This window comes from Sorex araneus, chromosome 5, assembly GCF_027595985.1.
Source record: "Sorex araneus isolate mSorAra2 chromosome 5, mSorAra2.pri, whole genome shotgun sequence".
Lineage (NCBI taxonomy): Eukaryota > Metazoa > Chordata > Mammalia > Eulipotyphla > Soricidae > Sorex > Sorex araneus.
In genome coordinates, this window is record NC_073306.1 from 109,528,251 (window position 1) to 109,669,993 (window position 141,743).

Consider the following 141,743-nt stretch of genomic DNA (forward strand, 5'->3'; position numbering starts at 1 on the left):
GTTTTTTTTTTTTTTTGCCTTTTTGGGTCACACCTGGCAATGCACAGGGGTCACTCCTGGCTCTGCACTCAGGAATTACCCCTGGTGGTGCTCAGGGGACCATATGGGATGCTGGAAATAACTCAGGTCAGCCACGTGCAAGGCAAAAGCCCTACCCGCTGTGCTATTGCTCCAGCCCAAATGGTATCACTTTTAATGTTGTCCCTTGGTTCCTTTCTATTCTAAAACAAGGTTTTCTTCACCACAAGTAACTTGCCACTAATTAATTTTATTATTATTATTATTATTACTATTTTGATTTTGGGGCTATATCCAGTGATGCTCAAGGACTACTCTTGGCTCTGTGCTTGAAAGTGGCTTGTGGTGGTACTCCTGGGGCCACATGGTGTTGGGGATCAAATCTCAGCCTCCCACAAGCAAAGCCTGAGCTCAGATCATTGAGCTGTCTCTTTGGTTCTAATCTCTTTAATTCCTACTTCTCACATTTCTTGAAAGTCTTCAAGTGCCAGCAAACTTGAGAATGACTTGAATCAGTGCTATTTTTCTCAAAAGGGCCGTGAGTGACAGTCACTGGCTTTGGGTCCCTTGCTCCATCTGGGCTGGCATCTCTTCAGTCCTCTGGCTCTGTCCCATGTGGTCATGGGATAGTTGATTCTACTCCAGGTGGCATGTCTGTGATCAGTAAGATGGGCAGAAAGAAAGATCAAGAGCCCTGACTTTTCTGTATGTGTTCTTTATTAGAAAAAAAGCAACACGATTCTGGGACGCTTCTGTCTCCTGGCCTGGAAGTGCATCAGAGAGCAGGGGCGCTGGTAACAATTATGTACCTCCCCCACATCCTCCATAGGAGTCAGAGAAGGAATTTACAATAGCCAAGATCTGAAAACAACCCAAGTGCCTGAAGACAGATGAGTGGGTCAAGAAGTTGTGACATATACACATAATGGGACCCTCCTCAGTCACAAGTTAGAGCCTTGCCTTATGCTACCACAGAGATGGAACCAGAAATACGCCAGAAGGGAGAAAAAGAACAAATACCGAATGTCTTCATTCATGTATTGATTATAGGAAAGTAAAGTCAGGGGCAAGTGACTGCCAATGGAAAACAAACTTTTGGACTCTGACCTCAGAACTGAGGATAGTGGAGGGCAAGTGGGAGGGGCATTAAAGAATGTCCAAAGGTTTAATGACTGTGGTGGAACAATATTGGTACTTCGGTAATAGGTGTCACTTAGTGACATATTTTGAAGAGGTATAAAATTGTACAGGTATAAAATTGTACCCCTGGACCACAGACTCTTATAAACTAACTTTGCCTCTGTGAAACAACCAGTAAATACCCAACCCAAGGAAGAGGTGTGATTTGCCCATGGTTCCCCATTTGGGTCCCAGAGGTGCATGCAACGGGGCAGACCAGAAGTGGTGGGAGATACAGTTCTGCTCTCCTTGGCCATTGGCAAGGCTGGGCCAACCTCTAGGTAGCATGTCCAAGGGCTTGCTGGGCAGCTGGGCTCCATCAGCCCACCAGGGCAAGTCCCCTGTGGTTCATGTGGGCAGTGAATAGTGTTCCACCTGCGCGCTGCAGACAGAAGCATGGTCTCCCTGAGCAGGTGGGATCACCTCTTGGAGCTGCGAAGATCCCGCCTTCCTGGTGCCGTGGGAGAACGGGCCATCTTCCTGTCATGTCCACCTGTCAGGTTTAGCTCAGGAGAATGAAGCCCCCAGCCCAGCTCATTTTTGCCCTTGGAAATATAGCCCCTTCCACTCCCCCCCACTGCCCCTCCCCCAAATGACCTCAGGTGCAGCCTCCAGGGCTCCTGACCCAGGCTACACAGACACTGAGTGAAGCTGGGTGAGCAAGGGTGGGGTGCACAGTCCATGCTCAGTCAGGAACTTCCAGGATTCACTGGAGCCAACTGGGGAATTAGCTTTGGTTCATTCCTGGATGCTTTCTGTAGCAACTAATGCTGTGGATTCAGGCTTGACTTCACTAGAACAAGCCTGGTTGATCATTCTGTCAATAGTCTGACTTCGATGCACGGTTTCCAAGAGTGGAGTAGGACTAACATCGAAACAACAGGGAGAGGGGCTTGGGCAGGAGAGATAGTACAGGGGCTCATTAAGGCTCTGGCCTTGCACATGGCTGACCCTGGTTCAATCCCTAGCACTTACACAGAGCCAGGAGTGAGCCCTGTGCACAGCTGGGTGTGGCCTTTCCCCCCAAAAGGGGGTGCTAAGAGCCCAGGGGTGGAGGTCTGGGGCAGAGCCCCTGCCTTGCAAGTATGAATCTTCAAGTTCCACCTCTTACCTTCTAGCTGCCCGGTCACTGTGTGGTCCCTGAAGCCACAGCAGTGTCTCATCTCTGGCGTGTCCCTAACCAAGGGTGCTTCCCACACATCCCCGCCAAACCCCCATCCTCAAAATATCCAGGGGGAGAAAGACAGAGGGGGAGGTAGAAAGTGTCAGGATGCATCATCAGGTCAGGGGTGTTGGTCATGGGTACTTGTGCCAGGCTGTGTGTGCCATCTGGGCTGCTGAGCTAGGCTGGACAGCACCCCCAGGCACTGGAAACTGCACACCACGCCAAATACGAGGACGTCTGGGGGCAGCTGATGTGACTTTACAGGCAAAAAGGAGAGGAGGATTAGATCTTTCACCCCCAGAATTCCAGGACTCCTCCGCCCCCAGATGGCTGCAATTACCAAATGGCCGGATGGCATTTATGAAAGGGCAGAAGGCTCAGCTAAATAGCAGCCTCAGTGCCCAGCGCCTTGTCCCTACTCTCTGCACTTGACTTCCAGAAGGCAAAGGCAGGGCAGCTCTGCAGTTAGGTGCTCGGGACCGGGACCCTTGGCTGGGGCAGAGCAAACATCACTCTGCTGGGCTGCAGGGAAGGTGCAGGTGGAGTCCTCGAGTACTCAGAGACAGAATCGCCTGTTTCCTACATAAAGCCCTTCTGAGCACCCTGGAGAGAGGAAAAAATGAAGAGCCAACAAATAAACAAAAAACCCGACAGTTCCCTTGAGACATGTTGGTAATGGAAAAGGCAATTTTGCTCACGAAAGGCCTTTCCCCCCAACAGGCCAGGGGATGTGGATCTGCCAGACAGAAGGTCTGTGCCCCCCGCTGAGCTGAGCCCTCAGCACGCAGGAAAGGGGAAGCGGAGAGGCCGGACCGGATGGACACTGCAGGAAGAGAAAGGAGCCGGAGAGTCGCAGAGGAGGGCGGCCACTGCGCCCAGGCTGTCTGCTCCTCGGGGCGGCCCTCAGCGGTTGGACCCTTGGCAGGGACTTCCCCGGGCACTAAGCAAGCACACGCCCAGCTGTTCCTGGGGGGCGGTGCTGGCCATACAGTGGGGAAGGGAGGTGATAGCCGAGCAAACTGGCGCGGGGTAAGAGCTCCAATATGTGGGTGAAACTGTGATCTGTCAAATCCACCCTCAGGAGTTGCTGGGGTCCCCACCCCCCACCACAGCCACCAGCAGGGGTCCCTGCTGGTTACACAGCCCGGGGCAGAATGCTGTGGCTTCTCCATGCTCCTGGCAGAGACCGGGGAGCCGTGCTGGAGTGTAGACGCCTCCTGAGACCAGGGGAGCCGTGCAGATGCCTCCTGAGACCAGGGGAGCGTGCTGGAGTGTAGACGCCTCCTGAGACTAGGGGAGCCGTGCTGGAGTGTAGACGCCTTCTTTCCCCTCCTGGGTAGCTGTGGGACCTAGACCCCTCTTCTGTGTCCCCCAGACACTTGTCCTTGGCACTCTAAGAACAGTCCTGGAGCACCCCCATTATCTGGGGCTCCCCTCGCCTGCAGCCCCAGACGCAGGACAGCGCTGCCCTCCTCCGAAGAGCGACAGGTGGACTCCCACCACTCCCAGTGAGTCACATGGGCCCAGCCCGGCACCCCACCTCCCGTCAGCCAATGTTCCAGGCTGTTTTCCCAGAATGCCTGGCTGAGCCCCAACCAGGCCAAGCCCTGCTCTCTCTGGCCCTGCTGCTGCTGAAGCTCTCTGAGGCTGGCTGGAGGGGTCTCAGCTCGAGGGTCACCCCATGGGCACCTTCATCGGGAAAGACATCTCAGATTGCCAGCCCTGGCAGTGCCCACTGAAAGGAATCAGAAGCTCCGTTGTGAGTGGGCAAAGGCTGAACACGGGGCATTTACGATGAGTGGCTGATCCTCATGTTAAAACCCACTCTACTAACCATTAGGAAAATGCGGGGTCATTGGCATGCCAGGGATCTAACCCTGTTCTGCCGCGTGCAAGGTAAGCACCCTCCCCACTGTACTACTGTTGCGATCCAACAGCCTTTCTTTTGGAAGACGTAATGTAGAAACTGGCACAAATATTAGCAGACAGCCACGAGCAAGGTACCAGGCCTCTTGATTCTCTGTTCACTCATGAGGGGTGGGACACAACAGCCCCTGTGTGCCTCTAGTCATCTAGTCCTAGTCCTGCTTTGCCACCAATCGTCTTTCCTCATGGCCTGGAGCAACAGCTCTGCTCACTCACACATGCCTCCCCACCTGACAGGCGCTGCACGGTGCCAGAGGCCCGGGACTTAGGGCCGCCATCTCCCACCTTCCCCACCCTGAGGCCAACACGCATCCCGCATCCTGGCCCGTGGGCTGGTGTAGAACCAGGAGAAGCGAGCAGTGGGCTCCATCTGTGGTGCGAGGGGGTGAGCGTCTCTGCAGTTGTCATGGAGTCGAGTGGGAGGCAAGGGCCTGGGGTGTTCTCTCTGCAGACAAGCGGGCCTCTGGCAGCGCTGGGCAGAAGGTGCTGAATGCCAGCCTCACACCACTTCAGGAGCACAAGCTGATACAGGTCAGGGGCTGGGAAAGTGCCATGGGACACACAGGCTGGGACGCCTATGTGGGAAGGGATCCCGACCTCCAGATACACGAAGCACATATGGGCAAACATCATGTTGGGCTTCCCTCTGGGGACCCTTGGCAGCACAACAGCATCACACCGTGAAACTGGCCTCTGGGCCCCACAATCCTGCAACCCAATGCTGAAGGCGGCGAGGCAGCCCCTGGCTCAGGCAGCCCCCTGGCTGGCATAGACACTTCGGGCAGATCTGGTGGAGGGCAGCAGACTGACCCCTGTGCTTCTCATTCACGCCGAGAGGGACCATTCTGTGGGAAGGTGCCCACCCAGCAGGGCTGGGTCCCTCCAGCTGGTCCCTCTGGGCTCTGCGCAGCCCCTGATACCCCTTCTCAAGACTGACAAGAGCGCCTCTCTAGTGGGCTCTGGCCTCCCACGACGCCTGTCTGTCCCCTGGGGACAGAGGCCCTGGCACCCTGAAGTCTCAGCGTGAGGAGCCCAACCCAGCCGTGCGCTAGCCCCAGGTGGAGACGCGGGGAACATGAAGTGCTGTTCTCTCACACTTGTGCCTTCTGCCCAGCAGCCATGACTCTCCAGGGCATGGCTGTGCTGGTGCCCTGGGACAGGCCCCAGCAATGGCCACAGGTGAGTCACAGATGTCCCTGATCCTATCCCCATAGCTGCTCTTAAGGATGTCTGGCCTGGAAGGGCATGTAGAGGGGGCATGGACCCTGGCAGGGAGACCTGTGCCCACCTCTATGGGGAAACACTGATCTGGTTGGTCCAAGAAAGGCCTGGGCTGAGCGCACCAGGAGGGTCTCTGGGGCAGGTGACCTGGTCCCGTCTGAAGGCCCCAGAAGACTGCTTCTGGAGGGAGAGACCACCAGGAGGTGAGAAGGGACTTGGGGGGACACCCACGTGGGTGGGGTGAGGAGAGGGAGCACACGGCACACGGGAGGGAGACTCTCAGGGAAGCTCCTGGGGGCTTTACAGACACGGCCCTGCAGGAGGGAGTTCAGTTCTGAGCAATGGGCTTCTCCTGTGTCCTCACTGCCCAGAGGACACCCTTAGGTGTCCCTCACCAAGGGCAGAGCTCACAGAAGACTGTTGGCTGGCAAGCCTACAGGCAAGTTACATGATTTTACAAACTCAAACAAAATAGAAATCATCTGGGTATTTATATTTTTATGTTGTTCTTGAATTTTCCTCTCAGTAACTAGAGAGCACATAACTTTTAGGAGGTGACTTCCAACTCCCAAAGAACCAGAAGCTAGTCCCATGGGGCAACCCTTTCCCAAATTCTGAGGGACGCTTGTTGCTTCGACACCAATCAGTAGCTGGTGTCTGGGAAAAACAAGGTTGTCCCGTCAGAGACAGTGGACAGAGTCTGTGTGGGCTTATCCCTCCCAGAGCCACACCAGGACTGTTCTCACATACAGGGAGCAGTCCCAAAGCCTTTCCCAGACCCCTTTGACAGATAGATGCTTCACAAAACACTCAAAATCTCATGCAAGAAAGCAATCTCCCGAAGCCACTAGTAAGTCGCTTTAAAGTCTCATCTCTCACCAGTACCAAACTCTGAGTTGTGGAGGTCATTCACAGTATGTAAGACACAGCAGATTTTCACTCTAGTGTGGCTGGGGACACAACTGCCTTGGACGAGAAAGTATCCTGGCTTGCTGGGAACTCCAGGAAAAGTCCCCTGACTTCTGCACTTCCGTTTCCTCATTTGTAAAGTGGGATTTGGCACACCATATTCTGTAGATCATGAGATTTTGAGGTGGTCACGTGAAAGCCCACACAGTCAGAGTCTGGAGTTAATGACTGGCAGAGAATAAGCAGGGATCGCTGTGTCCTGCAGCAGAATCAGAGGGAGGAAGAGTGACCTCACTGAGCCAAGGGTTGGCACAGAGTGGACAAGGGCAGCTTGTAGGTCTACTGCAGTTCTCAGGACTCAAGAGGGCTATTCCCTGGGGGCGGGGGGTATTGGAGGACATCGATAAAAGAAGGAATGAGTATTCAAATTCACATTTCATACATTTTTAGCTCTAAAGATATGCCAGTTGGGTGCATATGCTGCCTGATCCCATGTGCTGCGTGTGCCCCCGTGGCCGAGCATGTGTCACCCACATCTCCCCTCTTGAGACGTGGACTTTCATGCTTTTGTGTCTAATGCTAAGATATGTGTGTGGGCTCTCTCTGCCCTTGCAGAAGCCTGGGTTTTCTCGGCACGTTCCTTTCCACTCTCTCACACTTTTTCTTCCTCTTTCAAAAAACCTCCAAATAAAATCTGTTTTACTTAAAAAAAAAAAAAAAAGATATGCCAGTTAGCTTTTTGCTGTGTAACAAATGGCCCAGAAACTGCGTTTTAGGCAATGATCACTAGTTTGGTTATTCCCCAGCTTGATTCCCTTGGGCCGGGCTCAGCTAATCTTGCCTGGACACAGGCACCTCGATCCGGCTGTGGGGTGATGGCTGATGGTTTGCGTGGTCTCACAGGACATGCCTTGCGTGTCTGGTGGTAGTCTGCTGGTGGTAGTCTGCTGGTAGTTGCCTTGGTGGTCTCTTGAGCAGACTGGCTGAGACTTAGGGCAGGAGCACCCCAAGATGAGACAAGACAAGCGCTGCCAGACCCCTGGATTCCAGCTCTTGATGGAAAAGCCAGAAGTAAGTCATGGCTGGCCACTGAAATTTTCCCACGTTGAGGCTAACTCTGGCATCTTTGCTGGGGCAGGTGGTTTGGTGGTTGGGAAGAATTCCACCTATGTGCTCTCATGAGGATGGTTCTGTACACCTACCTGTGTGGGTGTCCTCCTTCACACTTCCCCTTCTTTTCTCTCTTCAATATACCCCGATTCAGCTTTTGTTCCTAATGTTCCATAAAAGAACTCTTGTCAAAGTTCCTTTCAACCTCCACCAAGAGATAGCCCAAGGTTAAGTCTCTGTCAGAAGAAGCTGAAGCATCTGATGTGCACTCCATGCCATATCCCTGCCAACTTCTTAAAGCCCTTTCTTCTCCGTGTCTCATTCCCGGCATCTTGCCTGTTTTCTTTCCTTTTTTTTGGGGGGAGGGCTACACCCAACAATGCTCAGGTAGCATACTCCTGGCTCTGCACTCAAGAATTACTCCTAGTGGGGCTGGAGCGATAGCACAGCGGGTAGGGCGTTTGCCTTGCACGCGGCCAACCCAGGTTCGATTCCCAGCATCCCATATGGTCCCCTGAGCACCGCCAGGAGTAATTCTTGAGTGCAGAGCCAGGAGTAACCTCTGTGCATCGCCAGGTGTGACCCAAAAAGCAAAAAAAAAAAAAAAAAAAAAAAGAATTACTCCTAGTGGTGCTCAGGGGACCATATGGGAGGCTGGGAATCGAACCCGGGTAGGCCGCGTGCAAGGCAAATGCCCTACCCGCTGTGCTATCACTCTGGCCCCATCTTGCCTGTTTTTCTTCACAGCCTTCATTTCAGTGCTGAACAGCTCTGGCATCTGGCTATGCCTCTCTTCTCTTCTCCTCCCCATTTTCTCCCAGTGTGATTCACAAATGGCCAAGGATTCCATTGATATGGTGACCCACATTTCTATCACCCAATCCAATCCCACCACCGAGTTTCCTGGGCAATTTCACCTGGATTGTGGAAACCATGTCTCAAAGTCTGAAATGGCCAATGCTATTTATTTGGGACCCCTATCCCCCTCCTCTCCTCATGGCCCTTCCTTTGGTAAAAGGACAGCAACACACTCATACCTACTAGAGGCAAGCATAGGTGGGGTCCCTGATTCCTACCCCCTTACATTCCCCACCTACAATCTCTGCATGAGTGACTGTCACAGAAACCCCAGTGCCACCCTGCTTTCTGCATGGCCCCTTCTCCAGCCACGCCTTCTTGTTCTAGGACCACAGTGATTGTCTTCCGACAAGTTCCCCTGCTCCCAGCTCTCTCCTATCCCTCCTGCACAAACCAGATTCTACATCAATAACTGCTTAAAACTGCCCCAGAAATTCTCACTGAAAAGGGAAAACCAAACTTCCCAAGCTCCAAGGCTCTGCCAGGCCCTCCTCCCTCATGCCCTCCACCCCGGCCCTGCAGTCTCACACAAGCCCCTCGAACCTCTCCAAGTAGTTCCCGTCTCATGGCCTTCCTACTTGCTGTTCCTTCTACTTGCAGGAGCTTCTGTGGGACCTTTAGGCCTATACACTTCCTGACATGAGCCCTTTTTGCTATTCATTTTCATAGGCTTTTGTCTGCCTCTGCCACCCCCCACTCACCAAGAGAAAAGAACGGGAAACTCTCTCCAGCCTTGTTTACAGCCATATCCTCCAGACCCTCGGGCAGGCCCTGGCTTGCAGGAGAAGCTCCACAGACACGGCTGATGGAGCTGACCCTGGGGACTACCCACCAAGATAGCTTGAGCTAGAAAAGAAACAGTCCAACTTAGTGGCTGGGAATCAGAGTCCCAGAGAGAGGCACGGGCCCAGCAGCACAGATGCAAAGCTGCGCCCACCAGCCAAGTTTGCTGGCCCAGTGTCCCAGTGCCCAGAGCCTTTCTGTTTGTTTGTTTATTTGTTGTTTGGTGCTCAGGGCTTCCTCCTGTATCCACACTCAGGGTTCAGGGGTGCTGGGGGGTCAAACCCCAGGGAGGCTGCATGCAAGGCAAGCTCCCTGCCCGCCGTGCTATCGCTCTGACACCCACTTCTGAGAATCTTCTCTCATGAGCTGAAGGCGAGGGTTAGTTATTTCTTTTTCCAGGAGCACCCCTGCCAGATTATCATGATAGCAGACCGGGAATAAATTTTGCCACAGATGCAAATATCTAGAAAACAAACACTTGGTTGCAAGTAGCCACAAAACTGCCTCACACAGTCCTGAGAAGTTCAGGTGTCAGCCCTGTCTGTCCTGAAGAGGCAGGAAGTCTCTCTGAAGGTCCCAGGCCATCTTGGGCTGCAGGGAGGGGTTCGAGCATCCAAGACATCTTGTTCTCCTTTTGGTTCAATGCTCCACCACCTGGCACGGACGGAAGAGACTAGAGGCTAGAAGCAGGATTCGGTTAGACAGAGAGTCACAGGAGGCCAAGGGGGCCACACCCCTCAGGACAGACGACCCCACCAAGGACTCAGTGCAAGGCAGCCTCCCTAAATCATATCCTTGCTCTCTGAGCAAGCTGGGGTCTCCACATCATTTTGCCATGCCACACTGTTAACTGCCCCTGAGGCAGCCTCATTCCTGACTGACTGAGCTGATGCCTTCCCTGAGGGCCCTGGGGCATCCTTCTGTGGAGGCTGAGCTCATGGGGGAGATGATGAGTCTCTGCTTCACTCCAGACTCACTGACTTCACGCGGTAACTTGATCTCAGAGCTGGCAGAAGGGTTCACACTGTGGAAATGCACCACAGGGTCGTCCTGCCACTCTCTGCACTAGAGCCAGCTGGTAAACATCTACCAGCAGCAACCCCCCCGCCCCCCCCCCCCGCTGGCGAGTGACCTCCTGGGGATAGCTTTTAGGCTAAAATGCGGGCTGCCCTCTTCCCCCTCCCGGCTGCCTCTAGCTCAGCACAGTCTGATCGCTTTAGAAGTTTCTGGGCCCTTTACATTCATACTGATTCCCAGGTGTTTCATTTCAGAGATGCAGAGATGCAGAGACAGCTCACCAGGGGGGTTCTGACCTGCATGTCATAGCACCTGTGAAACAGATTGTGGAAGTCCAACAGGAAAATCAATGACAACACCATGATAAACTAGTTTACTGGCCCCTAAGCCCAGACTACCTGGTCAAAGAAGGGAAAAGTTGGAAAACAAATGCCGTTTCTTCTACTGACTTGGAGTCTTGGTTGGGGCCAGGTTTTGGAGGGGGTGGTGGAGAGGGGCCACAGAGGGACTCAGTAAGGAACTCAAGAAGGGCTGTGCCAGCGCCCCCCAGAATCCAGGTTCCCTCTGAGGGGACGTTTCTCTGTCATTCCTCTGGGCATCTTATAGGGGTTCAGCCAGCTGTGAGGGGCCCGGGAAGACTGGAATGAGGAGAGAAAGGGCAGCGAGGGAAGGGCTGGAATGCAGAGCAGGGCAAATGGAACAAGGTGAAAAAGCGAGGCAGGGAAGCTGTTGCTAGCGGTCACCCCTCCCAGGCCAGGTGCTATGCTAACCCGGGGGTGGGGTGGGTGGGGACCCATATTCCAAGGCTCAGTGGACAGCGGAGGAGAGGGGGCGGTAGCAGAGAAGTCAAGAGCTACTTCCTCCACCTTGGGAACAGAAAGTACAGCTCAGCCCCCCTGGGAGGGCGCCTTAGCCCTGAGCGCTGCATTTGGAGGGAACCAGGTGGCTGGCTCCATCTCCGGGCACTACCCCTTTTGTACCCGGAAACTTCTTTTTCACCCCTCCCTGAAGGCACTGTCACCCTCCCCAACCCCTACCTTTTTTTTTTCTTTTTGGGTCACACCTGGCGATGCACAAGAGTTACTCCTGACTCTGCACTCAGGAATTACTCCTGGTGGTGCTCAGGGGACCATATGGGATGCTGGGAATCGAACCCGGGTCGGCTGCGTGCAAGGCAAACACCCTAACCATTGTGCTTACTTTCTTCCTCCCTCCCTGGGCACCTTTAGGAGTCGGGTGGGGGTGCTGTCTGGACAGGACATGGGTGCCGTTCCCGCCCTTGCCACCAGGAGCCACGACCTTTAGGTCAGTTCAATTAGTATGGACACCATCTGTCTGGCTCTCCTTAGGATGAGCGTGGCCAGGGAGGCCAGCAGGGGTGAGTGTGAGAGGGACCCCCAGCCCCTTACTGACCCCCTGCTGGCTGAGGAACGGCCTGTGGGAAGAGGCTGGGTGGGGTCTGATCTGCAGGACCTATCGCTCCAGCTCCTGGAGGTCAGACCGGCTCCGCCCACTCGGGCTGGGTGTGTGCCAAGGCCGGGCTGAAGGTGGGTTTTTCAGAGGAGGAGGTGGGGCGCATGGGATACCTCGCACCTGGGTACAGAGCGGGGGATTCCCAGAGTCTGGAGGGAGTCTCCATCAGGGTATAACTGGGGGCAGCTCCCCGGAGGGCCCCACCCTGCCACACCCCCCCTGGAAACCGCACTCCTGCCTCCTCAGGCGGAACAACTCCGCTTCCTTATTGCACTCACCTCTTTTGCACACTTTTAACAGCGGGGAGGTTCATTCCTGCCCCCTCCCCAGGGTCTGCTCTCAGGACGAGACTGCAAAAGCCGCCGTGTCTGCGTACTCGGAGTGGGCACGCTGGCGCCGTCCCCAGTTCCGCGTTCTCCCACGACCCTCGGCGCTGGAGCACCCACGTTTGCAGCGTGGCAGGAGACCTCGCCCCCTCTGCACCCTTTCCCCGCCCTGGCTCCTCGAGGTCCGCGGCCGAAGCCCTGCCCCCGGCCCTCCCCCTTCCAGACCCTGCTCGCGCCCATTGGTCACCGCGGCCGGCTGGTGCGCGGCGGGGGCGGTGATTGCGGCGCGCGGGTGTCAGTCGTCCTGGGAGGGCGGGTGACTGGGCTGGCGGGCGGGCAGCCGCAGGTGGGGGACCGAGCCCCGGAGTCCCGGAGCCCCGCGGCCCGCAGTGCCCAGGATGCCCCGCGGGGACTCCGAGCAGGTGCGCTACTGCGCGCGCTTCTCCTACCTCTGGCTCAAGTTCTCGCTCGTCATCTACTCCACGGTGTTCTGGGTGAGTGCTCCCGGGAGGACGGCGGTGGGGAGGGCTGGTCCTCCGCGGGGAGCGGGAGCCCGGACTCAGGACCCCCGGGAGGGCAGGGACGCCCCGACGCTGACTCCGTGTCCCCGCTCGCTGTGGGGTCCGGGACGTCCCGGCGGCCCGAGCCCAGCCCCAGCCCCAGCTCCAGCCGCGCCTCCCGGAGCCCGGAGCGGGCGATGCTGTCCCCGTCCCCGTGCGCGCACCCGTGGCTTTGGGCCCTGGGTACCGCCGGCCGCGCCCACCCCGCCTGCCCGAGAAGCGGCCAGCCTTTGTGGCCTGGGACAGGGGACCTGGGCTCCCGCCCGGCTCTCATTATTTACTGGCCAGTGCCCCTGAGCCAGCTGCTTCTCTGCAGAGCCTGAGTTTCCTCTGGGCCCCGGGAAATGTGCGCACCTAGTCCAAGGCTGTCTGGGAAAATCCCCCGGACCCCCAAGCCGGCCCACTCTGATGGGCTCAATAGCAACCTTCACCCCCCCCACACACACACACACCCCACCCCACCCCGCTGCCCTTTACTTCTCGTGTCTGTTGGGGGCTAGTGGTCAGACATGAAATTGACGTGGACTCCTGGCTACCACTTTCTGAGCGTTCCTGGGGGACGTTGCTGCAATTCTCTGCGCTACTGTACGTGGTCACAGCAGTTGGCTCCAAAGGTGGGGCTGAGTGGAACAGGGGCAAGTTCAGTGCTTAGTTAGCATGAGCACCCTGAGGCCTCAAGTAGGGAGTTACTCTTTTTATTGTGAGCGGGGAAGCTGGTCTGTGTGCTGTGCCCACCAAGGGATCCGGTCTTCAGATGGGGATTGCTGATTGGTCTGGGTGCCATCTAGGATCCAGGACATCTTTTCTACAGGTCTGCTCCTGCCACTCTAGAGTAGTCCCCTGCCCCTCTGGGGGCATGGACACCTATCTCCCCTGCTCCCCAAACACGCTGGCCACCTCAACCCTCATGTGACCTTGTCTAGTGTTGGAGTATATCCAGTCTTGGGGCCAGAGGGATAGCACAGCGGGGAGGGCATTTGCCTTGCATGCAGCCAACCTGGGTTCGATCACCAGCATCCCATATGGTGTCCCAAGCACTGCCAGGAATAATTCCTGAGTGCAGGACCAGGAGTAACCCCTGAGCATAGCCAGGTGTGATCCAAAGAGAAAAAAAAATTTTGTCTTGTCACTGACTTACAGGGAAGTCTTAGGCAAGTCACTTTCCTGTTTGGGACCTGTGAGCTGATGAATTCCTCATCTGAAATATCCCTAGAGATTCAAGGTTGAATTTTGATGTAAGATTGTTTTTAGAGATGACTAATCCTATAGTGATATTCCATGACAGGTGGGAGGAGGGTGCTGGGGGTGTAGCTAAGGGATGGAGCGCAGTTCTACATGTGTGAAGCCCTGGGTTCAATCCCAGCATCCCTCTGATTAATGCCCAAACAATGAGGTAGAGTTGGATATTCTCATACAATTGTGTTCAAGTTAAATTAAATTTAAAAGGAATTTTAATCTGTTTTTTAAAATTGAATCACAGGGAAATACACAGTTACAAAGTTGTTCATGATTGTGTTTCAGTCATATAATGGTCCAACACCTGTCCCTTCACCAGTGTACATTTCTTACTACCAATTTCATCAGTTTCCCTTAGCAACGCCCCCACCCCCGACACTTTGCTTCTCTCTTCCCCACCTCCCCTTAAAATGTAAGATTTTTGTTTGTTTGTTTTTGATTTTGGGTCACACTTGATGGTGTTCAGGGGTTACTCCTGGCTATGCACTCAGGAATTATTCCTGGTGGGCCTGGGAATCATATGGGATGCCGGGGATTGAATTGGATTGGCTGAGTGCAAGGCCACTTATAAAGGTGAGGAATATAAGTGCCTTACTGACTTTACTATCTCTATAGCCCCCTAACATGTAGGATTTTTTTTTCTTTTTTGAGTCACACCCAGCGATGCACAGGGGTTACTCTTACTTCTGGCTCTGCACTCAGGAATTACCCCTGGCAGTGCTCGGGGGGACCATATGGGATGCTGGGAATCGAACCCGAGTTGGCCACATGCAAGGCAAATGCCCTACCTGCTGTGCAATCGCTCCAGCTCCATATAACATTTTTAGCCAGGATATAGCAACATTTATGTTTTCCAATCTTGGGGCCACATGTAGCTATGTTCAGGGCTTATTCCTGGCTCTGAGACCAGGGATTACCCCTGGTGGGGCTCCAGGAGCCAAGTAGGGTATTAGGGATGAAAACTGGGCAAGCAGGCAATATAGCAGCATTTATGTATCATGATACAATCATGTTTATGTATATGGACACACACAGTTGAGGTTTTTAAATACTTTTTATTTAGTCACCTTGAGTTACAAAGTTATTCATAATTGAGTTTCAGGCATACAATGTTCCAACAATGATCCCTTCACCTATATATCCAATTCTCTCCACCAATGTCCCCTGTTTCCCTCCCACCCACCAACCTGCCTCTATGACAGGCACTTTTTAAATACATTTTTGGCACTGTGGTATAGTTGAGTTGTGAACAACTCAGAGGTTAGCGGCACCAGTCTTCTGCCATGGAAATCTATGTGTAACTTTTGACACATCAGAAACTTAATTGCTAATAGCCTGTTGCTAACCAGAAACTTTGCTGATAGCAGACACAGTCAATTAATGCCTTTGTATGTTTGTTATATGTGTTATGTACTTACCGTGAAGTAATAGGGGAAAAGATAGCCTAGCTCCCAGTCCAGGTCTCCAACTAGGTGGGGTAGAAGAGAGATGAAGTGTATTTAGCTAGAGGATGGCACTTGGATTATAGGTGGATGCTCTAAGGCAGTGGAAGGTGGTATGTACTGGGACGGGAGCAAGTTGAGTTGTCATTCAAAGGTTCTCTCTCTCTCTCTCTCTCTCTTTCTTTCTCTCTCTCTCTCCTTTTGGGCCACACCCAGAAGTGTTCAGGGGTTACTCCTGCATTCAGGAATTACTGAATGGCCCTGCATTCAGGAATTACTCCTGGCAGTGCTTAGGGGACCATATAGGTGTTCCGGGGGCTGCTGGGATGCTGGGTCAGCCATTTGCAAGGCAGGTGCTCTAGCTAGCTGTAACTAGCCCAACTAGGTTTCTCTTCTTATTTTGCATCAAAATCAACTAAAATGTTTAAAGACCCCTATAAAAAATGTAATTAAATTGTATAGGTAGAACTGTGCCAGGCTAGGTGATCTCACAAAGCCCTTGATCCCAACTCCGGGGTTCTCTGTCTGCCCCTCACTTTCAGCTTCTGACGATTAGAGTTGAAAGAGAGCAGGAGAAGAGGAGTAGGAATAAGGATAGACCAGGAGCCTAAAGGTGAGGAGTATTTCCAGCTTCATCCCTTTTCTCTGTATGTGATCACTTGTCTTATTTTTCCTCTGCTTTCCTGTCTATGAAATGGGTAACTTGGGTCCTGCCCTGCACATCATTGGGATGTTGCAGGTACTACACAAAAGCAAATCTCCCAGTAAAAGGAAGCTTGAGTTTTCCAAGCTTCTGTCTAGTACTAGCCCTGCGCCCTGACTGACCCTGACCCCATGGTTTCCTTGGGGCAGGGTTAAGACTCCACCTTGGAATCCTGTTGCTTCAGCCAGCTGAGATTGTCTTACCAATCCTTGACTTCCCGTCCCTGGAAGTATTTCTGCTTAAAAATCTCCCTGCTCATGCCAAGAACTCAGCCACTTGCCAGCTCTGCCAGGCAGCTCCCAGTGCCAGAGTTTGGCCGTAGGGCAGAGGCCTGGTGAGTAAGTCATTCGTCCTAGGCAGGGATCTGTTAATTGGAAACCATTAAGAGAAAGCCCATTCTCTCCCTGAGGGCAGGGGAAAGGTGGGAAGAGGCAGAGCCAGGGGTATGTGCAATCTACGTCTCTAGGAAGTATTCCTTTCATCTCATCCTTTCTTTTGAGAGCACTTTTTGGGCCGCACCCAGGAGTTAAAAGGGCCTGCTCCTGGCTCTGTGCTCAGGACTCATTTCTAGTAGGGCTCAGGGGATCCTCGGTGGTGCTGGGGACCAAAACCAGGGTGACCATGTGCTGAGTAAGCACCTTGACCTCTATACTACTGCTATAGTCCTCATCTCGCTCTCAAAGGAGCCCTGAGTTTCTAGGCACCTCCTGCAAGCCTTTTGGCTTTAAAAATTACTGCCAAGTAGGAAATTCAAAGACGCCATTTAAAAGTACAAAAATGTAGTTATCGGCCACAAGTCTCTCTCTTATTCCTCTCTGCTGGTCTACCTCGTCCAGGGGGAACTGTGCTGTTTCCTGTGCCTCTCCTCTGATACTTGGCATTAGAATGTCCTGCTCACGACAGGTGCTCTTTGATGTATTCTTTTCTCTTTCCCACACAGAAGGTCTCCTCCGATGCACAGTTCTGCCCTTATCCCTTACTTAAATTCAGATCCAGCGAAGATGCCCAGCTCTGCTAGCAGCAAAATCTCCCCCTTCTGTTGGAAATAATCTCTCCAGGAACTAGAAGCTGCCTCCCATTTTGCGGGATGAGCTCAGTATAGGCGGGCGGGGCCGGGGTTTTGGGGATCCATCCCCCGATGGGGAACTCAGGTTTTCTCCTATCTCTAGTTATTGCTCAACATGCTACAGCGAGCATCTGAGTGGTGCTTTGCATGGGTATGTATGTCTGCGGGGTAATGTTTAGAAGTGGGATTTCTGGCTTAGAGGCCATATAAAGGTACAATAGAATACAGAAATGCACTGATCTTAAGTGTGTATGAACTGAGGAATTTTTGCAAAGTGAGGAAGGTGAGGAATATATATATATATATATATATATATATACATATATATATATCATATAAAATTAGCCTCTAGGCCAAGTCAATAGGACAGACAGCAGAAGACACAAACCTCTGCTTTCACTCACAAACCCCTTTCACTCACTCCCCCCTTTCTCTACCCACGGTAACCTCCATCCGAATTACTGATCACATACAACTACTCTGCCTACTTTGTATGTACATTAAAAAAGAGTTGAGAGGGGCCAATAGTACAGTGGTTAGGGTGTTTGCCTTGCATGTGGTTGACCCAGGTTCAATCCCATATGACCCCAGCATCCCATATGGTCCCCTGAGCCCACCAGGAGTAATTCCTGAGTGCAGAGCCAAGAGTAACCCCTGAGCATCTCTGAGTGTGGCCCCCAAACCAAACCAAACCAAACCAAAACAAAAATAGCAAAACCCTCAAGAGATGCCCAACCTAGAGGTTATATTATATTAGTTACTGCAATTCTTCCAAGACACTCACTTCTCACGTTTCAGTTAATCTTTACAAGGCAGCTTTCTATCACTCCTGCCAATATGAAGTCGTTATTGCATTATCAAAAACTAGCAGGAAGCAGTGATGGTAAATAGAGTGTGGGCAGAGTAAACCATGGTTATTAAGTCCTAGTTAGATATTGTGGTTGATGGACTGTGAACCCCCGACTGGCCCTCTTTGTTCCAAAGGCAGGTGGTCAATCACTCGAGAGGCTTAAAGACACACTGGCACCAACGCTGAGATTGGCTCCTCCTTGCCATCGGAGGATCAGAGGGAATGTGAACAATGATGACCTCCCTCCCCTGTGAGTCCATGGGAACGTGACTTTGAACCACCTGTGATGGTCCCACACGTGGAGTCTGGAGAGGGTGTTTCAGGGACCCTGAGCTGAGCTGGGCGTGGGCCTCAAGTCTCTGCCCCCCAGCCCAGGCTTCTTTAGGGAGGGCCCCTAAGAAATGAATTCCCCCAGAGGCAGCCTGTTCTGCCACATGCCACGAGGGCGAATCATGCTAACACACATGTCAGGGCCCACTGGGGACACGGCTCTAATTTTAGCACAGGAGATCCTGGGGATTTGGTTTCAGGACAGTTTTCCCGGTGGCACTGAGAGTGCCGGAGGTCACGGCAGTAGCTCATTCATAAAGGCCGCACTGGGGGCCACGCTAGTTGTATTGTGGGGGCCCAGCCTCACCTGGGCTTTATAAACAGGGGCTCCAGATGGGGCTTCTGGACCAGAACAAGCTAGAGGAAACAGCCTCGAGATCCTGATCGGCTAGAAAGGAGCAAGCGTGTTGCCTTGCCAAGGAGGGAGGGCTGCCAGGTAGGTGAGGGTGGCCGGCCTGGTCATTACTCACCCGGGTTTGCTCAGGGTATTATGAGCCATGCTGGCCTTTCCATGGAACAGCTCTCTTTAGCAGGGTTTGGCCTGAGAGTCTCTGCCTATAAACATAAGGGTGTGAACCCTCTGCCAGGTGGCCTGGGTTCGAATCCTAACTCTTACACTTCTAGATTGAGTGACTTGGTCATGAGCATCCCTGTGCCTCAGTTGTCCTAACTGTTGAAAATGGGTGATCTACCCATTAGAACTGGTCATATGAGAGCTGACCCGAGGGTTGCTGAGCCGGCAGCAAAACACTTGTTATTTTATAGAAAGAGCCAAAAGCCGAGAGCAATGCCTGGCATGCGGTCAACACTCCCTCAGCTGCTCCTGGCTTCGCCAGGGGTTTGCTATGTTCTGTCCCTCTCTTTCTCCTAGGAGCTCAGGAGCCAGCGGGAGGGGCCCTGAGAGGTCCCTGTCCTGCTGCTGGTTCATTGTACTGAGGCGAAGGCAGAGGTCTGGAGAGAGAAGCAGCCGTCATTAGATCCTGAGTAGGATCCAGGCTGACCCTCGCCCCCTCCAGCCCACCCTGCTGCCTGCCTGCGACCAGGTCTCAGGGTGGGAGGAGACATTTTTTGCGAGGAGTTAGATAAAGTTACAAAGAAAAGAGAGTAGATTTGGTTTCCGGCAGAATTTCTCTCTTTTGAAAAGAGCCCTATTGTTCTTGCGGGAATAGTATGGGCACAGAGTTAAAAGGGGCTGGGCACAGCAGCTCACGTAAGTACAGCAAACACGATTAAAACCTCCTTGCATTCCTCTGGCTTGGGAAACACCTGTCTGCACAACTCCTGCTATAGATGTACATGTTCCCCCTCATTTTTGTTTTGTTGTTGTTGTTGCTGTTGATCTGGGGCCAGCCTGTTTTCCTCCTGTTCTAGGCCAGCCTTTCAAAGAGTAAACAGTGAAATTTGAGCAGTGATGGAGCTGGAGAACAGACCTAATGGACTGTCCAAGAGATTCTGGGAGCCAAGATCTGGGTCCTCTCGCCCTGGGCTCTGGGCTCTCCCACCCTGTGCCTGGCCACGGTCCCTTACAACCCAGGGATGCAGGACAGCAGCCTGTTGGCATTTGGAGAACCTTCTAGAACACTGTTTTACAGATGAGTGAACAGAGACAGTGGGGGAGTTTCTGTGCTCCTTTTTGGTTTGGGGGCCGTGCCTGGCGGTACTCAAGGCTTATCCCTGGCTCTGTGCTCAGGGGTCACTCCTGATAGGCCAAGGGAACCACATGTGTGGTCACATGCATGGCAAATGCCTTAACCCCTGTCCTCTTTCAGGTTTCTTTGCTTTGACCTAGCCCTTCTGCACAATCTATTCCTTCCGGTAAGACGTTTACTGAAGCCGTAGGCCTGGACTGAAACCCGCTGCTGTTGGTGGCCTGCTCTCCCGGGCTGGGCCGCTGCTCTCTGGGTGATTCATGTCACCTGGGGTGGGGCTCCAGCCACCGAGATAAGAGTCTGATAAGGAAATGCTGGTGCCAGCTGTCTCCAGGCGTGGGGGAGAGGTGTCTCTGGGTAAGCCCGGGACCGAGGGACCGAGAAGATAAAGTCCTTTCCCAGAGGACTCTGGGGTGTGAGAGGCTTGAACCATAACGTACGGGGAGGAGAGTTCAGTCTGGGTTCTCTCCAGGTTTCTTTGATCCGGCCAGGAGGTACTTATTTGGTCCTGGCAGTGTTTGTGGGGCACTGTGCTAATTGCCAAGGGTGCAGGAGGTCTGCTTTCCGTGGATCCTCATCAGGATGAACTTAAAGGAGGAGTTTAGTGGAGGCTCAGGCATGAGAAGTGGCCAGGAAGAAGAAAATCATTCAAAAAGGCCACGGGCCGTGTCCAGGCAGAGGGCGCCTTGGGGAGTGTTCGGATAAGAGGCACCCTGAAGGAGTGTTTAGGCGGAGGGCACCCACACCCATCACGGTCAGCTCTTGGCGCCTCACTTTCCAGCCTTCGAGGGGTGGGGGTCGCTGGTGCACCCTCTGAGGTACCAGGGGCACAGAGGTGACCCCGTCGTTGGCTTGCCTCCTCCTCACACTTCTCTTTACCTTTCTGGGTGCGCTGAAGCACCCTGCAGCTGAGTGGACAGGGACCCTGGTCTCATTCCCTGGCTGAGAAGTCTAAGGCCCCGAGAGGGAGGTGACAGGCATGACTGTCTCCGACCTCTGTCCCCGAGACCAGAAACAAGGTCTGCTGTGTTTTATAGCTTTCCAAACAAGACTGTCCCTCCCAGACAGGCGTCTGCATCCAGGGAAGCTCCTCTTTTCCTGGGGATGGAAGGAAAATGGCCTTGGGCAGCCCAAGAAAGGCCAAACCGCACTCCTGCCCGGGGCAGCCGGAAACCCCCACCAGGATATGGGCTTGGACAAGGCCAAGGTCACCCGAACAGGAACCAGGCTGTGTCAGGGCCAGTGCGTGGGACTGCAGAGGTGCTGGTAGCCAGGTGGTCAGTTCCCATGCCCACATGGTATGCCAGACACCAGGCCCAGAGATCGATACCACGTGACCGGTCTGGTGGTGGGTGGAGGCTCAGCCTGGCTGACCCATCCCTGCCTGGACCGAGTGGGCTGCTGGCCCCCCACATGGCACTGAATTCTGAGGCACCCCCTTTCTTGAGGTCACGAGTCAGGGGCTGAGACAGGGTACTTGCTCTGCATGCCGCTGACCCGGGTTTGATCCCTGGCACCACATACGGTCCCCAGCCCACCAGGAATGATCCCTGAGGGCTTAGCCAGGAGTAACACCTGAGCACTGCGGGATATAGCCCCCAAACAACCTCCAAAACAAAAGTCTTCCCCCTCCAAAAATAAGTCAGGACTTCTGGGGCATCTGCCATGGTTCTTGATCTTGACTAGGGTGGGTGACCCACCCTAGTCAAGATCAAGGGATTTTACAAATATCTAGTCCAGGCCGGTTCCCAGAGCTTTGGATCCTTGAAGGTTGTGGAGTATTTTTTCCCCTTTTGACAGTTTTCACAATGTTATTTTATCTATATTAAATGGAGTTTCAGTCCTTAACTTCGTTTTTGTTTTGGGGCCACACCCAGCAGGAGCGGGGCTCAGGGGTTACTCCTGACTTCCTGTTCAGGGATCACTCCTGCTGGGACTTGGGGGACCCAGTGTGGTGCCGGGGATGGAACTTGGTTAGTTTTGTGCCAGGCAAGAGTCTTACCTGCGAACCTGTCTCTCCAGTCCTTGTAGCAGTTAACTTTGAGTTGGAGTTTTCTGTAGAACTGGACCCTGGTGTGGAGACAGGGTGTCTTCTCCAGTTGGTGTGAGCAGCTGGCTGTGATCTCGGGGGCAGCGGGTCCAGCCCCTGAGCCCCAAGACCGATGAGGCAGGGCCGGAGGGTGGGGGAGGGGTGGAGGGCAGGGGCCAGAGATCCAGATGGGCAAGTGGAACTAGCGTGGGGTCCCGGTAATGAGCTCTTGGCCCTGTGTGGAAGGGTGGGAGCCAGCTTCCGACTCGGAACATTGAGCTGTGTCGTGGGGTGAGCGGCATTTTCCCCCAAAGTGTTCCCATCCCAGAACCTGTGCAGATGACTTTCTTTGGACAAGGGGTCTCTGCAGATTATGCTCAGTGTCTTGAGATGGGATCGTCCTGCACTCCCCGGGCTGACTGAGCAGTGAATGACCGTGTCCTTGCACGATGGAGGCACGGGGTCTTTGGGACAGAAGAGAAGCCAGCCAGGCAGAGGTGCAGGCCAGAGGTAACAGGCAGGAGCCCCCCACCCCCAACGGGAAAACACAGAGGCAGGTTTATGCCTAGACATCTGGGGGGTGTGGCCTCGGACCTTTGTTTCTTGGCCCACAGTGCCAAGATGGTGGTGTTGGGGAGCAGGACCGGGGGCACACACTGTACCCCCCTGGTTATTTCAGGCTGGCTGGTTTGCACCAACCTGTTCATCCAGTCCCGGAAGAGATGGCAGGTGCTTCGTGCCACAAGCAAACATGTTTCCTTCTGTTGGCTGGGACTGCAAGAGGGAGACAGGGATGACGAGGTCCTTCCTTTGGGGGGTCCCCCCTCCAGCACCCTGTGTGGCCTCTGTCTGGTTTCTGCGTTGCAGGGAAGCCTGGGAGCAGGCGACAGAGAGGGCTTGGAGTGGGCTTAGTGGTAGGCAGGCCCCTGCGCAGGGCGGCATCAGGAGGAGCACCCCCATCAGGCATCAGGTGGGGGCGGGCAGGATGTGACTTGGATTTTGGAGGACACTGGAGAAAGTGGGGTGCCTCCCTTCCTTTCAGGGGGCTTGAAACAGAGCAGCCCCCCACCCCTTAGCATGTGCCTCCCTCCATGGTGGGGAAGGACAGTGGGCATCATTCACTCGTTCCCTCTCCCCGGTGTGGGGGGGGGGTCCCTGTGCATGGGATGGTGCAGCCCCTGGGGGGTGCACCCCATACTGACCCTGTAGGCAGGAGGAACTCAGGCAGCTGACACCCCCCATCATCCTCTGGATGGATGCAGTTTGCCTGGTGCTGCAAGCTGGGGCTGCCGCCTGGCCAGCCCACCTCATCCTTGAAAGCTTGAGGAGCTTATGATGGGGTGCAGGTCAGTGGCCCCAAAGACTCATGGGAAGCCATGATCAGCAGGGGAGAGTTGGGCCAGGGTATTGTGGGCGACAGTGGCCACTCCATCCTGACGGGAAGAGGGGTGTTCCTGCAGAGATGGGGGTGAGGGCTGGAGTTCCCAGGGACTCCAGAGATTGGAGCCAGGCCAGTTTGCTTTGCATTTGTCTTCCTTCTCCATGGGGGTCGACCCCGCTGCTGCCTCTCTTGGGGTCAGACCTGCCCCCTGACATCAGTAATCTCCAACCCCACCTCAAAAAGTCTCTCTTTTGCCAGGCCACATGCCAGCTGAGAGGGTTCGTCCCTCTGTCTCCCCACCTGGCCCTTCGGGTCCTGCGGTCCTGGCTGTCACACCCACAAACTGCCTCCGGGCCATATTTAAGTGTGCCACCTTGATCCAGAGAGTCACAGATGGATCTCAAAATGTATTAGCTCCCCACAGAGATGTCTCTGTACCCCAGTCATTTACATATTTAGAATTCCAGGGGCGTTCGACCTTTCTTGATATTCTAATAAGCACTGTAGCACTGTAGCACTGTCTTCATGTTGTTCATCGATTTGCTCGAGTGAGCACCAGTAATGTCTCCATTGTGAGACTTGTTGTTACTGTTTTTGGCATATCGAATATGCCATGGGGAGCTTGCCAGGCTCTGCTGTGTGGGTGGCATACTCTCGGTAGCTTGCTGGGCTCTCCGAGAGGCATGGAAGAATCAAACCTGGGTCAGTCACGTGCAAGGCAAACGCCCTAACTCGCTGTGCTATTGCATAATAAGCAATAGAAAATAAATTATCTAGAATCTGCCTCTGGCAGGAAGGCAGGCTTGAATGGTGGTGGGAAATTTGGAAATAATGGTGGTGGGAAGGTGTAATGGGGGTAGGATTGGTGTTGAAATACTTAATATAATCAATTAATGTGAACAACCTTATGAAAGTAAAATTTAAAAAAAATAGTCTCTCTTGTGTTGAGGGGACTGTCTTTTGCTTCTTCCTCCTCGTGATTTCTGTTTCACTCCTGAGGCAGGAGGGCTAGCGGGCAGAAGACGACTGTCCAGGGTCCCCCAGCTCTGCAGTGGAAGTGCCCCCAGTAGCCGGTGCTCTGTACCCCACACTAGCCGCTGTTCAGCGTGTGTCCTGGCCTTTACCTCCTGCCTCTGCTGGCACCATCAGCAGAGAAGGGGTTCGCAGGGACATGGCTTGGCTCGTGTGCACATTCTCTGGCCTAGTCTTCACAGAGGAGGAGGGGACAGAGGGCGAGCAGGGCCCCATCTTTCCTTCCTCCAGACCCCTGCCCCACGCGCAGCCCTCCGTGGCCTGGTTTCTGCCTGGCTCACTTGGGTGGATAATAGCTAGGTTTCCCTTCCAGCCTATATTTAGCCCCACTGAGCGGTTCGGGTAACATCTGCTTACAGCATTAACTCCAGCGTGGAGGAGGCAGCTCCCACTGGCCTCTCCTGGGCAGGCTCCTGGCTGTGGCCACTGAGATTTCCCAGGCCAAAGGGAGCCTCGGGCCTGTAAACAGGCCTACTCCGAGGAAAAGAATGTGAAACTTAGACATGGCTTGATTTCTCAAACTTTTTATTGCAATAGAAGTTATATACATTGAAAAGTCTTCGAAGAATGATGCAGAGAACGTCCAGCTTCTCTCCAGGCAGAAGCTATGATGTGCCTGTGGGTTAGATCAGAGTAGCAGGCCCTGTGGCAATTTGCACCGCCCCCCACCCAGGATTCCCCCCAAGACTCCAGAACATAGCTCTCAGGTATCACAGCACCGTTTTCCCGCCTAGGAAACTGCTGTGTTCTCATTGGGGGAGGAGGGAAGAGGTGAGTCACACAGGGCAATGCTCGGGGCTTACTCCTGGCTCTGTGCTCAGGGATCACTCCTGGCGGTGCTCGGAGGAGCAAACCTACATGATGCTGGGGATCTAACTGGGCTCAGCTACATGCAAGGCTAAGTGCCTCAACCCTGGCACTGTCTCTCTGGCCCCAAAGTGCCAAGTCTTTATTCCACTTTATTTCTGTTATGGGCCCTAGTAGTTTCTTAGAGAACACTGGAAAAAGTGCGACCCAGTGTTGCAACTTGTGCATTATTATATCAGTTTTCTCCTTTTTATTTTATTTTTTTGCTTTTTTTTGGGTCACACCTGGCAATGCACAGGGGTTCCTCCTGGCTCATGTACTCAGTAATTACTCCTGGTGGTGCTCAGGGGACCATATAGGATTCTGGGAATCGAACCCGGGTTGGCCGCATGCAAGGCAAACGCCCTACCCGCTGTGCTATTACTCCAGCCCCTTAGTTTCCTCTTTGTTTAAAAAAAGTTCTTGGGGTAGTTGAATTCGAGCGGTGAACTCTGAGTTCCGGATGTTTCAGCCCCTGTTAGAGAATCTGGGGATGACGCTCTTGTATTACTTGCCTGCATCAGCCTGATCCCCCACCCTTCTGTTTGGGGTCTGGCTGGCTGCGAGAAGCCCCATCTCTCAGACCTGGTGGGGAGTGCCAGTTGCCAGAGAAGCCCCAATTGCTGTTCCTAAATCAAGCTGCAACGGGAGAAATGAACTCAAAACACAACAAAACTCACAGAAACGCAGAAAGCGGGCTTCCCGGAACATCCGTGGGCCCCGGCCTTGCCAACAGTCCCATGTCCTCTGTTATCTCTCCCTTCTCTCCGTCCTCACCTCCCCGTGACCCATTAAAAAAAAAACAAACAAAATCAAAACCCACCTAGCTGAAGGAACTGCAGCCTTTGGAAGCCTTTGTGCCCAGCCTCCCTCTTTCCAAAAGGACCTCCTCCCCCACCGTGCTGATAATCAGTGATAAAAGTCTCCACGAAGTCAAATTGAAACTACAGTCCAGACGCAAACATCCCTGGCCGCCCCACAGTGTCCTCCGTGAGATTGTTGGACCCGTCCAGGGGGTACATGACCTGTCGCTTTCCTCTCTCCTGCCTCTCCTTCACTCTCTTCTCTGGATTCCTTTGAAGTCCGAACGCGGGCTGATCACCAGACTCTGGGCTTGCCTTCCTAGTCACTGGGCTCAGACCCCATTTCCTGCAGGAGTGCTGTGTGGGGCTGAGGTGGGAGGCATTGAAACCGCCCAGGAAGGTGATGGCAGACCGTCCCACATCTGCCATTCAGACCGGCCCCCCCCCCGCCCCTTGGATGCCTGCCTTGCCGGGGACAGAGAGGCCAGCCTGCCGCCAACGGACACCAGGGACTGTGTAAGGACTGTTTGGTAGAGAACTTCAGAAAGCAAAGGAACCTGTATCCCTTCCTTACATGGTTTCCCTGATTTTCTATTGGCAGCCCTGGCATCTGTTCAGTTTGCCTGCTTCTCACCCCGAACTCTCACAAGCCAGTCTGGGCCACAGTCCCCTGGATCTGGGTTACTGGAGTGGATTCTGGACTGTTCTGTCCCTGTCTGTTCTCAGCACTGCGTTGGAGCCACTCACGTCAAAACCCACATACGTGTGTGGTGGAGGGGAGAGCGGGGGCTGGGAGACAGTACAGAGGTTAGCTCACATGCCTGGCACGTGCCTCACCTGGGTTCCATTGCCGGCACATGGTCCCCTCAAACACCACTGGGGTGTCCGGTGTATCTTGGTGCTAAACTGCTGGCCAGGTCTGCCAGGAGTCCCAGTGGGTCCCCCAGACCTCTTAAGCACCATTTCTAACTGCCTCCCCGAGAACAGGAAATACCCGATCCGACCATTCTTCTACACAGTGGCGACCCGCCCGTGCCATCAGCGGCTTCTACACCCGGCCTGCAGCTCCTGCCTGGCTGCTCCCCTCTGTGAGGCTGTTCCAGCTCTTCCTTGACCTCAGGGGCCCCTGCATGGGTGGGGGAGCCCTGCCCTGCCAGCGTGATTCATACTCACAGCGTTGGCCTGGCCTCTAGTCTCCTCTGTTTCCCCGTAGCACTTGTGACCATCTGTTCTTTCTTATTTATCTTATGTCCTCAGCGAGAACACCAGCGCCCCCAAAGCTGGGTCTTTTGTGCTCTGTTCAGTGTTATGACCGTGCCCTACATTCCTGACTCAGCTGCTCTCAAAGTCTGAGCAGGGGTCAGAGGGCATAGGTGGTCGCATGGCACCAGGCGCTGGGGAGCAGCGGAGAAGCCCCAGACAGACATTCACATGTGCAGAACAGGCACATCTGGGCCACACTTTTTGGGTTTGGGGCTAAACTTTTATATGAAAACAAGGTTATTTATGCTAACATGGACATCTATTTTTAGGTTTTTTTTCCCCCTAATAAATAACTGGCATATTCGATATGCCAAAAACAGTAACGATAGGTCTCATTCTCCTGACCCTGAAAGAGCCTCCAATCGTTGGGAAAGACGAGTAAGGAGAGGCTGCTAAAATCTCAGGGCTGGGAGAAATAAAGATGTTACTGGTGCCCACTCAAGTAAATCGATGAACAATGGGATGACAGTGATAGTGATACAGTGAATAAATAACTGAGTTATAAGTAATAGAAACAAAAGTCTTAGGATCCTCAAAAATTTTAAAGAGTGGAAGATAAGTCCCAAGACCAAAGCCTTTGAGAATCACTGCCCCAAACAACCATGCAGGAAATAGTTGTTGAATGAATGAATGCAACATTTTGACTTAGCCTGGGAGACCTAGCCTTCGTGGTTCTTCTGTGAGGTTCCCTGGCATCTTACCCTCTTTTGTTCTTTCCCTGTTCTTGGCTCCGACCTGATGACCCACATGTACAAATGACACCATGTACATTAAGAAAATTATTTCTTGGGGCTGGAGTGATAGCACAGCAGGTAGGGCGTTTGCCTTGCACGCAGCCAACCCGGGTTCTAATCCCAGCATCCCATATGGTCCCCTGAGCACCGCCAGGGATAATTCCTGAGTGAAGAGCCAGGAGTGACCCCGGTGCATCGCCGGGTATGACCCAAAAAGCAAAAAAAAAAAAAAATTCTTTCTTGTCCATAGTATGCATGTATGCATTCAGTGTGGATTCAGGACGAATACCAACTCCTCCAGAAAGCCTTCCTTGGTTTCTCCCGCCTTGACCATGACTCAGCTTCTCTGCCTGTCAGCCCCCTGTATATTCTCAGTCTTCTGACTGTAACATTTATCCACTCTGTTGTGTTTATTGGTTTAAAGGTTTATTTCCCCAGACTGAGCCCCAGGAGCCGACTCTAGTCTAAGGTTGTGACTCGCAGTGCCGGGTCTGTTGTAGGCTCGTAATGTTTGTGGCATCAGAGTGTTGCCTTGGAATTCAGACTAGGGACCCCCTTCCCATGCGTCAGTCTTGGACCACAATGGCTCTGAAGGGAAGCAGGTTTCTGGCACGTGATTTGGACCCTGGAGCGGCAGCACTATGCAGCAGTGCTCCGGAGAGAGAAGCCGTGTTTATGGAGCACTTCTGAGTGCTCTCCCATGGCCGCCCACTTTGAGGCCCCCTGGGCTGCCCCGAACTGAGTCTGGCCTCTTCCTCACTGCATCTGCAGGGGAGTGTGGGGGCAGCTGGACCTCCAGGGAGCCTTGGGGAGTCCCGCACAGAGGAATCTGTGCAGACCGTCCAGTTGTTGAGGTCAAGGGTGGGTCGCACTTGGCTGGGCCTTGCCGCCGAGTCTCTGCAGATGAGCCAACTCAGAATTAGCCGCCCTGAGTGTTAGTGCATAAGTGTTAGTAGCAGTGTTGGACGCAGGGTAGGGGGAGGGCTGAACAGACTGAGCATGTGCTCTGAGGCAGGCCCCGGTTCCTTCCTGGCCCACGAAGCTCAGTCCCAATGAGGGCGTATGTGTGCGTTCGTGCGCGTGCGTGCGTGCGTGTGTGTGTCGTCATTGATTTTTCTCTTAGCTGTGTCTCACACATGTTAAAAACCAGGCGCAGGAAACCCCATCATTGACTAGTCATGTATAGACACCCCTTTGGGGACTGGAGTGATAGTGCAGCCATTAGGGCACTACTTGCCTTGCACGCCACTGACACAGGTTCAATCCCCAGCATCTGTATGGTTCCCTGAACACCCGCCATCCCCGACCCCCCTCACCCGGAAGTGACCCTTGAGCACAGTGAGGAATAAGCCCTGAGCACTGCCCGGTGTGGCCCCTAGCCCCAAACCAACAAAACCAAACAAATCAAGCAAAACAAAAGCACCCAAGAAACCAAGACACCCCCCTCCCACCCCACCAGCATATCCAGGCCCAACTCAGCCCGGTATCCCCGGAAGTTGGGGCTCCCTTTATTTTTTTTAATTATTATTATTATTTTTTTCTTTTTGGGTCACACCCAGCGATGTACAGGGGTCACTCCTGGCTCTGCACTCAGGAATTACTCCTGGAGGTGTCTAAAGGACCATATGGGATGCTGGGAATCGAACTTGGGTCGGCCACGTGCAAGGCAAACCCGCTATGCTATCGCTCCAGCCCCAGGGGCTCCCTTTAGGCCTGTGTGGGCTTCCTGTGTCTCCTTTACTTATGCCTTTATTGGGGGAGGGGGAGGCACACAGAAAGGTGGTGCCAAGGGTCACTCCCCACTTTGCACAATGGCCAAACCCAGCGGGGGACCATCTGTGGTTCCAGGGACCAACCCTGGGTTGGCGTATGCCAGGCACATGCCTCCTCGCTGAACCAGACCTCCAGCCCCACTGGGTCTCCTTTTAAGAGGACTGAGAAGGGGGTCCCCAGGCCACCCCTCACTGCCCCTGCTGGTGGCGTGCAGCTCTGGGGGGCGCAGGCCTTGGCCAACTGCACACTGCCTCAGGGAAGTTCCTGGGCCACAGGAGCAGGTGGAAGGGTCACCGGGATGGTTTGGCACAGGGTAGGTACCTAGTTACCCCAAGTCCGCACCCCTAGCGTGCCCACGTCCCCACTCTCTAGTACCCACTCCTTGCCCTCAGGGCTAGAGCCAGGTACTGCCCCTGGTTGGGGGGCGGTGGGAGAGCTGCCTCCACCTTTTGCTGGGGTGAGCCGCCCCTGGGGCATTCCTGGCAGCACTGGCTTCCCGTCTGATTGGCCGCTGGCTGCTGAGTCAGGCTAGCCCTGGGGTCACTCAGGCCTTGGGTCTGGGCGGGTAAATCCCCCCAAGGCCAGCGTGCCCAGGGCTGGTGGGACGAGCAGGCCCCAGGAGTTGGGTGCTGGAGACATGCCGTCTCGGGGGCGGGGGAGGGGTTTGCTCTTGGCTCTCCTTCTTCCCTGGGCCGCTCCCCTAGTTTTCAAACTCACCGTGAGCCCCTCTGGTCCTTAGGCCCACGAGGCGAGCTTCCAGAACAGGATCCCCGGGGCTTCTGCTTTGGGTGTGTGGCGTGAGCAGCCCTCTGCCCCCTCCCTCTGGCAGAGACCCCCAGGGAGGCTCGGCTGGGCCCATTGTCCAGAGCATCTTTCATAGCTCGCTGCAAAGGGCCCCTTCTGATTTCCCGGAGGGCAGTTGCTCTGCCGTGTTTCAGAATATCTCGTTACTGGTTTCCCCACATCCAGCCTGCGACCCCCAGTTCTCCCTGCTCCACCTGCATTCACTCCTAGCTCTGGGCTTGTGGCTGTTCTCAATGAGGAGTTTCGCTCTGGTGGGGCTGAGCCAGGGGAGTTCGCTGACCTGGCAGGTGCAGTGGGCAGGGCGGACCCCTGTCCGTGCATTTTCGGGATCCACAGTGGCTGCCAAACAGACCGCTGTGCTCAGTTGATTCTTTCAGAGGTTCATTTCCCTAGGGCTGCAGTTTCTACCCCAGGTTAGTTAGGTGAGGTGGGGCAGGCCCTCCCCAGGCCCACCTGGAAATGCTTCTGGAAGTTTCTTCTCATCTGTGCCCAGATGGTCATAGAAAGGCCTGAGGCGGGTGGCAGACACTGAACCAGTTTTGTTTTGTTTTTTACTTTTTTGGGTCACACCCAGCAATGCTCAGGGGTTCCTCCTGGCTCAAACACTCAGGAATTACTCCTGGCGGTGCTCAGGGACCATATGGGATGCTGGGAATCGAACCCCGGTCAGCCCCGTGCAAGGCAAACGCCCTACCCGCTGTGCTATTGCTCCAGCCCCCCAGAGGGAATGGTGTGAGCTTCCTCAGTCTTCGGTTCCCATACCCCTGGCCCCGTCCACTGGACCCTGGACTCCAGCGTGGCTTCATCCCCAACCCCACCCTGTATCTAGACTCAGGGTAACTCTAGACAACCGGGAGGGAGAAAGGGGGAGTAGGGAGTGTAGAGAGAGCACGGCGGTTAAGGCGTTTCCCCTGCAAGCGGCTGACTCTGGCTCAATCCCTGATACCTCAGAGGGTCCCCTGAGCCTCCCTGGAGTGATCCATGAGCCCTGAGCAGCACTGTGTGTGGCCCCCAAACAAACAAGACAGCCAGGCTCTAGGCCTGTCGATCTCTCCTGTATTCAGGGCTGTGGCTAAACCCCACGGGGCCCAGCACAGGACCTAGTGAGTGTCTGGGGGGTACTTGACAGGCGAGTACAGGCCTTGCAGAGATCCCCAGCCCAGGGGCTGTCTATGCGGCCGGCGGCGGAGGCTTACCTGACCCGGTTCACTCTGGTCTACCAGCTTCTAAGAACAGAAGAGGCTACTGACGGCCTGTTGATGGGGGCGCCATGCCCGGAGGTTTGGGCCTAGCTCAGGGCAGACGGGCCCTTTCTTTCTCCCTTTGCCCCCAAATGGGCAGAGCCACCAGAGCTGCCACCCGGGTCCTGTTTAGCTGGAGTTGTCCTGCTTGACAGATAGTCCCACACTTCCTGTCCTGGCGCGGCAGCGGCCGGCAGCCTGGCAAAGGGCTATAATTAGGACGGGGTTGCACGCCAACACCGACAGTTCATTTTATACCCAAATGGAAACGTAAACGGATGTCATAGCAGACGTAAATATCAGTCGGAAGGCTTGAATTCCCCGACACAGATTATACAGACGGCCCCTCTTGTCCACCGCCCTCAGCCATGGATGAAGGACGCAGAGCCCGGGCCAGTGTGACCTGGGGTCAGCCAGGGAGCCGGGGCTGGCAGCTCCTTTGGTTGAACCAGAGGGAAAAAACAAAACCCAAGCCAGTGGCCCGAGATGGCTCCAGGGACAGCTGGGGCAGAGGTGGGGGATGTGGCCCCTGGCAGGAGGCTTTGCATTTGCCCATTTGCCGGGGGACGTTCCCAAGCTTTGGCAGCCTGGAAATCGGACTAGCTCGGAAGCAAGGAAGCGATGCTTCACAGCAGGAGAGAGGTGGCCCAAAGGAAGCCCCGTTTCCTGCCAGCAAGGCCATTCCCGCATGGGCCCCAGGGCTCTGGGGAGCTTGTAAAAATAGAAGGAACTACTGACAGCCTTTACGGAGAGGACACTGCCGCAGTCAGCTTTGCTGGGAACCGGGGCCCCTTGTCGCGTGGGGGATGGTTCCCGAAGCAGGAACCTTCCAGCAGCAACAGCAACGGGGACCAAGGAATGGTGGTGGGTGAGGTCAGAACTCTTGCAGCTTAGGGAACCAGTTCCGGAAGCAGGGAGATGCTCTCCCGCCAGGAGGCCAGTCACACTTTTCTCTGAAGCTTGAAGATGAAACTTCCCCTTCCCCCACCTCAAGCACAGGGCGTCCTTGCATATTAACTCACTTCCTGTCCACACAGAGGATTTCACTCTGGGTGGGGGTGGGGGTGGGGGTTCTCAACCATGATTCTCAGGGCCCAGGGATCTCTGGATCCTCAGTGTCAGGGGTGAGCAATTTGGAAGAAGGGGGTTGGGCTTTTCTGAACTCTGCCTCGGTTCTCAGAGGATCCTGAGGGCTTAGGATGACCTGGAACAGCCATTTCTATGTGTTCCGGGTTTGGATGCCTGAACTGAACTGGTAGCCACTAGCTAATCTTTATTTATCAAAGGGACAGTTAATTTCCGGTAGAAGGGTGTGTGTGTGTGTGTGTGTGTGTGTGTGTGTGTGTGTGTGTGTGTGTGTGTGTGTGTTGCCTCATACATTTTAATATTTACCCAAGTCGGTCATTTTTTGATGGCGCTAATCCACTCTTGTGTTTTTGCTCTCTGCCTCATAAGTGGTGGACAGCTGAGTTACATCCAAAACCTCCAGGACTTCCGAGCCCATGTGTGTTGGAAGGTTTAAAATTTTTTTTAAAGAGCCTGAATTTTGGATGTGGGCGGAGCTTGGGTGGCAGTAACCCTGAACGACCGCCAGGCACAGGGGAGGGGCAGTGTCTTCCCCGAGGAAGACGGCAGCTGCTAAGTCTCAGTTCTCCTGTTGCCCCAGAGGCTGGTGTGTCTGTTTGACCTCGGCTTCCTTGTCAGAGCTCAGGGGGGAACAGACTTCCTTTCCTCAAGACGGTCTTGGGGCCCTTTCAAATGAAGCCCCAGGCAGCTGCTCTGAGGGTCCGTTGAAGACCAGGCTAGACCACTGTATGGTAGCCCCGTGGGTTCCCCTCGTGGGCATTAGGGACAGGCTACACAGTCCTGCCGACATCCTGCGGGCACGGTCCCTCCCTCCTGCCAGCTTCCCAACCAGCTGTGGCTCTGAGGAGCTGTCTAGGAGCTGCCTAGTGACGCGAGGGGTTGTCCCTGCCCTCAGGAACATGGGGTCCAGAAAGTCGGCATCCCGGGATGGCAGAGAAGGCGGGATGGCTCAGTGGCTGAGTCTTGGCGCGATCCTGTCCACTTTGCTGGCTGTGACCCCCGCGCTGCAAGCTACGTGTCAGCCCCACAACTAGAGGGGTGCAGGCCCTAGTGAGCCCTGCAGCTAGGAGATGGGTGAGCGCCGTGACCTGGTGAGCCTAGAGGGAGCACCCTGGTGGCCGGAGGAGGCACTGCCAGATCCAGCGCGAGCATTGCAGCTGAGCGGAGTGTAACCCCAGCAGGTACGGCCGCCGAGGGCACGAGCACCCAGTGCGGTGTGCAACCCTCACCTGTCCCACCACTGGGCGTGTGTGGGACGCCGTGGTCAGAGGGAGGAAGTGTGCTGGGACATGCAGGGCTTGGGAGGTCGGTGTTGGACCAAGCCCAATAGGGGGTGAGCTGGAGAAGCTCCCGAACTCTCCGCAGTGACTGTGGACCCTGGTGGGTCAGACTCCCGAGGCAGGATGGTTCCGGCCACAGTGAGGACTGGGAACATCGGACGGTCCCTCCTGGCACAGAGCCTACGTAGTGGTGGGGGAGGAAAAGTGGGATGTTAAATACTGGAAAAGGAGAGACAGAAACAGGGGAAGGAGTCAGGGAAAGAGAGGGGCCTGAGCTACAGGCCAGGGCAAAGTGCCTTCCAGGCATGTGGTTTGACCCCTGACATGCCCTGGCCCCTTAAGAAGAGAGACCCCTGCGTCTCCTGAGCACTGCTGGGTGGCACCCTCCAAAAAGGAGTTTGGGGGGATGGGCTTTCCACTTTTAAATAAGATGGTCCCAAAAGATCTCATTGAGCAGATCACAGTTGAGCAAAGATAGGAAGGAAGGGAGAGCATGAGCCTTATGGATGTCAGGAGCAAGCATACTCCATGCAGTGGAAACATCCTATGCAAATGTCCTGGGGTGGGTGCACTTGGTGTGTTCATCAAGTAGGGAGGAACTGGTGCAGCTGAAGTGGATTGAGAGGGATAAAGAACCAAAGGTGACGTCAGATGGATGGTGTAAGCTTGCAGGCTGTTAGGGGGAGGGAGGGCGCGGTTCTTACTGTGTCCACACAGAGAAGCATCCCGAAGAGGTGTCACCTGGCCCATCCAGTGTGGAGGGCAGGCCAGGGGGCAGGGCGTGCTGAATTCAGGGCTGGGGCAGTGCAGACTCCCCGAGGCTGGAAGGGAGGCTTGGGAATCAGACTTTAGAGTGTCCTGGGGACTCATAGGGGTGTTATCAGGCAAAGAAAACAGGGGTCCTTCCCCCCACACTGTGTGGTATTGCCCATGGCACGATGACACTGGTCACCCTTCCACCGTTAGCAAAGCCAGTCCCCTAGACATTCCTCCCTCGCCTCGGCCTTCCTGAAGGTCAAGCTAAAGGTCACTTCCATGTGCCCCAGCCCTGTGGGGGTTCAGCGTTTTGCCACTCTCATGCCCTCACTAGCGCCCTGCAAAAAGAAAAAAAAAACAACTCAGTTTCTTCAGATCCATCTTTCAGGGGACAGGCTGGTACACTCACAGGCCTGCCCAAGGCCCTAGGCCGGTGAGCGTATCAGACCTGCGGGCGTTTCCCCGGCTCCCCAGTGCTCCCATCTCAGGCAGCACTCCCAGGCAGAGTCCGTTGGTTGCTACGGCCACTGAACAAGTCCCCTGGCCACAACCCACATTGGTTCACTGTTCAAGAGCAAGGTGACGGCAGTCACCTGTCTTCCGAGCCCTCTCCTTGTGGAGGGCCGCCCTTCTCCCTTCCCCTTCCCACCCTTCCCCATGTCCCCACATAGGTGGCCCTAGGTTAGGTGTGGGGTCTGTCTGTGTCCTAACCGCTCCTCGTGTGGCCTGCCTGGACGACCTCCTTCAAACCCGAGTATCTATTACTATTCATTGTTATCTGGGTCATACTGGCAGGACTCAGGGCTTACTCCTGGCTCTTTGCTCAGGATCACTCCTGCTGGGCTTGGAGACCATATGGGGTGCTGGGGATCGAACCCGTGTTGGCTGCGTGCAAGGCAAGTGCCCTCCCCACTGTATATTGCTTGAGGCCTTGATCACCTTTTTTTTTTGTATTGAATCACTGTGAGATACAGTTACAAAGTTTTCATGTTTTGAGTTTCAGTCATGCAATAATGGAAACTCATCCCTCCACCAGTGCAATGACGGAAACTCATCCCTCAACCAGCATACATTTTCCACCACCCATGTCCCCAGTATCCCTCCTGCTACCTCCAGCCCGTCCCACCCCCTGCCTCTATGGCAGACAATTTCCCTCTTACTCTCTCCCTACTTCTGGGCATTATGATTTGCAGTACAGATACTGAGAGGCCATCACATTTGGTCCTTTGTCTACTTTCAGCACACATCTCCCTCCCGAGCGATCCCTCTTATCATCATTGACTTAGTGATCCCTTCTCTATCCCAGCTGCCTTCTCCCCCAGCTCATGAGGCAGGATTCCAACCATGGAGAAATCCTCCTGGCCCTTGTGTCTACTGTCCTTGGGTGTTAGTCTCATTTTTTTTCTTTTTTGCTTTTGGGTCACACCCGGCAATGCTCAGGGATGACTCCTGGCTCTGCACTCAAAAATTACTCCTGGTAGTAGGTTGACTCCATGGCTAGGAGGCTGGCCTCACATTCTGGGGAAAGGGCAACTCAGAGAAGGGATCACCAACTATAATGTAGTTGAAGGCCATGTGGGAGAAGGGAGTTGCGGGCTGAATGAGGGCTAGAGACTGAGCACAGTGGCCACTCAACACCTTTATTGCAAACCACAATAGCTAATTAGAGGGAGAGAACAGAAGGGAATGCCCTGCCACAGTGACAGGGTGGGGTGGGGGGAGATGGGATTGGGGAGGATGGGAGGGATGCTGGGTTTACTGGTGGTGGAGTATGGGCACTGGTGAAGGGATGGGTTCCCGAACTTTGTATGGGGGAAGCATAAGCACAGATGTGTATAAATCCGTAACTGTACCCTCATGGTGATTCATTAATTAAAAATAAATAAATTTATTTAAAAAAAAACTAAAATAAATAAATAAATAAATAAATAAATAAAATGGGCTCTGGTGAAGAGATGGTTACTCAAGCATTGTATAATTGAAACACAAGCACGGAAATTTGTAAATCTGTAACTGTACCCTCATGGTGATTCATTAATAAAAAAATAAATTAATAAAAATAAATAAAAATTTGAAAAAAAAATTACTCCTGGTAATTTTTTATGCTGGGGCACCATATGGGATGCTGGGAATCGAACCCGGGTCGGCCGCGTGCAAGAAAAATGCCCTACCCACTGTGCTATCGCTCCAGCCCCTTTTTCTTTCTTTTTTTCTTTTTGCTTTATATTTTGATATTTTTGATCACCTTGTTACCGGCTCTGGATACCGTCCCATTGGAGGTTTGGGGGCTGAGTATGCAGCTGTGAATTTAGGGGGGCATAACTCAGCCCATGACAAGTTCTCCCGTGTGTGGTCATTTGGGGTCAACCCCCTTGTGGCATAGGCATGGCCTTCCGGCAAGCTTTGTGGGGCCAGCAAGTGACGGTTGTCCCTGTTTCTCGCTCTCCCACGCAGCTGTTCGGGGCCCTGGTGCTGTCCGTGGGCATCTATGCGGAGGTGGAGCGGCAGAAGTACAAGACCCTGGAGAGCGCCTTTCTGGCCCCTGCCATCATCCTCATCCTCCTGGGCGTGGTTATGTTTATCGTGTCCTTTGTGGGCGTGCTGGCGTCCCTCCGAGACAACCTCTGCCTTCTCCAGTCGGTGAGTCAGCCCCCCTGGGGCCTCCCGGCTTCCCTGGCAGGGATTGGGGGGCAGGTCATGGGGACCCTGAGACTGCTCCTAGAGAGCACCGTTCCTGGATCCTCCTAGTCAGCTCTTCTAGAGGGCTCTCTGGACCAGTGCTCTGTCCACAGCATGTCAAGACTGCTTCTGGGTGCCAAAGATGCAGTGATACTCGTTTGCTTCAAGTCTACACTGGCTTCGGTCTCACAGGGAGGAGGAGGCCCCCCCAGCAAGGGGGGAGCAAAGGACAGGAACAGAGACTGTAGATGGGGGTCCTTTGGTCCTGTGACCAGCTCCCCGCCCCTGGCCTCGGGGCCCACTCTCGCCGGGTCCTAGCTGCGGTGTTCAGCTTTGCCCGCGGGTTCCTTCTCTTCGCCTTGGGCCCCAGCAGCCTCGACCCCACGGCTCTGCATCAGGCATCCTTCCCCTTGGCCTGAGCTTCAGGGCTCTGTGGTCCTGTGTGCTGAGGGCCTGCGATGGGGTCCAGGATGGAACCCATCCCATCTGTCCCCCTGGCCGTGGGCTGAGGGCGGCTCCCCCTCCCTCAGTGGGGTCTGTTTATTTCCTCTGCTGCCACAGGCCCACTTGACCTCACTGTCTGCCCTCACTAGGGAAGCCCCTGAAAGCCCTGTAAGTTGTCTGGCAGGGACGAGCCTGTTTTCTGACTCAGGGCAGGGTGGGCTGCCTCTCCTCTGAGCCTCGGGCATCCCCTCTGCCCCTGGGGGGTCTGGGTGACTGGGTAAAGTGGTAACTGATCCTGGGGAGTGTCCTTAGCGGGGCCCAGCTGGAGCGAGGACCACTCCCCTCATGGGGCTAGGGGCTGAGGGGTTCCCACCCAGACCCTACCGAGTTCTCCTTCATCCAGAACACTCTGGCCTGATGGCTGAGTCGCTCTTCTTGACCCCTCGCTCCGGAGAGGGACTTTCCTGGGGTCCATCTCTTCAGGCCTTGTGTGACCCCTGGGAGGAAGGGGCGAGAGGCTCTGGCAGGGGCAGGAAGGGACCACTGGCCTGCGCTGCTTCCCTGACCTTCTAGATGAATCTCAGAACTTTGTCTTTCAGTTTATGTATGTCCTGGGGATTTGCCTCATCATCGAGCTCATTGGCGGCGTGGTGGCCTTGACCTTCCGGAACCAGGTACCCAGTCCTCAGGGTGCTGGTGTGGGCGGGGAAGTCGGCTGTGCCCGCACGTGTGCCTGACCAAGAGTAGCTCTGCCCCCAGTCTGAGGGGGAGCTGGGCACGGAGCGAGGAAACCAGAGTACGAGCAATGGGACAATGACTGGAGCTGGTGGGCGGGGGGGGGGGGGGGGGGTTGGCGCAGGTGGGGGGTGGTGCCAGGAGGTGCAAAGGGAAAAGAGGCCCCGGGGGAGAGACCCACCGAGGCAGGAAGGATGGGGCAGGTGACCACGAGGTGGGGATTGCCAGGCCACGCCCAGCTCCTTGCTGGCCGTGGAATTCATCACAGGTCTCTGGCGGGTTTGATGTGGGGGAGCGGCGTGAGGTGATTTGGGGTCTGTGTTTGCTCTGGCTGCCAAGTAGAGAAGGGGCAGGGAGGTCTTTGGGGAGAGCAGCAGGGAGGGGAGGGTGGCGGCCCCGGGAGGGCGTGAGGCTCTGGCTGAGGAGGCGGCAGGGCCTGGGGACATGGGAAGGGCCTGCTTCCGGTCTCTGGCTCCTTCCTTGCCAGGCCCTGGGCCACACTGAGGCTTTGGGCCAGTCAGGTCCTCAGCGCGTGCCCAGGGTTGGTCCCTGGAGGGTGGGTGAGGGCCACACGGATGGTCCTGCCCGTTTCCAGCTCCTGGCAGGCCTTCCTGAGCTAATGCCGGGCCTGGCAAAGAGAGGAGAGTTTGGCCGTCTCCTGGCCCAAGCTGGAGGGGAGGCTGTTTGCCGCTCAGGCCTCGCAGCCTCCGCCTCGCCTCCTGGGCAGGTGCCTGGGGCTAAGGCCCAACGCAGCTCTTCCCAACAGAGCTGAGTCCCACCAGACTCCTCCTGGGCCCAGGAGACCCTCAGTTTCACATGTGCTCCACCCCTGGGACGCGGGGCTCTCTCCCTGTGCTGTGAGCCTCAGAGGCGGAAGGGGAGACCCCCTCACAGCTGGGGGCATCGAGGCACAGAGTTGAGAACCCTTCTGAGAGTACAGAGCAAGGCAGAGGAGCTCACCTTTAAAATATTAAAAGGCGCTTTCCAGTCCCACCTTTTAATATTTATCCCCTCCACCCAGTTTACGGAATAAAATGATAATATATTTAAACCATACATGTGATAGTTTGACATATGTGCATTATTAGATGAGTACTGTAATAAAGTTAACTAACACATCCATGACCTTACAGTTTATGTTTGGGGGGTGTAGGGGAGCATTTGGGCCACACCTGGCAGTGCTCAGGGCTTACTGCTGACGCTGTTCTCAGGGATCACTCCTGGTGGGCACAGGGGACATGTGTCATGCTGGGGTCTGCATGCAAGGCAAGTTCACCTGGCGGATTCTATCTCTCTGGCCCCAGTAAATTTGTGTGTGTGTGTGTGTGTGTGTGTGTTTGTGTGTGTGTGTGTGTGTGAAAATATTTAAGATCTATTCTCTGCCAATTTTGAGTCTTAAATACAGAATTATTACTTGTCACTATCCTGTCCCTTAGGCCCTCATGCTTTATTCATCCGGGACTGAAAGTCTGTTCTCCTTAGCCAGCACAGTACCCACCCGTGTTCCCTTCCCCGGCAATCATTTCTCTACTCTGGTTCCAGGAGCTTGACTTTTTTTAAGGCTCAATTTGTAAGTGATTTTATATAGTATTTGCCTTTGTCTTATTTCATGTAGCATGAGATCCTCGAGGTTTACCCATATGGTTATATATGGCAGAATTTCCTTCTTCTGTATAGAGGAAGAGTCCAAATGTATATTTAAACATATCTCCATGTATGCAAACACATTCAAATACATTTAAATAAATCTGATATATTTAAATGCATTTATTCAAACACATTTAAATATATCAGAATGTATCAGAATATATTTAAATGTATTTAACTATATTGTAAGACATAGTTAAACACATCAGATTTAAATATATTTAAATATATCAGATTCCAAATATATTGTTTATTTATATACAAATTTATTTATGTATTTATACATTTTATATTCTATTATATATTTAATTATATATTTAAATAGATTCAAGAATGTATTTTATATGTAAATATAAAATATAAAACATTATTATTACAATCAACATTAATATTAGTAACATGGTTATTGATTAATATCAAAATATTACATATACTTAACTATATTTAATATAGTTTAATATATGTATATAGATGCATGTATAGTACTATTTAAGTACACAACTCTTCTTCATAGGTAGCTAAGTATGGAAGACTTAGTTAAATGTTACTAATCTATGTCTGTCTATCCCATTTCCTTTACCCATGTGTCTGAAGATGGCCACCAGGTTGTTTTCATCTTAGCTATTGTGGAAAATGCTGTAGTGGATGTGGGAATATTCTCCCTGGCATAGGCCTTGGAGATAGTGATTTCCTCTCCTTTGGTTAAACGCCCAGGAGTGGGATTTCTGGGTCATATGGCTCTGTTTTTAATTTTTTGAGAACTCTTCACGCTGTTTTCCCTAATGACTGTTCCAGTTTACGTTCCTAGCAGTAGTGTACAAAGGTCCCCTTTTCTCCTCATTAGTGTTGGTTGATCCTTGATTTTTTTTGCTTTTTTTTGTGGGGGGTCGCACCCAGCGATGCACAGGGGTTACTCCTGGCTCTGCACTCAGGAATTACCCATGGCGGTGCTCAGGGAACCATATGGGATGTTGGGATTTGAACCTCGGTTGGCCGCGTGCAAGGCAAATGCCCTACCCGCTGTGCTATCACTCCAGCCCCGATCCTTGATTTTTTGATAAAAGATATTCGAACAGGTGGAGGTGATACCTCACTGTGGTTCTGATTTTCATTTCCCTGAGGATTAATGTTGTTGAGCATTTTTTCAGTTGCTTCTTGGACATTTGTATTTCTTCTTTAGAAAAACATCTACTCAGGCCCTCTGCCCACTTACCAATCAGGATACCCTCCTTTCCGGGGCCCTGCATCCCATTTGGGATATGAAATGTCTATATGGGATTCTCTCTTCACAGTCTCCTCTCCCATATTTCCTAATGGAAGCATTTTACATTAAAAAACTAAAATAAAAACAGATTATTTTTTACTTTTGCTGTTAAGTTATAAGGGTCCCTTATATGCTTTATATATGAAACCCATGTCAGACATTTACAAATATTTTCTCATTCTTTTCAGTTTTGATGGTTTCCTTTGCTCCTGTGGAAGCTTCTGTTTGATGTAGTCCCACTTGGTTAATTTTGCTTTTGTTACCTGTTTGGTGTCAAATCTAAAAATTCATTGCCAAGCCCAATGTTTTCTTCTCTGTTTTGTTCTAGAAATTAATGATTTAACATGTACGTATTTTATTCACATTGTAAGCTAAAGATCCAATTTCATTATTCTGATTGGGGTTATCCAGTTTTACAAATAACATCTGTTGAAGAGTCAATACTTTAAGTGAGTCTTCTTGGTGCTCTTATCAAAATTTAACTTACCATGTATCACACTGTATCACTGTCATCCCGTTGTTCATTGATTTGCTCGAGCGGGCGCCAGTAACGTCTCCATTCGTCCCAGCCCTGAGATTTTAGCAGCCTCTCTTTACTCGTCCTTCCCAATGGTGCCACATTGGAGGCTCTTTCAGGGTCAGGGGAATGAGACCCATCATTGTTACTATTTTTGGCATATCGAATACGCCATGGGGAGCTTGACAGGCTCTGCAGTGTGGGCAGGATACTCTGGGTAGCTTGCTGGTTCTCTGAGAGGGAGAACTAGACAATAAGAGGTCATGTGGCCGTGAATGTGGCCACGTGTTTCCGGGAGCTTTGTTTTATAGTCTCTGGATCTTGGCCATTGATGGGATTACACGGTGCCAGGGGCAGTTTGTGGGTGTGGCTGCCAAGCTACTGGAAAAAGGGGCATCTGGGTGGAGGAGGCCCAGTCCCAATCCGAGCAAGCTTGGAGATCTCAGCCCCGGGTCCTGGACACCTGGGTTCCTCTGCCGGTTTTTTCATGTGTGAGGCTCATCCAAGTGTGTGGAGAGTGGCCTTGAGCATGGCTGTGGCTGGGTTCCAGAGGTCTTCGGCTGCCAGGGCTCTGCTCAGGGCGGGGAGGGAAACTCAACCTGTCCCCCTCTGTGGGGCCCCAGTGAAGACAGCCAGACTCAGGGACAGGAGACTCTGAGTCGCTCTATGTATATATGGGGTTTATTTCCAGACTGTTTGTTTTGCTACACTATTTGTTTTTATGCCAATCCCATACTGTTTGGGTAGCTGTAGTTTTGGAATATATTCTGAAATTAGGAAGTATCAGATGTTCCAGATTTGTTCTTCTTAGGAATTCCTTGGTTCTTTGGATCTTTTGTAACTTCATATTAACTTTGTGATTCTTTTCCTATTTCAAAAAAAATTTATTAGAATTTTAATAGGGATTGCATTGACTCTAGTAGATCATGTTAAGTAGTATAACATTTTAATAATATTAATTATTGAATCTATGAATGAGCAATATCTTTCCTGTTATGTCAGTTTTAGTTCCTTTCATAAATGTTTAATTGATTTTAATATAGTTTTTTTTACTCTTTGGATAAGTTCATCCAAAAGTAAACTTTCTTTCTGATTACCATTGTTAATGAGATTTTTCTCAATTTTTTCTTTGATTAGTTCATTGTTAGTGTATATAAATGCAACTGATTATTATATGTTGATCTTCGTACCCTATAATTTTATTGAATTTGTTTTTTTCCTGGAGATTTTAGAATTTTCTCTTTATTTATTGACATACCATATGCAAATAGATAATTTCACTTTTTGGGGGGGTTCTGATTGAGATAATTTTAATTCTTTTTCTTTCCTAATTGCTTAGGCAAAGTACTGGAAGTCTTATGTTGAACCCAAGTGGTAAGAGTGAGTACCTTGGCTCTTTCTGGGCTTAGAGGAAAAACTTTCAGCTTTTCACATTGAGTTTGATGTTATCTGTAGACTTGTCATGTATGACCTTTATTATGTTGAAGTGTGTTCCTTTTTATACACATTAGTGAGGAATTTTTAAAAACTGTAAATGGATGTTGGATCTTATTGCTTTCTTTCTCTAATGAAATTATTTTTATCCTCATTTTGTTAATATGGTGTATCACATCTATTGATTTGCTAATACTAAACCATCCCTAGAACTTGTGAATAAGCCTCTTTTGCTCATGGAATATGAGCCTTTTACTCTGCTGTTCAATCTTTAAATTTTTTTTTTATTAAATCACTGTGAGAAAAACAATTAAAACGTTGCCCATGATTGAATTTCAGTCAAATAGTGTTCTAACACCCATCCTTTCACCAGTGTACATTTTCTACCACCAATGTCCCCAGTTTCCCTCCTACCACCTCTCACCCCAAGTCTGCCTCTACAGGAGGCTCTCTCTCTCTCTCTCTCTCTCTCTCTCTCTGTCTCTCTCTCTTTCTCTCTCTTCCTCTCTCTCATTCTCATTATAGTTTGTGGTACAGGCACTGTAGGGTTATCATGTGTATCCTTTTACCTACTTTCAGCACTCAGTTCTTGTCCAGAGTGATCATTTCCAACTGTCATTGTCATAGTGGTTCCTTCTCTGCCTTAACTGCCCTCTCCCCCTTCCCCCCACTGTGACCATCTGCTGTTAAATCCCAGCTGCTATGATCTTGTTGAGAGCTTTTATGTTTAGGCTCACTAGAAATATTGTCTATAATTTTCTTTTCTTGTAATGTTCTTGTTTGGCTTTAGCACCAGACTTATGATGCTCATAAATGCCCTCATAAATGAGTTTGGAAAATGCCCTCCTTCTCAATGACATGGAATAATTTGATAAGGATCATTATTAATTTTTCTTTGGATATTTGATTCACCATGGAAGTCACTTAACCCTAGAGTCTGTCGGAAGTCTTTTTCACTGCCTCATCTTCTTATTTGTTTTTTGCCTTCTCAGGTTCTGTTTCTTTATGATTTTGTCTAGGTAGGGTGTGTGTTTCTAGAAATTTATCCATTTATTCTAAGTTATCAGTTTTCAGTGTATAGTTACTTATCAGTCTGTTATGACCCTTGATATTTTATATCAGTAATGTCTCCCCTTTCATTTCCAACTTTGAGTCTTTTTATTTTAAAAAAGACTAAAGTCTTTCTAAAGACCCATCAGCTTTATGTTCTTCCAAAGAAACCTGCTTTTATTTGGGGGAGGGTCACACCCTGCAGTGCTCAGGGGCTGTTCTGGGCTTCTGTGCTCAGAAGTGAGCAGTGCTCGGGGGACCACATGTGATGAACTGAACCAAGGTGGGCCACATCTTTCAAAAATTTTTTTCACCTTTTTTTCTTTCCCCCTTTCCCTCCCTTTTGCTGTTGTGGCAGCAAGGGTCGCACCCTCGCCTGGCTGCGGTGCATTTAGCTGTAGTGCCCGCCGAGGGTCACACACCAGGTTGTGCTTGATGCTTGGCTTTGGTGCCAGCCGGGTTCTCACCCCTTTAAGTTACGCTGCTCTCCGGGCATTGCGGTACTTACCCTGTCCACAGTGCCCACGGGGCATCCCTGGGGTTCTTGCGCAGTCGCCTGCTAGAGTGGTCAGACTTTGGGGCCACAGCGTCCGCACATCATTTTAAGTGTGACTTCCTGCCACAGCACCCTGGTTTTGCAGTGGTAGGAAGTCACGTAGGCGCCAGTAGCAGGCAGCAGAGCTGTCAGGCCTGAGTGCGAGGCCTTCACTCGGGGCAGGTGCCCTAAGTCTCTGAGGGTCTCCCAAGGCCCCAACTCTTACATTAGAGGGTCTTTTCTTCTTCTTTTTTGGTTACTAACTTTCTAGTCTCCGATTACTTTATTTACACACATATTTTTTATTTTTAAAAAATTTCCTCCCTTCTAACTGTGGGCTCAGTTTGTTCTTTTTAGTACCTTAAGTATAAAGTTAGACAGTTTAGGGGCCAGGAGATGGCACGCCAGGTAGGGTGCTTGCACACAGCTGACTCAGTTTCAATCCCCGGCATCCCACATGGTCCCCCAAGCACTGCCAGGAGTCACTGCTGAGCATCGCTGGGCATGCACCCTCCCCCTCCCCCCATCACTGTATCACTGTCATCCCGTTGTTCATTGATTTGCTCGAGCGGCTACCAGTTACATCTCCATTCGTCCCTGTTGCGTGCTAGTATTGGGGGCTCTTTCGGGGTCAGGGGATTGAGGACCATCGTTACTGTTTTTGGCATGTCGAGTACGCCACGGGTAGCTTGCCAGGCTCTTTGTGAGGGTGGGATACTCTCGGTAGCTTGCCGGGCTCTCTGAGAGGGATGAAGGCTTTTGGGGCGGCCTCTAATCGCCTTTACAGGTGTTCCCAGTCTACCGAATGTAAACTTTTGGTGGAATGACATGTTGTAACGATCTGCACACTGACAAATACACACCTGCCTGTGTCTCTGGGCAGCACCTGGCAGCAGCCCCCCTACACACACCAAATAAACAAAAAAGGTGAGTGGTTTATTTGAGCTCTTGCAGCCTTGCACTGTAGACTTCCTTCTTAGAACTGTGATTGCTGTTTCCCCAAAGCGCTGGCATCTTGTGCTTCCCCTGGGTCTGTCTCTTTTTTATTGCCTTTCAATCTTCCCTTTGCCTCTGGTTTTCCCAGTCTTGCCCCCTGCCCCCGCCCCCCCATCTCTGGACCATCTGCACTGAGCCGACTGGCCCAGAGTCCGGGTCCATTTTTCAGCAGGCTGGAGGGGACAGAGATGGTTTTTCCATGTGTCCATAAGGGAGTTTTTCTGTGCGGCCAGTCGGGCTCCCTGCCAGCCTGGGGCTTTCCAGAGGTTTGGGGTTGGCGCATCCTGGGGTGGGGGGGAGCACAGGCCCCGGTCTGGGTGCGCAGCATGGAGGGTTCTAATAAGCGCTTGGCCAGTGAACACCTTTGTTTGTTGGTGTGTTTGCACTAAGTCTGATTCTCATGGGCCAGTGCCCTTGGGGCAGTGGGGTGGGGGGTGGGGGCTCATGGCAAATGGAAAAAAAAATACCCTAGGTTAGTGTGCTGGGACTCCAAGGTCCAGGGTGAGGGTCTCCGGATGTTAAGGATGTGGAAGCTCCATGGGGGAAGGGGCCATGATCCTTTCTCTAGGGTCCTCATGGGACCCTGTCAGAGGAGGGTTTGGGGCTACAGCCGGGGACCACCCGGTAGCTCTCCCTGGAGCCTCGGGGGCTCTGACATGTGCTCTGACACACAATTTCAGATCATCTTTTTCCTCCCCTCTTCATTTGCAGGTTGCTCTTGACATAGTGCTCAAGGGACCATGCAAAACCAGGAATCAGCCCAGGCGTCCTGGAACCAAATCATGCCTGTCAGCCCTTTGCATCGTCTCCCCAGGCTCGAAATAATTAAAATTGGGCTATTAAACGTGGGCCGAAGCAAGAGTGATAGTACAGCACGGAGGGTGCTGGCCTTGCGAGTGGCCAATCTTGGCTCAGTCTTCAGCGTCTCATGTGGTCCTCTGAGCACCACCAGGCATGATCCCTGAGTGCAGAGCCACGAGTAAGCTCCGGGGAAAGCCAGGTGTGGCTCAAAGTCACAAAAAGCTACACGTGTGCTAAGATCTCACAGGCCTGGAAATAGGCATATTAGCATATTAACTTTTATTCCTCTGAGGGGTGGAACTAGGTAACATTGAGGGGGGCGGTCTGCTCAGGGAGGCATACCTGCAGAATGCTCGGGGGCTATCTGTGGTTCTGTGCTCGGAGTGACCCCTGGTGGTGCTCAGGATCATTGCAGAGCCCAGGACCCCTCTCAGGTCAGCCGCGTGCAAAGCCAGTGCCCTAACCCCTGTACTCTCTCCATCGCTGAACATGTATATTCAGGAGGGAAAATGCCACATCAATTCCAGTGCCATGTGCTTTTGTTCAACAGGAGACAGGCATTTGTGAGGCTGGGGAAGGAGCCCAGCTTGGATTGTCCTAAGCGAGGAAAATGGGTAGTGGGAGATAAAGAAGAAGGTGAGGTGTAATCCTGGCCCGCTTCCAGGAGGCGGTGAGGTTTTAGTTCTGTTTTCCTCACGAAGAGGCTAAGCTGGGTTCTCTGAGCCACCCTGGACCAAGTGTAGTCTGTGGCTCCAGACTCTGCCTGTCAGATCTGAGAGTGCACTTGTGGCAGATGAGGGCAAACCACAGGCTAATCATTTTGCTCTAGGAAGGCACAGACATGGCGGCAGGGAGTGAGGTCAGATAAACAGACCCCCCCACGCAAGGAAGCAACTCTCTGCCCGCCCCTGAGGCGGGGTGAGCTGTCTGCTGGCCAGCTGGGCCGTGCTCAGGGCACCCGGGCAGGGGGAGGAAAAGCTGGCAGCATTCCAGCAGGATACCTGCTGCCCGCCGGGCGTGTCCTGGCCCCTCTGGCAGTGTCCGGGGTGCGGGTGGATGGCTCTGACCCACAGGGGAGCCACATCTGAACCCCCACCCAAGGTCTATTTCCCTTGACCGTCGGAGCCTTTGGGAAACAGCAACTTCTCGCCTGACCGGCATAGGAGGGTGCCTCGGCCAGCGCCAAGCCACAGCGGGTGGACAGCGCCCAGATGCTTCTTCCACCCGCAGAGGCCCTGGGCAGCCCTGGGCCTGGCCCTGAGGCGGGCAGGGAGCGGGGGCCACAGGCGGAGAATGTGCAGCTCACAGGAAGACTGCTCGGGCCAGCCACACCCCCACCCGGCTGGGGCCTGCTGCAGGCGGCAGATGGACAGACAGACAAGCTGAAAGGTGTTTGGGGGTGGGAACGGGAGCACTCATTCTCCTCGACCCCTAGCCTGGGGCCCCCACCCATGACTTCCGGCTGGGGCAGAGGAAGAGCCGAAACAGGGTGACAGCTGGGCTGAGGTCCTTGCTGCGTCCTGTCCTGGCCCCGTCCCGCCCCCCGGCGCTCTCCAGAGAGGCTGTCCCCCTTGCAGAGGGCAGCAGAGGCCAGGCCAGGGGCAGCATGAAGGAAGAAGCACCACCCCCCGCTGACCCCCTTCCCAACTCCCTGGCTCCCCGGTATGTGAACTGGGCCAGCTTTTGTTCTCACGAGGCCCCGGGTCCGGTCGCAAGCGAATGCGGGAGTTGCTGGGAGCTGGCCAGCAGCCCGAGGCGGCCCGGCCACCTCCACTCCCGCTGCCCCTTCCTCCTCTCCCTGCTCCTCCAGAGTCTGGCCAGTCCCCTCCCCCCCACTCCTCACCCCTACAGCACCACCTTCATTTGAACACACTCTGTGGGCCTTGCTGAAAGGGGAGAGGAGCAGCCTGCTAGTCTTTAGACTAAATAGCAAGGGCTGAGGGCCGGATAGCACAGCAGGGGGGGGCGTTGGTCTTGCCTGCAGCCAACCCGGGTTCCCCCTGGCATCCCATATGGCTTCCCCCAGACCCACCAGGTGTGATCCCTAAGGAATACGCTCTGAGCATCACTGGCTGTGGCCCCCAAACTAAAACCAAACCAAAACTAAAACAAAAGTCAATGTCAAAGACTGACCCCCTGCCAGTCCCCCCACCCAGGCACCCCCGGGGGCAGTCACTGAGCACTGCTGGATGCGGCCCCCGAACCAGACCAAACCAGCCAAGCAGGTGTCGAGAGAGAACTGGAAAGAACAGTTCTTTGGCTTGGTTCTGCTTGTGTTTTGAGACTAGGCCCAGCAGTGCTCAGGGGTCACTTCTGGCAGTTCTCGGGGGACCCAGAGAGATGGGGGTGGAGCCCAGGCCCCTGCAGGCACCCTACATGCTCCAGCCCTTGCTGCCATCTCCCCGGCCTTGTGGGACAGTTCTCTGGAACAGTGTGCCAGGCCAGCCCCGAAGACTTCAGATTCCTGCCTCCGTCTGCTCGGGGCCTCCAGGGCCTGAGCCAGTGGCGGAGGGTGGTTTTCTGTCCTTCTTGGAGCCGTCCCTGCGGGCATGACCTGGTTTTCCAGGGCAGGGGTGGCACTGTCCTTGGCTCCTGGTATAGCCAAGGAAGCCAAGATTCCCTCTTCTCTGCCAAGCCGCAGAGTGAAGCCCCTTTGGACGGAGGCAGAGACAGTCTCTACCCCACACCCCAGCCTGGGAACCACCCATGGGGAGGGGGAGGCCATCCTGGTTGGCTCCAGGGCCCTTGGGTCTGCCCGTCGGCGAGGCCTCTAGTGCGGGGGCTGGTTTGCACATGGGGCCTTTTTCAGGAGCCAGGCCCGGGGCCAGGATGAACTTTCCCTGTAGGTCACTCACTGAGGGTCCCCTTCCCTCCTTCCTGCTCCGGTGAGTCTGATAGGCACGTGAGCCCGGCTAGGCAGTGACTGAGGACACGGTCAGCCAGCACCGCCTGCAGCCTGGTAGTGGACACAGACCCTTAGGCGAGTCTTGAACTCTGTCCCCCACCCCGCTGCCCCTCTGTTCAGCCGCGCGCCCTTGCCCTTCAAAGCTGCTTCCGGGGCTGGAGCGATAGCACAGTGGGTAGGGTGCTTGCCTTGCATGTGGCCGACCCGGGTTCAATTCTCAGCATCCCATATGGTCCCCTGAGCACTGCCAGGAGTAATTCCTGAGTGCAGAGCTAGGAGTAACCCCTGTGCATTGGCTTCCTGTTCCCTGGCTCCCCACTGGGGAGCAACCTGCCCGCTCCTGTTCCTCAGATGCACGCAGCCCTGCCCCCGCTGGCCGGCCTGCCACCTCACCAACCCCAGGAGCACTCACAAAGTGCTTCCACAGGTTAGATGCAAGACCTGTGAGAACATCTCTCAGCTAACAAGGAAGGTTTCTGACAGAAAGGCCCGCGCGTACAGACTTGGCACAATCACTAGTTAATGCAGGGAGTTTCTCGGTGCCAGTCAGACAGACAGACAGACAGTAGCTGATTCTGTGACGCCACCCCATCCCATTCCTGCTCAGGCCACCTGATCACCCTGGCTCTACCCTGCCCTGGTTGGGACTTTGTGATTTACTACCCATTCATCTATGTGCAGCTCCAGGACGGGCCACTCAGCGGTCCTGCCTCGGGCTTCCCTCTTCGGCCCCTGAAGTTTCCCACTTCAGTCACTTCTCATTGGGGACGCAGCAATAGCACAGCCAGCCAGGCATTTGTCTTGCATGCGGCTGACCTGGGTTTGAGCCTCAGCATCCTATATGGTCCCTGAGCACGGCAAGGAGTAATGCCTGAGTGCAGAGCCAGGAGTAACCTCTGAGCATTGCTGGGTGTGGCCCCCCAAACAGAAACTAAAAACAATACCACAGCCTGCACACCATCGAGACTCCAGTATCCTTCCACCACATTCCATTGGACCCATTCCCATCCCTCCATCTCTCCACCCCCTTAGCCCCCTTGATCACCTCAGTTCTGTGGTCTAACTCCAAGGATTTGTTCTTACTGGACACGACCTGTTCTCTTGCAGCGTTTCTTTACATGCCCGATGAGACGGCCTGGTATTTCTTTCTCCTTCTGACTTATTTTGCCTAGCATGACCCCTCCGGGTTCCACCATGTTGCAGCAGAAGGCAGGCTTTCACCTTTTCCTGTTCCCTTGCGTGTTTGCCCCACCTTTGTCCACTCCTCTGTCTGTGCACCGGGGTGGTTTCCAAATCTTGGCTCTTACAGTGTCGCAACGCATGTAGCGGATATGTATCTTTTCAATTAGTCTTTTTGTGTGCTTTGGACAGTACCTCTGAGTGGAGTGTTTGGATCGCAGGGTAGATCTGTCTAATATTTTTAGGGGATGGTGGGAGTTTGGACCACATTTTGCTGTGCTCAGGGCTCACATCTGGCTCTGCACTTAAGGATCCACTTTGGTGGTACTTGGGGACTGTATGGGGTGCCAGGGATCAAACGCCGCATGCAAGGCAAGTGTCTCACCCACACTACCATCTCCCTGGCCCCATAGCTTTAAGTTTTGAGAAGTACTTATGCTGTTTTCCATAGGCACTGGACCACTTTACTTTCCCATCGACTGTGAACGAGGGTTTCTTTCTCTCTGAACCCTCGCCCCCATTTGCGCATGTAGACCGTTCTCTCAGGTGTGAAATAATATCTCATTATTGTTTTGATTTGCTGTCCCCAGTAATAAGTGATTAATGCTCATTTTGCCACGTGGCCCTGGCCATCTGTATGTTTTCTTCAGTGAAGTGTCTCTTTAGTTATTCTTCCCATTTTTACTTAAGTAATTGATTTTTAAAGTTGTATTTATGGATTTATTTATGGATTGTATTTATTTATGGATTTCACAGCTCTTTGTCATGTATGAGCTTAGGTATAGTATATATATGTATATCTTTGTGATGTGTGAATATTTTTCTTACTCAGTCGGATGCATTTTTGCTTTAATGATTTTTTAAGCTGTGTGCAGAAATATTTTAGTTTGATGTCATCCCATTTTTTATCTTTTCTTTTGTTCTCCTTGCTGATTGAACCGAATCCCCAAAGTCCCTAAGTCTTCTTGATGCATTTGTGGTTTGAGGGCTGACATCCAAATCTTCAGTCCATTTGATGTAGCTTTTGTGTGTGGTGTGATTTCCTTCCTTCCTTCCTTCCTTCCTTCCTTCCTTCCTTCCTTCCTTCCTTCCTTCCTTCCTTCCTTCCTTCCTTCCTTTTCCTTCCTTCCTTTTCCTTCCTTCCTTTTCCTTCCTTCCTTCCTTTTCTTTCCTTCCCTCCCTCTCTCCCTCCCTTCCCTCCCTCTCTCCATCTCTCTCCCTCCCTCCCTCCCTCCCTTCCTTCCTTCCTTCCTTCCTTCCTTCCTTCCTTCCTTCCTTCCTTCCTTCCTTCCTTCCTTCCTTCCTTCCTTCCTTCCTTCCTGCCTTCCTCCCTCCCTCCCTCCCTCGCTCCCTTCCTTCCTAACTCACTCCCTTCTTTCCTTCCTCCCTTCCTCCTTCCTCCACCCTTCCCTCCTTCCCACTGCCAGTGGTAATTCCTGAGTGCAGCCTTGAGTAACCCCTGTGCATCACCAGGTGTGACGCAAAAAGAAAAAAAAATAGTTTTACTTCTCTTTACAATTCGAACACATTTTATTTATTTTTCTTGCTGTGACCAGGACTTCTAACACTCTGTCAAGTAACAGTGGTGAGTGGACAGTTTTTTCTTGCGCTTGATCTTAGAGGGAAAGTGTCCAAGTTTTCACCATTGATCTGGTGTTGGTTGAAGTTATGTCCTTCTATCCCTATCTTGTTGAGATTTTTTAAAGTCATAAATGAATTTGGAATCTTATTGATAGTTTTCTATGCATCTGTTGATATGATCACATGGTTTGTATCTTTCCCTTTAGTGATGTGGTTTATTACACGAATTGATTTGCATCTGCTGACACATCCTTGCATTCCTAGAATAAATCCTGCTAGTCTCGATGATGACCCATTTAACATATTGTTGAATTTGGTTTGCTAATTTCATGGAGGATTTTTGAATCTCTGTTCATTAGAAATATAGGTCTTTACTTTCTTTTATTTCCTAGTAGCTACACTCATCTGTGCTTTGGATGGGCTGGTCGGGGGGGGGGGGGGGTTGGGGGGAGGCCTGGGGCCATCTCAGCAATGCTTGGCCCAGCAGTACGGGCCTGGAAGTTTGAAGCGTGGATCCAGCAGTGTTGGGGGCTACCAGGACCACCCTGGGAGTGCTTGCATATCATGAAAGCCATAGCTGGTGGTCCTTAGGAGACAGTGTGGTGCTGGTAATTGAACTTGGGCACTCACCTGAGTTTGGCATGTGCTGTATCAGTTGGACTATCTTGCTGGTCCACATATTTTTTTTGTGTGTGTGATGTGTTTGTGTGCTTTAAGTATCAGTGTAGTATTGACTCTGAAGAGTGGCAAAGAGATGGGAGAGATAGTACAGCAGGCAGGGGGCTTGCCTTGCACACGGCAGACCTGTGTTTGATCCCTGGCATCTCCAGGAGAGATTCCGGAGTGCAGAGTGGGAAGCTACCCCTGAGCAGTGCTAGGCGTGGCCCCCAAACCAAAATAATAAATAAGCAGTGGAAGAATTCCCCTTTGCAGTTTTTCAAAGAGCTTGCAAAAAATAAGTAATAAATCACCTGTTTGGTAGAACTTAGTTTGTTAGAACTCATCTGGACCTGAATTTTTGTTTGGGACGAGACTTTTGATTGCTCTTTCAATTTTCTTGCTTGTAATTTTTCTGTTTAGGTTTTCTATCTCCTTCTGATTCAGCCTTAGGAAATAGTATGATTCTAAGAATTTCTTCACTTCAAAGCTCTACAACTTAGCGTTAAGTTGTTCATAGTATTATCTTATAATCTTCTGTATTCGTATATCTATACATATCTATATCTATATCTATACCGTTTGGAGAGCCTGGCAAGCTACCAAGAGTGTCCCGCCTGCACGGAAGAGCCTGGAAAGCTCCCCGTGGCATAGTTGATATGCCCAAAACAGTAACATTAACAGGTCTCATTCCCCTGACCCTGAAAAGAGCCTCCAATCGTTGGGAAAAACGAGTAAGGAGAGGCTGCTAAAATCTCAGGGCTGGGACAAATGGAGACATTACTGGCACCCGCTCGAGTAAATCGGGATGACCCGCTCGAGTAAAACGGGATGACAGTGATACAGTGATTCCTCTGGCATCTGGCATCTGCTTCCCTCTTTCATTTGTCATCCTATTTACTAGGGTTTCATCTCTCATTCACTCTCTTTTTCCCCATGAGCCTAACTGAATTAATCTTATTTTTTGATTTGAAGAACCAGCTCTTGATTTCTTTGACCTTTAATGTTCTTTTTTTAAATTACTTTTTATTTTTTTGTTTATTCTCTCTTGAATTTTAAGTTTTCTTTCTTCTACTTACTTTGGCTTTCACCTTTCTAGTTCCTTAAGGTGTGAGGTTGGATTAGTTGACAGTTTCTTTTTTCCTGAGATAAGTCTATATTTCCATGACTTCCATGGTCACACCCAGAGATGTTCAAGGCTTACTCTTGGCTCTGCACTCAGGAATCACTCTTGGCAGTGCTCAAGAGACCTTATGGGATGCTGGGGGTGGGGATCGAACCCGGGTCGGCCATGTGCAAGGCAGACACCCTTCCGCTGTACTACCGCTCTGGTCCCTGATTTTCTGTCTGGTTATCTGTCCATTGTTGACAGTCACTGTCACTGTCACTATCATCCTATTGCTCATCTATTTGTTTGAGTGGGCACCAGTAACGTCTCTCATTGTGGGACTTGTTGTTAGTTTTTGGCATATCCAATACACCACGGGTAGCTTGCCAGGCTCTGCCGCGCGGGCTCGATACTCTTGGTAGCTTGCTGGGCTCTCCAAGAGGGGCGGAGGAATCGAACATGGGTCATAGAAAATTAAAATCTTTTGCTATATTTGTGTTGCTGTTAATATCTCTAGCCTATTGGTAATTGCTCTATAGATTTTGGTGCTTTTTTGGTTTGATGGTTTTTTTTTGTTTTGTTTTATGTTAAAGTGTGTTGGGGCCTCTTGATGTTGTTCCCTTAATAATTATTTATTGTCCATTTCTGTATCTTATTCTCTTTTTTTTAAGTTTAAAATCTATTTCCTCAAGGTCAGAGGAGTAATACAGTAGGTAGAGTGTTTGCCTCGCACAGTCTTCCTGGGTTCTGTACCCATCACCCCATGGTCCCCGGTGTTGAGGACACAGCCTGCCCCTGGGACCAGAGGTACCTGAGCACCAAGTTCAAGAGAGCCAGAAGGACACCATAGGGTCATGGTCACCAGAGACCAGCGGCCACCTGTGCCGAGACGGGAATTAGGGGAGGCTGGAACCTCAGTCACTGTAGGGGCCCCGGTTTGGCAAGAAGCACCGCAGGCAGTGGGCATCCTGGCTAACTGTCCGAGCTTCCTGCCTGGAGGCGGCGTCCTGTGTCCAGCCAGCTGTGGACAGGGCGGGCCCCAGTTAGCTCAGCTCTGCAAGGGAGGTGGAGCGCTCCCCAGGGACCTGCCTGCAGTTTCTGTAGAGACCAAACACAGGGCTGTCCTCCGTACAGCTCCCAGCAAGGTGACGGAGGTCATCCAGCCCTTGCCTCTCGGGGCCCTGGGGGGCGGGGTGGGGTGAGGTCATCTCTCCTGCTCATCTCACACCCCAAGGCTCTCGGGTGGAGCGTGTTGCTCTGGGCTTCCTCTCGTGCTCTCTCTGACCTGCCTCTGAACGCTCCGTTTGCTCGTCGGCATTTCCGTCCCGTTTCTGTGCAGGTTCACTCGAGCTTTGGTTGAGATTTTGCCCTGATAGCAGGAGTTTGCCGGCCGGGTTCTTCTATTTGGTGTCTTGGTACCTTCCTTTATCTGGGCTTCTCTTTTTTGGGGGGTGAGACTTTGGGGGGCTTGGGCCACATCCAGAGATGGTCAGGGGCTAGTTCCTGGCATGCTGCTCAAGGGTTGGCCCAGGGGACCCCGTGGTGCTGGGGGTCAGACCAACTCCTGCACACGCACGAGATCTTGGAGCCGTTTTCTCTCTTGACTTCTGGAACCAGATGGACTGGGAGGGTGCCAGCCTGGACACAGGCATTCCTGCCAGTGGCCATGTGGTGATTTCGCTCACGTGTCCTGTCTGATGAAAGGGGGGTTGCGAGGGGCCCCAGGCCCTCCCCGGCTCCCCCAGAGGCCTTCTCCATTGCAGTAGGTATTTTTGGACAAAAGTTGGGCCTCAGCTTCCCTGGGGATTAGTGATTTTCCTCTGATGACATGTTTGGTCTGATGGGGTACCTTAGGGTCGATGACTCATGAGAGAGAGAGAGAGAGAGAGAGAGAGAGAGAGAGAGATCTGGGGTTGGAGCCATAGTATAGCTAATAGGGCATATGCCTTGTATACAGCTGACCCAGGTTCCATCCTATATGGCTCCCTGAGCCTGCCAGGAGTGCTCCCTGAGCATGAAGTCAGGGGTAAGCCCTGAGCACCACTGGGTGTGGCTGAAAAACAGAAGGAAGGAAGGGAGGAAGAAGGGAGGGAGGGAGGGGAGGAGGGGAGGAAGAAAGAAAGGAAGGAAGGAAAGAAGGAAGGAAGGAAGGAAGGAAGGAAGGAAGGAAGGAAGGAAGGAAGGAAGGAAGGAAGGAAGGAAGGAAGGAAGGAAGGAAGATGAAAGGGAGAAAGGGAGGGAGGACGGAAGAAAATGGAAGGAAGGGAAAGAGAAAGGAAGGAAGGAAGAAAGGAAGGAAGGAAGGAAGGAAGGAAGGAAGGAAGGAAGGAAGGAAGGAAGGAAGGAAGGAAGGAAGATGAAAGGGAGAAAGGGAGGGAGGATGGAAGAAAATGGAAGGAAGGGAAAGAGAAAGGAAGGAAGGAAGGAAGGAAGGAAGGAAGGAAGGAAGGAAGGAAGGAAGGAAGGAAGGAAGGAAGGAAGGAAGGAAGGAAGGAAGGAAGGAAGGAAGGAAGAAGAAAGGGAGGGAGGGAGAGAGGCAGGCCGGCTGGTTTCTAATATTACTTCTGGGACCTGCACTGGTGCTTCCTTTACTGGAATTTCATGGCAGGCTGTGAGGGGGGCTCTGGGGGGCTCTGTGCAGGTGAGGAGCCAGAGGCGCCTCCTGAAAGCCCCTCTCGGGCCGTCTTTGAGCCCCAGCCCTGGAAAGAGCCTTGGGCACAGGCCAGCAAAGTTGGCTCACAGGTGGGAAACTGAGAGCCGGGGAGGGGTGTCGCCCCGTCAGCGTCCACAGTGGCTGGACCCGGCCTGGAACCCAGGGCACCGCAGGCGCCTCCCCCGGGGAGCGTCTGGCTCCGCAGTCGAGAATGCCTCTTTGTGCCAGCGCTGTCTCTAATGACACTCGGGCCTCGTCGCTCTGAAAGCTGCGATTGTGGCCGCCAGCCCACACCACCCCCGACACTGCCCGCCGTGGGGCCTTTGTGCTCCGGATCTCAGCACAACGGCCGGGCTGTTGGTCCCGACTGGCCAGTGTGACGGGCGAGGGCGGGGTGCCAGCCCCTTCCCAGAGCTGCGAGCCGCGCTGGGGGCACCTACCGGCCTCTGACCTGCTGTGTGACCCGGGGCCTGGGGGCTCCCTCTCTGGGCCTGCCTCCCCGTGATAGTGCAGGAGCGAGGAGCGGAAGAGGGGCCTGGGGGCGCCCGGAACGTTCCCTCGCAGGCCCAGTTTGGGGGTGGGAGGCCATGGGAGCCCCAGGCAGGGCCCCCACTTCCTGTGTTGGGCCTGGGCTGTGGCCTCTGCAGATCAGCAGGCGACTCAGCCGGGCGAGATGGGCACCAGATGGACACATCGGGCAGGACACGAGCGGCTGCACATGGGGATTCTGGTCCTGTGCGGACTTCCAGGCTGGACTCCAGCTGATGTGGGCCTTTTGTTTTGGTTTCCGGGGCCACACCTGGCGGTGCTCAGGGCTTCCTCCTGCTCTGCTCTCAGGGGTCACTCCTGATGGGGCTTGGGGACCATATAGAATGCTGGGGACCAAGCCCGGGCTGGCCACATGCAAGGCCTGTGCCCTCCCTCCTCCCCCTCCTAGGGCTTTAGCCCCTGATGTGATTCTTTTGCTTCCCTGGTCTCCATGGGAACAGACCATCGACTTCCTGAATGACAACATCCGGAGAGGAATCGTCAACTACTACGACGACCTGGACTTCAAGAACATCATGGACTTTGTTCAGAAGAAGGTGAGCTGGCCGAGGGCCGGGCCGTAGGTGCCTCCCGGGCGCTCTGACCGCCCACCCCCCACCCCCAGGGCCCCGCCTGGGGGCTCTGCTCAAGAGAGAAGCTGAGGGATCATGTGACTTACCCACTCCCAAAGCAGGTGGCTTCGGGTTGGCACCAGGATGCCCCAGCAAGGGTGGGGAGCCGGACCCCGACTTTGTCCACCTGCCTCCGCCCCCTGACTCAGCCGTAAAGCAGCCAGGCCGAGCACAGCGATAAGCCTCCACTCAGCTCCGCCGGCCCATCACAGGGGCGTGGCTTCTGGGTGGGGGCGGGAGTGCCCGCCAAGCCGCCCACTTCACGCCCCTCATGCCCCATCCCTGGGGACCCGCTGGGATGCCTCCACTGTCCTCTTCCACCACCCAGCAGCGGGGTACAGAGGACGAGACTGTCCCCCCAACCCCATGTCTGAATGTGCCAATGGTCATTTAGGGACATCACCCTTCTCCCGACAGCAGCCACGCCTGTTGGTGCCGGGAGATGCCTCGAGGGAGCTGAGTGCAGGCTCTGCATGCGGGGAGCCTGGGTTCCATCTCATCACCCCAGGGTCCCCCAAACAGTGCCAGGACAATGACGAGGCCGTTGGCACCGGGACCCAAAAGCTCCATGTGGTCCTAGTGGCCTCTCGTGGGCAACACTGCGGGTTTGAGCACATCAGCTCTGACGCCCCTCCTGGGGGATTTCAGCTGCCCTGAGGGGGCTACCCAGTCCCCCCCAGAGTGGCCTCTCCTGGGCTCAGGCCTTTGCCCCCCGTCTCCCGCAGGTGCAGCCTTGGGGGGTGCTTCCTGCCGGGGCGGCCCCTCTGCTGGGTTCTGCTTCACAGCATGAACTGATTTCCCCGGAGCCGCCTTCAGCCGGAGGGACAGATGATTCATGCTCGTGGGCGCCAGCCCCGGGCCCCTTCCCGCCGGCCTCAGCTCGGCCTGCACCAAGCTGGCACTGCTCTGCCGAGGCTCCAGGAGCCAGAAGGAGCAGATGGCATTGCGGGGTCACAGCACAGGGCAGGGGGGGGGGCAGGCGAGCGTCTGCTTGGAGGCAGGACTGGCTGCAAAGCAGGTGCCCCAGAGAGGCCACCCCAGGGCCAGACCCCAGGGCGAGGGTGCTGTGGTCTGTGGGAAGGGGGCTTGCGTTTCTCAGACCCCCGCAGCCCTCCAGGGCGTCTTCCTCCTCCCTGAGGCCAGGCGCTGCCGGGGCAGCCCTAGGCCTCCTCAGCCCCCACTGGCTCTCTCTCCCTGCTCCGTCTCCTCCTGCTGCCCAGACACCAGTTTGCTTCTTTATTTTAATTAATTGATTTATGGGTTTTTTTTGGGGGGGGTCACACCCAGCAGTGCTCATTCCTAGCTCTGCACTTAGAGACCACCCCTGGCACGGTTTTGGGGGAACTGTGTGGGCTGCCGGGGATCGGACCCGGGTCTGCTGCCCGCGTTCCTCGCTCCAGCCTCTCCAACTCAGCAGCCGGCACCCGCCCGGTGCTCTCCCTGTTTCCTGCCATTCGTGTTGCAGAATTTTATTTTTCTTTCACTGAAGTAAGATAGATTGTAGCAAATAAAACAGAAGCAGGTGAGGGGAGAGAAAGAGGCAGTACGCGTTCAAGAGGGAACACGGCTTCTCTGGTGTGGAAAAAGCCCGTGTTGCAGCTGAAACGCCCGCCTTCCCCTGGCCGAGCTGTCTCAACCCGACCTCAAGCCCCTCACTGTCCCCTGGCTCTCTGTCCCTGGTGCTCGCTGCCCTAGACACGCCCCCCACAGCTCTGACCCCCATGCAGCCCGCCGAGCAGCGCCCCATGCCCCCTGCCCGTGAGAGGCCTGGCTGCTGGCATCTCCCGGGAGGGGCTGGAGTAGCTCCTCTTGCAGGGGCTGGTACGGGGCACTGCAGGGAGGCGCTGGCCTGATGCCAGCCTTGCCAAGGTCTGTCCTGCCTCTGCTCCTTGCTAGGGGCAAGAACCGCAGCGTCGGGGTGTCACAGACCGCCGGTTTCACCTGCGAGGCAGGTGCCGGGGGTCCAGTAGCTGCAGTGGAACACGGAGTGGGCCAGGTTTGAGAAGGAAGGACTTTGTTCCTCTCCTGATGCTGCACAGGGCCCGGCCTGGGCTTGCATGTCTCCAGAGACGGCAGGCTCACCCCCGCAGCCCCCCGACAGGATGGCCCGCACAACAGATGGGCAGCAGCATCTCCCGGCTGGAACCCTCCTGCTGGCCCCGGGCTGACCAGCCCTCCCCCCACTTGCTTCCTGTCTTAGTTCAAGTGCTGCGGCGGGGAGGATTACCGAGACTGGAGCAAGAACCAGTACCACGACTGCGACGCCCCAGGGCCCCTGGCCTGCGGGGTGCCCTACACCTGCTGCTTCAAGAACACGGTACTGTCTCCCTGGGGCATCGGGGCAGGGAAGGGAGAGGGTGGGCCATGAGCCCCAGGGGGCCCTGGAGGGGACACAGGGGCTGGGGACCCCTGGGTATTGGTGGGGCTGTTGGCATTTCCTGTCCTGGGGTCTGTAAGTTGCAGATGCTTATTCCTTCAGCCCCTCGGGCAGCCAGGGGAGAGGGAGGCTGCCATTAGGTCTGGGGGAGGAGTTTGGTAGAACTGGAAGGAAAAGGAGGTCTCCAAGGTGAGCACCCAGCTCTGGGCGACAGCTCAGTGGTGAGGAGCTGGAGGGGCTGGGCCTGGGGGCTGAGCACTGCAGCCGGGGGCATGCGGGCACCTCAACCCGGGGCGGTGCCTGGCATCCCTCCATCCTGGTGATGAGCAGCGCCAGGGGACTTCCAGGAAACCTAAGGATGGAGGCCAGACTCCCGGGCTGTCCTGTCCTGGGCAGCCGCCCTGGGGCCCGGGGGGACTCTCATTGTGCCCAGACGCTGCCTGGTTTCCGCAGGGGCGAGGTGCTGCCATTACTCATGCCCCGAGAAGTCATGGAAAAATGCTCTTCTGACTTCACTGCCTCGTGCCCGCTCTTGGCTTCTGTTCACCAAGCAGCTCTGGTGGGGGCACGGGTGTGGGCCCCACCCAAGGCACAGGGAGCTGGCGTTCAACACAGTCACCCCAAAAAAGGCTGGGCGGCCCTTGGAGGCGTGTTTGGGAATTTTAGCTGCCATTTTAGGGAAACTCTGTGTGCAGGGGCAGTGAGGGAGGAGCCCAGGGTTTACAGAGGCGCGTGTGTATGTGTGTGTGTGTGTGTGTGTGTGTGTGTGTGTGTGTGTGTTTGTGTGTATGCATGCATGCATGAATATGTGTATGTGTGCATGAGTATATTGTGGTGTGTGTGTTCATGTGTGCATATATAGTGCAGGTGCTGGTGTGTGCATGCATGTGTGTATATGTGTACACACGTATGTTTATGATAATTTTGAGCCCAGGAAAATGACACTCACATGTCCAGGCTGATATATGGCAGCTCATTTAGTCACTCATTCATTCAACCTTGATTTATTGAGCATCTACTATGTACCAGCATGGGTCTAGGTCCGGAGGCTAGAGGAAACAAAGAGACAGCTCTGCCCGCTAACAGCTGATGTTCTACTTGGGGAAACTGACCATCAACTAAGGTGTAAGGGACAACGTGTTCCTGGTGTCACAAGCTCAGGATAGAAGGGACATGGAGGGCTTCAGTCTGAGGTTCTGTGAAAAGGTCAGAATGGAAGCCAGAAGGAGGGGCAGAGTGAGGTGGTCATGGCCCGGGAGTCGGAACAGCAAGTGCCAAGCCCTGAGGTGGGAAGCAGGAGGGCAGAGGGCAGGTGTAGCCAGGAGGCCTGGCGGCCTGAAGCCACTGTTGGTGTCCTGAGGTTCCCTGAGTGACAGGAAGTAGGTCAGGCTCCGGAAACACGCGTCAGCTGTGGGGAGCAGAGTCGGGGCAGGGGCTGGTACAGCCGTCCAGGAGACCCTGGGGGGCTCTCCAGCAGGGGTGTTGGTTGAGCTCCACCCAGTCTGAGGGCCTGGGCCCATGGGAGTGGACAGTGTAGATCCTGTCCAGGCCCTGCAGAGGACACTGCCCACATCCACTGCTCAGCGGTGGTGAGGGGGTGCCCACGCTTCATGCTCACGTAACGGGGTGCCCACACTCACTGCCCATGTCACAGGGGGTGCTCACACTCAGTGCCCACATCAGGGGTGCCCACACTCATTGCCCACTTCATAGGAGGTGCCCACATCACTGCCCACATCATAGGGGGTGCCCATACCCACTGCTCACTTAATTTTAGATAAAAAGTAAAACTAAAACACACAGCGGGAGCCTGGCTGGCTGGCTGGCTCCCTGTGGAAAGCACCAGCCTGACAAGTGTCCGGCCGTGACTTTGATCCGTCGTGGTCCCTGCTCTGCTCTCTGCTACCTAGCACGGCCGCCATACATCACCGCCAGCATCCAGGGGTGGCGGGCACCCCCATGGGGGGGGCGAGTCTGACCCCTGCCGAGCCCCACCACAAAGTGCTGGCCATCCCAGCAACAACACCAATAAAGGGAAGAGGAGGGGAACAATATTTCTTTTTAATTTAAAAATTAAAAGAAATCAAGACCACAGAAAATCAATTCTGGAGCAGGAGTCCCCAAGGAGGGAAAATAGAAAACACTGGCCAACACACGGGGGAAGGGTGATGCATGCTGAAAGTAGACTAGAGACTGAACACAATGGCCACTCAACACCCCTACTGCAAACCACAACACCCAAAAGGAGAGAGAGAACAAAAGGGAATACCCTGCCCCAGAGGCAGGGTGGGGTGGGGGGAGATGGGATTGGGGGGTGGAAGGGATGCTGGGTTTATTGGTGGTGGAGAATGGGCACTGGTGAAGGGACGGGTTCTCAAACATTGTATGAGGGAAACACAAGCATGAAATGTGTAAATCTGTAACTGTACCCTCACCGAGACTCACTAATTAAAAAATAAATTAATGAAAAAAAAACCAAAACCACTGGCCGAGGGGTCTGGTCTGCAGGCCCCTGGGATCACGGTGAAAGACGGGGTCTTTGGACCTCCTCCCCGGCCTTCCTGAAGGCATCGGGGTGCGGGTGGACTCGTTCCTGCCCTGGGTAGGAGAGAATTAACCCAGCCCGCTGCCTCGGGGTGCGCTAAAGCGTAGGTTCTCGGGGCTCACGCCAGCAGCTCTCCTGGGCCTAGCAGGAACAGACGCAGCTCTGGCACCAGAGGGTCAAGAGGGACCTTGGCTACGTCTCTCTTGTCACGTTGGAGAATGCAGGTTCCAGGGAAGCCGGGGTTCTACTCTGCGCGTCAATAGTCCAAGCACGTGAGGGCCACCCACCGCACTGGTGCTGTTTGGTGCCCAGAGATGCCCAGGGAGCCCCGCTGACAAGCTCCGTCTGCCCCCAGGCGGGCTCTCTTCTCGCCTGCAGGGGCTGGGAAAGCCAAGCCAGGCCGAGCAGTTGCTCCCGGGCACCAGGGCAGAGTCCCTTGCCCACCATCAGGCTGTGCTCTGATGACATCCGAGTCTAACTCGTTTCTCAGATGACTCCCCAGCCCCCCAGTCACCCCAGCCTGTCCGCCTGTCCGGGGACCAGCACTTTACCTGCGCATCCGTGCCTGGGGGTGGGGGGTCAGAGAGGGGCCACTGCCGCCACCCAGCCCTGTGCGGGCACCTGAGGCCACTGTGCCCACAGCCCCTGCCCCCGGCAGCTCGGGCCTGGAGGGGTCTGGGCAGGAGCAGGAGGGCCAGCTTCCTGTTGCGGGCTGCACTGGCCAGCACCCGAGAAGGCACCTGATGGTCTCCAGCAGTGCTCTCCCGCCCCAGACCAAGCAGCAGCTGGGAATTCTCTTACCCAGAAGGAACTTGGGGGGCTCGACCGCAGAGGGGCAGGGCGTGCAGGGCCAAAGCAGCGTGTTCAGTCTCCCCTTCCCCCACCCCCCGCCTCTCTCTCAGTGAACCCCAGCGGGCCAGCAGCTGGATGTGGCTTGAGACTTTGTCTGTCTGTCTGTCTCTCTCCCTCTGTCTCTCTCAGTCTCTCTCTCTCTCTCTCTCTCTCTCTCTCTGTCTCTCTCTCTCTCTCTCTTCTTGCCATACCCAGAGGTGCTCGGGGATCCACTCCTGGCAGGGCTTGGGGGACCAAATGTGCCAGAATTGAACCCAGGTTGTCAGTGTGCAAAGCAGGGCCCTCCCCACTGTATAGTCTGCCCGGCCCCCGGCAGGGAGTTTCTGGTGTCTGAAATCCCCGAAGAAGGGGAGAGCGACAGGGGGCTTCCAGCCCAGCCTTCCCTTTCTGGGCTGTGGGAAGGGGCCCCGTGCATGTTCAAGCTGGACTGGCAGGGTGGGAATGTCCCCTGCCCCCTCTGCCGGGCAGGGCACTCCCCCAGCTTTTGTCTGAAGTGCCCAGCTGGTCCTTAACGAGCATCTTTGTGTTGCAGACAGAGGTTGTCAACACCATGTGCGGCTACAGAACCATCGACAAGGAGGTATCTTCTGTGCAGTCTTTCCTCCGGAAAGCTCCTGCTTCCTGTCCCCGCCCAGGGGGATTCCAGTGGCCACTGGGGTGGGACTTCCGGCTGTGGAGATGGCCACTGGGCTTCCGGCCCCCACCCAGACCAAGAAGGACTCGGGGAGCCAGGGAGCTGGGGGAGGCTCCCCGCCAGGGTCGGACAGGCTCCTTCCGGGTGTCTGTTGACCTGGTCCCTATGTCCCGGCCCTGCTCAGCCCTGCCCCTGTCCTAGGGCTGCCCACGGCCTGGGGTCGGGGACTCCGGGGGGGGGGGGGCAAGAGCCCCCTCGAGATTTCCCTCCATTAGCTTCTCCCACAGCTGCCCTGGGTTGGGAGAGGGGTGGGGTGGGGAGGGGTGATGGGGCTGCGAAGAGCTGCAGAGGCCGGGACATCCCTGTTATTCCAAAAGGCCCTTCAAGGCCTGTCCCACTTGCCCAACAGTGAAGGACTGAGGCGGAAGAAGGAAGCCGTGTGCTTCCACAGAACCTCACCCCCCACCCCACACAGCTACCCAGGACACAGGGCCGCCATCGGGGAGCGGCAGGGGCTGGGGTGGGGGGGTGTGGCTTTAGATGACGTGTTGGCCACTTGCATCGTTTTCTCCGCTGACCTCATTTTTAAAACGATGCGTCAGTCTTGATACAGTTCCAGGCCAAACAGTGTGGTCAGGCCTTCCCCCCCCCCCCCCCGGGCTCCTGCACCGTACGGGGCGGGGGACAAACCACCGGGAGACGCTTTGCCTTATCTGGGTGCCCCCCACCCCCCAGTGAGGCCTGGAGCTGAGCTCCTCGGGGGTGGTGTGAGAGGCAGGGGCGGGCAGGGGGTGCCATGGGTCGGATTGCTCTGAGGGCTGCGTGACACCCGCAGCTGCCAGGGTGCTGGGCCTGCTGCTGCCCGTCCAGGCTCCTGGGCCCGAGACCCGTGTTCTTACCCTGCGTGTGGGGAGCGTCAGCTGTGCCCTTCCCGGGGAGGGCAACGCCAGGTGAGCCGGGCTCTGCTCAGCCGCACCCCCCCACCCCACACCCCTGCAGCGTCTCAGCGTGCAGGACGTCATCTACGTGCGCGGCTGCACCAACGCAGTGCTCATCTGGTTCATGGACAACTACACGATTATGGCGGGCCTCCTGCTGGGTGTCCTGCTCCCCCAGGTGGGCACCTCTCCCCTACACACACACACACACACACACACACACAGACAGGCTGCGGGTCTGTGCGTGTGGCGCGGGGACCAAGTGCAGGCAGCGGTGCAGGGAGTGGGGTGGAGGAGGCCCTGCAAGCTGCCCGATGCTGGATGGAGCAGGGACCCCGCTAGAGCCCAGCTCCCTCCCCACCCCCCAGGTGCTTCCCAGGCCCACGGCCCGTGAGCACACTTGGCAGAGGAAACCCGGGGTTCCAGCCAGGCCAGCGCCCCAAGATCGAGCAGAGCAGTGTGGGGTGGAGGGCAGGGCTCCCGGGAGAAGGGGCTTCTAGAAGCTTGGGCCTCGGGAGGGGACCTGGCGCTTCTCTGAGGGGCGGGAGCTGGGGGCAGCCCCTGGGGGGCAGCGCGGGTCCCTCCAGGGCTCCCACCGCCTTGCCTCCCCTGCAGTTCCTGGGGGTGCTGCTGACGTTCCTGTACATCACTCGGGTGGAGGACATCATCACCGAGCACTCGGTCACCGACGGGCTCCTGGGACCGGGCAGCAAGGCGAGCATGGACACGGCGGCCCCGGGCTGCTGCATGTGTTACCCCAACTAGGGCAGTGCACCTGGGGGCTGGACAGCCGGGCGCCCCCGGGCCCACTCCACATACTGACTGTGCCTCAGACTGCATGTGCCTGGCGGCCACTGCATCCATGGGGGACAGAGCCCGAGGCGCTGCCTCAGGGGGCAACACAGGTGCCCCTGGAAGCATGAGCTCCTCCGTCGCCTGCATTCAGGACACGACCCTCCCAGCCGTGCCCTCGCCCGTGTGCCAGACGGGCAGGGGGTGTTCTGCGGGCCCGGGGTCCCCAGTGCCTTTGTCGGGTCCCAGAGGCTGGGTCAAACTCATCTCTTCCAGCCTCCCATGTGCCTTGAATCCCCGCAACACGCCCCCCCATCCCCACCCCATCGCCGGCTGCTGCTTTACTGACCTTATTTTTGTATGAGTTTTGTAGCCTGCCTTTTGTACAGGGTTCACAGGAGTTTCTGACTAATCGGAGCCAGACGTGCCCCACTCTGTCTCTCCCAGTCGGTTTATTAAATAGTAAAGACATGTTTGTTTGTTTTTGTGGCGGCTGTTCTTTCATTTGTGTGCTTGGGGAGGTGGGGCTGGCTGCAGGAACTGAACTGGAACCGTGCCCAGGCCTACCGGGAGACGATGGCAGGTCCGATGGGGCGGGGAGCAGCTGGCCCCAGCCTGCCTGGTTGAAGCAGCCCTTCCTGCTCTCAGGTGCCACTGCTTGAGGGAGGAACTGCTGTTTCCTAGCTGTGTCTGCAGGACCCCCGGGGCCTGCCCTTCCTGCAGGGAATTCCCAGAACACTCAACACAGACCAAAACTTGGTGCCGCTCGCCCCCTGCTGGACATAGCAAGGCCTGCATGCATCGGTCCACTCAAACTTATTTACTACTTATTTTGGTTTTGAGGGGGTAGAGAGAAGGCACACCTGGTGATATTCAGGGCTTACTCCTGGCTCTGTGCTCACAGATTTATTCCTAGTGCTGTACTTGGGAGATCATATGGGGTGCTCAGGATTGAACCCAGGTTGGCCATATGCAAGGGAAGTGTCCTACCCGCTGTACTGTGGGTCCAGCCCCTAAGACTTGGAGTTTGGGCTTTCTGGGAGGTCCTTACTTGTCAGGGGAATAGAAGTGCGACAGCAATAAACACAAAGAACTAGGTATAGGGGTGTTGAGGAAACTATTATACACCAAAGTTAAGTTGTTGGATGCCCGAATGGTTGGCTGGAGACAGATTTTCAAGAGGAGAGAAAAAAAATAGAATGATATCCAACATACAGCACACAAACTTTATGTCAGGTATTCGTCTGAGCATCTTTTCCATAGAGATGGTTTTAAACTCCCCAGCCATGCTTGGCATTTCTTACTGGCTCCACACACCTTGCCCAAGGCTGGGACGTGGCAAAACCCTGGCATGACTCCAGATAGAACTAGGGGCAGAGAGACAGTGCAGTGGCTAAGGTAGTTGCATATGGTCATCCCAGGGTTGATGTCTGACACAACATAAGGTGCCCCACGCCCAGCCAGGAGTGATCCCTGAGCACAGAGCCATGAATAAGCCTTGAGCACAGCTGGAATGGATTCTCCTCCCCCAAAAAACAAACAAACAAAAACCAAATTCTCAAGCCCAGTGCACAAAAGAAACCTATTCCTGGTATGGTCACAAATCTGTACACTTTGGGGAAGAGTGATATTTCACTCAATATCAATATAAAAACGTTGGATGTGTTGTTTTTTAGTTTTTGTTCGTAGCTTCCCACGGTTCATGATACTCTTTTGAACAATGGCCTTTTTTTTTCTTTTTCTTCCTTTTCATGGCAAAATTGCCTCTTGGTTATATTGCCTTATGACCAATTATGCTGCGTCAATGTTAGCGTGTGGCAGAACTATGCAGAAGCAGACACATCATTCTGTAAGTACAGTCTCACATCGGGCGGTTGCTGAGGCTTCCCAAAGCCGCTTCGTGATCTCATCCCACTATCTGCAGTGGGAAAAGTGCTCGTTTTCTCAGCTTCCCAGAGTTTGCTTGGGGTACTTCTCATCTGGCTGTTTTTGTTGGTGCTGTTTGGGGGTCACACCCGGCTCTGCTCAGGGGTTACTCCTGGCTCTGTGCTCAGGGATCATTCCTGGTGGGGCTCGAGGGACCATGTAGATGCCGGGGGTCAAACCTGGGTGGCTGTGTGAAAGGCAAGTGCCCTGCCCACTGTGCTATGGCTCTGGCCTTCATCTGGCCATTCTGACCGGTGTCGGATGCTGCCACCTTGTGGCCTTACTTTGCATTTCTTGAATGATTAATGTTGCCAAGTATCTTTACATGGACTTATTCCCCATTCTACAAATTTCTTTGGTGAAGCATCTTCCTCAAATTTTTTAATGGAATTAAAATGGAATGGAATTTTATGGAATTTTTAATGGAATTTTTTGGGTTTTGTTTAATGGGCCACATCTTAGTGCTTAGGGCTTACTCTTGTCTTTGTGCTCAGGGATCACTTCTGGTGGTACCAGGGGTCCATGGGTGACTGGTACCAGGGATCAAACTTTGGCACATGCAAGACAAGTGCCTTAGGCCCCCCAAAACCGTTTAAAAACCACTTTTTTTTCTTTTTGGGTCACACCCAAAGAGATGCACAGGGGTCACTCGTGGCTCATGCACTCAGGAATTACCCCTGGCAGTGCTCGGGAAACCATATGGGATGCTGGAATCAAACCTAGGTCGGCCACATGCAAGGCAAATGCCCTACCTGCCGTGCTATCACTCCAGCCCCTTAAAAAGCACTTTTGCAGTTTCTAGACCCAGTGGGTGGTCACTGATTGATGCCTCTTTAAATATTAATCACTCGCCCTTGTTACAGTTATGTACATGGGTAAGTTAGAGTTGGAACTTTAGGCCACGTGAAACAGTCATCAGGAGCTTTAAAAAGGGGTTTCTAATTCGTTAGATAGATCTGAAGACGGCACTGTGGCAGGGCCGTGAAGTAAACATGTCTTACCTCAGCAAGTAGCATCGAGAGCAGCGAGTCACGAAGGACACCAGTTAAACTACCAAGAATCTTTGGATAGGGAAGATTAAATTTTGCAACTCCATGCTTTGTGATTTGTAGTACGATTTCACAAGTGTGAATTTCGAAAATTATAATTCACAAATCAAGAACAACTAACAAGCTGACTTTTTATTTCATACCAAAGCTTCCAGGAAGAAATGGTGTGCATTGATTTGGGCTATTTTTATTTATTTATTTATTTTGCTTTTTGGGTCACACCCTCGATGCACAGGGGTTACTCCTGGCTCTGCACTCAGGAATTACCCCTGGCAGTGCTCAGGGAACCTTATGAGATGCTGGGAATCGAACCCGGGTCAGCCACGTGCAAGTCAAATGCCCTACCCGCTGTGCTATCGCTCCAGCCCCAAGGGCTATTCTATTTTTACTTATATTCACAAGAATTATATATATATATCAATCTTTTTGTTTTGTTTTTTGGGTCACATCCAGCGATGCACAGGGGTTACTACTCCTGGCTCTGCACTCAGGAATTACTCCTGACAGTGCTCAGGGATCATATGGGATCTGGGAATCAAGCTGGGGTCAATGCGTGCTAGGCAAGTTCCCTACCCACTGTGCTATCTCTCTGGCCCCTTATACCCAATTCTGCACTAAAGACAGTTTAGGGGCTAGAGATATAGTAGAGGGGTTAAGGCACTTGCCTTGCATGTGGCCTACCTGGTTTGATCTGTCACATGACACAGCCAGAAAAAAGAACCAGGGGCACCACCACATGGCTCCCATTACCAGCCACCAAATAAAAAAAAAAATAGCTCAGTGGTCACGTCCCACTTATTGCACACACACACACACACACACACACACACACACACACACACACACACACACACACCGGGGTAAAATCTGCTAGAGCAGGTTGGAGCGATAGTACAGCTGGTAGGGTGTTTGCCTTGCACACAGTCAACCTGGGTTTGATCCCCCAGAATCTCATTTGGTCCCCTGAATACCACCATCAGGAAGAATCCCTGAATGCAGAGCCAGGAGTAGCCCATGAGCATCGCCAGGTGTGGCCCCCAAACCAAAAGATAAACCATAACAAAAATCTGCTACAGCGATGTGGAGATAAATAGTAGTTTAAAAATTAGGGGCTAGCTGGCCTCGCATGCTGGGGGAAAAGGCAGCTCAGATAGGGAAGGGGCCACCAAGTAAAGGGTGCTAGGAGGGCCCACTTGGGATGGGAGATTCGGACTGAAAGTAGACTGTAGACCGAACATGATGGCCACTCAATACCTTTACTGCAAATCACAACACCCAAAAGGAGAGAGAGAACGAAAGGGAATGCCCTGCCACAGAGGCGGGGTGGGGTGGAGGGGACTGGGTGGGGGTGGTGGGAGGGATGCTGGGACCATTGGTGGTGGAGGATGGGCACTGCTGGAGGGATGGGTACTTGACCATTGTGTGAATGAAGTGCAAGCACAAAAGTTTCTAAGTCTGTAACTGTACCTCACGGTGATTCACTAATAAAAAATTAAAAAAACAAAATTAGGGGCTAGAGGGATAGTATAGCGGGTAGGGCGTTTGCTTTGCATGCAGCTGACCCGGGTTCAATCCCCAGCATCCCATAGGGTCCCCCGAGCTCTTCCAGGAGTAATTCCTGAGCACAGAGCTAGAAATAACCCCTGAGCATCGCTGGGTATGACCCAAAAAGCCTATATATATGCATATATATACATATATATACATATGTATGTATGATATATGTATGGCATGAGGACCTGCCGGCATCTCTGGCCCCTTCTAAGCCCCTACCCTGCTGACCACCTAATGAGAACTGGATGTAATCCACAAATGCTACAAGTAAGTTGACTCTGACACTTCTGCTTCTGCACAGTCTGAGCCTTGGAAGGAGCTTCATTTGCTCCTTCCCAAGGAGGCACGAGGCACAAATCTCCTGTCGTAGCTATAAATGGCCACTAGGCGGCAGAGGCGGCCTTCCGCCTAGAGCCCAGCTCTCAAAAGGCCACATTCCACCCCAGACCCACTGAATACACCCCCCACTCCTTCGGCCTCATCAAGGTGACTAAAATATTGTGGTGCCTGCATGTAGTCAGATATTTATTTATGTTTAATTTTAGGTACATAGAGGTACAATATTGTTCCTGATAGGGATGTTTTAAAATGTAGAAAATGGGGGCTGGAGCGATAGCACAGTGGGTAGGGCATTTGCCTTGCATGAGGCTGACCCGGGTTTGATTCCCAGCATCCCATATGGTCCCCTGAGCACCGCCAGGGGTGGTTCCTGAGTGCAGAGCCAGGAGTAACCCCTGTGCATTGCCAGGTGTGACCCCCCCAAAAAATAAATAAATAAGTAAAAATAAAATGTAGAAAATGTTCCAGCACCCCACCCTCCTCCAGTGTCTCACTGTCACCCCCTTAAGTCCCCATGCCCTTCATCCCTCTGCTCAATTCTTTAAACGAGTCTCAGGTTCTGCTCTCTTTGGGATCTGTTACTCTCCTGAATATTCCTCTCTATCCCACATAGACAATTTTGTGTTAGTCCCTCTATGTAGTCCTTTTAAAAAAAAAATTCAATTTTGGGCCACATCTGGGAATGCTCAGGAGCTACTCCTGGCTCTGCACTCAGAAATTACTCCTGGTGGTGCTTCGAGGACCGTATGGGATGCCGGGGATCCAACCAGAGTTGGACTGCATGCAGGGCAAACACCTTAGCTGCTGTACGATTACTCCGGCCATCCCTAGAAAACCTTAATAAATCATCACTGATGAACATTTATGAACTTGACTCTTCTGTCTTTATTTTGTAGGCTCACAATAGTCCTGGGTCACTGTTATCTTTTCCCAACACTCAGGGGTCTATGCTTCGCACATTTTATTCCTCATTCTAATTAACTAATTGAAACAGCCATGAGGCAGATGCTTTGGTTTTTGTTTTGTTTTGTTTTGTTTTTGGCCACCCCCAGCGGTGCTTGGGACTCACTCCTGGCTCTGTACTCAAGGATCAATCCTGGCAAGACTCGGGGAACCATATGGGTGCCAGGATCAAACCCCAATTATTGGGTTATGTATATATATGTACATATGGTTATTGGTTATTGGCAAGCACCCTCCCTGCCGTGCTATCTATCGCTCCCCCCTCCTTTTGTTTTTTGAGGGCGTCATATTTGGCAGTGCTTGGGACTCACCCCTGGCTCTGTGCTTCGGGTCACACCTGGTGGTGTTAAGGCACCCAGACCTCCTGCCCTTAAGTTCTGGTTCCCAGCCCCTGAGCTCTCTCAATGGCACCCAGAAGCTTAATTATGCCCATCTTGCAGTTGAGAACATAGAGGCTATTGTTTTTAATTCACAAATTTTATCTTTTGATTCATGGGCCACACCCAGCTGTGCTCAGGGATTACTCCTGGCACTGTGCTCAGGGATCATTCCTGGTGGGGCTTGGTGGACCATATGCAGCTTTGGGGATTGAATCCAGATCAGCTGTGTGTAAGGCCTTTCCCACTCTACTGTCTCCGCTACATTTTGGTCTTTAACCTTCTTTAATTATTCCAGCCAGTTCAAATTTATTGTTAATCAGGAGGGAAATGAGTGCTTAAGGGTTCAGTTACATAATAGAGAGAATTGAACTTTTAAAAAATTATTATTTAATTTTTTAAAGATTTTATTATTGAATAGCTGTGAGATAGATCTTTACAAAGCTGTTCATAATTTGGTTTCAGTCACCATTGTTCTAACACCCATCCCTCCACCAGTATACATTTCTCAGCACCAGTGTCCCCAGGTTCCCTCCCATCACCTACCCCCACCCAGCCTGCCTCTATGGCAGGCGTTTTCCTCTCTCTCACTCTCATCTCTCTCCTTTTGGGCATTATAGTTTGCAGTACAGATACTGAAATGTTATAATGTATATCTCTTTACCTACTTTTAAGACTCAGTACTTGTTCAACATGATCATTTCCAGCTATTATTGTCATCCTGGTCTCTTTTCTATCTTACCTACCCTCTGCCCCTTTTATATCCCACAAGTTGGGTGCAGTCATTCTGTGTCTGTCCCTCTCCTTCTGACTCATTTCACTCAGCATGATACTCTCCATGGCCATCCATCTACAGGCAAACTTCATGACTTCATTTTTCCTAATAGCTGTGTAGTATTCCATTGCGTAGATGTGCCATAGTGTCTTTATCCAGTCATCTGTCCTCGGGCACTCAGACTGTTTCCAAATTCTGGATATAGTGAATAGTGCTTCAATGAACACAGGAGTGCAGGTGGTGTTTCTGTTGTGTTTTTGGGCCCGTGTTTTGGGGCCCCTGGACCTTTGACCACCCCCTTCCCTTAGGTCTGTTTGTCTAGGGCATACAGCACAGTGATTTCACCGACTTGTCACATCTCCCCCAATATCCAAACCAGTCCCCTGAAACCTGTGGGGCCAAGTGAAGGAGCAGTTCTTCATGTCTGTGGGAAAATTAGAGACTCCAGCCAGCCTGCAGAGTCACGCCCTAAGACCTAGGGCCGAGAGTGAGGAATCCTCGCCGGCAGGCACCACAACACCAGAGAATGCTCCGGACTCCAAACTGAGCCAGTAACACCGGGGTGCCCCAGATGGAGCAGGTGCGGTCTCCCCACCTTCTCCAGATTGAATCCCAGCGACCATGAGCTTCTGCAAACATGGCTCCGGTATGTGGGGACCAGGACTATTCTCCTTCCCTGATATACAAAAAAAAAAAAAAAAAAAAAAAAACCACACTCGGGAACGGCTCCTCTGCCCCTGAACGGCCATGATCCCAGAGGCACACAAACCAATCTCTTAATGCAGTTGCTGCTGGCAGAAATGCTCCTGGACTGTGGACTAAGCTATGGCCCCGTGCCACCCCGGGAGGGGAAGGGTTTTTGTCCCTCGGCCTTTTCCCCTTTGAGGCAGCATGGTGACCGCCACCTTTCAGAGCCAATTGGACAGAGAGGTAGGAGCATGCAGTGATGGGGCGCGTGGGAAATCTCGCAATGGTGGGGGGGGGAGGTGGAACCTGCCCCGCTTCCTACCCAGTTGAGACCCTGAGTGTCCACTCACAAATGGCTCCTCCACTCTTAAAGGTCCATTGTAGGTGTACAACATCCCATAATCTCAGGCCTAGCTAGGCTTGGATGTAAACAATCGTTTTTCTGTTACTGTTACTTTAACTGGCTATACTTCCGGGTGTGTAACTGACTTTGATACTGTTTCCGTTGACTAAGTTAATTTGCATATTCTGCCTATGTGGCTGAGTATCATTGGTTAGTACATCAATCTAGTTAATAAAAGGGGGCTGAACAGGCTGCTCTCCGGCAGGCCACAACACAAAAAACTCCAGAGACATTTATGTGATCCTCCCAGAAAACGTATATTTCTTTTGCGTGCATGTCTTAAATGCCTCAGACTGTCTAACAAGCCTTACTGCAACATTGTTGCAACATCCATGATCCCAGAGGCACACAAACCAATCTCAGAATGCAGCGGCTGCTGGCAGAAATACCTCTGGACTTAATTATTAAAATACCAGAATTCCAAAACCACATAGCCGCTATCGCGGCCGTGCAACATCATATGCTCTTCATTATCAGCAATAGAAAACAAATTATCTAATGATGCCTTTTCGGCAGGTCTGATTGTTGGGGGAAAATTCCAAATAATAATAGTGGGTTTTCTGTCGAAAATTGAATGTAATCAAAGTAAAGAGAGAATAAAGTGAAAAACTGCCACACAGGCAGGGTGGGAGGTGGGAGGGGGGTATGCTGGGGTTCTTGGTGGTGGAACATGTGCACTGGTGAAGGGATGGGTTTTTGATCATTGTATGACTGAAACTTAAACCTTTCTGAAAGCTTTGTAACTGTTCTCACAGTGATTCAATTAAAATAATAATAATAATAATAAAATAAAAGACTAAGGGCCGGTGCAGGTGCAGTTTGTAGAGTAGTTTGGGGGTGTCTTGGTGGGGTCTCTCTTTGAGGGGAGCATGCCTCTCAAAAGGCTTCTACAAGAACAACCCCTGAGGGCTGGAGACAGCAGGGAGGGCGCTTGCCTCGCACACGGCTGCCCTGGGTTTGATCCCTGGCACTCCATGTGGTCCCCTGAGCCTTGCCAGGAGGGACCCCTGAGTGCAGAGCCAAGAGTCAGTCCTGAGCACAGCTAGGGAGGGTGTGCGTGCAAAAACAAGAGGGATAGGGGGAGAAGAAAACACCCATGCCTGCCTTGTGCCTGCCTCGTTGAGGACTCGTGCTGTGCTCCCCAGCTCTCTTTCCTGTCTAAACCGTCCAGCAGCCTCTCTCTGGGGCCAGAGACGTCCTGAGGGGCATGAGGGTGGGATTTGAGGCCAAGGGCTCCAAAGAGTCAGATTTACCTGCTGACCCCGGCTCTCCTCCTCCCCACCACCCCCAGTGGCCCCCCAGAAGGCCCCGTCTTCTCAATGCCGATGGGCCTAGCTGCGGACCACCAGAGTGCATGTTGGGCATGTCCTGGGCCACGCTCAGCTCCCACCAGGCGCTGCCCACTGAGCCGCCTCACTCCCAGAGCACCTCCAGGTCAGGTGGCATCAGGCAGGGTGGGGTGTGGTGAGGGTCTCCCGTGCCCACCACAGGAGAGCCCTGTGGCACCCCACACACACATCTGCTCCTGCCTGGGGGCTGCAAGGTGACCAGCTGGGGCTGAGGGGCAGACTTCAGCCAACCACCACGTGAGTTGCTGCTTTGCAGGTGCCTCTCCCCCTGCGCCCGTCTCTCCTCCCCACCCTCACCCCTGGGTTTCTAGGCAGTCCGACCCATGCCTGTCTCCCTGTCTCCAGTGCTCCTGTCCCTGTTGTATAGGTCCCAGGCCTTAGGGTGGTGGGGGTGTCTCGGGGCTCATTCTCCTGAGGGCTGTGGAGATCTTGACTGGTTTCCTTCCTTCTCCAGATGCTGGCTTGGGTGATGCCTGGGTGCCTCTGAATAAGGCAGTGGGTGCCCCCCCAACATCATCCCCTTTGCATCATCCTGGCCGCAAAAGTGGTCTTAAATGACCCAAGATAATGTAGCACTGTCGCATTGTCGTCCCGTTGTTCATCGATTTGCTCAAGTGGGCAACAGTGACGTCTCCATTGTGAGACTTGTTGTTACTGTCTTTGGCATATCAGGTATGCCACCGGTAATTTGTCAGGCTCTGCTGTGCAGGCGGGATACTCTTGGTAGCTTGCCGGGCTCTCCGAGAAAGATAGAGAAATCGAACCCAGGTTGGCTGCGTGCAAGGCCCTACTTGCTGTGCTAACATACCCGAGCTCGCTAAGTTGGGGTGAAAGGGCCCCTGAGATAGTGGTGAACGCTAGTGGGGTGTGGGGGTTGGAACACTGTTGGCACCAAACCCTTCCTGGACAGTATTGTGAAGCAAGGTGCCTCACAATAAATTTAGGGGCTGGAGTGATAGCACAGCGGGTAGGGCGTTTGCCTTGCACGCGGCTGACCCGGGTTCGATTCCCAGCATCCCATATGGTTCCCCAGCACAGCCAGGAGTAATTCCTGAGTGCAGAGCCAGGAGTAACCCCTGTGCACAGCTGGGTGTGACCCAAAAAGCCAAAAAATAAAAAAATAAATTTACAGGGCTGGAGAGATAGTACAGCAGGGAGGGCGCTTGCCCAGCATACAGCCGACCAGGTCCTTCCCTGGCATCCCACCTAGCCACCGCCCCCAGCTTCTCCCACCTTAGGCTGTGAGGTAGATTCCCCAGGGTTCTGAGGGCCCCAACAGGATTCCAGACAGTGCAACAGCCCAGCAGAGAGGGGTGAGAAGTGGCTATGGGGAGAGTGTGTGGAGAGGAAGGCGGAGCTAAGGGTGAGTGTGAGTTTACGTCACTGGAGCTCTAGCACCTCAAAAGGATGTAGTGGGTGTTCAACAAACGTGTTTGTGACTCTGGGCTAGCCTGCCTCCAGCAAGAGATTTTACTTGCAGAACCAGAGATGGTCTGTGGAGACCCCAAGGGATGAAAACGAGTGCTGCTGTTAAACACAGCCCTTCCGGTGAAGACCCAAGAACCACTCTGTATTCGGTGAAATGTAGAAAAGAAAATTCTCATCTGGGTGGATTTTCAGTGTTTCACTTTTGGGGGAACACCAAAAGGTGTTGCAGGAGGCTCACTCCTGGCCCTGTGCTCAGAGATCAAGGCTGGGGCACCGTATGTGATGCCGGGAAGGAACCCATGTTGGCCACATGTAAGGCAAGCACCTTCCCTGCTGTACTTACTATCTCTCTGATTCCGTGGATATTTTTCAGTGCCAGAGTTAAGGCTTTCTCCAAGAAACTAAGTGAAAATTAAGGTTATCCTTTAAAAGCAGGATAGCCTCTCTTGATGGTTCAGAACTAGGAGATTTTTTCTTAATGTGATATTTATAATGTTTCAATGCTTTAATATGCACTTTTATAAGAAATCTATGTCCTCACCAAGAATGTAAGTGTAAGAAAGTCATAAACTTGTATGCGCTGAACTAAACAACATTAGCAGACAGAGCAAACACTAAAAAGTAACATAGCAGTTGAAACACACACACACACACACACACGCAAACACACACACAACCAAAAAAACAGGAATTAAAAATACCCTCACTGTTACAATTAGTGATCTGAATACTGTCACTGTCACTGTCATCCCATTGTTCATCGATTTGCTCGAGCAGGCACCAGTAACGTCTCCATCGTGAGACTTGTTATTGTTTTTGGCATATCTAATACACCACGGGTAGCTTGCCAGGCTCTGCCGTGCAGGTGGGATACTCTCGGTAGCTTGCCAGGCTCTATGAGAGGGGCGGAGGAATCAAACCTGGGTCAGCCTCGTACAAGGCAAACGCCCTACCCACTGTACTATCGCTCCAGCCCGATCTGAATACAAAGCTTTTAATTTTATTTATCTACTTATTTGCTTTTTGGGTCACACCTGGCGATGCTCAGGGGCTACTACTGGCCCTAAACTCAGTAACTGCTCCTGGTGGTGCTCAGGGGACCATATGGGATGCTGGGGATTGAACTTGGGTCAGCCGCATGCAAGACAAATGCCCTACCCGCTGTGCTACTGCTGTAGCCCTGAACACAAAGTTTTTAGATTGGATTATTTAGCTGACAAAAAGTCAAGAAGTGAGGATTTAAATAATTCAGACAATAAAATCATATTAGAGGGGCCAGAGCGATAGCACAGCGGGTAGGGCGTTCGCCTTGCACGCGGCCGACCTGGGTTCGATCCCAGGATCCCATATGGTCCCCCAAGCACCGCCAGGAGTAGTTCCTGAGTGCAAAGCCAGGAGTAACCCCTGAGCATCGCTGGGTGTGACCCAAAAAGCAAAAAAAAAAACCAAAAAAAACAAACAAAAAAATCATATTAGAGATATTTTGTTTATATAAATGCATCTTATATACATATTTACATTTTCATTATTTTGTCTCATACAAATATATATGAAACACTAACAAAAAATATTGTTTACAAGCAGCAAATATAACCTTAATAAAACTTTAAAAGTAGACACTATTACTTAACTCATTTAAAATGATAATTCAATATGGAAAACTTATTTTCAAATGATCGTAACTAATTAGAAAGTTGATTTAAAAATTTAAATTAGGGCAAGAAAAAGTACAGGAGTCAAGGAGCTTGTCTTGAACATCACAGACCCTGGTTCTAGCCCAGCAAAGGCTGCAGATAGCCCCAGGAACACTGCCAGGAGTGACCCCTGAGAACAGAACCAGGAGGAGCCTGTGCCATGTGGTCAAAACCCCGCATTCCAAAATCAGCAAACAAAATTATAGGCTGGTTGTATGACTGAAATATTTTAAATTATAAATGATAAAAAAAAGAAAAGACACTACAGGGGATTTTGAAACAAAAGTTGATGTGAAAAAATAGTGAAAAAATTTTTTTCTTTTGCTTTTTGGGTCACACCTGGCTGCACTCAGGAATTACCCCTGGCGGTGCTCAGGGAACCATATGGGATTCTGGGAATCAAACCCGGGTCGACCGCGTGCAAGGCAAACGCCCTACCCGCTGTGCTATCGCTCCAGCCCCAAAAAATAGTAAAAATTTTTTAGAGCTTTGGCGCCCAGATGTGACCTGAGTGGTCACACACGTGCGGCCCCTCCGTTCCTGAACGCCCAAGATCCCGGAGGCCCACTAACTACTTTCGGCACCAGCAGCTTCTTGCAGAAATGCCTCTAGACCTCTAGACTAAGCTACAGCCCCATGCCTCCACAGGAGGGGAAAGGTTTTTCTCTCTCGGCTTTTTCTTTCCCTGGTGATGGCGTGGCAACCACCATCTTGTAAGGCCCACTAAACAAAGGTACGAGCTTACAATGATGCAATTTCTGGCAGAAATTTCTCTGGACTTAGTTACTAAAATACCAGAAATCCAAAACCTCGTATGCTCTTCTTTCTCAGCAATGGAAAGCAAATGATCAAGTCCTGCCTTTTCGGCAGGTCTGATTGTTGGGGGAAAATTCCAAATAATAATAGTGAGTTTCCTGTTGAATTATTGAATGTAATCAAAGTAAAGAGAACGTAAAGTGAAAATCATCAGCCACACAGGCTGGGGGGCGAGGAAGGGGCAGTGGAATGGAAGATATACTAGGATTCTTGGTGGTGGAACATGTGCACTGGTGAAAGAGATGGGTGTTCAGTCACTGTATGACTGAGACTTAAGCCTGAAAGCTTTGTAACTTTCCACATGGTGATTCAATAAAAAAAATTTTAAAAATTTTAGAGCTTTGGCAAGTCTGAGAATACAAAGAACATAGGGTAAAAGAAACTGAAAATATGATATTAGTAACAAGAAGTGGAAATGTGACATGAAATTACAGATATGGAAGAGATTGAAAGCATTTTAAATGGCTGGCATAAAACTCTATGACAGGGGCTGGAGTGATAGCACAGTGGGTAGGGCGTTTGCCCTGTACGAGGCCAACCCAGGTTTGATTCCCAGCATCCCATATGGTTCCCTGAGAATGCCAGGAGTAATTCCTGAGTGCAGAGCCAGGAGTAACCTTTGTGTATTGCCAGGTGTGACCAAAAAGGAAAAAAAAAAAAACCTCTATGACAATAAAGGTTTTTTTTTTTCGATCATAATAATTTTTTATTATTTTTTATATAAATTTTATTGAATCACCCTGTGGAGGGTTACATAGTTCTCAGGATTATGTCAGTTATACAATACTCAAACACCCTTCCCTTCATCCGTGCCCATATTCCATCACCAACCACCCCATTATACCTCCCGCCCCCTCCTGCCCCCCCAGTCCCCGCCCTTGTAAGTGATGTTTCACTTCGTTTACGCTTTATCTTGGTTACAGTCCATGTTAACACATAACTCACTATTGTTGCTAGGGTTTCCCCCCAAAAAAGAAAAGACAGTCCCACTGTCAAGGAAGCATTTGATGGCTCTCCATTGCTGAGAATGTAGAGATGTTAAGTCCCGCTGTTTGTTACATAACTTTTCTATTTTTTCCCCCCTCATCCCGCGCCACCGAGATCACGCCTGTTTAGTAATCACCACGCTGCCTGACAAAGGGAAAACAAACCAAAAAAGATGGTTATTTCTCGTCATCAGCCGGCGTGGGGCTCTGGCTTAGTTGATAGTCTGGTAGAATGTCTGCAAGCAGTTTCTGGAACCAAAAGTAATACGCTGGTATCGGCCCCGGCTCAAGATTCCACCAGCGTCCCGCTGTTCCAAGTACATAATAATTTATTCCCTTGTATCCCATTCCCACGCCACCAGGTCCGTGTCAGCTTAATGGACATCATACTATGGTTAACGCCATGCCGCGTTTCTTCCCGAGAAAGAAGGATATTTCTTCTCAGCCGGCGTGGGGATATGGCTTAGTTCAGTCTATAGAGATGGCTACCACTTTGGTAGCCTTCAATATTTCAGCAAAAGACTTACTATTCTTGTTAGGATTTCCCACCAAAGTCCTACCCATTGAAAGGGAACCATTTCATATTGGTGATGATTAAATGACAATAGGTTGCGCGGCCATGGCAGCGGCCTTGCGGCTTTGAATTTCTGTATAAAGTCCAGGGAAAGTACAGCCAGAAATTACACGTCGCTACAAACATTAACCCTATTATGGTCCCCCCAAAGTCCAACCCATTACAAAGGAACCATTTCATATTGCTGATGATTAGATGACATTAGGCTGCCGCGGCCGTGCGGTTTTGGGTTTCTATATAAAGTCCAGGGAAAATTCTGCCTAAAATTCTATCGCTACAATCTTTTACCCTTCAACAAAAAACTTAGTACTATTGTTTGGAGTTTCCCCCCACGTTAAGCCCTGCCAAAAAGGAACATTTACACATTGCTGACAATCAAGAGATATTAGGTCGCGCGGCTGCGATAGCAGCCTCGAGGTTTTGGATTTCTATATGAAGTCCAGGGAAAATTCTTTTGGTAATTGCATCACTCGCTGGCAGCACCTGGGCCAGAAGCTCCGAGCACAGTTTGGAGGCATTTTGGGGGCGCCGCTCGTGTCCAAAGTGGTTCAGTTGCCTCCGGGGTCGATCTCGCGCGGGGCCGGAAAGGAGCGTCCCCACATGGCTCTGTGCTTAAATGTCGGCCGGCACAGGGCGAATCCGGAAGTCCGACAATAAAGTTTTAAAAATGGAGAAATGAATGATTTTCTAGAAGAATACAAATTTCCAAAACTGAACCCAAAAGGAAAAAAAATCAGTCCATCCATATCACATAAACCTTTAACACCTGTTCATTGAAATAATCCAGTGCTGGAAGATCACATTAAAATGTGATAAAAATCTGGAGCCTGCCTTGGGCTGTGAGTAGTTCAGAAGTAGAGCAGAAGACTGACATGTGTGAGGCCCCACGGTCCATCTCTCTCTCTTTCTTCTCTTTCTCTCTCTCTCTCTCTCTCCCTCTCTCTCTCTCTCTCTCTCTCTCACACACACACACACACACACACACACACACACACACCCTATGACTCATGACTTCGTTAGACCCACTGTCCCACCAAAAAAAAAAATAAAAAGACAATACAATTAAAAACAGACAAATAGCCAAGAGAGACTTTTCTCAAAGGAAGAAACACAACTGAACAAAGCCTATGGAAAGATGCCCTTCCTGATGTCATTCATCACCAGGAGCAAAACAAAACCAAACTATGACTTGCAGAAACACAGACTGCAAAAACAATGCATCTTGTACCCACCGGCTAGAATAAAAATATCTGGTAGTATCTGCTGATGAGGATGAGGACGAAGGTTGGAAACCTCGCCAGCTGCTTGGGGGACGGTGGTGTGTAGAACCACTTAGACTCCCTGGAAAGGAGAGGGGCAGCCCACCGAGTCGCTAAGCAGAGTTACCCCACAACCCAACAGTTCCTCTCCTAGATATCCACGTGAGGAACGGGAACACAGCTCCCCCAAGCATGACTGTGTCGGGCACATTGTGCACACGGCCAGTACGAGAACCGAGTGTGGGTCAATGAGGAATGGACCAACAACAGCAGCTAGTTCACCGTCAGGGAACAATATGCAGATCTAAAATAAAGTGAAATCTGATGCAGTCACACGGCATGGACTAACCTTGGACTCAGGGTGATAGAAGAACCACATATTTACATCATTCATTTAACATGGTCGTACAATGTAGGAAAATCAAAAGGAAGTAAATTCACTGTTGCTTAGGATTACGGGCGGGGTGAGGGAGTTAGAGGGGCCATAGCTAAGGGCGATCAGGCTTATTTTTGAGCTGATGACATGTTTGTAATTGTGCTGATGGTGGCACTTGGCCAACAATATGCCATAGACCATGATTTGTGCCCTTTTAACAGGTGCCATGTGGTATGTGAGTCATGTTTCAATAAAGGCAAAAGTCTATGATTTAGAAATGCATCTAGATGCAGGTCTAGATAGTTTGACAATTAACCGTACTAGAACAAAATTAGTCCTGTAACTTCCTTTTTCAATTCTCAGGTTTCTACCATAATAGGTGTTTGTGTTTTACTGAATGAAGGTGTTCCTCACAGTTGAGTGGCCAGCACCGGATAAACCCTAACCCTAACTCTAACCCTAATCCAACCCTAACTCTAAGCCTAGCCTAGCCCTAACCCTTATCCTAATGTTAACCCTTACATTACCTAACCCAAACCCTTACCCTTACCCTAAACCTAACCCTTACCCTTACCCTAACACTAACCATTAACCTTACCCTAACCCTAACCCAACCCTAACTCTAAGCCTAGCCTAGCCCTAACCATTATCCTAATCTTAACCTTTACATTACCCTAAACCTAACCCTTACCCTAACACTAACAATTAACCTTACCCTAACCCTAACCCTTACCCTTACCCTAACCTTAACCCTTACACTAACTAAACCTTACACTAACCCTAACCCTAACACTTATCTTAACCGTAGCTGTTACCCAACCCTAACCCTAACCCTTACGATAACCATAACCCTAATCCTAACCCTTACCCTTACCCTTACCCTTAGCCTAACCTTAACCCTTATACTAACCTTAAACCTTACACTAACCCTAACCCTTATCTTAACCATAGCTGTTACCCTTACCCTAACCCTTACCATAACCATAACCCTAATCCTAACCCTTACCCTTGCCCTAACCTTAACCCTTACACAAACCTTAAACCTTACACAAACCTTAACCCTAACCCTAACCCTTATTTTAACCCTAGCTGTTACCCTTACCCTAACCCTAACCCTTACGATAACCATAACCCTAACCCTTACCCTTACCCTAACCTAACCATAACCTAACCCTTACTCTTACCCTAACCCTAACCCTTACCCTTACCCTAGTTTTAACCCTTCCCCTTCCCCTAACCTTAACCCTAACCATAAGACTTACTCTAACCTTTACCTTTACCCTAACTCTAACCCAATCCTAACCCTAACTCTAACCCTTACCCTAACCCTAACCCTAAGCCTCAGCCTAGCCCTAACCCTAACCTAAGTTCCTTCCATCCTGTGTCTTTTTTCTCCACCAGGTCGCTTCTGAGAGCTCTGCAGAAAAAGAAAGTAAAAAAAAAAAAAGACTTTTTTAAAGGAAAGGGTTGTCACTTCCGGATCCCGAGTGGCTCTATACTTGCCCCTTTCTGTTCCAGAGCTTGCTCCCAAGTTACCCGACACCAAGCAGGCAGGGAAAGGGCATCTCGGGTAGAAACGGCGAGTTTTCATACAATTTTGAAAAACTGAAACTCCCAGCGTTATTCACACTACTTCAGATTTTGAAAAATGATTTCAATCCCTTCCACCTAAAAAGCCAGCATTACCTGGACGACATGAACCTGGTCCCTTAAAGCCTAGCTTCCTGAGCGGGCTCTGTTTTCACCTCTGAGCAGTGAAGGCGCTGGTGGGCTTTGTCTCTGGAGACACCTTCGGTGGTTACAAGTTCATAAAACTTTGCTCCTGCCTCCTGTTGTCTGCTGGGACCCTCCTGACATTGGGGCAGGCGCAGGACTTTCCTGGCTCCAGATCAGCTTGGGAAACTGCCTTGGTTTGGGGCTCACCTCCGGGAAGCTGGGATCCATCCTTCTGTCAGTGACCCTGGGCTGTCTCCTGCTTCACAAGTCCCGTAAAGTCCAAGCATGTATGGAACTTTCTTGCCTTGTCTTGTCTCTCCACCTTTATATGTATGTATACATATATATACATATATACATTTAAAAATTTTTATTAGTGAATCACCATGAGGTACAGTTACAAATTTATGAACTTTCATGTTTGCATTTCGTTTACATCCCTCCACCAGTGCCCATTCTCCTCCACCAACCTTCCCAGTATCCCTCGCACCACCCCCACCCCATCCCCCACCACCCCATCCTGCCTCTGCGGCAGGGATTCCCTTTTGTTCTCTCTCTTGTTGGATGTTGTAGTTTGCAATAGAGGTATTGAGTGGCCATCATGTTTGGTCTATAGTCTACCTTCGACACGCAGCTTTCAACCCCAGTGGGTCCTCCCAACATTCTCTACTAGGAGTTCCCTTCTCTGTCTCAGCTGCCTTTCCCCCCAGCGTGTGAGGCCAGGTTCCAAACTGTGGGGCAGACCTCCTGGTCCTTATCTCTACTACTCTTGGGTGTTAGTCTCCCATTCTGTCATTTTATATTCCACAGATGAGTGCAATCTTCCTATGTCTGTTTCTTTCTTTCTGGCTCATTTCCTCAACATGATACTTTCCATGTTGATCCACTTATATGCAAATTTCATGACTTCATCTTTTCTAACAGCTGCATAGTATTCCATTGTGTAGATGTACCAAAGTTTCTTTAACCAGTCATCTGTTTTGGGGCACTCCGGTTTTTTCCAGATTTTGGCTATTGTAAACAGTGCTGCAATGAACATACAAGTGCAGATGTCATTTCTACTATTTTTGCCTCTACACCTTTCCTGTGCTCTTGAGAGCAAATTCTCCTCTTCCTGTTTGCTGGGAGAGACTGGGGGTGACCAGAGCCTCAGAATCTGGATGGAACCACTCTGGACCTATGGTGGCTCCGTGGAGGCAAAGGCGGACTTTGGCAGGGGGAGCCCCACAGCTGTTCAGAGGAGGCAGCGGCTGGGTGGCTGAATAGCTTTGCAGGGCTGGGAGGGCTGAGAGCTGGTGGGGCTCCCCCAGGCAGAGGCCCCAGGAGATAACATGGGCATTGCTAACCAGCAAGGGGAGAAACCCAAATCCCTACAAAAGGGTTCCAGGGAGAGAAGGAGAGGGAAGGGTGTGTGTGTGAGAGAGTGTGTAAGCTTCTGTGTTTGTGATAATGTTTGAGTATGTGAGTGAAAGTGTGAGTGTGTATATGTGTGAGTGAGTGTGTATGAGTAAAAGTGTCAGTGTGTCTGAGTGAGTGTGTGTGTCTGAGAGTGTGTGTGAGTGTGAGTGTGCATGTGTGTAAGGTGTGGAGGGCTCCCCCTTCTGCCTGGAGAGGGCGGGAAGACAGGAGCATACTCGTGTGAGGATAACTGTTACCCTTTCGTTTCTTTGGGTCTGGAGGGAGTGGGGTGTCTTGGCATGGGAAACCCCCGTCCCTACACTTCCATGGTTGAAACTATGTGGGTGGTGCAGGGGAGCCCCCAGCTACTTTCTGATGCCCCCTAGCCTCTCTGAACCCAACTCTGCCCAAGAGACCAGAATTCAATTCCCAGACTTGACTTATCATTGTTGGTTTATCGCCCACATTTTTGTCTTTGCCATGGTCACCTAGACTCTTACTCCCTTTTCTTCAAATGTCATGCACAGTTGAAGCATATTCTAAAAAAAAATCAAAAACACTCTAAAGAATAGTTAGAACCTGGTGTTGCTCAGCTCCAGTCAGGTGCCCAGTCAGGTACCCAGTCAGGTGCCCAGTCAGGTGCCCCTCCCCCTCGGGCACTGGAGCTGGAAGTTGGAGGAAGGGGAGTGGTGAGGGCTGAATGCTACCAGGCCCCCAGGAGAATTGACAGGGAACCCCGTCTCTCCCACGAGGCTGGGCCTGAGCCCTCTGCACCCCTTCCCCATCCCACCTCCCCACCCTACATATTTTGGCCTCAGCCTGACTGATCTTCAACTTGGTTGCCCAGCTAGTGGGGTCCTGCTGCAGGATTTGATGGACCCCCACCCTTCTTCCTGTGCTCTGGGGCGTGGCCACAGAAAGTGTGAGGGTTTGGGGGAGGATGAGATTTCAGGGCAAGGAGACAGAGTGAGCACTCTTCCTCTCCTCCCCTCCCCTCCCCTCCATGACCTCTTGGGAGGAAATAAGCATTTGTTTCCTCCAGAGTAAACCAGCTCCTCCTGCCAACTTCACCACCAACCCCCTCCTTTGTGACTCTCCTACCCCTCCTGCCTGGACCGCTGGGGTGAGACTCTCCCAGCACTGGGGCTTAGGGCAATTCAGTGTGTCAGAGACAGCCCGGAGCCCCCTTGCACGGAGACCCTTGTCCGCTTTTCCTGACTCAGGGACCTTGGAGAGGGAGCTTTGCCCCAGGAGTGCGCCAACCCCCAGGTGGGATCCCTTTGCCCCCCCCAACCCCCCCCACACCCCAACATCCATAGAGGAACCGAGTTTGCTGAGGGCCGTGACTCAGATGTAGCCTCACCGACTGGCCACGCTGGACTTTGGGAACTTCCTGTCCCTCTCGTCCACCCCCAGTCTCCCGCCTTTCTCAGGTGGGAGAGGGGAGACAGGAAATTCATATCCTGTCCAGAGACCCCCCAGACACCTCCAAGTCCTGAGGGGATCTCGAGAAGGAGATGCTTGAGGGGAGAGGCTTAGGGCCAGACCCAAGATGGGGACTTTTGCACAGGTTGAAGAGGCCAAGGAAGCTTGAAGGAGGGAGGGGGAGCGTGGGAGCCCCGGAGAGCGAACCTGCATTTCCTCGAATCTGTGGGGGCATGGAGGGTCCCACCCTCTTCTGAGTCACTAGGGAGGCTGGGGGTGGGCCTGAAGGGGCCTTGTGCTCCCGCCCCCTCTAATCTACCTGTCTACACCTGCCGGTGCTCAGAGCTTACTCCTAGATCTGCGCTCAGGGATCATTCCTGGTGGGCTTGGGGGACCCTCCGGGATACCAGGGATCCAGTCCTGTTTGCACACTGCAAGGCAGACGCCCTCCCCAGTACACTGTCACTCAGGCCCAGGTCCCCGCCTTTTGATGCTCGGCACTTCTTGACACCTCTGTCCCTCTCTGTGTGCTTCCTTCTCTGAGCCCAGGCGTGTGTACATGAATATGCATGTGTGTGAATGCATGTGAGTGTGTCTGTGTGAGTGTGTATCTGTGTGTGAGTGTGTGCATGTATGTGAGTGTGTGCATATGTATGCGTGGGTTCCACATTGTTCTCCCCTTCAGGTGCCCTCTGGAATATTCTGCTTTGGCAGTGTCAGTTCCATCCACTGACTGGACCTTGGGTTCAATCTCAGTCTTGCCTTGCCCAGTGCTCCGGCTTTACCATCCTCTCTTCACTGCTGGCTTCCACGTTTACTCCGACCTGAATAAGCCCCCTGACAGGACACATCGCCTCGTGGCTCAGCTCAGGTATGCCGGGATTCGGGGCTGCTGGTCCCGGCGGTGCTGGGATGCTGCCTCCCTGGGAGAGCCTGGGCCTCAGACGAGCCCTAGTGGTGCTCAGGAGGCTGCGTGGTGCCCGGGATCAAAGTTGGGCCAGATGCATGCAAGGCAAGCATCCTAATTCCTAATTTCTCGTTGGCCCCACATCTGATTCTCACTAACAGGAGGGCTTGGCCATGGGAACTTCAGGGGCTCAGGCGTGTTGCCAGAACTTTCTGAGTCCTCCCTGAGTGTCCGGGTGCTCCAGTCCAGGAAAGACGTGAATAACTGGAGGGTGTCAGCACTTTTTTTAAAAAAATTTTTTTTCTTTATTAATTCACTGTGAGGTACAGTAACAAAAATTTCATATTTGAACTTAAATCATACTGTCATCAAACCCCATTCCTTCACCAGTGCACATTTTCCATCAAAATCCCCACCCCACCCCCATCCACACCTCCCCCTGCCAGTATGGCAGACAATTTGCAGAATATTCTTTCTTTACTTTAGTTACCTTTGATATTTCGAGACCAGTCCTACCACCCCTCATACCTGCAAAAAATGAAATTGCTAGACAGTGCATTCTGTATTGTTTGTCATGGATATAATATAATATCACGTGGCCATGAGAGCGGCCACGCTCTAGGAATTCTTAGATTTTAATAATTTCTTCCTTCCTTCCTTCCTTCCTTCCTTCCTTCCTTCCTTCCTTCCTTCCTTCCTTCCTTCCTTCCTTCCTTCCTTCCTTCCTTTCTCCCTCCCTCCCTCCCTCCCTCCCTCCCTCCCTCCTTCCTTCCTTCCTTCTTTTTTTCCCTCCTTCCTTCTTTCTTTCCCTTCTTCCTTCCTTCCTTCCTTCCTTCCTTCCTTCCTTCCTTCCTTCCTTCCTTCCTTCCTTCCTTCCTTCCTTCCTTCCTTCCTTCCTTCCTTCCTTCCTTCCTTCCATCCCTCCCTCCCTCCCTCCTTCTTTCCTTCCACTCCTGCTGTGCTCGGGGCTGACCCTGACTCTGCACTCTCAGGTCTCTAGGGGACCCTGGCCATCATACTGGGTAAGACGAGCACCATGTCTGCTGTGCTGTCTCTCTAGTCCCTTGTCTAATCTTTCAGTGGGTTAAGGCCAGTATTTAGAGGGAACTTCCATCTCCATCAGGCACCACCATGGGGCTCACCAGTCAGCCAGAGCCATTTGGGGGTGCAGATCCCTCCCCAAGCTGCATGGGTAGGGGTGAGGGCTGGAGCCTGGAGCATGCAGGGGAAGTGCAGGGAAGGTGCCAGATCCCTGGGCTGAGCCTGGCAGACTGTGTGCATGCGTGTGAGTGTGGCACAGGTGTGCGTGTGTTCCACATAGCTTTTCTTCCCCATTCCTGCTGAGAATCTGCACTGTCTCCATGGTCCCCTCAGCCAGGCAAGTTCTTAGGGCAATGGCGCAGGCCGAGGCTGTGAGATGAACTGAGATCGGGGTGACTCCAACCCGCACCCCACCCCTAGCCTCAATGCCATATCCCAAACAAATGTTACATTGAGCAACGTTCAAGAAATGATTTCTCATCTGGTCCTCATGGTTTCCTGCTCTAGACCAGAGCCTCTGGCCTCAGCCTTAATTACACTTTGGGCTGGGTGGGGTGGGGTTCTCTGCTGCAGAGCCTGGGGACTCCGTCCTCCGCCTGGCCACACCGGCCACAGCAGGGATTGGACTCAGGACTTCTCACATGTGTTTATCCACCCCCTTTTTTTTTTCTTTTTGGATCACACCCAGTGATACTCAGGGGTTACTGCTGGCTCTGCACTCAGGAATTAATTACTCCTGGCAGTGCTCAGGGGACAATATGGGATGCTGGGAATTGAACCCAGGCTGGCCGCGTGCAAGCCAAATGCCTTCCCCACTGTGCTATTGCTCCAGCCCCACCTGTGTTTCCCCTTTGCTGTCTCTCCAGGCCTCCAGGTATACATGGCCTGGCCTGTTCCCTATTTGAATCTGACCCTTTTTTCCTGCTACCAGAATGATTTTATACACAAACCTGAATCTCCAATCTCTCAAAGGACTCTGTCTTCCTTCCTGTTGAATCCTGGTAAGCATCTGTGATGCCATCACTGTCGTTACCTTCATGCACGTGTCTGCTCACACCAGCACCTCTGACCCCAAAGTGGGACTACAGGGCACTGGCTTCCGGCTCCATGTCACAGGAGACAGGGCAGGAGGAGATGAACCACAGACAGAGTGGCCTGAGGTGACCCTAAGGGGAGGGGGCTCTGGGGAGGGCGAGAAGATAGAACTTCATGGAATTTCAGGGGGACCAGCCACAGGAAGTGCAGAAGCCAAAGTTCCCTGACCTCTTTCCCTCCTACCCACATCTGGGGGCCAGCCAAGAGCAGGAGTCAGAGCTCCTCCCCGGACAGATGGACAGATTTACAGAGCTCACCCCGCTCCCCCTCTGCGTGGCTCAATCATTGTCAGAGGCAAGAGTTGGGGCAGCAGCTGGCTGTCCCCTGCAGAGGAGGCCAGCAGTGGGTGATGGGGAGAGCCCCCTCCCTCCAGCCCTATGCCCAGACCCCTCCCCACAGCCCTGGGGACTCCCGTCTTTAGGGACGCTGAGACGTGATCTTGGCTCTGTTGGCAACCGGGCCTGGGGGTGTGGACTGGGTTGGCCACGGAAGCTCCTGGACATCTGAGGCGCGGGGCTGTCCCAGTCCCCGTGGGCAGGGACAGAGCAGGGCTGGAAGGCGACATGGTGCTGAGGGCCAGAGCTTGGTGGCCTCTGGGCTATTGTCCCTCCCCTGAGACTCCCCAAGTTCCCTGTGCTATGCCAGGTGGGAGCTGTCTTCATGCCGCTGGCTTCTGACCCACAGCTGACAGAAGGGACCAGAAATGAGAGCATGAAGCAAGGACAGTCATGGACTCTTGGGACAGGGAACTAGAAAGTGGCTTCAACTGTTTCATGAGTAACCTCTGGCCACTCCCCTTACCAAGGTTCACCCCAGGCATCTTCCTGGGTCCCCACAGTCCTTGGATGGGAACGAGCGAGTGTTACTGGCCCCACTCACAGATGGGAAGACTGAGGGTCGCCACACACATTGAGTCTCCATGGCCAGAGCAGCTGGCAATAGGACGAAGCATTGCTGCAGTCAAGCTCTGGCTCCAGCACTTCATCCCTGCCTCCGTCCCACCGCAGCACTCATGCCTGCCAGCCACATCTTTCCCCGCACCCACCCCACCCCTACCAGTACCCTGAGTATTTCTGAATTCTGCTTCCCTAGAGAATTTTTTCTTCTCCAATGTGACTTCTTGCCATTTTCAGTGCTCAGTGCCCAAATGCAGAGGACTCCTTGCAGAAACTTCTGTCCCTGCATGGGAGGAAGCTGGACCACTGACCCTTGGAGAGTGTAGTCTGGGCTGGGTTGGGTCAAGTTCAGCCTCCGCTACAGGCAACCCCCCTCTCATCACCCACTTCCCCGGCGACCACCTGCAGGCCCCAGCAAACATGGGTGTAGACAGCCCCTTCAGCCATATAGATCCCAAACCTTAAGAATTACACACTCTCTGGGCTGGAGTAATGGTACAGTGGGGAAGACGCTTGCTTTGCACACGGCTGACCTGGGTTCAATTCCCGGCATCCTATATCCTATATCCTAACACTGTCAGAAGTGAGCCCTGAGCACAGAGTCAGGAGTAACCCCTGAGCATCATCAGGTGTGGCCTCGGAACCAGAAAGGAAAGAGAGTACACATCCTTGAACCCAATTAATAGTTTCACCTCTAGGTCATTTTTCAAAGGAAATAATAAAAAGGTTATTTGGGCCACACCCTGCTGCGCTCGAGGCTTACTCCTTACGCGATGCCGGTTTTGGAATCTGGTCAACTGTGAGCCAGGCAGGTGCCTCCCTGCTGTCCAATCTCTCCAGTTCCTCCGAGTTTATTTAGAAAGAGCAAAATTGGATTCAACTTAAATATCCAGCCAGGGAATTTGTTTAGATGCCTTCGAATACTGCACCTGGATTCTCAGACTATATATTTCACGGCTAAAATGCAAAATATCATATCTCATTGGCTCCCAAAGTGATCATGGTATAGTAAACATAAAAACAACTCAGTGAGGACAAGCAGAGAGAGGCTTCTCTCACCGGCAGGCTGGTGTGGGGTGCACGTGTGGACAGGTCCCCAGAGAGAGGGATATAATACCTGCCCAGCGTTAACCGTGGTTATCTCTGGGTGCTGTGATTAACGGGTGATTTATAACACTTGGCTAATCTGCAATGAATTACTGGGGAGATTGAAGAAACGAGAAAAACATAAATCTGGGTGCCGCTGCTTGGCGTTGAACTCCAGGGGTCTCCAGGGACAGGGAAGGGCAGGCAAGGCGGGGCGGGAGCGAGTGGCCGAGACCGGCACCTCAGCTGGGTCCTGTCCCGGGCCTTGCCCAGCCTGGGACCAGACGGTCCTGTGAGGGACCTTGTGGGCCAGGTGACCATCCCAACCCGGCCTGCACCTGCTCCATTAATCTTCTGGGGCCCAGGCGGCTGACGGAGCCCACTCTGTGTGTTGACCTAAGAGGGGGGTGCCCAGGGCCCCGGGAGGGATTCGTGCTCCATACCTGCCGTTGCTCAGCAGCTGGTACGGCCCTCCCGGGGGGTCAGGCTGTCAGTCTGATGGATGAGGGAGGCCTCTCACCCCACCCGCCTGCAGCCACAGCAGGGCCCTAATGTCCACTCTGGAATGGCCCACGCACCAGGCACAGCCCTCCGGGCTACACAGGGCCCCAGGACTTCTGCGTTTCTTGCCTCCCACCAGCCCACAAACATTTTAAGTCACCCTCGCTGAAGAGAAAAATAACAATTATGAAACCATTTAAATGGCTCAGTAGCTCTCCGTTTCGCTGTGGGTGAAATGGGTCTGTATTGTGTTTGCTCAGGGGCATAAGCGGCTCCAAGGGAGAGGGTGCCGTTTGTTCCTTGTTCCACGATTATTTCTGGGCCTTTCCATTTGAGGCGCTGTGAGTCAAAGCGCTGTTCAGGACAGGGTCCCATGCACAGGCCAGTCTAGAATGCCCACTTCCCTGCAGCACCAGTATCCCAGTCTCCCCTGCTTCACGCCTGGCTCCTTCCCTCCTCCAACCACCGTGGGAAGCTCAGTTCTGTAGATCAGTTCTCGCGGGTCCTGTCGCCTTCAGCCAGTTGCTCGGATTTTTTGTTTTCCCTTTATACACATAAACAAGTCTGGGTGGAGTCCTGCCCTCGTGTGAGCAGCTGGGGCCGACTCAGATCTCGTGCTCCACTCAGGCCTCTTCGTTCTGAGGGTCTTTCCTCCTCCAACTTCACTTTAACTTCAGGTATCCTGAGAAACGCCCCCGCCTGGCCTGGCCACCTCGGTCATCAGAGACACTGTCTGCTCTGACAAGCAGAGAGCCTGGGTGCTGCGTGCCAGCAGCAAGTTTGCATGGACTTGAGAGTCTGCACTCCGGAGAGCCCCCCAGCTGTTCCCATAGAGCCCCTCCCCCAACAGCTCCAGAAAGAATCCTGCCTGGCCGCTCCCAGCTTCTGGGGGCTTCTGCCATTCGTTGGTTTGGAGTTTTGTCCCTCTAATCTCTGCCTCTGATGTCACATGACCACTTCTCTATGCCCTCCTGTATTTTTCTCCCTTTTCTCCCCCCCACCACCCACACACCTCTGTCCCTTCCCTCACCCTCACCCCTCCCCTTCTCTTCTCCAAACTGGACACTCCATTTCTGGTGCAACTCAGCCAGGATGAGCCCAATTTTCAGGTCCAAAACTTAGCATACCTGCAAACAACCTTCTTCCAAATAAGATCACCTTTAGGGGTTCCTGATGGACCTTTTGGGGAGCACTATTCAACTCATGCAGAGATAGTCCTCATGGGGGAGGGCTTGGGGGCACACCCCACTGGTGCTCCGGGCTCTGCACTCAGGGGTTACTCTCGTGACGCTGGAGGACCAGAATGGGTGCTGGGCATCAAACCAAGCTTGGCCATCACTTGTTTTTGTTTTTTTTTTTTTAATTTTTTATTGTGGAAAGTTACAAAGTTACAAAGTTTTCAGGTTTAAATCTCAGTTATACAATGCTCGAATACCCATCCCTTCACCAGTGCTCATATTCCACCACCAAGAATCCCAGTATAGCTCCACCCCGCCCCCTCACACCCCAAACCCCCCCACGCCCCTAGCCCCCCCACCCTAAGCCCCCCCCGCCTGTGTAACTAATAAATTTCACTTTACTTTCACTTTGATTGCATACAATATTTCAACAAAACTCACTATTATTGTTTGGAGAGTCTCTCCCCTAAAGTCAGACCTGCTGAAAAGGAAGCATTAGATAATTTGTTTTCCATTGCTGAGGATGAAGAAGTATGAGGTCGAGTGACCACACTTAGTGTTGGCCATCACTTGTATCACTTATCATCCCCTTGATCTTCGATTTGCTCGAGCGGGCGCCAGTAACGTCTCCATTTGTCCCTGTCATGCGAGTGTAGCCCAATGATATCTGCTTGCTCCAGGAACAGGAAAAGCCTCAAATCATTCATTCAGGGTTTTGATGGCGAAGTCTGACCATCTCATTGGTGGGCGGCCACGCGGTCTTTTGATGTCCCATGGAATCCAGTTGGTAACAGCTCTAGTCCAGCAGTCGTCTCTGAATCGCATTATGTGTCTGGCCCATCTGATTTTCGACACCTAAGCTTGGCCATATGTAAGACAAATGACTCGCTTTGGTATTATTCCTCTGGTCCCCTAACTAAAAATCTTTTAACCACATTGACTGATTGAAAAGTCCCTGCTTTTAAAAAGTGCAATTTATAATAACCCAGTATGCTCTTCTTATGCCAGATGCACTGATTATCCAAGAACACTGAAAGCAAAGTTTGTTGTAGTCTACACCCCACCAGCGGTGTGTGAGGGGTGCTTCTCTCCGCCTGCTCCAGCACCTCATCAGAAAAGGGAGCTCGATTCTCCACTTCGGGGCGGGGGCAAGGACCAGCCCTCAGTTCCATGAGGGGCCTGGGTGTTGCTCAGCTACAGGTGTGAGGTGGAATCTCTTTTGGTACATTTGCACTTGTGTAAGGGTCAGTGATGGACAAGCATTTGCCCAAAGACCCCTCAGGCATGTGCACGCCCTCTTTGGAGACAGGTTCAGTCACCCGGAGGCTCCAAATCCCCTGAAAACCTTGTTTCTCTCTTGCTCCTCCCCGAAGGGTGAGCCCCATCCGCCCCTTGCACCCTTCCACTTTTGAGGGGTTTCAGGATGGTCACTTACTTGCCCTGCTCCCGAGAGAGGGGACGATGCCCTCTCCCCTTTCCTGTGTCCCATGTGGATTGCATTTAGGGGGACAAATGCCTGGTGAGGGGTCTCAACACCTCCCCACCCTTCTTTTTGTTTTTTATTTCTTTTGCTTTTGAGCCACATCCTACAGTGCTCAGGGCTTGCTCAGGAATCAGTCGGGCTCAGAGGCTGTGGTGGACATCGAACACTGGTCGGCTACAGGCAGGGCAAACAACCCCCCTGCTGTCCTATCACTTGGCACCTCCCCACCTCCTTTCATATTAGCCCTGGGCCTGGCAACAAAGCCAGGGCCCAGAAGGTGGCTGATAAGAGGTCCAAAGAGCAGAGGAGAGGCAGCCTGGTGCCCACATTTTTTCGGTTCAGTTTCATGCAAGACACCATCCCACCAGTGACTGTGTCCGGTCCGCTGGGCAGGGCAAGCAGGGCCCCAGACGGACAGGCCTGGCCATGGGGCCCTGCCTTGCAGCGAGGACCCAGGCACAGACAGAGAGTCCCAAAAGGAGAGAACCAATTCAGCACAGTGGGAGGAGGACCAGGCCTCAACTACGCAGAGGGATCTAGACGGAGAACTGAGCACTGGGCTTGGAGCCGCTCTGCCTCTCACTCCACCTGTGACTTGGGGTCAGGGTGTCCTAGCTTGCTCCAGCCAGGGCATAAGGCAGTTCTGTCGCTGGGTCCCCAGGCCCCTTGAGCTGCGGCTGGCTTTTGGATCCCACTTTTTAAAGGCAATGAGTGAGAAGAGGCTGGGGTTGGGGGGTGCCCCAGGGACTGTAAAGAAATTCCCAGACTGGGGCTGCTGCTTTTTTGTGTGGACAGAGGAACTGGGGTGAGCTGGGGTGGGTTGAGGGGAAGCACAGGGATGGCAGGAGGAGGGGGGAGAGGAGACAGAAGAATGAAATAAAGGCGAATCCAACAAAAGGAAGTGAGAAGTGAATGACAAGTTTGGGGCTGCAGGCGCAAGGCCGGCCCAGCCTGGAGGGCGAAGAATGGAGACAGCCGAGCTGCATTTTCATGCTTGGAGGACGGTGAATGAAGAGTATCTTTCAAAACTCTATCAGGAACTCTTTGGATTGTCATTAGCTCTGGGGAGGGGAGACAGCCAGGGAGCAGACTGCTGGATTCAGCCCCCTGGGGGGGAAGAGATGCAGAGAAGTCTCTGCTGGCTGCCAGGGCTTCTGGCAGCTCCTGACAGAGCCAGACAGGCCTGGGCCCCTCAAAGATCTCGGTAAATTATTCCTCATTTCAAGGGTCTTTGATTCAGTGGCAGGCTGCCCCTGGCTCTGGGGGTGGGTGCCACCACCCTGGAAGCAGGAAGTGGATGGCGGCTGGGTGGGCACCACGTTTGACTTCTCAGAGGGCAGCAAACTACTCGGGGTGTCCCGGCTTGCAGAATGGCTGGCGCGCACTGCAGTACAGGATTATGGGGCAGAGGGAAGAAGCAGTCTTGGAGGCAGCCCTGGGCAGGCTGCCCTCGGCCGTGGCCTTGGCCCTGGGTGCCAGCAGGCTCCCTCACCTGCGTCCAGATTCCAGGCAGAGATCTCCGAGGGGAGAGACTTTGTTTGTGAGTGATGACTGGAAGCATTTGAATACCGCTGGATATGTGAGCTTGTATGGCAAGACTGTTCACTTCTCTAGATAGAAAAATTACGTGTGTAGGCTGTTTACTGTATGTAAACAGTACAGGGGTTCAGCCAGCCCCAGTGGTACCACATATGGTCCCTCAAGCCCAGCCAGGAGTGACCCCTGAGCACAGAGCCAGGAGTAAGCCCTGAGCACTGGTAGTAGTGACCCTACCCCCACCCCTGCAAATCACTTGTAGTTATGCTGTGTTTTACTGTGTTTTTTCATTTAGAAATGGACGTGGAAACATTTACAAGTCGAATGATGGCTCTCCTTTGCATGCACACAAAAAATTGAAGTGTGCATGCCTCTGCAGGGGTGCGTGAGGCTGGGGCAGAGAGGAGAGGAGATGGGCAAGAGCCATGGGTCTGGCTGACTCTTCTACACTGTGCAAAGGAGGGGAATGAATCTTGAAAGGCTGAGGATGGAGAGCATGGGGGGAGGGGAAGGATGGAGGGGAGGGGGAAGGGCTGGCCCAGCTCTTCCCATCACTGAGGAACTTGCAACAGCTTCTTCATGGCCTTCAGCCTCGATGCCATCCTCTATACAGTGGGAATAATAACGCTGAACCCACAGAAAGAGCCAGATTTGGACTAAGACACAGAAAATACTCACTAAAATCTAGCTGCGTGCAGATAAGTGGCATCTGGAAGGAGTGACTCTCTTTGAACCCTTCAGTGCTCTGATCTGGGGTTGAGGCTCTTTCCGTTCCAGGGAGCTCAGCTCTGGGGGCTCAGACCTCACCTACACAACAAAACCAGGTACCCCCTTGCTGACCCTCTCTCCTGTCCTCTGTCTGAAGGGTCTGGCCCTCCCTTTTCCCCCGTCCTCTCCCTGGGGTACAGGCCTTCCTTTACCAGCTTCTCTCTGATCTCTAGTCAACCCGGTGTGGCAGGAGGGCAGATGTGTGTCTCCCCCAGTCTCTGTCACAGGCTGAGCCTGGGGCACGAGGATAAGAGGGCTCACATGTGCGACGAATGCACACAGAACAGACACGGGCGTGCACGCCAGCAGGTGCACACCCACCATCTCCCTCTCTGCTCACAGGTGTGCCAGCAGTGAGAGGCAGGGGACCCAGGCCATTCCAGGGGAGCAAGGGACAGCTGGTTAGGCCTGGCCAATGAGGGGTTCACAGTGCCGGGGACCATCAGCACCAAGGGCCAACCTGAGTCCAGAGCTGAGGCACTTGCACATGGGCCCTGGGTGCCAGAGGCCAGGGCCAGCCTCCCAGGGGTCAACCTCAGTCACGGTCTCTGAGGGCGAGTGTCAGGATGGCCACAAGTGCTGCCCTGAGGGGCTGAGCACTTGCTTTGCGTTCTCTTTGACCCTGATGATCATCCCGTTAGCAGAGGTGACACTACCTGCCCTCAGATTGAGGAAATTGAGGTGAGAGCCCTCTGACCACTGGCTGAGGCACCCCAGCAGAGGGGAGCTCAGGCTGAACCCCAAGTGTCCTGCTCTCAGCAGCACACTTTTGGGATGGGGAGCGAAAACGTGGTCCTGGCTTAGGGCTGACATAGAACATTTGCTCCCACGGGGTCTTTGGGGATGGGCTGAGGTGGGGTTGGCGATCAGTGGGACAGACCCTGCACCGAGGCTTCTGTCCGAGTGACAAAATGACGAGACAGCTCATTCTGTGCCTCTTCCTGTTCCTGGGTTTTCTGTAATAGATGTCACTAGCCCGGGGTTCTGCAGTACCTCGCTTAACTATGAGCAAGTTGCTGAGCCTCGGTGGGTCTTGGTTCCGTCGCTGAGCCCCATTCGTGTCCAGCTCACTGTGGCACGGCTCCGTCTGTGACAGCTCTTCCAACTAGACAGTCAGCCCCCAACTTCCAGGCTCACCCTGGCTCCCTTCAGATGCCAGTGTGTGCGCTACCCTCCTTCCCCACCAAGACAAAGTCAGGCAGAGCGGCCTGTGTGTCTACTCTGTGTCCAGGCTCCTAGAGTAGAAATATCAGGCTAGTGAATATTTTATATGAGTGTGGGATGGATATGGGTATGCGGTGTGAGTGTGTGTGTGTGAAGTGACTGTGTGGTTATATATGATTGTGTGGTATATATGAGCGTGTATAGGATTGTGTTATAAATATGGGGTGTATATATGAGTATATGTGATTGTGTGGTGTGATTGTGGGGTGTATACATGTCTGTGATGTATATGGATGGATGTAATGTGTTGTGTTGTATAAATGTGTGTGGTATGGTGCATATGAAATTTGTGTGTGTTGTGTATGTGGTGGGAGCATGTTATGTATATGTGTGTGGTGTGAGGGGTGTATATGAAGTGTGAGCATGTGTGTTGTGTATATGGTGTGTATATGTGATGCAGGTGTGTGTATATGTGATGCAGGTGTGTGTGTATGTGGTATGTGTAGTGTATGTGTGTATGTAATATAGGCATGTGTGGTGTGTGAATGTGATGTAGATGTATGTGGTGTATGTGTGTGTAATGTAGGCATGTGTGGTATGTGTGTGGGGTGTGTGTATGTGATGTAGGCGTGTTTGTGGTGTGTGTATGTGATATGAGGTATGCTGTGTGTGTGTGAATGTGATGCAGGCATGTGTGTGAGGGGAATGTTCAAGGCACTGCTCACCCACCTGTGTGGGTCTCTTCTTCTCTCCCAAGTCGCCACCTGTTCACTCCTGGTTCAAAGGGTTCCTGGGCCTCCTGGCAGGACAGCGGTGCCCAGAGCTTGGGGCGGCCCATGAGGCGCTGGGCCTCCCAAACACTGGGGATGATAAATGGGGTCTGAGTCTTTCAGGCTTCATTATAGAGTCGCCATGGGTTTGCCCACACCATGGCAACCGATTCAAGCAATGATTAACCTAATAAAGCAGAGGCAAAGGGGAAAATGCATTCAGGACCCCAAGCCAGGTCCTGCTTCTCTAGAGGCAGTAAATTTCCTGGCGTGGTGTGCAGCCCCAGACGGCCGCCCTAACTCTCTGCCTCCCACAGTGGGGGCGGGGAGGCTTGTGGGAGCTGTAAATGATGCCCCACATCAGCTGGGGGCCTCTACTTATCATGGAGGGGCCAGGGGTCTGCTTTGGCCCCGAGAGTCCAATTGAATTCCTGGGAATTGTGTCCTTTGCAGCCTGTAGCATTTGGTCCTAGGAAGGGGCACATGTGTAAAAGAGTGTGCAATTGTGTGAGTGTGTGTGAACGTGTGAGTGTGTGTGAGTGTGTGTGTGCATGCTTGTCTCTGGGGTATAGAAAACAGGCAGCAAAGGTTTTTTTCCGTGCTGTCTAGATGGTATGGCTTTAAGCACTGAAGGGTCAGTGGAGTTCCCACTTCCTGCTTTCCCCCCCAGTGATGGACTGACTTGGTCATTTCTTTCTAACGGAATATGGCAGAGGCCATGACTGTCACCTTCAGATTAGGTCATGTAAAGACTGTGGCGTCTTTACGTGTGTCTGCGTGCCTCATTTTTGCAGAGAGCCACTTGCCGTCTGTGAGACGCAACTGGAGAGTTCCAAATGGTGAGGAACTGATCAAGGTTTGGCCCAAAGGCACATAGACTGATGACTCCATCCAGTAGCCCTTGAGGAATGAGTTTTCCTAACAAGCAGGAGTGAGCTCTAGGTGTCAGTGGATTCACCCCACAACTAACCATCAGGTGAAGCCACATCCCTCACCCATACCTTGTACATAACCATGGGAACACTGAGATGCAGGGACACACAGCTAAGCCACATCCGAATTCCTGGCCCCAGAAAGCCTGCAAAATAAATGCTTCTTATTTTAAGTAGTTAAAATAAGAACCTGAACACAACCCACAGGTAGCTACAGACAAGTCATTCTGGTGTTAAGAGGAAATGTAGCAGGAGGGGTAATAATGTGTCTCTATTTTTTTTTTGTTTTTTTGGGGGGTCACACCTGGCAGTGCACAGGGGCCACTCCTGGCTCTGCACTCAGGAATTACCCCTGGTGGTGCTCAGGGGACCATATGGGATGCTGGGAATCGAACCCGGGTCGGCCGCATGCAAGGCAAATGCCCTACCCGCTGTGCTATCTCTCCAGCCCCTAATGTGTCTCTATTATATTATTTATGTACTTATTTATGCAACCAGTACCCACTCTCTTTCTCTTTTATGTGGCAAAAAGTCTAAGGAAGTATTAAAATTTCTAAACATGGTCCTGAGAGATAATACCAGGGTTAAGGTATTTGCCTGGCATGTGGCCACCCCAGTTTGATCCCTGGCATATCATATGGTCCCCAAGTACTGTCAGAAATGATCCCTAAGCACACAGTCAGGAGTAAGCCCTTAGCACTGCAGGTGTGACCCCCAAACAAAAAACTTTTTAAACAAATAATGTCATGTGTTCCATTCATTTGATTAATTTTATCACTTGCTCTTTCATTCTCAAAACACATAATTTTTTTCCTTTTAGGTCACACCTGGAAATGCTCAGGGATTACTCCTGATTCTGCACTCAGGATTTACTCCTGGCAGTGTTCTGGGGACAATATAGGATGCTGGAGATCAAACTTGGGTCAGCCACGTGCAAGGCAAATGCCCTAATCACTGTACTATCTCTCCAGTCCCCACATTCTAAAAACATATGACTTATGGTCCAGAATGGGCACTCAGGGCCAGAAAGATAGCACAGTTTAAAAAGTGATCGCCTTGCATGATGTTTACTTGGGTTCAACTTCTGGCACTACATATGGTTCAGAGAATCACTGGGTGTGACCCTCAGACAATGATAAACAAAAAGAATTTGAGACATGAATATCGAAATTGTTCCTGCCCTTGAGAAGATAAAACGCAGATGAGTCAAGAGTACAGATGAACAGATCATTCTGATACACGGGAAGCATGGGGGCTATTGAAGAAGGATCGAGGAGGGAGGGAAAGTTGAGATGGTGCTTGCGGGAAGCAGTGGTGTCTGTGTTGGAGATTGGAGGAGGAGAAAGGGAGAGAGTTTGAGCAGAGGAAGTTGTGTGGAGAAGAAGTAGGGAAGGGGTACCTAAGCATGCATGAGGGGAGGACTTCAAGGTCAGGATTTCTAGAGCATCTTGGTTAGGGCAAACTGGGAACTACAAAAGCAAGCTGGGCAGCTGGACTCTGGCCCAAAGCATGAGTGATTCGTGGTGATTGGAAGTCAATAGCGGCATCATGTCTGTCTGATCCAATCAAATGTGGACAATGCTGTCTCATGGGGGCAGGTGGCTCCCGACTCCGCAGAGCTTATCCTTACATCTTTCCCCACATGGAGCAGAAGGCACTGTGGGACCATGATTTCCTGTGAAATGTGAGCAGGAGTGAGTGAAAGCAAACTGGAGACAGGAAAAAGCCTTAGGGTTGTGGTTGAGCCTGAACACTGCCAGGAGTAATTGCTGAGTGTGGAGGCAGAAGGAACCCCAAAGCATCACTGGGCATGGCCCAAACAAACAAGCAAAAAAGCATTAGAGGTGAGGGTTTTCATGCCTTACTTTTCCTTTCCCCTGTGCTGGGAAATGCAGTCTCGACCATGCTTACCACACAGCCTTGGGAGCTGGGGAGAAAGCAGAGAAGAGGAACCCAGGAGCCCTAAGTGATGCCACCTAGCATTGTCACCTGCCCACCCACCTATATGCTCACCGCAGATCGAATTATTGGTGAGTCTTTTACAAGAGCTGGGCTCTACTTTAATGCCAACCCTAAAGTAGTGATACCATATTCCCGGTTGGTTTATATTGGTTTGAGCCACATCTGACTGTGCTCAGGACTTCGTCCTGGCTCTGTGCTCAGGAATCACTTCTGTCAGGGCTGGGGGACGCTATGTGGTGCCAGGGATTAAACCTTGATAATCTGGGGGCAGCGGAGCTCTATCTCTCCCCCACACCCATTTGGTAGTCTCATGCCACTTCCCCCATCCCGGGGAGGTCAATGACGATGGACAAGCAAAGGCAGGAATTAGGGCCAGGCTGGTTGGTCTCAGTTGTAGTTTATTCTATTCTCATCTCCATTCTCCTCTGATTCTCCCTCCCCCAGGCTCCTTCATTCTCCTTCTCGATCTCAATCTCTTGCCTCTCTCCTTCTCCTTCTCCTTTGGTTCTGGATCTGGATCCGGATCCCCCCAGCCCACTCTTACAGCCTAGTTAAATCCCCAAGGATAAGGGGTTGGGGCTTACACATGGGTATGGTCACAATGAATAGGATTAAAGTTCTTCTCTCAGGGTATGCTGCTTGACAGATGATCTGCTATGACAGATTCTCATATAGCAAGATGACCCACCTAAGGGCAAAATACCATCTAGGGGTGCGTTTCTCCTTTCCTTAGTCCAACAATCATTTAAACATACATCTTGGGGGCTGGAGTGATAGCACAGTGGGTAGGGCGTTTGCCTTGCACATGGCCGACCCGGGTTCGATTCCCAGCATTCCATATGGTCCCCTGAGCACGGCCAGGGGTAATTCCTGAGTGCAAAGTCAGGAGTGACCCCTGAGCATCGCTGGGTGTGACCAAAAAAGCAATAAATAAATAAATAAACATACATCTTAATTCTACTTCTTAATATTATTCATTTTGTATGGAAACAGTAAGAGATACATTAAGCTTATAGGATAGCTCTCCTAGGGCCATCTTGATCTCAGACTATAGTGCTCAGGCCAGATTAGTCTTTCCTATCCCTAGCAGGATCCTTATCTCATAGTTACTTTTGAATCATGACAGCATTTGTCCATGACCATGCTCTCAACTTGTAGCTGAGTATCGTGGCACTTTGACCTGGCCCATTTTGATGCCAGGGTAGCTCACAGCTTGCCCTGTGTCCATTCAGTCCCTCGTTGGGACCCTGCTTTTGGGGTGCTAGGAACTAAGGGCAATTGAGGCTTAAATTGAGAAAGCAGATGCCCGGGAATGAATAATATTTGAAGCCAATTAAATCCCAAGTTACAAAAGCATAATATTAACTGTCTTCCTGTATCCATACAAAAATGGCATTGCCTTAAAATAAATTATTCAAAAGACATAAAGAGGGAAGAAAGGCAGTATTTCACTCATGCACATAAAATCATAGATTTCTGAGGAATCTGACCTTACAAGTTAACAGAGTCTGATTAGGGGGAAAAGGTGATAGACCAGTTGGGGAAGAGAGCACAGAGAGGAATTTACAGATAAATACAGTGGAATGGAAGTGCCTCAGGAGCTCTGTGATAAGCCTAAGCTTCCTGTGGCAAGGGGAACAGGATATACCAATGTTGTCCTAAAATGTTTAGAGCTACATTCCAATAAACACAGAAGAATGGAGGTGCTTCAGGAGCACTGTGATAGGTATCACCCGAAAAACCTAAGCTCTCTGTAGCAAGGGAGAAAGGACAAATCAATGTTATCCTACACCATCCTTGGCACCAAATGGCCTCCCAGCGCCTTGGGTGGCCTCTTCAACACAGTGCTGGAAGTAGTACCATTGGGTATCCCCCCACCCCGAACAAACAGGAAAATCAGGACTTAGGGTTAATGGGTGCTGGGAGTGAGCGGGGTCCATAGGACCTTAGAATAGATGCTGGGTGATGCTAGTTACTGAGCTGAGGATGGGGAGGTGGCATTGGTTGGGCTAGAGGAGAGGATTTTAATTAGAAATGTTTCTCATTTCGGGTGCCCAAGTGACATCTGGACAGACAATTCTGGAGCTCAGAAAGGGCTGAGGATGTAGAAGCTCCCCAGGAAGGGGTGGGCGGCTTTTGGCTTTTGTGCTCATATTTGTACTGTATCGGTGGTACAGAGGCATTCCAATCCCTCATTTCCTTCCATTTTAATCTATTTTTGGTTTTGTTTTTAGGCTACATCTAGCAATGTCCAGGCTCTGGCATTGTGCTTGGAGGTTTTTTCAGGCTGTTTTCAGAAACTACTCTGGCAGTACTTATGGAATCATACAGTCCTAGGGACTAAACATGGGTTCTTCCATGCAAAGCTTTTGCTAAGCCCATTGAGCTAGATATCCCTGTATTTATATTAAAGAATCTCTATCCCCCAAAGAAACCCTGACTAACAAGGCAAATATCCATGTAATCATTATTATTTATGAACACTTAGCCTGCATTGAAAGCAAGAACATTCAATCAGGGACCAGAGAGATAGTACACCAGATTGGATGCTTGCTTTTCACACAGCTGACTTGAGTTTGATCCCTGAGTCTGGCCAGGAATGATTCCTGAGTGCAGAGGCAGGAGTAAGCCATGAGCAGCACCAGGTGCGGACTCAAAACTCAAAATATAAACAACTCCCCCCCCCAAGAAATCTAACCTCTCCCCATTTTGAAAGAGTCTTAAGTGATGATGACTGATTCTCCAAAATTCACAGAGGTATAAAACATGACTTAGTGAGGCAAAGATTTCCTTGAAAACCTGTTATGGCTGTACTGGGCTTTGAAGCATGTCTGTGATTTGAATGAACTGTTCTGAAGGATCCTGCCGCTTTCGGCAGACATCTGGAGGGATTCCTTGGCCTCTGCTCTTGGAATAACTAGAACTTGATTGTGAAGACTGAGATTCCAGTCAAAGGCCAAGTCTTAAGCCAGTTTTCCCAATTAGGAAAGAACCAGTGGCACCTTCATTGTGTTCACCTCGGACCTCTCAGATGTCAGAGATTGTTAAATCGCTCACTTGGCTTTCGTTCCGCCTAGAGAGCAAAGGCCCTTGTTAGGATTAGTAGCAACAGAGCCTGTGCTTCCCGGCACCCTGAGTCTTCGAGTCTCAGGTCCACGAGGGAATCCCTAAGCATCTCCTCCGGGAAAAGCAGATAGAAGGTGAGGACTGGAGCTTCCTCTTCAGTGCAGAACCAGGAACTCGTTGATTTCAGCACCATGGCCAGGGACCCGCCCTCTCCTGTCAGAACCTGTGTATCAGATGGGTTGAGCCTGGCCACCTCCCTCACACTGGAGGGGTCAGAACAGAACCGGGAGCATTTTCTCATGTGCCTTTTGGCCATTTGCACTTCTTTTTTGAGGAATCTTCTGTTAATTTTTTCTCATTTTTTGATGGAGTTGGAGGTTTTTTCTTATATAATTCTACTAGTGTCTTGTATATCCTGGATATTAATCTCTTATCAGATGGGTATTGAATAAATATTCTTTCCCATTCTGTGGGCTTTCTATGTGTTTTGGTCACTGTTTCTTTTGAAGTGCAGAATCTTCTTAGTTTGATGTAGTCCCATTTGTTTATGTTTGTTTCCACTTGCTTGGTCAGTGGTGTTTATGGCCAAAAGACACATGAAAAAAATGCTTCACATCGCTAATCATCAGGGAGATGCAAATTAAAACAACAATGAGATATCATCTCACATCACACTGGCACACATTCAAAAGAACAAAAACAACCAGTGCTGGTGTCGATGTGGGGAAAAAGAGACGCTCTTTCACTGTTGGTGGGAATGCTGACTGGTCCAGCCTTTTTTTGAAAACAATATAGACAGTCCTTCAAAAACTAGGAATTGAGCTTCCATATGACCCCACAATACCACTTCTGGGAATATATCCTGAGGGTGCATAAGAGCACAGTAGAAATGACATCTGTACCTATATGTTCATTGAAGCACTGTTCATAATAGCCAAAACCTGGAAACAACCCAAGTGCCCGAGAATAGGCGACTGGTTAAAGAAACTTTGGTACATCTACACAATGGAATACTATGCAGCTGTTAGGAGAGATGAAGTCATAAAATTTGCTTATAAGTGGATAGACATGCAGAGTATCACGCTATGTCAAATGAGTCAGAAAGAGAAGAACAGATATAGAAGGACTGCACTTATTTGTGGAGTATAAAATAACATAACATGAGACCTACACCCAAGGACAGTAGATATAAGGGTCAGGAAGATTGCTCCATAATTGGAAGCCTGTCTCATGAACAGGCGGGGAGAGGACAGCTGGAATAGAGAAGGGATCACTAAGAAAATGATGGTTGGAGGAATTGGTTGGGATGGGAGATGTATGCTGAAAGTAGATAAAGGACCAAACATGATGACCTCTCAGTCATCATGCAGATGCATTGCAAACCATAATGCCCAAAAGTAGAGAGAGTATGGGAAATATTGTCTGTCATGGAGGCAGGGGGAGGGTGGAAAAAGGGAGGGTATACTGGGGATATTGGTGGTGGGGAATGTGCGCTGGGGGAAGGATGGGTGTTTGATCATTGCGTGATTGTAAGTCAAACATGAAAGCTTGTAACTATATCTCATGGTGAATCAATAACGTTAAAAAGAAAAAGAATAGAACCTGGAACTTCGCGGGGTCCTAGGGGGCATCCAGGGTGAAGGTGAACCCCTGAATCCTACAAGACACAGATGACCAACTGGGGACAAATCCCAGTTGTCTCTGGGCTGCTTTGCTTGAGGAAAGTCTTCTCACTGGCCTCTGGTAGGTCCAAGCTTGCTGGTGTCCTTGCCCCAACATTTCACTGAGAAGTGTGGTCCCTGGAAAAGCCCCCTGTCTCCCAGATCTGGGGTCTCTGTTTCCATGAGTGTGACCATCCTGCCGTCCATCCACTAGAGTGTGTGTAGGGAGACACCCTAGATAATGGAAATCAGCTCTTCCTTCCTTCCTTCCTTCCTTCCTTCCTTCCTTCCTTCCTTCCTTCCTTCCTTCCTTCCTTCCTTCCTTCCTTCCTTCCTTCCTTCCTCCTTCCTTCCTTCCTTCCTTCCTTCCTTCCTTCCCTTTCTCCCTCCTTCCTTCCCTTTCTCCCTCCTTCCTTCCCTTTCTCCCTCCTTCCTTCCCTTTCTCCCTCCTTCCTTCCCTTTCTCCCTCCTTTCTTCCCTTTCTCTCTGTTCTTTCTTTCTTTCTTTCTTTCTTTCTTTCTTTCTTTCTTTCTTTCTTTCTTTCTTTCTTTCTTTCTTTCTTTCTTTCTTTCTTTCTTTCTTTCTTTCTTTCTTTCTTTCTTTCTTTCTTTCTTTCTTTCTTTCTTATGTTTAGAGCCACACTAGAGTGATCAGGGCTTACTCCTGGCTCTGCCCTCAGGAATCACTCCAGGTGGGACTGGGGACCCCTATGGGGTGCCTGGCATCTAACCTGAATTGGCCAGTGCAAGGCAAGCTCCCTGCCAGCTGTTAACTCTCTGGCCCTCCAGAATCCCATTATCTATGATCTTGGATCTTTGAAAGTGGGAGCAGCCTTTTTCCTCTTTTTCCTCTTTTCCCCCTTTTTCTTTTTTCCCTCTTTTTCCTCTAACTCTCTTTAGAATATGGGAACAGTTTTGAATGCCTGAGAATAGTCAGGACATGGATTATAAAACTGTAATCATAATTTACTCTGATTACATTACTGTTTACATTACTCTGAGACATGTTTTCATCAAATTATTCCATTCCAGACCCCCATACACTATACCCTCTTCATGTTGTCTTCAGTGCCAGGGCCCAAGGAATCCTGAATCCTGGAGAACTTGACCTTTAACAGGTGTCCAGCAATCCCAGTGAAAGACATCAGAGACTTCCCAACCTTCCTAGTGCAGTAGCTTGCCAAATTCACCTACTGGTGGGGTCTAGTGGATGGGGAGGGAGCAGGGCAGCAAGCACCCCAGCCAGAGTGACCAGCCAAGTGGGCCTCCGCCAGCCCCAGCCCGAAGCCGGCTCCCAGACATTAGCATTCCAATGGCACTGGGACCCTTTGTCCTTCCACCACAGCAGGCTTGGGGGGGGGTTAGTATGGGATGGGGGCAGGGCCCCATAAATCTACCTGCTGTATGTGCCAAAGGGGGTGGATGAGTCGGGCAAGAGTCTGTTCAGACAAAGGCAGAAGAGGGGAGAAGTGTTATTTAACCCAAGTATTTTCCTGCCTAAGCTTTCTTTTATTTTCCTATTTTTTCTTGGCTTTTTTTTGGATCACACTCTCAGGGGTTACTCCTGCCTGTGCACTCAAGAATTACCCCTGGAAGTGTTTGGGGGACCATATGGGATGCCAGGGAGTGAACCTGGCTCAGCCCTGTGCAAGGCAAAAACCCTACCCGCTGTACTATTGCTCCGCCACTGGCCATGCTTTGACCCCTGCACTGGTCTCTGGGAATGGGGCTGCAGGCAGCAACTCCACAACCACAGATGTAAGGGTGTGAGCCTGGTGGGCAGGGAAGGCCTCTGGCAGTCTTCCTGGAGCAGCCTTGCTGGTTTGAAGAGTACCTGCATGTAGGGTGCAGAGATGCTTGCAAGGGCTGGAACCCCTGATTTGATTCCCTGCACCATGTGGTTCCTCCAGCATAGAGTAGAGAGACTCTGAGCACTGTACTGGGAGCATCCACCCTCTGACATCAGGTGTGACCCTCCCCGCCTTTCCCAGCAAAAAAAAAAAAAACAAAAACCCCAAACTGTCCCTGAATATAAATATCTACATGGGGAGTTGTGAGGTGGGTGCTTGGCGATGTATGTGCTGCCTGTGGAAATATTTGTGTTGCCGGCACTCCAGACTCATGAGGGTCCTCGCCCAGACACAGGTTTCCAACATCACAGAGAACACCTCAGCCTAACCCTGCCTCTGCCGCCTTCTCCATCGCCAGATGGAGCTGTCTGTTGGAGCTGCAGTCAGTGAAGCTCCGCTTTCTATTTGAAACGTGAGGGGGGCAGGGTCAGCCTGTGTCTGCTGGGTGACTAGGGGCTCCTTCATGAGCCCTAGTCTCAGAGGGAAGAACTGAGCCCTGAGTGGAGTCCCCTCAAACACAGCCCAGCCTCAGGGGTACTTGGCATGCCTCCACCTGGTGGGTCCTTCCACCTTTTATAGATGGACCTGCTTTGGCTGCTGAGGAATTCCTGCCTAACCTGTCATTGCAGCCCACCTGCTCCTCTCGGGCCAGCCTCCCTGGGATCACATCTCCATCTAGCACTAATATGTTTGGGTCTTGAAATTTTTTCTTTTCTTTTTTTTTCTTTTTGGCGGTCACTCGCTGCTCCTTGCTCAGGGTCTACTCCCAGATCAGTGCTCAGCAGTCTTCCTGGTGGCCCTGAGGATAGAACCCAGGCCCCCCCTCCATGTGAAGCTTAAATCCCAGCCATTGCATACTCTTTCATTCCATCCTGGAATGATTTGGTTTATATACTTGCTGTGTCCCCAGAGAACAGAGAAGAATCTGTCTGTCTGTCTGTCCCTGCCCCTCCCCCCTATGCAGAGGGGGCTTGTTTATTCCTATGGTCTGTGCAACTGTGACACCTGCCCCCTGCCTGGTGCCCCGTGGAAAGTTGGCTGCTGCAGAGATCACCAATAATCCATTAATCTCCTCCTCCCTGATTAAGGTCCTGAGATGAAACAGCACTTTGTTCTAGACTTTGTTTGCTATGTCCCCCTTCCCGCCCCCAAATCTGGCCCCTGATAACAGGAGGAGAGTAGCTCCCCTGGGCTGCTGCTTTTAGGGACTTGAGGAGAGTTTTGGGAGGGAAAGTTCCATCTGAAGACTTTAGAGAAACAGAGACAGGAAGGGTTAACCCCTTGTGCTCTCACATGCCTCCAATAATCTACAAATGCACCCTAGGCTCCCGGCCCCTGACCACTCCATGCTTGACCTGCTCTTCCAAGCTGCCCGGGAGTCAGGGCTGAGAGCCTTGCCCTTCAGCTCAGCTCAGCTCAGAGTGTAGGAGCCTGCTGCCTCTTTCCTATTCCCACGCGCCCCTGCGACTGCAGATACTTTCATCTCAAACCTGCTACCCAGAGCTGCAGGAGACAAGAAGACATGCAGGGCCTCCCGCAGTGCTGGGATTGGGAGGCGGCTTCACCACCCGTGTCCCACTCCCTGTACCCCCCATATCTTGGAAACAACAGAGCATGGCTAGAAACTTTGAACAGTTTCCTTTGGTAGGGAGCATCTGATGGTGCACAGGGCTTCCTCCTGGCTCTGTGCTCAGGGATCTCTCCTGGAGAGATCTCAGGGATCTCTCTGGGAGCCATATGTAGTGCTGGGGATGGAACCAAGGTCAGCGTGCAAGTTAGGCGCACTAATCCCTGTGTTACCTCTCTAACCCCAAAGCTTCAAGGCTTCTAAGCTTTCCATCAAGGCTCAGGGAGGAAGATGCTAAGACTCCAGCCAGAACCTTCTGCTTCTCTGCTCCCCACTGTCCCACCAACACAGCCCCATTGTTGTGTGCTTAAAAGGCATCTTAAAAGTCATCCGGAAGATAGCAAGGGTACCAAGTCCTTTGGGGGAAAGTCAGGGTTACCCAAACCCACCAGCAGCATTTCAGAGTGATCCGACCCTCCCCTCCCCACCCCATGCTTGTTAGTTGATGTAAATCCAGCGAATGGTGAAGGGGTGATGTCCAGCAATGCTGCTGAGTAGATCTAGTGGGAAGTTTGTCTTTTCTCTAAACTGCTTTGGAAGAGCGGCTTGGAATCAGACACTAACTGTCCCATAAATAAAACAAGGGGCGGAACCAATGATTTCCTAAGTGCCTGCAGGCTGGCACATTATGAGCAAGTGTGGAGCGGCCCCAGCCCTCCCAACCCCCTGTGGGCGGGGCCTTCTCCAGCCTGACCTTGCCGAGCAGGGACCGGCACCCCCCCCAACTCCTCCCACAAACCAACGCTCTCAGCTTGCTCACAGGACAGATGCATACCCCCTCCCCTTGCTCCAACTGCAACTCTTCCCTCCAGGAATTCTAGTCACTTTGCTCAGTTTTTTTGTTTGGGTTTTATCATTGTTTTTTTTTTTAAAAACTCATTCACCATTAGCTAAATAATCTTATGTGTGAAATATAGATCCCCCATGTTGAAATCTCATCAATAAATACAAATATGTAAAATGGGGGGTGGTGGTGGAAGGCATATAATTTAGCATACCAGAATTCATTTCAAGAAATATCTTATCATTTACAAACTGATTATTAAAAAGTGAGCCAGGATAAAGGGGTAGGGGACGGAAGGGCTCTCCCCAGAGACCCAGGCCCCCATCGTCGTCGGTGTTTTTCTAAGTCACCTCTGAGTCTCCTGAGAGTGGGGGGCAGGCGATGATTCCAAAAAGTGCATGAGAAGGCAGGGGGCTGCCCTCATGGATTAAGGCGTGGTGGGGTCCCACGACCCAGGAATGGAGAGGGCCTAGAGGACAAGTCAGTGAAATTCTTAAAGAAGAGACTCACAGCCAGGGTACGCCCAGGATGACACCAAACGTTGGCTAAAATCACACTGGGCTCAGCGAAACTGGGTGTCTTCTAAAGCTGAGCACTCTCGTCCTTGTCCTTGTCTTCGTTTGTCCAGCCTAGGTTCTGGTGCACGGAGGGGGACTGAAGTCCCAGCGACCTGAAAGGCCCACTCATTTGTTTCACTGAGCAGAGCGTGGCAGAGACTTGAAGAGGGTCTGGGGTGGGGTGGGGAGGGAGGGAGGGAGAGAGAGAGAGAGAGAGAGAGAGAGAGAGAGAGAGAGAGAGAGAGAGAGAGAGAGATGCAGAGAGATGCAGAGAGATGCAGAGATTTGCAGAGATTTGCAGAGGGTTAGAGTAATATCAGAGTGTTGCCAAGTTGCAGAAAGATGCAGAGGCATGCAGTGAGTTCTAGAGTTAAGGGAATGGCAAAGAGAAGCAGAGGGGTTGCCGAAAGAGTGGCAGGGAGCCCTTGGGAGTCCAACCCCGCCCTACCACCCAGCAGAGCTTGGGTCCGCTGGAGACTAGCTCATCACAGGCGGAAAGCAAGTTCGCGAGACCTTCGCCGTCCCTTCCTTCTGTCCCAGCATCTATAGCGCTCAGAGGCTGCCAAGTCCTTTCACAGGAAGTCCGAGAAGACCAGGGCGCCGGGGCGCAGGCAGGCCGGCGAGGCCGGCGCCTGCAGCCTGGGGCGCTCCTCCAGCGAACCAACGGGGCTCAGGCTATCCGCCTGAGAGATCGGGGAGTAGAGCGAGCCCCAGTCCCCCGGCGGGTCGCCGTCGGAGCAGCCTAGCTCCTCACCCGGCGGTTCCAGCGCGTGGAGACCGCGGTCCGCTATGCGCAGCGTCTGCGTCAGCGCCCAGATGTAGTTGTGCGCAAAGCGCAGCGTCTCGATCTTGGTGAGCTTGGCGTCGTCGGGGAAGGTGGGCAGGACGCCGCGCAGCGCGTCCAGCGCCGAGTTGAGGTTGTGCATGCGGTTGCGCTCCCGGTCGTTGGCCTTCTTGCGCCGGCTGCGGCGCTGCTTGCTCAGAGCCAGCTCGCTCTTGGGTCGGCTGCGCCCGCCCCGTCGCGCTCGGAGCTTGCGTGCGGCGCCTCGACCAGGACCCCCACCGGCCTCAGCGCAGTCTCCGCTGCGCTGACCCGAAGGGCTAGACGGAGACGCGACCGCGTGGGTAACTTCGTGGTCCGAGGCGCCAAGAAAGAGTTGCTGCTGCTGCTGCTGCTTCCGCTGCTCGTGGGTCACTTCGACATCCGGCTCGTCGGAGGGATGAGACGCCATCCTGCGGAGGGGACCGAGGGGACTGGTCACCGCCGGCTCCCAGAGCCCGGATCTGGTGGAGGGACAAAACCAGAAAGTGCTACTACCCCCTTCCTCCCCGCTGCACGCTCGGCAGCCTCCAGGTAGGTCGGTACCTTGTTCCCCAGTCCCAAAGAGCAAGAGCGAGACTCTGGCCTTTGCGCCCGCAAGTTCCGCTGGGATGGGAGAGTCGCCCCAAGAGGAGAAGCTCAAAAGGCGCCCGGGGTCCTCTCTGGTTCCCTCTGGCCAGGCGGCGAGACCGCTCGGATTTCTGCAGCGGCAAGTCGTGTGCCTCCTGGCACGCTTTATCTGCTCTGACCGGCCCGGAGCGTGCCTGCCCCGCTGCTGCCCGCGCCACGGGCCAATCAGCACAGGGCCCGGGGGCCCCGCGCCACGCGAGCCCGCTCCTCCCCCGCGGGGCACAGCTGGATGCCGGACAAAGCCTCGGGTCTGGTCGGGGGAGGGGAGAGCGGCTCTATTTGCTTTCTGCGCGCGGGCTCCGGCCCAGCAACTCTCGGCTCCTCAAAGAGCCGCGCCCGGGCCTCAGAGCGGCAGATCCCGATTTGTAACGCGTCTTCCTGTCTTCCTTTACATTCATCCCCTCTTTCCCTTCCATCCTCCCTTTGGTCTCCAGGAAGAGGCTTTGGGGATCCTGCTGGGGAGGTCGGGGAAGTTGAGGGTCTGCTCAGCGTCTGGAAGGAGGACAGCTCAACCCACATCCCAAAGCAGAACTGGGAACAGGCATTGGGGATGATGAGTGACCCTAACTCCAGAATTTCAGATCTCCTACAGGATGGATTGGTCAGGGGGAAGCTCAGCTGACGTTTTACTGACACTGGCGGGCACAGTTGATGGGGGGGGGGGTGGTAAGAAAGAGGGGGCTGCTGCCTTGCTTCCCCCAACCCGCCTTATCCTGACAAGATGCCTTGCACCTCTGCATCAGAAACCTATGACATGGGGGTGGTGCTCCAGAGAAAGCGTGGAGGGTGGTGTGACCCTCCCCATAGGGGACAGTACCCAGGTACCCAACCCTGCTCCTGGGCAGAATCTTATGGCACCAGAGTCCAGGGACGCTGAAAGGTCAGGATAGGGCAGGAATTCTTAGCAAGTGCCCTTGACTTTTCCATGTTCTTAGTGCAGTGCGGGCGCAGGATGGGTCTGTGGTGGTGGTGGTGGGGAACGGGAAGCTGACCAGCTCTTCCTCCCCTTGGCCTTTTTGCACAGCCCCAGGCTGTCAGCTCACCGGTCTGCTCCACCTGGGTATTGCACACAGGATCTGTCCCCTTCTCCTGCCCCCAGAGAACTATGCCAGGCAGGGACTTCCCCAGACAGGGACTTGGCCTGTGTCTGTGCATCCCTGCTGCAAATCTCTCCACATCCTCCCTTCCTGCCCCACCCTTCCCTTTTGTCTCCTCCTCTCCTCCCTGCAATCAGTTCTGGTCAGCCCAGGGGAAGGGTCCTGGCTTCCACTCATCTTTCTTGGCCCTGGACTGCCAAAAATCTGGGTTAAATCTCTGAAGTCAGGTGGGGTGGGGTGGAGGGGGTACTTCACTTTCTCCACTTTCTTGTGAGTGGATTCCCCAGCTCCCCCCCTCTGAAATTAGCGGGGGGGGGCAGGCCCCCTGGGATCTAGAGCTGGGGGGGGACTGTGGGTGGAGAGTTTGCTATGTCCCCTGCAGAAAGTCTCACCACCTAAGGTTGGGGAAGTAAGGAGGTTCAGGAGAGCGGGAGCGAGCACGCCTGGGATGATGTGAGGGTCGGGTGCATCCTTCCATCTTTATGGGGGCGCTGGTGGCACAGGCTGCTGGGATTGGAAGCTAATCTGACTCAGGTTACAGGGGACCCACAGCAAGGCAGGGGCTCCCCACTGCTGCTGCCCCTCCCTTCATGCTGACTTGCTCCACACTTGAGCTGTAGCACCTGACAGTGGGAATCCCCCTTTCCCAGAGAGAAAAGACAAGGCACAGGGGGGAGGGGGGACTGACACAGCCGGGCTCACCAGCCAGTCCTAGGAGGGCCATGAGCGTGAAGGCACCCAGGCCCCACATTCTCCCTTGCCTCTGCAGCCGCTTCTTGGTTGGAGAAAATATTCCTGGACTCTGACAAAACCAGGGACCCCACAGTCTGACTGAGTCAGAGCGCAAAGGGGCAGTGGGCCAATTCCAAGCCCTGGGAGGGTCTGTCCAGTCCTAGGACAAGGTTCCAGACAAAAACGTCCCAACCCCCAGACTTCTTGGTTTCTCTTCTCCAGAATTAGGGCTGGAGGGCAGAACCCCCTAAGCGGCTCCCCCAGGACTGAGGTCGCCCTGGGGTGCAGAGAGCCTTGGCCTCGGTGAACCAAAACGCTTCGTGTTTCGCCCTTGGGCCCCGAAGGCAGGTCACAGCTAGGGTTTAGTCTAGGAGGCACCAGCCCAGAAAAGTCCGGGCTAGACTCCCCTGGGCCCAGGCTCCCTTCAAATTGCTAACGGGTGCGGGCGAGCTTTTCGCATCAGCTACGATTGGTTTTGGGGCCTCTTAGGAAACCTGATGGATCCGGAGAGAATTCCAGGACGCGCTTGGCATCCTTATCCAATTCCCCAGGAGCTCCCTCGGCGGAGGGCCCAGGATTCCGGGCGAGCCCGTGGTCAGCGCTCCGCTCCAGCGCTGCGTAAAAAGCGGCCCGCGGCGGGAGCGCGCAGCGTCGGGGCTACGGGGTCCTGGCCGGTCCGCAGGGCCTTCGCCACGCCCCTTTGGACCCCAGGGCGGGGTCCGAAGTCAAGGATCCCTGGGGGATTTGGAGCTGGAACATCTAGGCCCCCACTTTTTACTGTTGGGGACGCATTGAGCTCTCTCCAAAACGAATTCCGGAGCCTCTGGCGGCGGAGGCGCAGCCGTGATTGCCCAGTGCGCCCAGGCAGCGTCAGGAGCTGTTCTTCCAGCGCAGAGCAGAACCTCGTCCCCAACCCCGGCACGCCACCGCCACGGAGCCTCCGGGACCCTGGGACCCCTAGCTCCTCCGAAACCAAGGCTTGCTCCGAGGCCGAGGGGGCCCAGGAGCGAGGCGACAGGCTGACGCCTGGAGAGCGCTGGCTGATTGGAAAAGGAGCAGGCTGCGGTCCACGCCGCCGCCTTCCTGTAGGAGGGGGCTAGTCTCAACTGAGCTTGGGGGCTCTCTGAGAAACGAGCCCGAGCAGGAGGGAAAGGGGGGGTTTTCTGGGAAGCTGAATAGCTAATGGCTTGCCCGAGGAGGGGGCTTCTTTCTCTCGTCTTTGCCTCGGCGCTGAAAGAGGGCAAGACAAAAATCTGGCGAGCGAGCTTCCCTGGCAGAGACTGGCCACTTCAAACAGCCCTTCAAACAAAAGGAGACGACGAATAGAAAGCCCCACCTGTCTCTAGTGTTTGCTAAAATAATAATAAATAGATTTCATTTAATAAATAATTACAAGAGATTGTAAAGTGGAGTGCTTTGGAAAACATGTAGCTTGGGAGTCCCGCGGCCTGCCAGCACCTGCTCCCAAGGCGGGCAACTTTATTGTTAGGTCACCCCCAACTAGTTGCCTCTGATAAACTCTCCCTCGTTCTCACAATGACTGTTTACTCATAGTTAGCACAATATTACCTTTGCTGTGATAAACTCAGAGAGGGGAGGCCTGGCCCCTGGCCCCTGGGCACACCTGTCTCCAAAGCAGACACCCAAATGCATTTGGCACAGAGCAGACGTCCCTCGGGGGCCCTGCCCCCGTGTACATTGGCCCAATTGCCACCCATTTATAACAGGTTGGCTGCAAGGCCTATCTCGGCCCTATTTGTCTTCTTTTATTGAAAGCATATGGTCTCCAGGGGCTCACAGCTCCATATTTCATCTGCCGAGAGCTGGGGCGCTTCCGCAGGCTGGTGCTGCCGGCTGCTCCCCACCCAACGGCTGCAGGAACCAGCAGCAAGGACGGTGGGGCTGGGGTGGGGACAGATAAGGCAGGTGTCTCCTCTGCTTTTGGAGAGCACCCACTTCCTCCCAGACTCCCCCTCCCTGGGCACGAGGACCTCTGCGCTCCCAAAGGAGTGTCCGATTCTTTTCCTTGGGTAGGTGAGAGGGCGCCATATGCTGCCCCCAGGGCGCACTAGAAAGCCCAAGCCCGGGGAGCGCCCAGACAAAGGGAGAGAGGGCCAGCACCCAAGGAGCTCCAAAGTCTTTATTTCCAGACCCCCTCCCTTGCCCAGAGCCGCCTCCCCCACCCAGGAGGTCAGAGCAAGCTTCCTATAGTGTGCAAACAAAGTGGCCACATTATCCAGGCCTGCAGCGGGGCCTGTGAATGCCTGAAAAGGTGCAGCGCGCACCCAGGCACCTGTTGGAGCGGGCGCCTCTTCTCAGCGCCTCCGTCTGCGCTGCTGCCTCGGGAGGGAGTGGGGGCGGGTGGGAGGAGGGCGAGATACTGTGATTTGTGGCGACATATGTTGAACAGATCGCTGTGTACTCTTCACGGGAACACATGCACCCTGGCTCCCATACACTCCCCTCGAGAAGCAACAGCTGCTCCCCTCACCTTTCTCCCGACATAATACCTGGGCCTGGCGCTTTGGCGTCGCCTTTTGAGACTCCAGCGCTCCCCCACCCCTTCTGCCCCTCGTCCCCACACGCCGCTCCAATCTTGGCAGCTTCTCTGTAGAAGTTTATTGTCAATTTTAACAGATGCACGTTTGTTCTCAGTGCCCGGCCCCAGACACACGCGCGCGCGCGCGCGCGCGCACACACACACACACACACACACACACACACACACACACACACACACACCTCACCCAGGCACAAGCGCACACACGGGCATTCCCAGAAAACGTCCCTGATGTCACAGATGCGCTGCGCGGAGGTGTCCATATGTCCCGCTCCCGGGCAGCTGGGATGGAGAAACAAACAAGACTGTGTGGGTCTCCCTCTCCAGAAGAGAATAAACGGATAGCAACCGGGTCACACAGTGTTCCTCAGAGCTTCTCCAATTTTGCAGGCGCCAAGCGCTAGGACGCACGGGACCCTCCCGCGGGCGCGCACGCGCCTAAAGCCCACTGAAAGACAGTGGGGAAAGAGGGGTACCTGGGGAGAGCCGGGAAGGAGAGGGAGCTCTGGAAGGCCGCTCTGGAAGGCCGCTTGGGCACAGCCTGAGTTCTGTCCTTGCTGGATCCCCGGGCTTCTCCACGCCCAGACTCCTGGGGGATCCCCAGGGATGGATCCCCTGTAGAGGGGCGCTTGGGCCCATTTCTCTTACTTGAGCTGCTACTGGTGGGTCGGATGCAAGTTCTCTAGGCCAAACAAAGGTGCTGCTGAGAACATTGAACCCCGCGGGACCTCAGCTCACCCACTTGCCTTGTGTTCCCCCAATCAGGTGACTGAACTTCTTTCCAGTTCAAGGGGGAAGCAAGGGAGGAATTGGAGGAATGGCTCTATAATTTTCACAGTTTGCAAAATTTGGATTCCTGGGGTTCCAAGGACCGGCTGCGGGAGGAGAAACAGCTTTACTGCTAGCTTCCCTCTTGCAGCACAGACAGTGCAGGGTCTGAGTTTCTTGCTGAAGAATGGGTCTTCGACTAGTTAGGTGGCAGTGCCTTTATTTCTTTGTTTTATTCTGTGGGGCAGGGATAGGACTTGGGGGCCACTCTCAGTGGTGCTCAGGGCTTACTTCTGGTTCTGTGCTCAGGAATCATTCCTGGTGGGCGTGGGTGGTGTGAGGCAAGTGCCTTAGCTGATGATCTCTGCACCCCTCCTGTGTGTCTAACTGGATGTGGCCCTGGAAGCTGGCCCCGAGCAGGGGCTGGTGTGGGAGAGGGCTCCCTGAAGAAGGTAGGACTTGCTCTGGCAGGAGAGCCTTCTCCACCTGGTGGTCCCTTACTACCCCTCCCCTCCCTGTTCCCCATTCTGGCTAGGTGAGGGCAGGCAGTAAAAACCAAAGACTATCAGAAACAATTTTATTTACCTCACTTTTTTCTTTCTTCCATTTTGTTTATTTTTTTGAGCCACACCCTGCAGTACCTGAGTACCAGAAGGGCTTCCTTCTGGCTCTACGCTCAGGGATCAGTGCTTAGGGGACCATATGGGATGCCAAGGATTGAATCCAGGACAGTCTTGTGCAAAGCAAGTGCCCTACCTGCTGTTCTATCACTCTGTTCCTCGCCTCACTTCTTTAGTTGCTTATGAATAAGACACTTCTCTTTCCCAACATGCCTTCTAGTAGGATGGAAATGGGTTAGAAGGTGGAAAGGGCCGAGATTTCTAGGAAAGATGAGGAAGCATTGACCCTAATGTGGTCAGGTGACATGAGGTGAGGTGAGATCAGGTGAAGTTCAGTGAGGCGAGATGAGGTGAGATGTGGTGAGGTTTGAAGTGAGATGAGGTGATATATGGTGAGGTGATGGGAGGTGTGGTGAGGTGAAGTGCAGTGAAATATGGCGAGGTGGGTTAGATGAGATGAGGTGAGGTGCAGTGAAGTGAGGTGATCTGTGGTGAGGTGATGTGAATGAGGTGTGGTGAGGTGAGGTAAAACAATCTGAAGTGAGGTGCAGTGAGGTGAGGTGAGAGACATGAAGTGAGGTTAGGTGAGGTGATCTGTGGTGAGGTGATGTTGGGTGAGGTGAGTGAGGTGTGATGTGGTTAGGTGAGGTGAAGTGGGGAGAGGTGCAGTTGAGGTGGGGTCAGGTGATGTGTGGTGAGGTCATGTGAGGTGTGATGAGGTGAGGTGCAGTGGGGTGAGTATGGTGAGGTAGGGTGAGGTAGAATGGAGTTAGGTTACCTAGGGTGAGGTATAGCGGTGTTAGGTGAGGTACAGTGAGCTGAGGTGATGTGAGATACAGTGAGATGAGGTGAGATGAGGTGAAATGTGGTGAAGTTTGGTGATGCATACTGAGGTGATGTGAGTCGGTGTGGTAAAGCAAGGTTAGGTGCAGTGAGGTGAGGTGAGGTGAGGTGAGGTGAGGTGAGGTGAGGTGAGGAGAAGTGAGGTGAGGTGAGGTGAGGTGAGGTGAGGTGAGGTGAGGTGAGGTGAGGTGAGGTGAGGAGAAGTGAGGTGAGGTGAGGTGAGGTGAGGTGAGGTGAGGTGAGGTGAGGTGAGGTGAGTTGAGGTGGAGTAAGGTAAAGTGATGTGAGGTGTGCTGAATGGTACAGTCCCTATGGGGACACATCATTCTCTCACACAACCTGTGGGGAGTCACAGAGAGTGTTCTATTTCCCATTTTATATATGAACCATCTGAAGATGAAGGGACAGAATGAGACAGTTCAGTCTATTTCACTGGATCCGTCTGTCACTGGTAGGAGACCTTCATTCTGTCCCCTCCTTGACCCTATTCCCTGCCCACACTCCAAAACTGTCATTGTGCTTCCTCAAGAGCCTGTCAGAGGGAGGCAATTCTCATCAGCCTTGCACAGCATTGCTTTCATTTGGGTGCCATGTTCTCTGCTCAGCATGTGGCAGGGAGGAGCTGCCTCATCAGCGTCTTCCTCTGTGGAGGAGGAGCTTCTCAAGGACAGGGGCCATGTGCATGTGGACAAGTGAGCAAGAACTTTGTACATGGCATGTCCCCAGTAGAGATTGGCCTGAGGTGCCCTGGCAGGCAGAGGTTATGTGCAATCAGATATCTGGACAAGATGGCAGGAGGTTGGCAAGACATGGGCTGAGTGAGAGGGACTGGTCTAACTGCCTGCTGTTGTAACCCTGATGTAGGTGAAGAAACCTAGGATTAAGGGTGACAAAAGAGGAAAGAGGGGGCTGAGCCTTTGAAGGGAACAATCTGGACATTTGATACATTATTTCTGCTCACAGAAAGTAATTTCACTGTCTAGCTGCAAGGGATGCTTGGGTCTATAATCTGAAATCTGGGTGATGATTTATCCACCTATAAATTAGAAATCTATCACCAACATTTAACTATTGGGAGGTAGGAATTTTCTTTGGTGGATTATGTTAGAAACCTCAAAGTAGTGTTCACCCTTCACTTTACTCAGTTTATGGGTTCCCAAGGACCGTGAAACCCAGAAGACAACATTCTGTGTCAGCACACATCTTTCCCAGGGGACGTCTCTGCAGCTCTCCTCAAATATCAAAAATTGGTGTTCAGAAGATACTGAGAAATTTGGGACAAGTTTTATCATCTCTCTCTCTCATTTTTTAGTTCTTGAGAAATCTTTTCTCTTTACAGAGGTCTGCCAAGGCTTTAAGTGAATGATGAATTTTGAATAAAAGTTGAGACAAAACCAAATGAAGGTGTTTCAGTGTTTCAGGGAAGCAAAGTTCTCAAATCTCTTACAAGTCTTCTGGTAGCCCGGGAGTCTGTGGGTTTGGCAAGTCCCCAGGTACCCTGGGAGTATGGCATAGGTGACTCACCTACAATCCTTTCATGAACTGTCTGCAGGCAACTATGCAGGAACCAGGGCAAGCGGAAGAATCCTGGGCTCTGAGATATAATTCCAGCTCTCCCAAATTGTGCACTTGGCTGCTCCTCTGTAAAGTGGGATTGTCTGACACTTCCAGCTGGAGAAATAGTACAGGGAGTGGTTAAGAGCAGGTTCTAGAGACAGCCTGGTAGGTTTGGATCTTACTCTTTCTGTGATGTTGGACAAATGACTTAAGATAGTCCCCCTTTCCTCTATAAATTAATGCAATGATAGTTATCAGCTCTAGGGTGCTCCTGGCTTAAAGAGACTGGTAGATGCCTCACACTTAGATTGATGTCTGGCTCACAGCTTTATTGAGGGCTGCTGGGCACTGTCCAGTGGGCCAGTGGCAGGGATTAAAGGGATAGCAAAACACCACGATCCCTTTTGAGCCTCAGGGAGTGGACAGCGTACTAGGGCAGGTGAATATTAATGACTCAGACAGGTCATCCCAAACATGGTGACAGCGCTGAGAGACAAGCTCTAGGACAATGATTCAAACTCACAGCCTGGAAAGAGGCTCCCGAAAGAGGATAGATGTACATAAAGGACTGGAGAGGAAGGAGCACGCCCCTTTAATAGGAGGATGGTGCAAGGAGCTCTAGGAAGGGGAGCGAGAGCTGGCTGGGCTCCCTCCTGTACGGCTGGGCAGAGACACTCTGGGTGGGTATTTGGCCCAAGGCCAATAGGAAGCCACTGAATGGTTTGAACTGGGAACTGACATCATCATAATGTATGTGTCTGCAAAGATCAGTGTGTGGGTCAAGAGCAGAATGGCATTATTGAGGGGATGCCAAGAATCTTGTCTCGGTCAGACAGAATGGGGCTTGGTGAGACAGCCACGGAAGGACATGGATGCATGCACTCAGTGGAGAGAGGTGGAGTGAGAAGAGTCTGATGATGGATTACAGGGGCATGAGGGAAGGAATAAAAGACAAGGTGATAGTTCCTTCCAGTGAGATAGAGTTTGCCAGGAGACACATGCCCACTGACTTTGAGGTAGTCCAGGGGGAGATGTCCAATGGACTAATGGCCACACTTTCATGAGTATCTAGGTGTAGTCAGTTTTTAGGGGTAGATAACCAAGTCCGGAGGAGGAGCTGAGGAGATTGAGGGAGTAGGGCAGGGGGAGAGGAGGACCACTGGGAGGAGTGTTGTTCTGAAGGTCAAGGGCACCCTCCTTTCATTCCACTCAGCAGTTTACCCTGTCTGAGCTAGTCTGGTGGGAATGATGGATGTGTACAGATGTAGGGTGGGAACAGGGCTCTGCAAACCTTGGAGAGTGATTGTTGGTGAGGATGCTGAGAACTCAGACTGCAGGGCCAGGAAGGATCTGTGGTGTTCATCCCTTGTCAAGTCAGTCCTTGATGGTCTCTATTGCCTACCATTCCAGGGGAGACTGCAAGGACATCAGAGAAAGTCTGGAGGGGCCAGAGCGATAGCACAGCGGAGAGGGCGTTTGCCTTGCATGCAGACCTAGGTTTGATCCCCGGCATCCCATATGGTCTCCCAAGCACTACCAGGAGTAATTCCTGAGTGCAGAGCCAGGAGTAAACCCCTGAGCATTCCTGGGTGTAACCCAAAAAGAAAAACAATTAATAAGAAAAAAAGAAAGCCTTGAGAGAAATTCAGAGAAAAAGGCTAGAAGAGGAGGTGATAATGGTCTACAAGTATTAAAATATGCAATTTTATTTCATGGTCTTAAGGGGATCCCTTGTTTAGGGATCTCCAGAGCCTTTCTCTGACATTTGTCTGTGATGTCAAATGTCTGTTTCACACTGCCACACTGCGCGTGTCTTATCTATGGGCCCTCATCAGAGTGAAGGAGGCGAGGGAAGAGAGGGAGAGATGCAGTGAAGGAGGTGAGAAAGGTGAGACAGAAAATACAGGCTCCCGTGCCTTTTTTTTTTCTTTTTGGGTCACAACTGGTGATGCTCAGAGGTTACTCCTGGTTCTGCACTCAGGAATTACTACACTTGATATTAGCCAAAAGGCCGAGAAGTGATGCACTAAGGAATTACTCCTATCAGAGCTTGGGGGACCATATGGGAAGCCGGGAATCAAACCCGGGTCAGCCACGTGCAAGACAAACGCCCCTCCCCACTGTACTATCACTCTGCACCTTGCTGCTGTGCCCTTGGTCATTTCACATGTGGCACCTTTGAGAAGCTGCTGGCCCGACAGAGTCTTGGCACGGACTGCTGAAGGCACCTCTGAGTTGGCAGAGTGGGGCACCATCCTCCAAACACAGTAGACCTTCAGACCCCACACTGAGGGGAGGCTGTGGACTCAAATCCAGAAAGTAGAAGCAGAGTGGCAACCCTTCTTGTCCTCATACTCAACAGTGATCTCAGGGGATTGGGTTTCCGTCTCCACCACTTTGGGTGTGGGGACCCCACTCACTTCAGGAGACCCTTTTGCCAAGAGGTGGAACAATGATGTACTGAGTGCCAAGGCTGCCGCCATTAGCGGAGTCCCTTTAAGCAGAAGTATGAGCCCTCCCCTGGGCGGGAGTAAGGGTGCTCTCCGCAGAGGATGTGGGTGCTTGCCACATAGTGCACATAGAGAGTCTAAGTCTGCCACCCCGGTGACTCTGACTGCATCTGAAAATTCTCTTGCCCAATTTTGGTCATAAACGGATGCATGCATCTGCCTGGTGGAAAGGTCTTGGATCTCTCAGAGCTGAGTCAGGTCACATCACCGGGCAACAACTGAGATGAGTAAAGGGACTCTTGAGTGGGGAAAGAAACCTCAAATTGTTTCTGGATAAAAAGGAGGGAGATTATCCAGTGGAGCAGGTACTAGTCACTAAGTAAGGCCCCCCACCTTCCCTCTAACTGATATCTTCCTTTTCCGAGTTTTCCTTCAGGAAGTATGACACCTCCCAGATTTCTGAGGAGTGGACACTCTCTGAGCTTCATCAAAACAGTGAATCTGAGATCTGAGCAGAGTCAGGGCTGGACTGTAGTGGACATCACGAGGCACTGTCCATGGAGGTCTGCAGCACTGAGCACCTTGCCCTCTGCCATGCTAGCATGGCCCTCAGACATTGCCTCAGATCAATATAGCTGTCATGTCTCTCTGGGAGCAGCCACAACTGTCGGCCAATCAAGACTGGGTATAGAAGGTTGTTTCCATCACCCCAACTTGGGACACCTCAACGCCCCTCTCTGATTCAAAGCTCCCCCAGCTAGATAAAATGAGATTTTTATGAGAACACATCTGAACCCAATTTCTCCTTCAGAGATTTGCTTTCTTCCCTTCCTTCCCTTACCTTCTTTCTTTCTTTCTTTCTTTCTTTCTTTCTTTCTTTCTTTCTTTCTTTCTTTCTTTCTTTCTTTCTTTCTTTCTTTCTTTCTTTCTTTCTTTCTTTCTTTCTTTCTCTTTCCTCCCCTTCCCTTCTCGAGGTTGATCCTCAGAGCTCTCTCTCTCTCTCTCTCTCTCTCTCTCTCTCTCTCTCTCTCTCCCTCCTCACAGTAATCACTTCAGAGTCTACTCTTAGGTGTTAACTTGAATCATTGCTGCTTTGGAGACAATGACAGAACCATTAGACTCTTAGGACTAGTGGGATTAATAGGATAATCTAGTTAGTTCAACTTCTTCATCTTGTTCTTTTTTTTTTTTTTTGCTTTTTGGGTCACACCTAGCGATGCACAGGGATTACTCCCAGCTTTGCACTCAGGAATTACCCCTGGCAGTGCTCAGGGGACCATATGGGATGCTGGGAATCGAACCCGGGTCGGCCGCGTGCAAGGCAAACGCCCTACCCGCTGTGCCATCACTCCAGCCCTTCATCTTGTTCTTGAAGATCTCCCAACTGTGGCTTGCTCACACTTGCAGGCTGAATCTAATTCCTCCCAGCCTTCTGTCTGGGGTTGTCCTCTTGCTTTGCTCTTTATGACTCCACTCAAATCTTGGTTTATAACATGGGGAGCACCAATTTTTTAAAAATTTTTATTTTATTATATTGAATCACAGTGAAAAAAAATGCAAAGCTTTCAGGCATAAGTCTCAGTCATACAATGATTGAACCCCCATCCCTTCACCTGTGCATATGTTTCACCACCAAGAACCCCAATATACCCCCTCCTACCCAGCCCCTACCTAAGTAGCTAATGATCTTCATTTTATTCTCTATACTTTGAATACATTCAACATTTCAATAGAGAACTCACTATTATTGTTTGGAATTTTCCCCCAACAATCAGGCCTGCTGAAAAGGCATCATTTAATAATTTCTTTTCATTGCTGAGAATGAAGATTCTATGAACTCACGTAGCCAGGACAGCTTTTTTGGATTTCTGATGTTTTAGTTCAGTTCACAGTCTAGATGCATTTCTGTAAGAAGCCGCTCTGGGTGCCAAAATGGGTTAGGAGACCTCTTGGATCATAGTTTTTAGTAGCAGAGGGTCTGTTTCTTGAGCAGCAGCTCTGGATCTTATCTGGGCCGAGGGCGTGTTAATTTTTTTTAATTAATTAATTTTTTAAATTAGTGAGTCACTGTGAGGGTTATAAATTTACCCATCTTCGTGTTTGTGTTTCCCTCATACAATGTTCGAGAACCCATCCCTCCACCAGTGTCCATTCTCCACCACCAATGAACCCAGTATCCCTCCCACCCTCCAATCCCACCCCCCACCCCACCCCCTTCTGTGGCAGGGTATTCCATTTTGTTCTCTCTCTCCTTTTGGGTGTTGTGGTTTGTGATAGGGGTATTGAGTGGCCATCGTGTTCAGTCTCTAGTCTACTTTCAGCACACATCTCCCTTCCTGTGCAGGATCTCCAACCACATTTTACTTGGTGTTCCCTTCTCTATCCAGGCTGCCTTTCCCCCAGCATGTGAGGCCAGCTCCCAAGCCATGGAGCCAACCTCCTGGTATTATATACTACTATTCTTGGGTGTTAGTCTCCTACTCTGTTATTTTCTATTCCACAGATGAGTGCAATATTTCTATGTCTGTCCCTCTCTTTCTGACTCATTTCACTTAGCATGAAACTTTCCATGTCGATCCACTTATATGCAAAATTCATGACTTCATCTTTTCTAACAGCTGCATAGTATTCCATTGTATATATGTACCAAAGTTTTTTTAACCAGTCATCTGTTCTCGGGCACTCTGTTTTTTTCCAGATTCTAGCTATTATAAACTGTGCCGTGATGAACATATAAGTGCAGATGTCATTTCGACTATACTTTTTTGTTTCTCTGGGATATATTCCAAGAAGTGGTATTGCTGGATCAAATGGAAGCTCAATTTCTAATTTTTTGAGAATCGTCCATATTGTTTTCCAAAAGGGCTGAACCAGTCGGCATTCCCACCAGCAGTGTAGAAGGGTCCCTTTTTCCCCACATCCTCTCCAACAACGGTTGCTTTTGTTCTTTTGGAGGTGTGCCATTCTCTGTGGTGTGAGGTGGTATCTCATAGTTGTTTTATCTGCATCTCCCTGATGATTAGTGATGCAGAGCATTTTTTCATGTGCCTTTTGGCCATTCGTATCTCTTCCTTAGAAAAGTTTCTGTTCATTTCTTCGCCCCATTTTCTGATGGGGTTGGATGTTTTCTTCTTGTAGAGTTCAACCAGTGCTTTATATACCCTTGATATCAACCCCTTATCGGATGGGTATTAGGAGAATATTCTTTCCCATTCTGTAGGTTGTCTTTGTATTTTGGTCACTGTATCTTTTGCGGTGGAGAGCACCAATCTTTAGCCTGCTTCCCAATTTTGTAAATAAAGTTTTATTGAAACACCGCCATGCTCATTCACTTAGGTGCTTTGATAGCAGAATTCAGCAGGCACATCAGAAAGCAGCTCCTAGCTGCCGAACTGGGGTACAAATGGGAAGGTGGGCCATTTCACACTCACAAGCTCAGAGAAGGGCTCCACTGGGCCGGTGCTCATACTGCCAAGCGGGTCTGATAAGACTTAGGTTGAGACACAGGAACCTGGAAACTTCTGGCCTAGAATCAGCTCCTGCTAGCAGGGCCATTGCTGGTGAAGAGGATGGGAAATGCCAGCCAACAGCACGTGCAAGGAAGACCCTTCTGACCTTCCTGCATCCCAACACCCCTCCAGCACCTCCTGTGGGCCCAGCCTTACTGGAAGTCAGAAGGCAGAGAGGGTCTGTGATTCGAAGGGTTCGCCTCAGCACAGCACAGCAGAAGCTGAGAAAGAGAAATGCATTCCCTGGTTCTGTGAGCAAATGTGATTCGGGAATCGCTCCCAGCCTGTGCCCCCCACCCTTCCTGGCCCCATCCCGCTCTCCCCAGCCTGGCATCAAGAAACAGTCTTATGGGGCAGAAGAAGCAAAGCAAAACCTGTGTCCCAGAGACTTTCTCTGTGCAGGTATGCAGCCACCCCCCTCCTGTTTGGGTCCGGGGGTTCTTATTTTCCAGAAAAGATTGAGTCTGACTCAAAGATGGCTTTGCAGCCAGTTTGAATAAGCCTCTATGCCCGTAGAGAAGTGCCCTCACCCTGAGGATGTCTTCTGGGGTGTGTCTGCCTTCTTCACACTCAAGGAAGTCTTTGGGGGTCCCTCCTGGAAGTACTCAGAGTTTGCTCCTGGCTCTGTGCTCAACGGATCATATGTGGTGCTGGGGATCAAATCAGAATTGTGGCTCAAGAATTCCTGCAAGGCGAGTGCCTCATTCGTGCGACTGTCTCTCCAGTCTGTTTCTTGCTATTGGCACTGCCTGGTCTGCCGGGGTGTGGGTGTTCTCTAAACCTGCTTGGGGTGGACCGTCCCTCATGCCTCACCCACGACAGAGGAAAGAGAAGTCAGGGGCCCGTTTACCTGTGCCAGGTGGACTCAGAATGGGGATGGAGAAATTCCCCCCAAATCAAGTGTTCCTCTGCAAAAATCCTTGATCCAAAAGGATGCTCAGTGGCTGTAGAAACATGGAAGGATAGCAGTGCTCCTACATTATTAAAGAAAAAAAAATTTAGGCAATAATCATTGCAATCATAGGAAGAGACAATAGTCACGTGCCTGCTAAGGAAAGTACACAAAAAGTCCATCAGGGAAAGTCCTGCCAAAATGTGCACCTGAAACTGACGAACTGAGGTGAAATACAGGAGCTAACTAGGTACCCAACTAGCAAAAACTCAGTAATAATTATAAAAGATAAAAAACACAGATTCTTTTAAATACTTTGTAAGAATTAAAGAGTAAGAGATTATCAACCAAATTGAGAAGGCAAGCCTTATTTTATCCTGATTCAAACAGCAAACTTTTAAATTACATTCATGAAACACTTTGGGAGAAATTAAAATGTTAATTGAATATTAATTACTATGGATGTAATCATGGAATTTTGATGAAGTTCATTTCTGCAGTTTTTGAAAGATACGCATCAATAAAATTATATCTGGTATTTGCTTCAAAAAAAAAAAAAAGAGGGGCTGGAGCAATAGCACAGCAGGTCGTGCCTTTGCCTTGCACACGGCCAACTTGGGTTCAGTTCCCAGCATCCCATATGGTCCCCTGAGCACTGCCAGGGTTAATTCCTGAGTGCAGAGCCGGGAGTGACCCCTGTGCATTGCCAGGTGTGACCCCCCCCCCAAAAAAAAGAAAAGAAACGTGGAAGGAGCACTCGGAGAAAACAGGAGAGAGAATTGGTCGTCAGTCTAATCTCTGGGAATATGAGGCATATTATAGGACTCGGCCTGAGGATCTCACCCAGAGTTCCCATAGACACACAGGCCCAGTGACTGCCCAAGCGACCTCAGTGTCAGATAAGAGGTAAGGCGTGGAGCAGGGTGTGTGTGTGTGTGTGTGTGTGTGTGCGCGCACAGAGGTGTCAGAGCCTGGAGTGGGGAATGGAGCTGGTGGTGAATGGGCAGGGAAGGGCCCCACTTCTCAGAGTAACTTCGGAAAGATGGGGTCCTAGGACGGCAGAGAAAAAGGGACGCTCTCCTGGGACCCCCCACCCCCCATGTCAGATCAGCGACTCGAATAGGGCCAAATGAAGAGGGATTATAGGATGAGGAAGAGGCTTCGGGCTAGCCATAGACCCTCCAGAGTTGGAATCGAAAGACCGGGCTGGCCTTGCTCCAACTCTCCTGACAGTCCTGGGTCTTCTCTGCCCTTGCCTGCCAAGACAGGGGCTGTGTCTCAGTGGCCTGCAGCTTCTGGACTGTTTCGTCCCTCCTTGCCTTTCCCCAACTCTGCTCTGTGTTGCCGGAGTTGACACCCTCTGCTGTGTGATGCCTGGCCACCAGGAGAGCACTAAGGAACCGGGTTATTTCTCTATTGGGTAGCTTTCCGAGCTACCCAAGACAGTGCCTTCAGTGGCAAATTTGCCAATTAGAATTCCCCCTGATTTTATGGCTCTAGTATTTTGAAACCACATGTGATGTAAGCAGTAGTATCTTTTTTTTTTCTTTTTGGGTCACACCTGGCGATGCGCAGGGGTCACTGCCTGGCTCATGAACTCAGGAATCACCCCTGGCGGTGCTCAGGGGGACCATATGGGATGCTGGGATTCGAACCTGGGTCGGCCGTGTGCAAGGCAAACGCCCTACCTGCTCTGCTATTGCTCCAGCCCCTAAGCAGTAGTATCTTTTTAAAATTTATTGATGGCTTTTACCAGGTTTCAAAGGTTCTCTTCTATTTTTAGTTCACTTAGAGCTTTAATCATGATTGAGCATTGGATTTTGTCAAGTACTTTTAATGCATCTATGGAGACATTTTCCTCCTTTTGTCTTTAATACGATGAGCTATATTGATTTTGAAAACAAAAAAAAAAAGTTAAACCAACCTTGCATTGCTGAGATAAACTCCACGTAGGTCATGCTACACAGTGCTATTGTTGATTTGCTAATGTCTTGTTAAGGACTTTTATATTTAAATTCTTGAAGGATATTGGCTATATATTTTTTCTTTTTTTTTTCTTTTTTTTTTGGGGGGCCACACCTGGCAATGCTCAGGGGTTACTGTTGATTCTGCACTCAGGAATTACTCCTGGCAGTGCTCGGAGGACTATATGGGACTATATGGGATCAAACCCCATGTGGCTGCATGCAAGGCTCTACCCTCTGTACTATTGCTCTAGCCTTTCCCTCCCCCCTCTTACTTCTTATTCTTTTGGGATTTTTTTGTTTTTGTTTTGTATTTTGGCCACAGTTGGTGGTGGTCAGGGATCACTCATGGCATTACTCAGGGGAGTAATATGTTGTTTTGGAGATCAAACCCAGGTAAACTGTGTGCAAGGCAAGCACCTTACTCCTGTCATATCTCCCCAGCTCCTATATATATCTGTGTGTGCGTGCGTGCGTGCGTGCGCATGCACGCCTGCGCACTGTGTGAAGTTTTATCATCACTTTTTCTAGCCTCATGTACAGTGCATTGGAAGGCTAAGCCACTTGGACATCTACTGCAGCTCAGCTCTAAATCCCCCCTTCTCTTCCAGCTCTGAGACAGAACCGTGCTGAAAGCCTGACCAGCATAGGTTGCTGGAGGAAGTCTGGGGGAGAGAAGAGTTGCTCTGTGCACCGAGCGGGGAGATTCTCCAGCGCTGGGTTAGTGCACGCTGGCTCCTTCTCCCCACAGACTGTGGTGACAATTTAGGGGTGGCAGCCCCAGCCTTCCTGGATACCTTCTATGTCCTGGCAATAATAGGATTTTTGCTGGTGAGGCACCTCCCCATGAAAGTTACCCCAGAAACTTTGTAGCAAGTTCCAGAACATAGTACCTTCCTGTGGAAGACTTCACACCCTGACTGGATGCAAGGCAGGCTTCCTTGGAATCTATCAACACCACCCCTGGGGCCCAGGGCTGCAGGGACTTCTCCAACCATCAGGACAGACCAAATCTTCAGTAAGGTCCAGCTCTCAGCTCAGGCACAGTGCTGACTGCTTTCCTTCAGCTGCCGGAACTGACCCTTGTGCCTTATTTTGTTACTCTGTATTCCTTACAGCTCTAGGTAACTAGACAGTTTTCCTCCAGCCCTGTCCATCTCCTAAACTTCAAATTGCTGCTCAAATGATCATGTTCTGCACTTTACTCTTTTCTGTTTATTTGGGTTTGGAATTATTCAATTAATTTTTTTGAGCTACGAACCTAGAGGATTATATTATTATTTTTGTTCATTTAAGCACTTTAAATGAATTACTTTATAACACCTCTGTCCCTTGATTGGACCCTGATACAGAAATACACCTTACTTTTCTGTTGTCTGTGTGAAATTGTGCAAGACTGGGTAAGACAGATTTGTTTCATCCTAGAAAATTTGTCCACAATTTTTCCTTATGATCCACTTCAAGTCCAAATGGTTTCTAGCAATGCCACCCATTTAATTCCTCATTCTTGTCATTTGTTTGTATTCTTTCTTTTTGACAAGTCTGGGAAAGGGTTTGTAAGGTTTATTAATATTTATGTACTCTTTCTTCTTGAGAAATCTGGGAATGGGTTTGTCCAATTTGGGGGGAGGAGGGGCGTGTATACTTCTCTGCGCTCAAGGACCACTCCTGGCAGGCCCAGGGGACCGTATGGATTGCCAAAGAGATTGACCCTAGGTCAGAGGCACGCAAGACAAGTACTTTACCTGCTTATACTATTGCTCCTGTCCCTGTTTTTAAAAATTTTATTAAATTAATTTTCTCTTTTGTTTAACCTTCAGTTTCATTGATTTTTCCCTTTATTTTTGTATTTATTTGGGTTTTGCCTTGTTCAATTTTTTTTTTTCTTTTTGGGTCACATCCAGTGATGCTCAGGGGTTACTCCTGGCTCTGCACTCACCTTCCTTCCTTCCTTCCTTCCTTCCTTCCTTCCTTCCTTCCTTCCTTCCTTCCTTCCTTCCTTCCTTCCTTCCTTCCTTCCTTCCTTCCTTCCTTCTTCTTCTTCTTCCTTCCTTCCTTCCTTCCTTCCTTCCTTCCTTCCTTCCTTCCTTCCTTCCTTCCTTCCTTCCTTCCTTCCTTCCTTCCTTCCTTCCTTCCTCCTTTCTTTCTTTCTTTCTTTCTTTCTTTCTTTCTTTCTTTCTTTCTTTCTTTCTTTCTTTCTTTCTTTCTCTCTCTCTCTTTCTTCCTTCCTTCCTTTCTTCCTTTCTTTCTTGGTAAACGTCCTACCCTCTGTGCTATTGCTACAGCCCTCTCTCTCTTTCTTTCTTTTCTTTCTTCCTTTCTTTCTTTCTTTCTTTCTTTCTTTCTTTCTTTCTTTCTTTCTTTCTTTCTTTCTTTCTTTCTTTCTTTACTTTCTTTCTTCCTTTCTTTCTCTCTTTCTTTCTGCCTTCTACTTGGACTGTATTGCATTTGCTTAAATGTAACAACTAATGTGGTTGGTATCCCTTTTGGCTACTGATTTTCTCTTTATTCCTCCTGTCTCCTTTCCAATCTGTTTTGGGTCCATCAAATGTTTCTAGTATTTGAACACTTAATTCTATACCTTTTTTTGTGTGTGTGTGTGTGCCACACCCGTGTGGTTTTTTTTTGTGCCACACCCATGTGGTTTTTGTGCCACACCCGTCGATGCTCAGGGGTTACTCCTGGCTTTGCACTCAGGAATTACTCCTGGCGGTGCTCAGGGGACCATATGGGATGCTGGGAATCGAACCCAGGTCGGCCCTGTGCAAGGCAAATGCCCTACCCGCTGTGCTATTGCTCCAGCCCCTCTATACTGTTTAAAATTCTTAATTCTGTATTCTCAATTTCACTACTTTTGTTCCAACAGTATAATGCCATTTGCCTATCCCTCCATAATTGGAACTGTCTTATGATAGTTTCTTGGTGTGTTATCAACCTAATGTACATTATTATCATTTTTTTTACTTCAATAAAAAAGATTTACTTCTTCTTTTCCAGTTGGCATGAATACTTCCTACTCTTGCCTTATGCAGAGGCTAGAATTTCTAATACATGTGGAATGATTGGGCTGGAGCAATAGTACAGCGGTAGGGCATTTACTTTTCACGCGGCCAACCCGTGTTTGATTCCTCCGCCCCTCTCGGAGAGCCCGGCAAGCTACCGAGTATCTCGCCCGCACAGCAGAGCCTGGCAAGTTACCCGTGGTGTATTGGATATGCCAAAAACAGTAACAAATAAGTCTCACAACGAGACACGTTACTGGTGCCCGCTAGAACAGATCAATGAGCAATGGGATGACAGTGGAATGATTGATGAAAGTAAACGTTTTTGCCATGTTTCCGATTTTAGTGGGTGAGGATTTAGTTTATGTCTTTCGTTATTTAATCTTTCACAAGAAACTATGTTTTTTTCATAAAAACTATCTTTCAACGAATCTTTCAACTTAAGATTTTAAAATGAGTTTTAACTCATAATCAGGTGTTGATTATTGTCGTGCTTTTTCTCCTTAGTCAATATTATCACAAGATTCTTTTTCTTGAGGCTATTGAGATGGTGGATTGTATTAATTGATTTTCAAACACGGAATCAATCTGGCACACCTGGTCATTGTATAGCATTCTTTTTATGCATAGTTGTAATCAGTTTGATAATTTGCCATACTAGTTGGTCAAACAAAAAGCAAACACTAGGAGAAAACTAAAAAATATGAGAAAAGCCTAGAGCTTATGAATATATATTAATACTTGTTGTGACAGATATACCATACTAATGAAACATGTATAACAATGGTAAAAATTGGGTGCAATGTAAACAGTAAATATTTTGCAACTTTTCTCTAAAATAGAAAACTATTCTAAAATGAAAAACACATTTTAATAAATCAAATCCTGGAACTGAAAAAACACCATAGCTGGAATAAAAACCAGACTATGTAGGCTTAACAGAAGATGGGTGGTAGCAGTAGGAGAAGGCAGGGAAATTAGTACAATTTGAGGAGCACAGAAAAAAACATATCAAGGGAAATTAGGCACAGCTTCTGGTTTGAGAGACAAGCAATCTAGCATGTGCATAATCAGGATCACGGGAGGAGAAAAGGGTGACACTGAGACAGAAAATATCATTGAAAAAAAAAAACAACCAAAAATGTGAAGGGCCAGAGGGATAGTGCAGTGGGCAGGGCTCTGGCCTTGCGGGCAACTAACCCATTTTGATCCCTCTCACCCACCCGATATGGTCCCCTGAACCCCACCAGGAGTGATCCTTGAGTGTAAATTCAGAAGGAATCCCTGAACACTGTCAGGTGTGGCACAAAAACAAAACAAAACAAAAATGTGAAAAATCACAGTAACTTTCAAACCCTAGTAGTTCAGGGGATTTCAGGCAGCGTAAATTCAGATATATACCTAAGCACACAATTGTTATACTGCTGGAAAAAAAACAAAGATATTGTGAAGCCCTAAAAGTAATCAGGTAAAAAAAAAAAAAGTAATCAGGTAAGGCACACTGCATATAATCAGTTATGTGGATATTAAATGACTTTCACCAGAAAAAAAGGGTACCAAGGATAATAGAATGACATTTTTAAGGTACTGAAAGAGAAAAATGTAATGCCAACCCCAATTTCTCTATTTGCCAAAAATATTCTTCAACTTGAGTATGGCGTGCATTATTAATAAGTGAAATCTGAACTCTCTTAAGACTCTGTGTCCTGAGACCCTGGGATGTAAGAAATAGCAGAGGAGTTTCTTTAAATGCAAAGAAATGATACCCAAAAGTAGATAGCTCTTATCTACAGGAAGAAGTCGGGAGCACAAACAATGGTAAATAAGTAGATAAACATAGAGAATTGATATTTAATTTTGTAGTTTTCTTAAAAAGATAGATCATTGATTTCTATCCAAACCCCAATAAGAGTTCTGGTAGATATGGCCAAGATTATTCTAAAATTTATATGGAACGAAAAAAGAAACAGAAAAAGTGAAATGTTTTGAAAAAGTAAAGTGACGTTAGCCTTGGTGTGCAGAGTTACTGATAGTTCCAACAACCAATAACCCGTGGAAGTTGTGGAGGAACAGAAAGATATATCAGCAAGACAGGATGGAGAGTCCAGGAGGAAAACAACACAAATGTGCCTAACTACTTTTTAAATTGTTTTTGGGCTACACACACCTGGCTGTACTCAGAGCTTACTCCTGTCTTTCTGCTCAGGGATCATTCCTGGCAGGGCTCAGGGGACCATATGGGACGCTGGGGATTGAGCCCTGGTCAGCTGCATGCAAGGCAATTTACTATCGCTATTCTGTCACCCAGGCTCCTCCAATCGTCTTTCAATGGGTGAATAGCTATAAAGACTGATGTTTCCTTCACATAGAATACTACTCAGCCATTAAATAAATACTACTCAGCCTTTTAATTCCATTAAAAGGAATGCCCTCTTAATAGGTACAATCTTCCAGTTTCATCTTCAGAGGAGTCTGGTGAGCAGAAAAGGCCAGTTCCAAGCCATACGGTTCTATTCCTATAACATTATAGCATCTTTGAAATGAGGGTTGTTCACAAAATGTTGCCATTGAGGGGCTGGAGCAATAGCAGAAAGGGTAGGGCCTTGCAAGTGGCCAACCCGTGTTCAATTCCCAGCATCCTATATGGTCCCCTGAGCATCGCAGGGCGTTACCCAAAAAGCAAAAACAAAACAAAACAAAACCCACAAAAACAAAACAAAACAAAAAAACAGCTGCCATTGAAAGAAATTTGGATAAAAGGTAAACTTTTTTTCTTTGCATTTTTTTCCTTATGTAACTTGGTAATTATCATTCTATCTCTTTCTCCCTTTTTGTTTTGGGGCCATGCACAGTGTAGTTCAGGGTTTACTCCTGGCTCCGTGCTCAGGAATTTTTCCTGGCAGGCTTGGGGACCTATATAGGGGTGCTAGGATCCAACCCAGGTCAGCTGCATGCAAGTCAAACGCCCTATTCACTGGACTACTTTCACGACTTTTTCTTGGATTTTGAGCTTGCTCCTGGCTTTGTGCTCAGGGATCACTCAGAGCACGACTTGAGAGGCCATGTGGGGTGCCAGCGATCGAATCAGGGTTGGCTGAATTGTAAGGCAAGTTCCCTACCTGCTGTACTATCTCTCCTGCCCTCCCCCCTCCCCTCCATTTCTCTCTCCCTCTCTCTCTCCCTCCCTCTCTCTCTCCCTCTGTCTCTCCCTCTCTCTCTCCCTCCCTCTCTCTCTCCCTCTCTTTCCCTCTCTCTCTCCCTCCCTCTCTCTCTCCCTCTGTCTCTCCCTCTCTCTCTCCCTCTCTCTCCCTCCCTCTTTCCCTCTCTCTCTCCTTCCCTCTCTCTCTCCCTCTCTCTCTTCCTCTCTCTCTCCCTCTCTCTCCCTCTCTCTCTCCCTCTCTCTCTCTCCCTCTCTCTCTCTCTCTCCCTCTCTCTCCCTCTCCAATAATCCTCCATCCTAGCAGAGAATAGCTCAACATGCTGAGCACAGGCCAAACAGTGCTCCGTAAGTGAAACACGTGGGTTTGATTCTTCGCACTGGATAGCCCTGAGCACTGCCAGGTGTGGCCAAGAAAAATGAAACAAAAAGCCCGCCTTCTTTTGCCCACTTCTGCTGCTGCTGCTGTGGCTGGTGTGACAGTGGAAGCTGGGCCTGACCTTGGAGGTGGTGCTTGCACACTTGGCCGAGTCCTGCCCGAGTTCTCCTGCTCTGCTGTAGCACCCAAGCAGAGCCACCCGGACCATGCTTGATGATATGGGCAGCACTGGACATCAAACTCGAGGCCCCAGGCTTGCAAATAGGACACTTGTTTCCCCCTTTGCCGGGGCCTGCAGAGTGGGGCTGTCAGGATCACTTGGGTAGATGCAGGTTAGGAGCAGGGTCTCCTGCTTGCATTGGCACTCCTAAAAGCCACTGAGCTGGGCTGAGCGATAGCACAGCGAGTAGGGTGTTTGCCTTGCATGCAGCTGCCCTGGGTTCGATTCCCAGCATCCCATATGGTCCCCCGAGCACTGCCAGGAGTAATTCCTGAGTGCATGAGCCAGGAGTAACCCCTGTGCATCGCCGAGGTGACCCCCCCCAAAAAAATAAAAGCCACTGAGCCAGTTTGTCCCCTTTTCTTTTTCCCAAGGCAGGCACTCTGTATGTGTGTGTGTGTGTGTGTGTGTGTGTGTGTGTGTGTGTGTGTGTGTGTGTGTTCTTTGTGGTATCCATTGTGGTATCAATACCTACACATGCAAGGCAAACACTCTGCTGTTCACTTACATTCTTGGCCCAATGCATACTCTTTCCTTCCCCTTCCCCTCCCCTCCCCTCCCCTCCCCTCCCCTCCCCTCCCCTTCCCTTCTCTCTTGTCTATGCTCTCTTTTTACCACCTAGGTCTCTGCAATTACCTTAAAACATAAAGTTAAGCTTTAAAATACCATCCTATCTGTTTGAATTAATTGGGGCTCTATTAGATTATAAATAACTATGTAGTTCTTGCACCTTGCAGACGGAAAAGTATAGCGACTCATTCCCAGACCAGCAAACATGTGGAAGCAGGTCCTGAGCACTGGGACTTTCCTGCTGGGAAGACGTCCCTGCGCTTGTCCCAGGACCCGCCTTCCCCTGAGACGGGCTCTGGCTTCTCACCACCTCCTGCCAGCCTGAAGACCAACACGACACGCTCCTCCTGCCGCGGGCCCTCAGCACTTCAGATGTGAGCGGCAGAAACAGGCCTGGGCTTGGGAGACGAACCATCTGCCTCTGCCCCTTCTCAGCTGTGGGACTCACTGGGTCGGTCACTTAACTGTGTTCTTTGTACCTCCGTTTCTCTGCCCTTAAAATGGACCGAATGCTCTCTGCCTTCCAGAATGAGTTAAGCATCAGAGCGATACCTGTGTGATCCTTTGCCGGTGCCCAGCACACAACACATTATTGGGGGGATTGCCAACAGTGTACACAGGGGTTGGGAGCCCCTCCTGGAGATACTGGCCCAGCAATGCTGGCCGGCTGAGGGAATGGACCTGGCTAATGCAGTGCAGCTTCCATGAAGGGTGCTGGGGGGCCTCCAGGACCACCCCTGGCCGTGCTGGTGCTGGGGTGGGAGGCCATGCAGTGCTGGGAACCAAACTAGGCCCTCCCCCACCCCCACCGTGCACACACTCTGTCCCTTTGAGCAATCTCCTGCCTAGCAGTTGACCTGGCTGGTGGCGCTTCTGCAATGAGCAAGCTCTAATGGGGGTGCTTCAGGTGTTGCCGGGCACAGCTGACTGTGCCCCTCACTGCGGGTCCCACCGTCTAGAACCTTCTTCAACTGCTGGGCTGCAGGTGCAGAATGGTAGAGATCCACCGCCCGGTTCTGACTGCTGCTGTGGAATGGGATGAGGTCAGAGGCGGGCCTGCAGGGGTGAAGAGGCAGAGGGGCGTGCTCTGGGCTTGCTGAGGGAATGGAGAAGGGGAAGGGAGCAGGGGTCCCTCAGGGGGCTTAGCTGGCATTCCTTCTGAAAGTCAGCCCCAGGTCTTCGCATAACTTTTTTTTTGCTTTGGGTCACACCTGGCGATGCATAGGGCTGACTCCTGGCTCTGCACTCAGGAATTACTCCTGGCGGTCTTGGATGCTGGGATTCGAACCCGGGTTGGCTGCGTGCAAGGCAAACGCCCTACCCACTATGCTATTGCTCCAGCCCCCTCTTCACATAACTTTAGGGCAAACAGAGTTCAGGGTGCCTGGGGCCCAGAGACCGGGACACAGCTCAGAGTCACACAGTGCTTGGAGGCATGGCCCACATTGTCATGCTGTCTGTTAGGGCCGTCTAGAAGTTGATCAGCTCACGTTGGAACAGAGCCCCTGACTCAGTGGGCCTCGGAACCCCGGGGGTCTGGGCAGGAAGCAGCCCTACGGGGACAGTGAGGCTCCGAGAGGCAGGACAGGACACAGGGGCCCGTGCTCAGCCTTCCCAGCTCTTGCTCTGGCCTCCCTTCTGCAGCGTGGGGGGCTCACACACTGATTTTCCATCCTGGAGGGGGGTCACAGGACCATGATCTCCCCTGAGGCTCCCCCGCTGGGTCTTGCTGTGCCGCAGTGTCCCCGGCTTCCAGAGTCCCCGCCGCCCCTGGGGCCTCACAGGAGAAGCCTGGAGTCAGGCTGCGGCTCCCTGTGCCAGGCTGGCCCTGGAACCCCTGATTCTATGGGTAAGATGCCCCTCGTCCCGCTGTGTGCATGCTGGCCCGTCCCTCAGAGCCGCATGGCCCTGCCCTGAGAAGCTCATCTCACCAGCTCCTCCTGCTGCACCCTCAGCTGCTGGGTTGGGATGCCCCCAGTTACCTTGGGCTTTGCTAGACACCTCCAGCCCCAGCCACCGCCTTCACTGCACCCTCATATCTCTCATCCATCCCCGCTGGCCGGCCGGGCTGTGGGTGGGTGGGCTTCACTCTCTCTCCCGAGCGTGCTCACTCACTCCTGTCCCCGCCCTGTCACCAAGGGACTCCAGGAGGGGAAGGGTCCCTGAAGGGGACAATGGGCCATTGCGAAGGGCCCCTGCGTGGCGGCATTGAGGCTGAGGGTTGGGTTCAGCATCTGCTCCGGTTCCCACTGCAGACACAGGGGAGGGCCTTTCTCAGCAGCCCAGACACCGGTGCCTTGCCCAAGGCCACCACTGCGGGAACAGCTCTGCCCGTCCCAGTGCTGGCCTGACCGACACTCCCCTCCTTTGCAGGGTTGGGAAACTGAGCCACTGGTCCCTGTCAGCTCTGTCCCAGCCTCTCCCACACTGGGGCTGGATGGGGATCTGGTTGAGGTCTGGCCCGGGTGAGGGGGTTGCTGGGAGACACCCCTCCGTTCTTGCGGGGCTTCGGGAAGGTCCCCCACCCCACCCCGTCTGCTCCCTCCTCCAGCCGCCATAGGGCCTAGCACCATTGAAATGTCAGGCCCTGAACATATGTTCCACCCTGAAAGGAACAATGGGGCCTCCAGGCTTAATTAAGACCCCACAAAAAGCCTTCAGCGGGGCGGCCTCCTTCTCCGCATTTGGTTCCTTTTCCGCCTCCCCACCCCCACCCTCCTAATGTTCCTGCCAGTGGGAATAAAGGCCTCTAGGACCTCCTTGCTCCCCTCTTTGCAGTTGGACCTACCCCCTACTCCCTGGACCCTGGAGTAGCACAGGAGGTCCAGGGCCGGGCTGCTGCCCTGGGACCCCCACTCCCACCAGGGTCCACCTGACTTACAGGGCCCTGTCAGAGCCTGGCCAAGGGCCACAGTCTGACCTGGGTTAGTAGGACACAGTAGGAGGGATCAGGACAGGCTCCCAGAGCTGTATCCTGGGCCCAGTCGTACAGGCAAAACAAAGGTTGACCGAGGGACTCAGCATGCCCTGGACACTTGAGGAACGTTGATGCCCCGTGACCATGTGACCGTTCTAGCAGAACTCGAAGGGGTGACTGTCTGCCTGGAAGCAATTGCTCTTCACTGAGCAGTACATCCATCCCTGCTTGCAGAGGAGACCCTTGAGGTGCAGGGAAGGGAAGTAAGTCACACCAGGTAGCACAGCGTGTCAGTGAGCGGTTAACTCCAAGTAAACTGACCGCAGATGCCACACACAGAAGCGCCACGTGTTCTCTTCCACGGAACAGCAGGCTGCACGACCACCTTCCGGAATAACTTCATTCAGTCCTTTCCTTTCCTTCTTCCTGGTGTAACTGGACAAATTATTTTGAAGTGAATCTGCAGGAGTTCCAAGCCTGATGAAGAGTTTTAATCAACCCTGACGAAAAGGCTCCGATCAACAATTATGAATATGTGTGGAACAATGAGAGCAAAGGCCTCAACTAAGACAGAGAAGGTATAAAGAAGAGCCACATGAATTTTTTAGCCTGAAAAAATATAATAACTAAGCGGGTTTGTGGATAAGGCTCAAGGGCAAAACAGAATCAGGAACCGATTCTGGAAAGAGAAAATAGCAGAAGTCAGCCATTCTGAACAGGAGGAGAAAACGGGAACTATCGCAATAGATCTAAGTCGCAGAAGGAGA

General features: G+C 51.9%; 2 protein-coding genes across 3 annotated transcripts; one reads left to right on the top strand and one right to left on the bottom strand.

The window, feature by feature from the left end:
* Positions 1–12,317: 12,317 nt before the first annotated feature.
* On the top strand, positions 12,318–66,798 carry TSPAN15 (tetraspanin 15). 2 transcript variants are annotated; one of them, XM_004617116.2, is made up of 8 exons: positions 12,318–12,479; positions 37,304–37,489; positions 38,572–38,646; positions 58,024–58,119; positions 60,395–60,511; positions 64,501–64,548; positions 65,602–65,718; positions 66,156–66,798. In XM_004617116.2, exons 1-8 carry the CDS (start codon positions 12,384–12,386, stop codon positions 66,303–66,305), a joined length of 885 nt encoding a protein of 294 aa, XP_004617173.1. In that variant the 5' UTR covers positions 12,318–12,383; the 3' UTR covers positions 66,306–66,798. The 2 variants fall into 2 exon arrangements, with proteins under 2 accessions (XP_004617173.1, XP_054995483.1); XM_055139508.1 differs by lacking the exons at positions 37,304–37,489; positions 38,572–38,646.
* Positions 66,799–112,861: 46,063 nt separating this feature from the next.
* On the bottom strand, positions 112,862–113,521 carry NEUROG3 (neurogenin 3). The gene has a single exon (XM_004617082.1). It carries the CDS (start codon positions 113,519–113,521, stop codon positions 112,862–112,864), a length of 660 nt encoding a protein of 219 aa, XP_004617139.1.
* Between the last annotated feature and the right edge of the window lie 28,222 nt (positions 113,522–141,743).

Excerpts from the sequence above, each read along its gene's own strand:
- TSPAN15 (XM_004617116.2), top strand. The coding sequence starts at position 12,384 with ATGCCCCGCGGGGACTCCGAGCAGGTGCGCTACTGCGCGCGCTTCTCC. Across the intron at positions 58,120-60,394 it reads TGGACTTTGTTCAGAAGAAG|TTCAAGTGCTGCGGCGGGGA; the intron begins GTGAGCTGGCCG and ends TTCCTGTCTTAG. Across the intron at positions 60,512-64,500 it reads CCTGCTGCTTCAAGAACACG|ACAGAGGTTGTCAACACCAT; the intron begins GTACTGTCTCCC and ends TTTGTGTTGCAG.
- NEUROG3 (XM_004617082.1), bottom strand. The coding sequence starts at position 113,521 with ATGGCGTCTCATCCCTCCGACGAGCCGGATGTCGAAGTGACCCACGAG.